The following is a 144,179-nucleotide window of genomic DNA, read 5'->3' as shown; positions in this document are numbered from 1 at the left end:
GGTGTGTGTGTGTGTGTGTGTGTGTGTGACACGCAAATGAACACACGCGTCCTTGCGAGCTGTTCACTTCCGCCCACTGTCGCTCGCCTGATGAAGATGGATTAGCGCACGCGTACGCACACCTGACAGTAACTGGTGTTGACGTCCATAAAATTCAGTTCTTGTTTTTTGGTCGTTTCTTTTCATTTGAATAAAGCAGAAACGAGAAAAGCCGAGCAAGAAGTTCGATAGTGAGAATGTCTTTCTGCGGGGAAACCTTGAGTTAGAAAGTTATTTAAATTTCAGCAAGGTATCAAGGAAAAAGAAAAGGGGAAAAAAAGAAAATCACAGAAAATACAAATTAATTTTAAGCTGCCCAATTTCCCCGCTGCTGATTAGCTTTCAATCCCGTCTCCGCTGGAGAGACTTGCTTCGGAGTCTTGAAAGGATTTAACGCCGTCGGTTTATTCCGAAACCAAATGCACTTTCCAGACGAGGCAATGAAGCTCCGAGTCTGAGAGGGACCAGAGAGCGACGAAGAGGGCGACCTGATCACGGTGGCAGCGCTAATGTTTCCAAGTCAGATTTCTTCTTCACACACTCATGATGAGGCCTCCCCCCAACCTCTGGGTAACCCCGTGCCTGTTCAGAGAAGCTTCCCTCAACTGTTAGACGTGACTGTGAAGTTGCCTTCAACAACGACAGGAACCAACAAAAGCAGAAGCAGCAATTTAAACAAGTGTGAGACGACTAATGAGGCAACCTTTTTCAGGCCTTTGGGGCATTTACCTTATATACCTCATCAGAAAAAAAGAGGGGTTTTCTTGAGAAGAAAAGGCATTCACATCACTCCGAAAGGACTTTGGAAAGACTTTAGCTAAACCTCAACGTTTCAGCGAAGCTTGTCTTGTGTTTCTGCGAAACCATCAAGAAGCCTTGACCCCCGCTGACTTACTGAGCTGTCAGCAGAAAAAAAAAAAACATGATTGGTTCACTTTGAACGTTTCACAGAGTGGATATTTCCATTTTTTTCCTGGTGATTTACCCAAAGAGACATGAAATAAATCCAACAGATTTGCGAATTCTTCCATCTGCCACGCCAAGCCAGGCAACAATACGGAAAGCTGAAACCCAAGCAAGCTAAATGAATAAAGAATCTTGATGATTCCCACGGCAGAGACGGGGGAGGATGAGATTCTCCGCACATTCACTCAGTGATTGGTGAATCACCAATCACTGAGTGAGCTCTCCTGATTCCCAACTTCTTCTTAGCGGCACGTATTTTTAAAACGTGACGTCTGAGCAGAAAATACAACCCACATAAATCTGAACACTGACAAATCAGAATCAGCCCGTCTCATTCGAAAAAACCAGATACAATACTGTGGATATCTGTCTGTAGGTCTGATACAGAGGCTCTTCTTTCTGCCCCACCAGAACCTGGGAAGTGCCATGAACAGTCTCCGGCAGTTTCACACACACCCCGACTTCATTTGACTCCCTGAAATATTAAATCAAGCCGGACTGTTGAGCTCACGCAACGCCTGGTCGATGCTCCGCTCCAACTCCAAACCCCCGGCACAGACTGAACTCGGAACAACAGTAATAATACTAAAGGTGTGGCTTAAATTCTGAGTTTGTTCTTTGTTTTGTGGCCACAGCAAAAATTGCGGACTTTTAACTTATTTTGTAGGGTGCCAGCTAATTTACTTCTGGTCTATACCTGTCGAGACTGTTTTTAAAAATAGAACATAATAGCTATTTTTTAATGCCAGAGCCTTTATTGCATTACATTCTGGCAGCACTTAGAAACACCTAATAATTTGGACAGCGTGTATAAAATTTGATTATCATCGCTACTAAGTTTCTGAGTGTTGCTATTTTTCTAAATCCTGTTTGGCAGCTTCAGTTCCATCCTATTTCCACGACGACAATGAAGACATTCTAACTTTTAGATGTAAGCAAAAATGGGATGAAGTCGACCAATCAGAAACAGGCGGAGTCGTACAGACGCTGAAGTTCTCACCCTTCAATCCATGTCGCAAAATGCCCAGAGGAGCGCTACCACGCGGCAAAGTACACGCTGTTCTGGAGAAATGAGGTTGGAGGGGGGCAGAATGGCTGATGGGAAGCGAGCGGGCAGGTGGAGGTGCGGATCCATCTGTTGACATGTCTCTTCGTCACGCCAGCGATTCCGAGCGAGAGCGAAGGGGAGAAAGGTGGAGAAATAAGACAGGCCTGATGAATAATTGAAGCAAAAAAAAAAAAAAAAAGAGGAAAAAAAAGTGGGACTAATTTTAGACACAAGTGGTTGTGTTGCAATGGGGGAGGGGCCACGGCGGAAGGGGTGGTGGGGTTGATACGGTTGTATTATTGATGTGCTTGTGGAGGGGGGAATGGTGGTGGTGGTGGTGGTGGGGGGGGGGGGGTGGTCCTCTGGCCTTGCGGTCCAACGGCAGGCGAGCGGCTCGCGCAAACGCCGCGATCGCATCAGAAGCACGAAAGGCAAGAGGGGGTTGAGGAGAGTGAGAGCGGCAACAAGGAGTGGGGTGGGGGGAGGGGGGGGGGGGAGGGGGATTGCCGCAGTTGCCTGAGCTCCGTTCCCCACAGAGAGCACGGAAATATTTCCACGCTTTTTTTTCTCTCTCCCTTTTCCCCGACACAGTTTTATTATTCTGCACAGATGCGAGGCTGGCGCTACCCTGGCAGAGGCACGGAGAGGGAGCCTTCATGCTGAGGCACTGATCCCACCCCTCTTCTTTTTCACTCTCTCTTTCTCCCCCTCGCACGAACGTAACTGGGTTCACAGAGTGAAGGCGAGAAGCACTGATTTATACACCAGCAGGGGAGTCCTCTTGAACACGCTGGCGATCGCGAATCGTCTTCGAGCGATACTTTCCGGCCCTCTTGGCGCTTGAGTGGCCTGTTATTACATTTATGTTGCAGTCGCTGCTTCACCTGTCAACACCCTCCTATTTTTTGGTCAAGTACAGAATGTGTCTGGTCTGGCGCATCGGGTCTTGGATCGCGTAGAGTGACGTCACGGACAGTCAGAGTGAAACTATCTCCCGAATGTTGGCTTCAATCCGTTTCGCAAAAAATCGGATTTCATGTGATTTGTGACTGTTCACACTACAAAAGGGACATCCTTTTTCAATCCGGATGGGCTAAAAATCTGATTTTTGCTGGCAGTCTGAACGTGGCCAAAGAGAATCTTGAAGAATTGGGTGTGTGACCCTGAATCACATCGTATCCTACACATCCTTTCATTCTCGGCCGTAATAAAAGGCTGATACATGAAGTCTGCTGGGTTATGATGCAAAATGCAAGAACGTGTCCTCGAGAAAAAATACCTTTACACCAACTTTTCAGCATCCTGGATTTGAAAATTAGTCAAACCCTTCATCTGAGAGGTATTTGGCACTCCAAACTTGGATTCATTGAAGTCCTCATCTTTACAGTATATCTAATCAAGAATTTATTAGCCATACCTTATTGGTTATTACCTTATTGATTGATACCTTATGACAACTGAGTGGATGATGGACAGATCTGGCGTCAAAAGTATCAATACTTCAGTGACTTTTATTCAAGTTGCTCCCACCCAGCCGACCTCTTGCTTTTCCTTCAGCCAACTCGACAAAGTCATCTCACGCGCCGCCACGCAAACTTCACCTCACCTCTCCCGACTTATTCCACACCATCGTGCACAATGCGGCAACAGGAAGTGACCTTGATGCGGAGGAATATCGATACATCTTTTACCGGACTGCCAGAGTGCATCAAAGTCATAGCCCTGAGCTTACACTGTAATTCACTTCGAGGCCGGACAGCCCCGCCCACCCCCTGTTCCAGTCCCTTCTGTGGCGTGGCGTGCCCGCTGTGCATCACGAGCAGCTGGCACCCTTTCATTCTCACGATACTTATGGATATGGATTGGCTTGGAATAATGAAATGGAGCCGCATCTAAGCCAAGTGGGTATGAATGTGAGCGAGGACATAAAGAGGATAAGTTGGCTTTGTATGTTTATGTAAAGAGGTTTATCACCACGTAGTTAAGTGAAAGCAAGCAATCGGAGGGCTGACACTCCAAAAGTGTTGAGTGCATTAGCCGTTACCCACATTACCCGTCCACACCAGGAATCATAGCAGGCTATTTTTATTCTGCCTCTCAGCCTGACAGACCATAGATAATATATGGACATTTCTGCATGAAAGACGGACTTCACCCGGACAACTTCCTTGCCGGGCCTGAGCAAATTACGCAATCGGCTTATGCTACATATCGACAACCTGACACATGGACATGACCCGGGACTGTTAGTCGGTTTGGTAGTTACATAAAAGGGGACAAGAGTTGCTAGGAGAAAAAAAAAAAAAAAGTTATTCAGACTGTTTTGAATAGACTTTCCTCTTTGGAGAAAACTTGAGAAGCCGTCCTTGCGAGACAACTTTCAAAGGATGTTTACGTTGTTTGTGCTTGCCGGCAGGTTTCTCCTTGAACGGCAAGTTACCGCAACGCATGACCACTCTTGGAGGCCTGTGCACGCTACGTGCCAAACCAATAAATTGAGCTTGCAAAAACAATTAAAACATTAAAACTCTTCACAATGACCGCGAAACAAATTTGCAACGGCGGAAACAAAGTTATGAGAAGAAAGTAGGGATTCATCTCCTCACAGAAGATAACTCAATACGCTTTTACACGTTCAGTGCCTCTTCTGAGGAGACAGAGGACCGCCTTTGTCACCGTCTTTGCTTTTGTTCTCCTTTCAAACAGTTGATCAGCGGAAAGACAAAGACATCCACACTGTCAGATGAGCCGACACCAAAACGTTCCGACGAAAGCAACGGTGCCTCGCGGTGCCGCAGGTGGTCCAAAAGTTCTGCCCAACTTTTGGATTTGCAGGCGCTGTTCGGCGGCAATCTCTGCTCTGGTTTGAAACTTCACAAGTAGGCACAGGGTATAACTTTTTCCCCTCGGCAGGAGTCATCCAGTCGCTGCCGCGGTGAGGAGGTGCCAAGTTGAGACTTAGGACAAGACAGTCAGTCTCCCTTTGTGCAGCTCCGGAAGAGCGCGGCTCTTCGTTACACTTCAACCCCTGACAGCACTTCATGCTTCTCAGACTCCTGTGATCGCCCAGAGATTCCCAAAAGCCCGGCTTTCCCGCTGCAGCCACTTGCTGCTCATGTCCGACTTGCTGCTCACTGCAGCGGACACAAGGGGGAAACATGTAGCGCCAGCTACAACCCGTTGTGCTGCTGTGATTACATTTACGTGTGGGGGGGGGGGAAAGGAAAAACAAATCTCCGGAAGCAGATGATGCAAGGACTGAATAACTTTGCCCCGATCTACTGGAAAATCTACGTTTCAGGTTATTTGCATACATTGTGCAATTTGCGGGCTCAGTCTTCACTCTAATCTGTTACTTTGCATTCAAAAACTGGAGCCAATTGCAGATTACCACAGTACCAAATTATGCAAATTCTGATCACACAGGCTGCAATGATTTCAAATAAGGTTTGTTTGACGCTAATTCACAGTTTTGACTCGGCAGTCCCCTGTTGGTGTAGCGGCAGCCAAGAAAGAAAAAACTAATCTAACCGGGGTGTTACTTAAAGCCGTTTTTCTGTAGGAAAGCAGATCGGTTTGATTTTGAACAATAAATGAGAGAAACGGCGCAGGTGGAATCTCCGATAACTTTCAGCCGCGCAGAGGGATTCCGAGCCGTGATTGAAATCAAATCCACCAGGCCGTTTGCGGGGTGCCCAATTCATAACGCAACATCGCTTCGGGTGCTGAACGGCTGCAGCATCGCTCACATCCATACAGGGGCAGTCAAATACAGGACCGGTAATGAACGGACAGACATACATTAAAAGGGCGTCTAAAAACAGGGTTTCCAACATACAGCTGGATCTCACAAATGTGGCCCCTTGTTCGAAGTGAAATTGGCATTCAGTCAAGACAACGAGAGCCCCATTAATGAAATGAAGAAACATGAATGCCAAAAGCATCACGGTCTCCGGGGGGAAACTAGCGCAAATCGTCGGCAAACGATGATCTCTTCATAAAACCTGCGACAGGGGCTGAAAAGGGAAAATCCTCAAACATTACCGAGCATTATGATGTAACGGGCCTAAAATAGTCTGCATTAAACTGGAAGCAGCGCCAAGTGCTCGAAAAAGGAAATACTAAAACATCTACATTTTAGATCCATCTCGTGGCCATCTATAATCTACTTGGACACGAAAACCATGTTGGCTTTTTAATATCCTCCAACGTGTTATCTGCGCTGCATAATCACACCGGAGGAGCAAATTGAGGAAATTTCGCACAGCTCTCCCTTTTAGTGATGTGTGATTAATAATGCAATACGAGTCGAGATTGAGTTAGCATGGCGGAGGAGGAGCCACGGCGCTTTAGGACAAGGCTGCGCTGAAACGGTGCAAGCAATAACATTTTCAGATTTTAGGGTAAGAAATATGGAAATGTAGATTGTGGAGCATGATCTGAGTTATTGGATTGAGAAGTTATTCTTTGAGCGTGCAGTGATGAATGCTGATCCACAGGCTCGGTAGGCCCATGAGTGACACAGCATCAAATACGCACTTCCGGTTTTTCATCCAGCTGCCAGAAACTGGTAAGAATTAAGGTGAGAACACTTTTGAAGGTAGTCCGAGTTGTTGTTTGCTCATCAGAACACAAACACCAGACGATGAGACTTCATAAAGCAACACGCAGCCACTTTAAGACTGCAAGTTCTACTGGAGAAATGCGATGGATGAGCTTTAGGAGAATCCCGCTGCCCTTTAACTTAAAGATTTATCCCACAAAACATCCCATAGGCTTAAAAAAAAAAAAAAAAAAAAAGCACCCTGTGAAAATTTCTCCTTATAATCTCCAACCGGGGCAGAATGCTGTTGCATCTGAATGAAAAGCCACCCCAATGGCAAAACGATCAGCAGAAAAGCATTTTCAGCTCATCCAGAATGAGGCAAAAATAACAAAAATCCTCCTTTAATAAAATACACTGGAGGAGCTGCAACAAAAGTGAACTCTGAAGAACTCCATCTCCAAATCAGGAGGGAAAGTCATGAGGGGGGGAAAAAAAAAGCAATGGGAAGAATTCCTTTGCCTTAATTAGCCACTTTGGGCCGTTTTCCCCCTCTTTTTTTCCCCCAGCCTTGGCAGCAGGAGGACATTTTTCTGGCTGCACGCAGACCCTGCATCCTGATGTTCCAGTGACCCCAAAATGACAGCTGTTTTTCCTCCTCTGCCATGGCAAGCACGGCTCCGCTAAGCTACGCAGACAGGAGGCTTAATTATGCTTTTGTTCATCGCAATGAGGAAATGCCCCTCCCCTGCCCCTTTTCTTAAGCAGAGCCAGCCCCCAACACAGCCATTACGTCAAGATGAAAATCATCAGCTGTTGGTGACCTTTGACTTCCTCAGGCGTGCCCTTACATTGGAAATGCATAGCTGGTTTTGATGCGCAGGATGCCTGGTTGTGAACAGGCGTCAACTAAAAGGGGACATTTTTAATCAGAAGGATCATTAAACGGTCCTATGTTTCTTCAACATAATTAAAAAAAAAAGAAAAAGAAAAAGATCTGCCCCAAACCTATCAGAAAATGCCTCAGGAATCAGAAAAGTCCGTTCCTACTTACTTTCTCTGCTCCACTTTGCTAAAAATACGAGCTAAAACACACTGTTCTTAATATTGGAGGACACATCCGTTGCGTCAGCGGTTTTTGTGACACTGCTCTTGAGTGTTTATGCACTGAAAGAAATTAGAAGGAGATTGGAAATGTTCCTGGTCTATTTTTTCTCAACGAGATAATGGGTCAGGGGATACTTAAGAAAAACAAAAAGGGTGTCATACACAAAAGAGAGCACTAACAGCACAACCTGTACAGCAGCGGCCTCCAACCTTTCTTGCACCACGGCCCGGTTTAATGTGAGGTGGACCGGCATGAAAACTGTGGTATTTTCTAAACCTAACAGTAAACGTGAATCCACTCTGTACATGTTTGGAACTTTATTAGCAGCGTCCTCTTAACATGGCGACAACAACATAACATGAGTAACTTTCAATACTCCAAAGGCTCCAAAGTTTTTTAATGTAGGGTGCTTGGCCCCCCCGAGTGGCCAAGCAGTTTTAAAGGTTTCACTGCCTCATTAGAGAGCCGGTCGCCACGTTAAGCAGAGTGGCCTTGTTGCGTAGGAATCCTCTGTCCATATAAAGTTAGCGGTGGGACTCCTGGTATTGTCTGTTAAACGTTGCTTTCTTTTTCTTGGAAGTGGTCGGCTCTTCTGTCTCCTGGCTGGGCCTTTTCCTCTTTGCAAAGACGTTGGTTTTTCGCTCACGTTGCTAGCTAGCTTGCTGGCTGGCTCGTGGATTTAATCTAGCGGTAACATTATCACGCCACCAAGACAAGCGCCTTTGCATGCGTCGAGAGTTGAGCCATATGTGGATGTAACGGAGAGAATCCAGTCATTTCTCAAAATAAAATTGCTCAGCCTTAGATAACAAATAAAACTTAATTAATTTAATGGAAGTTAATTATTCTGTCTGTGTGACCCAATGACCCACGGACCGATACCGGTCCGCGGCCCCGGGGGTTGGGGACCGCTGCTGTACAGCATTCTTGTTCAAAGAATCCATCAAGTACTTATTAATTCACTATTTTAGACGCGTCCGCTGCCGCTCCCTCCTGGTCGCCCCGCCACCGCGGCACTTGAGGAAAAAGCAAACGGAGGCAGGCTGCCAACGTGTGAAATTACAACTATTGATCTGCTGGAGAATGCATTTCCACTGTGTTTACATGCATTATTAAGCAGATACAGTAGCATAACAGGTGGACGGCGGGCCCGGCAGCCTCGGCGGCTGAGGGCTGCGGCAAGAGCGGCTCTTTGCACGCGATTACCCTTTTCAAGGCGACTTTGAACAACACAACAGTGCAATGAATAAGCAAACGCATCTCGCAAACACAACACAAACGCAATATGTCTCGCGAAGGCCGCCTCCCACCCTGTACACTCACGGAGTTGAACCTGTGGCATCTGGCGGAAAGCAATAAATCGGGGCCCCGAGAAAAGGCTCCACCGTCAACCGTGCGCCTCGAGGCGCCACTTTGACTGGGATTTTGTAGCAGGAGATGAGAGGACGGAGATGAATAACTGGTAGGGGTGATGGGAAGCTCCACAGCGGAGATTCTGAGGAGGCTTTTCTTGCTTAAGCGTATGGCTCCGGGACTGCGTTGGTGTGTGGGAAGCGCGCTGAATAATGAATTTATAATGAGCGCAAACACTTTTGGACATTCCGCCGGGCGTACTGCGTCTTGTCCTCCGCAGCTCGCGCGACGCACGCAGCGGCGAGGAGAAACGGACAAATAGACAAAACGGCTTTGCCAGGTGTTTCTTGACACGGCAGAGCGCGCGGCTCCTCGTTACGCAACGTCTAATAAAGTTTCGAGGCTGTTCTTTTCCTCTGTTTGTGTCTCACCCTAAAGCTACGGAGCTTAAAAGCAGTGACATCTATTTCTACCCACATTATTCACTCTTTTGTTTTCTCTAAACGCACAAAAAAAAAGATTTTGCGCTCAGGTCCCTGACGAGATTTGCTCCTTCAGGGAATAATGGTTTAAATCTTTTCAACGTCAGCTTTGGACCCGTGACTTTTTTTTTTTTTTTCCTTCTTCTGATGTATAATATCAAGATAAGCACCTTAAATGTGCCAACATAACATTGGAGGTTACATCACGTTATAAACCACTCTTTTTTGTGGAATTACTCACACCTGTAATCTTAGTACTTGTTTTTCATGTCAAAAAAAAAAATAAAAGAAATTGGGGATTACTGGTGGACAGTTCAAGTCACTAAATCACTAACTCCCATTTCATTCCTCTTCAAAACCTGATGCATCACTCAAATGGACCGTAATCCAGGGGGACCTTCAAGTGGCAACAGCCAAACCGACAAACAAACAAACAAACGAGTTATGTCACATGTTACAACACCCCGCACTTTGCGTAATGTGCTCCAAGATTACGGCAGCACCTGCGCAATGACTCCTTCAAGTTCGAAAGCCGTTACGTGGCGGCAAAACGTCACAACTTTAGGATGAGTAAAGGCGACGGCCGAGTGCAGGATTACGTTTAAATCCCCCCAAATGCACCACTTAGTTCCGCCACTGCTCCCCCTCCACTGACAGGCACGCGGGTGTAATGCAGTTAAGAGTCCAGATGAACAGCACGATAAAATCTTTGCTCAATATTGAGAATCTGATTTTTTTTTTTTTTTTTTTTTTTAAACTTGTTATTGATGAATGAAGTTATAACTGACGTGGCCATTAAAATCAGGAAATGTAACTTCAACAACAGGTTAGAAAGAAACTCAGATGTGAGTTGTGGTAACAACAGTGAATTGTGAATTAGTGTAAAACATAGATGTGCCTTTGAAAAATACAGCTTAAGTGTTGAACATCATAAGTTTATCATGGGACCGATTTCATGAGCGTTCAATATGTGAACCACCTGGGTGACTGTGTGCGAGCATATTCCATGATGCAAAACGACATGGCTCAACCTGAAAACAGAACAAAAAAATAAAACATTAAATATAAGATCTTGATCTGTTTCTATTCTGTGAAAAACTGAGGTTATGTCAACAGGAACGGCCAAAATTATTGGCCTGCGAAATCATGTCAACTTTTTTGGGACACCCTGTACACCAGCGGGTGTCATCCATTGTCAAACCAGTGAAGTAACACCACTGTCGAGATTAGTGCACCGTGCAAGAAGTGTAGGGTTGAAGTGTACAAAGAGAAGTTTGTGGAAGCACTTAAAAGGAAAAAAAAATCACAGCTATAGCTCGTTTTGTTTTTTTTAGATGATCTTCATGTCCATGATGCACAATCTATTTTTCCTACTGTTGTAAATTGCCATGAAGTTCTCTTTCCTGTGACAGAACAACTTTCTGTGTTAGTGAAAGAAATGTTGTATTATATGACATTATATAAAACCTTGGAGCCTTTGACATTGAGTTCAGAAAAGAAGCCACGACCTGTCTGAACACTCACATCTAAAATCCTTTTGTCGCGTGCACTTTTGACACCGATACTGGAGACGTCTCCCCATGTTGGACTCTCAGTAGAAAATCAATCAATTTTAATCAGAGAGGCAACATGCTTTCATTATTCAGTATTTTTCAGAATCAACATTGCCCGAATAAACAAGAAGCAACAAAGAAACATCAAAACCGTCCTTCGTGAATAATAGAAAAGGTGAATTGCTTGAGGACATTTTTTTTTTTGATTTTATTTTTTAAAGTTGAATTATTGAAATGCTTATGGTGATGTTTAATAGTGTTTGGGCAGCAAAACAATTTTGGTCACTTTTGCACATCACGGATGAAAGCAATTAATGTGAGAAAAGTGAAATCATTAATCATTAATCAAAGGACAAATTTCCAGCCCCGCCCATCAATGTAATTTGTACTCGGCATTGGTAAATTGACATTAAGTCATAATATATAATGAATAAGTTATATGGAAAGCATTACAGCCACGAGAGACGGAAGGAGCAGCGGGTGGCCGGCAGGGGCGGTCGGTGTGGAGACATGAACGGACGAGAAAGAAGTGGCTTCTTGTCGTGTCACTTCTTTGCATTTTAGTCATTTATTTGTGTGTCACGATTCTGGAAAGACCAAAGGGAGAGAAAGACACAAGCACTCACGCACGAACACAACATATTTCACTAATACTTGAAATGTTATGTGAATGAGTTGAATGTGTTCAGACTAAACTATTGATGAACTAAAATGTTGCACCATTTGTGCAATCGCTGCACTGCTCTAACGGCACCTTAAACGCATGCAGCGGGTGCTGGTTTCAGAATAAAAACATATTGATATCAAAAAGTGCTAAATGTGCTTGTTTGAAGTGAGGTTAAGATTAAAGCAAGGGGCAACAAAGCATGACAGAAACAAAAATAAAAACAAAACTGTTAGGTGGAATTTAACAAAAAAAAAAAAAAAAAACAGGCAAAAACCTGACCTGCATGCATGATCTCATATTTCTCTCTTTTTCATTTTTATGATGAATGTAATCTGATTATTGGGGTGGGGGGGGCATTAGAGAGTAGATGAAAACTATTAACATGACGTGGCTTGCCTGAGTTTCGCACAGGCACGCACGCACGCACACTGACAGCTCAACAGTGGCAGCGCGTCAGCCTCCACGGTGTGACGTGTCGTGAACTGTCCTCGGTGCTGAAATCTGCGGGGACTCAGCCGAACACAAAACTGCTGCAACTTCTGATCCGCATCCGCGCGCGGTGCGTGAGCGTGCGCGCGCGGGCGCCAAAGTGAGTTTTCTGCTGCGCGCACAAAACGACCACACACACACACACACACACACACACACACACACACACACACACACACACACACACCACCCGCCCCCAACATATAAATGCGCGTTTTCCAGATGAATAATACACAGCGAGAAATGACAAACAGTCAAAGTGATGAAAGATTTAACATGCGAGGGGCTGAAAAGCAAAATGGATTTCATCCTCCAAGATGTGACGCTGCTCTCGGAGCCGATTAAACAGAGGCGCGATTCCCCCCCCCCCCCCCCCCCCCCCCGCCCGCCCCGCCCCGTCCCGTCCCGCCCCGCCTCCCTCCCCTCTCGGTGGCGATGCAGTGAAGCGGCTCTGCGCAGAACCAGGCTGCCTATAAAAGCGGCCGCGCTTCCACGGAGCCACGACCATAACACGGGGGGGGAAACACACACACGCACACGCACACACAGGAACGCCAAGTCGGACCCGAGGCAGAAGCGCGACCCCAGCGACAGACATGCAGGCGGCCAAGAACGCACTCCGCTGGAGGCTCCTTCTCCTCTCGTGCCTGCTTTTGGAAAGTTCCTCCCAAGACTTCGGCGGCCAGACGCAGTTCATCTGCACGTCCGTGCCCAAGAACATGGACATATGCGCGGCCACCTTGCAGAACAGCGTGCCGGGGGACGACGTCAAGACCACCGTCATGCAGCTGCGGGAGACGGTCCTGCAGCAGAAGGAGACCATCATGAACCAAAAAGAGACCATCCGGGAACTGACCTCAAAGTTGGCGCGCTGCGAGAGCCAGAGCGAGCCGGGGGACGCGCGGCCAGGCGGCAGGAGGAAAGACGCCGGGAGCAAAAACACCATGGGGGATGTATCGAGGGGCCCCGCGGACACTTTGACGCAGCTGTCGCAGACTTTGCAGTCGCTGAAGCAGCGCTTAGAGAACCTGGAGGTAGGGTTCTTGCCGCCACTGCTGCTGCTCCCGGGGTTGTTTGGCACTTTGTGCGACGCTGCGCAAAAATGCTCTGTCAGCCAAGATAAATATTTAAAATCAATTTCGCGCTATGTCAGTTGATCGGTAAGATTTATTAGAGCAGAAAAGGCAGATAAAACCCTCATATGTCGGTGAAGCTGTATAATCTGTAAACTGGCAGGGGGACAAATTAGCACTGCACTGATCCAAATGCCCTTTTCCCACCTCCTCCCCTGACAGCAATTCAGCAGGAGCAACAACTCCGTGCAGGCGAACAGCCTCAAAGACCTGCTCCAGAGTAAGATCGACGACCTGGAGAAGCAGGTGCTGTCCCGCGTCAACAGCATCGAGGAGGGGAAGCCCGGACTGCGCAACGAGACTGAGCAGCGCGGCAGAGTGGAGTCCACCCTCACGTCCCTCCACCAGAGGATCACCGACCTGGAGAAAGGTGCGCAAAGACGGAAAGAAAGTACAGAAAGGTGGCGCCAGTGGTGGAGGGGGTGGATGGGAACTGGCTGGGGTAAAAAAAAAATTAAAAATTTAAAAATTTAAAAAAATTTAAAAATAAAAAATAAAAAGATCACACGCGCCCAAGTTTGATATTAAAAACATTTATGGCCTCGATCGTCCCCTCAAAGCTGAAGGAGCGCCGTGTACTCCCGTCTGCTTCCTGCTCTAATTCATGCAGATTAAAGGATGTCGGACCAAATAAATAAATTAATTAATGCAGCGCACGCCACATCCTTCCACTGGGGACGCTTTTGATAGCGCAGGGCAGGAAAAAAAAAAAAAACACACACAGAGCGAGAGAGAGAACTTGCACTGTGCTAAAATAAGATGTGAGGGGGAACTAAAGGAGGGCTCACAACGCTCCTGTAATAGATTCACTATGCGAGATTAAAGCAAATCTGGTCATGATTGTGGATTTGTTGTGTAATATATAATTCCAGTCCAAATCCCCCAGCATGTGTTTAACATGGTGAGTGGCGAAAGAAGTGCACTGTTTACCACCCGCACAGTTTATTTTTAGTGAATGTATCTGAAATGAGAAAATAAAAAAAAAAACATCCTTTTTTTTTTTGTCCTTTCCTTGCAGGCCAAAGAGAAAACAGGCCGCTGGATAAATTCCAGCTCACCTTCCCTCTGAGAACCAACTACATGTACGCCAAAGTGAAGAAGAGCTTGCCGGAGATGTACGCCCTCACGGTGTGCATGTGGCTCAAGTCCAACGCGTCCCCCGGAGTGGGAACGCCCTTCTCCTACGCCGTGCCGGGCCAGGCCAACGAGCTGGTGCTCATAGAGTGGGGCAACAATCCCATGGAGATCCTGATAAATGACAAGGCAGGTCCAAAATCCCAGGGGTGAATGTTTAAGAGCGCACATTCCTTTCTCGTTTTCTGCAGCATCATCATCATCATCATCATCATCTTTCTCCCCCCGCACCCCACTTCTTCAATTTACAGGTGGCAAAGCTGCCTTTTCTTATCAATGACGGCAAGTGGCACCACATCTGCGTGACCTGGACCACCCGCGACGGAGTTTGGGAGGCTTTTCAGGACGGAGTCAAGAGGGGCAGCGGCGAGAATCTGGCTCCGTACCATCCCATCAAACCACAGGGGCTGCTCATCCTCGGCCAGGAACAGGTGTGCACATTAAAAGGGCCGGTGTGGGTGGCTTAGTGGCCTATAGTGGTAACAGAGCATATGGCAAACAAATGGAAACCTATAACGTGTCTGCGGTCATGCTGTTAGATTGTCTGGTAGCAAATGAAAGTGCATTCAAACCAGTTCCCTGCCTTGCAGAGAGGAGATTCTATGCTTCCGAGAGGCTCGGCTCATCTTTCTCTCATCGCATTAATTAATTAAACTGGGAAGGGCCACTCTGATGTTAATCCCCGTTTTCTGATGCCTCAATTGATCTCCCGCCTCGGTTATACCAGCTGTGATGTCAGGATGAAACACAAAACCCCCAGTAGATCCACATTCTGAGCTATGGTAGATCTCTAGTTACACAATATGGGTATGTTTGGCCTTTAACGCATCAAATGGGAGTTAATGAAATCATGTTGGGACAGAATTGGTAGAGAATTTCTCCAATGATGCATGATAGTGGTATGTTTCGACACATCCTCCAAAAAACACATTTCATAATATTGTTTCATATCCTTGATCTAATTCATTGACGTGCTAATGAAATTATCAGATCTCTAAACGGATCTCATTGGGAATGTGAGCCGAAGATGTTACTCATTCAATTGAATCAGCAAAAAGCGGGGGGATAGAAATTTCCCTTATAATCCACAAAGGCAGTTCTCTCCATGAAGAGCATCCCGAGGCAGAGAAATCATATCAGCCTCGATTAAATCCATTCGTCTCCACCACAGGACATGCTCGGAGGGGGATTCGACGCCACACAAGCTTTCGTCGGGGACCTGGCGAATTTTCACATCTGGGACCGTAAACTGTCCGTCGGGGAGATTTACAACCTGGCCACGTGCAGCAGCAAAGCGCAGGTGGGCAACGTCTTTGCGTGGATGGAGACGAGCCTCGACATTTACGGCGGCGCCTCCAAGTGGACATTCGAGGCTTGCCGCCAGCTCAACTGAAGCGCCAGCGGAAGGGGATTAGCTCAGCGGCCGAGGCCAGCGGCGAAGAAGCAAAGGTCGGGCGGCGACGTCTCAACGCGTAGCGCCTCGCATGGGCGAGAGGTACTTCAAACATCATTTACGGACACTCGATAGATTTTTCTTTTTCAACACCACGTGATTATGTGGGAGGGGCCAGGTGACTGGAAATAAAACTCTTTGGCGTCCCGTGGCGCTCCAGCAGCGCAAGAGAGGCCTGCGACTCGTGGGTTTTTTGGTTTTGGAGAGGCAGCCGGCGCCGCTGCGGAGGAGAGCGGAGGACACCCTCAAGAGGCCGAGCACAGCAGGCCCGCATCTGCGGCACACGAGGAGGCCTTGCAGAAGTCACATAGTTGAAGCACATTTGCTGAACTGCTCGAAACATCTTTTTGTCTGGCCGGACGGGGATTTTTCTTCTTTTTTTTTTTTCACTGTGAGAAAAAGAAAACAAATAAGGGATCGAGGCGGACTTTCTTTGAAACGGATCGTGTTTTCCAGACGTTAGGGAAAATAGTCGACTTTCATTTTCTCTCACTATCCTTTATCCGCCACCACCTGCTTGATGTGATTTGGTGTACAGAGTAACATATTTGTTGCCAACATTCGAGCCTGAGTGCCTTTGGGCTGCTGAAAAGATAGAGAAGAAAATTAAGAAAAAGAAAAAGAAAAACTAAACTCAGCACACTCATTATGATTTGCAGAGTGGATTTTATTCTTTTGAGTTTCATGTAAATTCCTTTGACAAGCAGGTGTTCCTTACGACACGACAACAACGCTGGAGCAGATTGCTTATTGTGAAACGCATTACATCGATGGCAACGACGCATTCTGCAGGTGTTTGTACTTCAGTGGGAATGCTCTCTGTACAGTCAACAGCATGTCTTAACTTCTGTAAATGCTGCGTCAGCATCTATGACCTTTGCTTTTACTATCCTATTTTTTGGGTTTGAGATTTTATACTGTATTGTTATATGCTTAAAGCATGGCAACACGAACAGATTGACAAAAAAAAAAAAAGATTTAGTTTTTGTAATAAATTGTGATACTTGAATCGGGTGTCATTGATTTAACAAAGTTTGCACGCACTCTCTGGCATCAACTGATAAATTCACCCACATGGATAACATGACATAAAAATGTTTTAATCTTAAAATGAGAAGTGGTATCTCAAGACTAGCTAATCAGCATTTGTTATTTTTTTCAAAACTAAATTTACTAAGTTCTTGTCCCAACTGGATACAAGCCAAATTTAAACACCCTTTCAATGTCTTTTCAATAAAAATCTGAAAGGTATCTTTTTATAAAGAGAGGAAGTGATGACATTTGGGTAGAACACTGGACTTTTTTGAAACAATGTATTTAAAATAATAAGGTTCTTTTCACACAGATAGTCCAATAACTGTGGCAATATTACATCTCTAACTTTCAATTTCCGAGATATGGGGTTTTCCTCCAAGAATCACCCAATCTTAAGTTTAAACAGTTTTTTTTTCCAAGCATCAAAATTTTGTGCTTTGTAAGAAACCAAAATGTCCAGACCTTAATAATACATATTTTCAAGACCAGCAAATGATTCACTCTCCAGAGCTGTCATGAATGTTATTAAAATAGTAATTGATTCACTTTATATAATGTCATTTGGCAAGTTCCTGTACAGCTTGGAAACCATTTTACTCCTAACAGTTAGTTGCACATAATTAAACTTTAAGAGCTGAAATGACTTAAGCCACAAACTCGCTTGACCATAAAAAAAAAAACCTTCAGAATGTTAGCAGATGGAAAAACACAGCTATCTACCCGGCAAAATACTTTACACTTTTACAAGTTCGAAGGAGGTGATGACGATGGTATGTTTTTCATGAAAGGTTGAAGCTCTGTTGTTTCACTCCTCTGTTTCACCTGGTGAGAACTGGATATTGCCACATGTGGGGATCCAGACCTTCCAATGTGACATCCAGCAGGACAACTTTTTGGCTTTCAGTCGCGTCCAGCCGGCTGGTCAAGATCTGGAGACGTCTTCGAAGGTCTCCTGTTGAGGAATCCGTGCTCTCCCTCTTGGCACCTTTGTTAGAGACCGACTTGTTTGCTCTTGTTTAATTGTGTTGTTGATTCAGGTTCGCGGTGGGAGCTTTTGAGCCAAGGTAAGGTAGATGACGGTGTGATATATTTGTTTTATTTCTACAATATCATCCAGTTAGGCCCTGTTTTGTAATATTTATTTGATGTTGTTTTCCATACAAAAGGGACTGTAATGACATGATTAGCCACAATTGGCTAAAATGTGTTTTTAGTGAGGGAGAGACGTTAAATCTTGTTGGCCACTGATGGAAGAAAGGGACAATGAGGAGGTATCAAAAGGTAGCCAAGTTCAAGGAACACGATGAACACAATTCTCTTTTATCAAGACAAACATGAGCCCACAAGTACACAAGCTGACGTAGACACATTTTCCCTCCCTAGTTTATAATGTCTTTTTTTCCTCAAAGCAAACAAAAGGTTGTTGTTCTGGTCACCGAGCAGTTTCTCCGCAAATGCATCATTGCTGACACGACTCGCGTTAGAGCTCCGTGGGGTTTCAAGGTCCTTTTTTTTTTATTTTTATTATTGTTAGTGAGGTCGTTCGGTCCCACCGCAGTAGGGTCCAGTGTCCCACAAATTGGTTTCCATTCCTAACCTCCGAATCCGGGGAGGAGGCCCAGACTTCGCATCAATAGGGTTTTCCCCAGGCGACAGGCCAACTTCAACCTATACCTATTGCACAGCCATTACAGACATCTAGGGTGGCACATACAGGGTCGCGTTTCACTGTAGAGTCTCCCAAACAGACAGGAACACGCCTGCATATCCACACAGGCATCACACAAACACACACATACACATGCGCACACAGAGACACACACCTATCTTCTTGAGTGGCCACTGGAGGTCTGTGGGAGGCATCGACCTACTCTACCACACACACACCCAAACATTGACCTCCAGATCACATTAGTGCGAATAAGGTCTCTTCGCCGTTGACCCAAATTCTCGCTGCGGCTCTTGTCAGGTATATTTTTGGCACGGGAAGATCAAAACAAGCCTGTTGACCTCAGCATAATTGGTTGTGTCTGCATACACAGGGGTGCACGCTAGCTCGAGGAGGTCAGAGTCGAGGTCACGAGTTGGGTTTTTTTTGGTTTTTTTTAGACTTCTTTGTGTCTCCAGCTTCCCTGATCAAAACAAAACCACCCTACACAGCATTTTAGCGAGGTTTTGTGACTTACCCAAGTGTCCCTGTGTCCGTGTTGAACAGTTGGTGGTCAAGTTGCGTTGTGGTGTAATGTAGGTGTGAGATTTTACAATGAGCAACGTGTGAATTCAAACGGATCGGCTTGCAAACACATTTCTACTACCACAGATTCAGTAACGTTTGAATAATGTCACGCTATCTTCACAACGCTGGGTCAATGTCCCGGTCCGCCCCCCCTACATGTGTTGACAGATCCGGATATTTAAAAGCCACCGTTGTCATAAGACAGAGGGGAAATATACCACCACCCAGTGACTGCATTCTGAGCCTCATAAGGCAAACCCATGAAATGTCTCATCATGCGGCTGATGAAATATTCATGGCGGGAGAAGAGGAAAAACTAACAACAACTGTATGTGGGAGTGGGAGAAATATAACTGTCCCAGCGATGCTGAATAAGAGCCGTTTAAACTGGAGGAATTATCATAGCGGTGACAGAGGCAATCTGTTTATAAATTTTGCACTGAGAAATGCATTTTTAATGGCACAAAGATGATGTGTGCAGACGGGAAAACAGTCATATTCAAGTGTTTTGTCATTTTGGCAAACAATCCGTACACTTATATTGGGTTATGTGACACCCGCTGCAAAAACGCTGAGAGGTTTCCTTTTTTCCCCAGAACTTTTAGCATTTTATAGCCAAGACTGGCGAGCGAGAGGGAGCAGATTTATAAAGATATATTTTGGATTCAAACCAAAATTCTGAGTACTCCCCGAAGAAGAAGAAGAAAAAGAAAACCCTGCTATCTCCAGCGCAGAGAAGAGTGTCGCTTTCCAGCCACTCTAGGTCCAAGTCTAGTTTTAATAGGTGCTGTGCACCATTTAAATCTGGATGCACAACTGGTCCACAGTGTGACAGATGAGCCATTTATTCATTTGTACAAATATAATTGGCATAATAAATTTGCTGCCAATAGAGAGCTAGTGGCTGTTTGGCAGGAAGTGAGCTGCAGAGTGGAATATACATGAGACACATATCCGCACTTGTCCTTAATCTCTGAGCTACTTCTCCAGCTGTCTCAACCCACCATGCCACAGAATGAATTATTCATTTCCCTCCAACAAGGGAGATTCCCCATCCAGAGTGTCAAATAAACCAGCCGAATTCCAAATAAATGTTAAAAAAAAAGAAGCATGCCCTTCCTCACGGGAGCAGTACTAAACCCACAAACTTGGATTTTTTAAACATCTCCTTGAGGTATTTGCCAACTAAGTGGGACTCAACTGATCTATTAGCACAAAGTGCCGCTTGTTGACTCTTTGTGTTTATTTGGCGATATCTAAGACTCAATAAAGTGCAAAGGAAAGCTTTTACTGCATTTAAGCTGCACCGTAACATATAACAGAAATAGAATTCCAATCAGAGTAAAGTTTATACTGACAACTATTCGATAGGTATGTCTTTCAGCAACAGCGTTCAGGTGTCCACGAATTACCTGTTCAAAACATAAGCAATGTTTTCAAATTGTCAGTGAAAAAAATTTATATAAATTTGTATTCAAAGAATGTTTTCTCCGCACATACTTCCTTAAACTCAACTTTTTTTTTTTTTTTCCATTTGAACACCTGACCCTGTTGTCTTGAATGCTAATTGAAGGCAACACAGTGTTGTTGTGGGAGCTATCAAGTCAAATAATTTACAAAGCACTTTTCATACAAAAGAAAATACAACATGAAGTGTGATGCTGGAAATACAAGGACATCATACGGTATGTGGGGGAAGCCAGTTGTAAAGGATTTCTAAGAGATGCAGAAGAACTGGGGATCCAGAACATCCAGTTCCATTTACAATTTCCATCCAGTATTTCCATTGAGCCTTCTTTCTATTCATAACTAAAGCGTACACAATTTCAAGGTTGATGGAAATGTGTGTGTTTAGTTCAGAACCGTTGACAAGTCGAGCTTCTCATCTTACTCTTTGAACAAACAGCGCAGATGCCACAATGTTTTTTTTCTGATTAAAAGCACCTAGATGCCCTTGATAATCAGATACATTTGCATTTAAGGTCAATGTAACAAATTACATTTACTGAACTAAAAAGAACTGGGGGAAAAAATGATATAGCTTTTATTTGGAATTAACTGGTCCTCAAAGTTTGACTTGAGAAACACCAGGAACTAATCAATTAGCATACATTGACATGTTTGAGTAAACTATTTATTCCAACGTGATAACATGAGTCATTATCTAACTTATAGGTTTTTGCTAAAGCAATTAAAAAGGTAACACTTTATTCCAAGGCGAGGGCAACAGACACAGGAAATGTACTGTTGACTCTACAAACCGATTGACTGGTTCTGTAAATGGCTATGAAAAAAAAAAACAGATGAAAAAAGAATTGGACATATACACCAGGGAGGAGGGGCGTTGGAGTCAAGAGAAACACTTTTGAAAACAAAAACGTGGGCTTTGGAGGTGTCAGAGCTGGCAGAGGTCAAAGCACAGGTGCCAGTCGAGGAAATAGCAAATAAATCCAGAGAGAAGAGGCCCGAATCCACAGTGCAAAACAACAGTGAACGTCCAAAGACAGAGGAGGGCCCAAACACAGAGGGGGCTCACAGTAACACAGCGCACTGACAAAGAAACTAGGGTAATACACTGTTTTATCCACAAGGAAGGTCGGCAAGACAGAGAGGAAGCAAATCAATGGGGTAAGTCTAAACCCTTGAGATGAAGTGTAAACGTTATAAAGCAGAGGAAAAAACACATCAATACTAAAACATGAACCTTTATGTTTTCACATTCAAGATGGGCCGGTAACTTCGTGGTGACAGCCTCAGCCTGCCGATTGATTGGGTGGTACAAAAGCTAGCTAACGACCTGTGGTGAGATGTGAAAAAATAGCCACAGCCAGGAGGAAGTAAGTCCTGACAAAAGTGCTCAAGGATCAAGGCTTTAAGCTCTGTGGAAGCAGCGTCTAATAATGAAAACCCTCAAGATAAGAACTTTCTAAGACGGATAGGCAGCACTTAAGACCTGAAATCTCAGGTTAGTGATACCCTAACAATTTAACAATTTGAAGCAACCATTGTCCAATACCTCAAAAACAGCCCAACAGCACAGGAGTCCATTATTGCTCATCAAAAGTCCCACGAAGGAGGCATCAAGTCTTTTCGGTCAGTAAATACCTTGTTTACGCAGCGGCAGAGCAACAACGGTGCTTATCAACCATTCTTGGCAGCCGTCCGTCCCGCTGGCTCACGGCCCTTCTCTGCGGCTTGTTACACAGTTCCCATGCACTCACAAAACAATTGGGTTTTTATTTCTTTTTACAGGTTGGACTGAAATTGGAGGTGTGGGGGGGAGTTCTACACGTCCAGTTGTCTGCTAGCTGCCACAAGACCCATGGAGCCGGCACACGTCAGAGCAGGGTTGGGTATATTTAGACCGAGGCGACAGGGATACTTGCTGTGCATGCATCCACTCAAAAATCACCAGCCAGTGATTCACCACTGAATCTGTGTAGAGGTGTAAGAAGTTTCAATCCATAGAGGAAATATATTTCAAGAAAAAAGTTAGGAAGTAAAGGACTCTATCCTATTTTGCTAATTGGCCCATTAGCGTCACCCTAATTAGATTATAGGGTAATAACTTTTGCTTCTAGGAGAAACATATTAAAACAGACACCAAACACACACTATCATGTTTATGCCCGATTTAAATGTTCTGCCGCAGCTAGAGGACCGTTAGTTAGCACGCTAGCAGACGACTGAAGCTAACACCACGATTACCATCACCAATCACCAATACGTCGTTCTTTGAGTGAGTCACGGCTATGACTGTGAATGATTATTCCACAGTCAAGTTCTGAACCAGTCAGAGTTCTCCGTCCGTTTCGCATACTTGTGTGAGTGAACACAGCCTCACACTTATGTATTTATGTATGATTTTGTCTTTGTATCATTGCGAATTCAGAAAGCATGAATGAATATTTAAGTTAATTAGGATCTCTGCCGGTTCGCTTCTTGTGTCTGAGATGCAAAGTGGAAAATATCCGAGCATTATTAAACGCCATCCCACGTAGCCTGGCTGTAATTAGCACCCGGCTGCTTACATCAATAATTTCGAGCAAAAGTCCGACATGTGGAGGGACGCAGTGTCGTTACGCGTCCACTTCATCATAAGTCTGGCTGCATCCCTCTGGTGTGCGTTTTTTTATTTTATTTAATGCCCCTCTCTTCCTCTCACTATTGGCAGTCGGCCACAGCTGGGTTTTATCCACAGGCGTCTTGCGACAGAAGTCGGCACTCCAGGAATATTTTTCTAGAGGTGGTGCGATCCTCACGCCCTCTGGGTGCAAAGCCCAGGGCTGTTTTCCTTAATCAGGTCAATCACAAACAGGCACTGTGGAGCCCTTCATCTCTGTACTGCCAACCCTGACTGGCAACCGCTCACGCACACACAAAATCATTCATAGTGTGGGTGCAGTGACAGCGAGGAGCAGGCACACCATGAGGCAGTGCACCAAAATCTTTTTTTTTTTTTGTAAGTGAAGTCACACATAAAACTTAAAAACTGAAAGAAAAAAAAAATAGTAAAAGTGGAAAAAAGAAAACAACCCATGTTGGCAATAAAATGGAATATTGACAAAAATGCAGCTTTTGTCCTGACAACACATTGGATGATTCACAGCAGAAGGGACAAATTAAATCAATGCGGACCGCACTGTCTTCTGCCGGATTGAAAAATTGAGAGCAGAATTGAAGAAAATGTATACAAGGGAATATAACTTGGATCAGCTAGGTCTGGGTGAAATTACTGAAAGGGAGTCATGGCTGCTGCCAGATGAGACTTCTGCCAAGGTGATATCCTTCAGGTTTGGCATTAAAAAAAACAACAACAACAAAACTTCAGACTATCTCAAAAACAGTGAGAGCAAAGCCGAGGCTCTGCACCGCTTGCTGCGTTAAACCTTTGACAAGACTGACAAAATCAAAACGTTCACATTGATTCCGATAATATTTTACGATTCATTTGAAATTTTGCTTCTCGGCTTAAAAATTGTGACACCCGTCGCTGTTCTCGCGCAGAGCCACGATCAGAGACCAGAGAGCACTCCAGGCCTGCCAGGAATGAAACAATGGGCTGGTTGTGAGTTGCTCGGAAAAAAAAAAAACACAGAATAGTTAAAGAGGACGCCACCAAGCTGAAGTGAGTGAGCAATTTCACGAAAGAACAGTGACAACTGTCTTTAAAATAACTCGGAAAGTTGAGGCTGTGACTGCGCAGGTGCCCGGATCAAGACTGACAGCAAGAGTGAAACACAGGAAAGCCGGGAGACAACAGCCTGAGCTATAACTGCCACATCCAGAGGTACTGTTCCCGGCAGAGCTCTAATTCATCCTGCTACAGTGTGAGGCTGCACCCTCAAAAGGGTACCACAGAGGGTGACGCACCTGACATGACTTCTGATGGAAGATGCGCGGTTCTATTTTGAAGGCCCGGGAGACGGCGCCGAAAACACCCGAGAGTGATTCCATTAAAGCTCCTCTGGCCCCTTCAAAAGGACGGATTATTGAAGGTGACCTCGCCACGCGGCTTCTCGCCGGATGGAGGAACGTCTCCGGCACGAGACAGCGACCAGTCGGGGGTCTCTGTGGTCCATGTGTCCTCAGGAGGACACAACTGCCAAGCGACTAAACCATGAACCAACCAGTGTTTGATACAGGCACCGCTGATCACGAGTTGCAAAAATGATAAACAAAACGTGAAACAACTTTGTTGAAAAACTTTATGGGTGATTTTCAGGTTGCATCCTCAACTGACAAGCAACAAAAATTTAATCCAAATTGGATTTATTATAAATATCCATCTGGGAAATAATTCATCAGCCCTCTCAAAATGAACTTGGGGGGGGGGGGGCCGGGGGGGAATCCAGTCTGTCAAATCTGAAGTAGACTCATCAAATTCATCTAAAAAATGTCCAGTGGACGCAAGTCAATCAGCTGGTCCCACGCTGCTTTATCAAACTAACTGACTGCGTTGAGGAATGAGCTCCCCTCCCCGCCTGTGGCGGCGCTGCACCAAGAATGACTGAAGGAGACAACAAGAAAACAATAAACCTGGTTCGTCTATCGGCGAGTGCAGGGCAACTTGGTGCACAAGTGTTTGTTTCGGTTTTATTTACTGGCCATGGCCTGCACAGTCGTGGTTCACCTGAAGCAGACCTTAATATTTAGATGAACCCGAGTTCACTTCCTGACCTGCGTCAGAGTCAGATTGCGCATTCACACCCCCCTGGACTGAACTGACCAAAGCCAAGAGCAACAATAATTGTCTAAACCAGAAACGTATTGAGAGGGGAGCTTTTCAAGATGGGTAAAGTGGCTGGAGTGAAGATCTCATCATGAGATCGTGTCCACGAAGCTGCACTACAAGGACAGTTCAGTGTCGCACTTCAATTTACAGAGGTTGCTGTGTGAACACGGCGTGAAAATACATCAAAAACACCCTTTTTGCAAGTCCAGTTTGTTTTGGGTGCTGCTGGGTTTACATGGAGCAAACAATTGGACGTGAATGTCAGGCGGCCAAAGTGCTACAGCCACTGCACTAAAAGCTTTTATTGTGTTTCGTGTCAGCAGCGGATGTCTCCTGCACCGCAATCCTCTTTGCTGTTCAACACCCTGGGTAAACAAGAGGAGGAAACAGGACATTCCAGGCTTGTTTTATCACTTCGACTCATAATACATTCACAAAGCCGGGGAGAAAAGCGTCGTCGCAGCGTCACTCGCGCTTTCCGCAGCACAGCAGCTACAAACAACTGTCAGTGCACGGTGGTGTCCGACGGTCAGCGAGGGCGTTAGACCGGATCGGCGGGGGCAGTTCCATAGCAGCGGAGGAAACGTAAACAACGGAGTCAGAGAAAAGTCTGTCGTGATCGTCGACTGCGCCTGAACAGCTGTTCCCCACTCACTTCATCAAAGTCAAGAGCAATAATCAACCTGTGATCAACTGCAGCTACGGACTCAGGATGCAGAGCACGACAACTTCCCGCACCCGGCCCCTGTCATGCCTGCCTGCTGCAGAGTGTGCCACACATCGGGCGGGACTGTGCCATTTCCCCTGCACATCCCATGAATAATCCATGACCTCAGAGGCTCCGACAGCAGCTCTGGGTACTCGGCGAGAAGCTCTCGCTAAAACTAACTGTCAAAACTGTGTTTTTACAAAACTCGACGGGAAGGTAAGAAACGCACCGTTCTTTTTGTTTTCGCCGGCTGTTTTTTGTTGGACGGGGGTCATCGTGTGGGTTTGGCTGAAGCACACCGACCCGTGTGATTGTCTGATGGGCTTCGAAGGCATCAGTTTCCAAAGGAAGCCAAAAATGAAAAAATAACTTTTTTTCAATATCATACTGTCGTTATGCTAATTTTATTTTGTATGATATTCCAAAGTCGTTTTTTTTTTTTTAAATGGTATTCGACATAAACACAGAAGAATTGGCAAAATGTCCTCAAGCTTTTGTCGTTGTTTTCATTGTCGTTGGTGGCCTGCTTGATGAGGCAGCAGTTAAAAATGCCTGGCTATTGATATAAGAAACAACTTTCTTGTATCGGTTCGCTTAAGCGAACGTGGAGCACGAAAGGGATGAGATTTCTACTTTTCAGCAGTGAAACACTTTAGCAGCAGCACAACAGGCAAAATCTCAGTCAAGAATCACGTCGAGTACATACAGGATTCCTCTCACGATACACAGGATATTCGTGTTAGAGCAGAGATTGTGTAGGCTGCAGTGTTGGACCCGCGGCACACGGCACATGAATTAGATATTAAGCAACTCAGCCCATTTAAAGATCAAAAAGGGGAACGAAGGGGCTCGGACATTGCATTTTCCATTCCTTTATTTCATATGAATTTCATGAAGCACTCTAATGGGTTCGGTATGATTTTGTGATTTTAGGGAAGCCGGTGTTGGTACTTGGAACAACACCCAGACGCATTATGAATGTGGTACGACTGCTCCGTGCTCTAAAAGGTGGTGAAAAATGATTCAATATTCCAAGAGATGGAGAAATGGGGTGGGGGGTGGGGCGGGCTGCCTGCACCTCGTCTCCCGCCTGGTGTCACACAGGAGACAGGGCAATTTTTTTTTTAAGCCACAAAATGAATTTCTAAAATTGAAGGAAGGTTAGTGCGCTGTTCGGTCAGCAAATCGCTTGGTCAGTTTCTCAAAACCTCGTAAAATGTCAGACACACTCTCAAGCACGCTTGGTTTTAAACGTGGAGTTATTGAGTAATAACGTTTATCGTCTCTGAAAATGTGCAAATATGGATTACGAGGGCCGAACCAACCAACTACGCATCCATCCGACTCAACACTGCACCACCTGGAGGCCAAAGCCTCTGCGGAAGTTGCCAAAGGCTCAGCGGGTAAAGCCGAAATCATGCGTCTCCGCTAATATGGCAGGTTTCTGACAGGGCGGCTCTCACGATACAGTCACCCCCACCCCCACCCCCCCACCCTGCACCTGGTGCGCGGCGCTCTTCCCATTCCGCCAGCCGCTGTCCCGTCTTCCTCCACAGTCTGCAGTCAAACGCTGCGGCGCAGCGGCAGGTTCGCAAAGCAGATATCCCCGGAGCTCACTTAATGAGCGACCTGCAGCGTCAACCTTTTACAACTCGCCGCCTCCTCAAACCCTTCAGTGTGTTTCCTGCAGCCTTCTCCAACACTGCCATCCTGAGTGCCTCTCTGTGACAGCCCAAAAACTCATTGGAGGACTGAAACCCGGCGAACGTGCGCTGTAACTCTTGCAAGCAATTTGAAAATGTTGCAGTGCCAATGCCTGATCACGACCGTGTTTACAAACAAAAGTCATCAACAAACCTCATGATAGCACAGGTGTATGAATTGACACGAATGAGAAATACTTTTTATTTTATTGAAGCTGCAATAAACTGGTAATTCTGTGAAATATTTATTGAGGAAACGTTGTAGAATATTCACAAAGTACCTTTTTATCTTAGGATACAAGTGAAGAAACAAAGTTTTAAAAGGATTATGATCTCGTAACGATTCCCCACGCAGGCTGCGTTCAGACTGCAGGCGAATCTGATTCAAATCAGATTCCTTCTAAAATCCAATTTTGAGGGCTGACTGTCCACACTGTTTTTAGCCAGTGTCCAAATGGGACCACATTATTGACCCATCTGACAGGTCGTCCAGTGCGTGTAGTTTGTGACGTCATATAGTTGCGACAGCGCCACCTGTTGCGATACATGCCCTGGAGCTTGGCTTGAATGGATCTCTCCCCCCACAGACTGATGAGCCAGTGAGTTCCCTCCTGTGTCCAGGGACTGCTGTTTTCTACTTCTTCCGTTTGCTCCATTACGTTACAGCTCCGCACCTCCAATGGCGCCCTCTGGTCTGGCGCATCGGGTCTTGCGTCGTACCTCCCGAAGGTGGTTTCAATATGTCTTGCAAAAATCTCGGATCTCATGTGATTTGTGACTGTTCAGACTACAATGAGATATCCGGTTATAATCTGGATGGGCTAAAAATCAGATTTTGGCTGGCAGTCTGAACATGCACTGAAAAAATGTTGCAAATTTTGTTACCTCTGGCCAGGACCAGGCTTTGCTGTTCACTCCTCAGGCCATTTACTTAATATGTCTGGCTGTTAAATGGATAACAGAACCGTCTCTGACTAATTATGCAATAAGCACAATCTGATTCAGAGCTGCAGCGCACAGCATGACAAAACTGGGAAAAAAAAAGTTTTTGCTTTCATATGAAGTTCTTTCACAGAAGAACACTGAAATGATTATGAAATGCAAACCAGCAAATATCAACCGTTTGTGTTACTCGCAGACCAAGACAAAGCAATGTCATTTGTAACAAGTTTAGATTCAATTTCGACACTTTAAGTTTATATCCAAAAATGGAACGATTTTAAATGCAATGCAACAAGGTGAGGAAGGTCGTTGTCTGAGGACAGAAGTTTGGATATATTCCTAGACGGCTGCAGGTTGAACAAGCTGAAGCTGCTGCGAGTTTTGGCCTTTCGGCATCTGTTGAGCTCCGTCTAGACACACATCACCTTAGTAATATCACTGATGTCGAGCAGAAGGATCTGCATAATTAGCCGAGCGGTCCAGATGCTGTGCCAGTTTGTAGGTGTCAGGATACCTTGTCTATTAACCTTAATAAAAAAATTACCAAAATTACCATTACCAATCACACTTCAATATCGTGCTCGCATTAAGGACCCGTTTCCTGCAGTAGTCCCTTCTCTTGCGAAAAAGGTTTAATGAGCAAACCACATAAATGTAGAATTAATGTCGGAAACTCGGCTTTAAGGGCTCAGTGTGTAACTTCTCACGCACTGAGCCTTCAAGGCCCGTCATCAAAGCTTGGATAACTAAAACCCACTTCCTATTTCATTCATGTGGAACAAGGCCAGCGATGACGTTGTTGCGACTGCACTTTCCAAAGGGTTTTCCCCATCTTAGTGATTTCAGTTATGAGTCTAACTGAACATCGAGCGGAGGGAGCAAAGCTTTAGAAGAAGGTGAACATCTCAAAGCTCTTGTCTTAGCAGTCTGATTCCATGTTGGACCCAATATCGAACACTGACCTACTTTCACAAAACAGCCATCCAGTCTCGGTGTTGTTGTTTTTGAGAGAGTAAAGACTGAGAGGAGAGCAGTGGAAATAGCATCCTCTGGGGGTCTGTTGTGTAGCCAGAGCCTAACCTGATATTACCTTCTCCTGATTTCTCCAACAGTTTGAGTCCAATTTGACCGACTGATCTTTCTGTACAATACTACTTTCCCCTTGATACCGCTGGGTGTTAAAATAAAAAAAAAATAAAAATAAAAAAAAAAGAATCAATTTATGTGCAAATGGTCCAAGTGGATCATGTCAAACTAATTGACACTGTAGTATCCACGGAGGATCATCATTACACTAACGGCCAACAGCCATTATACTTCTGGAGATATAATCTGTCCTCAAGTAATTGCTGTTACGCAGCGAAGGAGCCTATTAAGGTTGGACCTCTGTCAGTTCACACTGTGAGCCTTTTTAATAGATGAAAAGTTTCCGGGACATAACACTGGAGGTACGCTGGCATTTTGCTACAGCGCTCGCATGAATGAGGTGGGAATCTAAAAAACAGCTCAATTAAGCGATAGCCAGTCCACCGTCTCATAATAACTCTAATACAGCACAAAGGAACCAATTGATTATCTCGTTAGAGCGTCTAGACAAGAAAGAAGAGACTAAGCAGGGTCTATGGACATGCTGCCATAACTTAATCCTCCGGGGACGAGACAGGAGGAAGAGAGCTCTCACAGGGAGGGACGGCCCGAGATGCTGTTTCAGGATAATGGGAGCCAACCACCATTTATTCTGTCTAACCTTTAAGGAAATTAAAAAAATCTGGCGTAAACTTTAATAAAACCCACAAAGTCATTTTGAGTCGTTGTCTGAACTTTCCGTTCAGGACAACCAGCTCCAAGAAAATGGAGCGTCCGTTAGGACTGATACTGTGAATCATCTGGTCATGTTTTACTGACAAATTGAAGATTTTTTTTCAGAATTTATGGTGCAAATGTCCTTTCGGAAATTTCAAAGCATTTGAAACATTTAATCCATTTTGGATTTTGACCAACTCTGCATACAACAAAAACAGATGGAAGGCCTAAAACGCCATAAAACGTTATTCCAGAGAGCTTGGTTGACAGAGCACCGTGTCACTGTGTGACACAATTGGGTTCATATATTTGTAAAGCCGTGATCATTTTATTAACCAAGAAAAACTGTTCTAAAGTCAGTCAGTCAGTGTTATGAAAGGGTTATTTAAACACCCATCTCTGATTTGTCCCAACCCACTGATATTTGGTGGAAAATTATGAAACTTTCCAAGGCCGATTTTAGTTTGTCTTCCTGTAGTAGAGTGGCAGCTGCAAATATTGGAAAAAACCTTGGGCAGTAACATTAAATTCAGGAAAGAAAAGGCTGTCAGAAATGAACAATAGACAGTACAAGAGAAAACAGAATAAAGTTTTTATTCTCAGACCCCCCGACTGGCAACATGTATAAAAGAAAGTGGCCATTGACTTTGAAAGGATTAAGGAAAAGTTCAACCTGACCTGCCCAATATACTGGATTTTAAATTCAGAGTTTTGTTTGTTAGTTTTTACTTTTTATAAAGAATATAAAAGATTCCCTTTTTAAACAATACTGGCCACAAGGATACAAGGGCAAAGCTACAAGGCTTTTAATGAAGAATTAATCAGTAGTGGACATATGTAGTGTAAAAAAAAAAAGAGGAAAAAAAAAGGCAAAGCAATCCCGCGTGTCAGGTTGGTGGAGCAGAGTTTTACCGTAATCCTAGGACGTTGGCTCAGCATACAGGCCAGTGTGCAATATCTAATCCAAGGTCACATCATCAGCCATCCGTGGCCAGGCTCATCAGATTACATAAGCACTTCTGGGGTAATAAGTGATTAAAGCGCTGGGTCATAGCTGATGAAAATCACATTTCGGTGGTCATTTTCAGGTTTGGAAGTGCTGAACCCGAACTGAAAACGCTGTGCAGAGGGGGAAAGCTAAAACGTGTTTATGCAAAACCGGTGAATAAAAAATAGAAACAAAACTTCCTGGAGATTTGAAGTCTCGACTCAAACCACAAAGGCAAGTCTGAATGAAGATCAAAGAGGGCGGTTGTGAAAAATAGACAGAGAGAGAGAGCCTGCGGTACAGACACAACAATAATGTCAGGAGGCAGTGAGTGCTCCGCAAGGGTGAGACCTACAAGTGCAGTTTGTAGGATTCACTTCTGATCTACAAACCCAACATGCTATCATCTATAACACAAACACGCTGGGTTATATTTAATAAAGGACAAATGGCTGGCCCTGGCGTTCCCAGGTCATGTCTCGCTGTCAGGCTACGACGATACTTGCCATCACCTATAAAACAAGATTCTCAAGTCCAATAATACCTTTCCAATGACCAACGTGATGGGTGACAAGTGACCCTCACTGACCTCTGGGATTGCTTCCCGAGACAGTAATGATGACAAATGTGGTTGCTGGATTGAACCTATTGAACGAAAGCTGTTGGCAGAAGGGGAGGGCTGGGTAGCTAATGGTGACTTATGATAGTTTTTGATTTTTTTTTTGATTTTTTTTTCTCTGATTTTTCTCCGACTCGACTGCCCTTGCCAAAATTGCAAAATGTTACCAACCCTTTGGTTTGTCGTTTGGAAGGACAACCAAGTAGAAAGAAAAAATGATTTCTTATATGTTGCTACAGTAAGAGACGCAGTAATCTGCTTCCACACTTGCCAATAAAGTAGGATTAGTTTTTGTTTTCAGACAAAATCCTCTGTTTATTCGAACTCCAATTACACAGGCGAAATACATTTATGCACAACATTTGTTTAGTGCGATAAAAGACATGTCAGAATTACTTAGTTTGCACTTAATCCTCAACAGTCTGCTGGTCTCGTCATTTACATTACAAATCTACAATGCTTAGTAGCGGTGGACGCTGCAGCAATGAAAATTTAATCAGAACTGCTACGTCACACAACGCAATGCAACTCTGGGCACCATATTTTCCATGCCAAGGCAGATAACGCTACGCTGGTATGATTCTTGCAGGTCCCTTCCTACTGACTGCGTGTGATTGTGTGTTCCACAAGGACAGCATCCTCAGCAGCGTGCGTGCAGACAGGAAGAGCGAGGCAGAGCGTGGACGTGCAGCCTCCCTACTTCCATTATCATCTTTTCTTCTCTCAAACAGTGGCAGCAGCCTGTTGTTAATGAGAACACGCAATTGCTTTTAGCTCGGCTTTGATGTGTATAATACAAATGCTAACAAGATTGGACCCCTCGGCACCTTTTTTTTTCCCCCTCCCCCTCGGTTTATTAAGGGATAAATTGCCTCGCGGCTGATTGAATTTTGAAAGTTTGGCACATCACATGTTTATGAACAAACATGCCAGCCACTGCCAAAGGAATATTGCAAATTGATGGCGTCTGGCGGCGTCTGCAGCATTAGCTGAATCAAAAAGGCAGTGCCAGCTGTGTTGATTTGCTCTTCATGGGGATGTAAGTTACAATGCAGGTTTAGTTGCGTGTTGAGACCATGCTCTGACACTTAGCGCTTCACATGCAGTGACAAAGATACATTTTTGTTTTTACTGACTGCTAAGTCCATGCAATTTTCTTTAGCGTATTAACACTAAATCAATGCACTCTGCTTCATCTTTACATTATTCACGTTCATATCACCTCAGCACTTCATGTTCTCTTAATAAATTTATAATGTCCGCCATGAGGGGCAGCTATTACAACATGTTCTGCAAATGGGTGAAGGGTAAAATTAAAAAGAAGGGCGAGGGGTGGAGGGCGGGTGGTAGTTGCTGTTTTATGCCACGAGAGAAAATAAAAGCTGATGAACAAGTCTGAGCACATCGACGCCCCCATCTGAAATAACAGCGGACATTTACGAGTGTGGCCTGCTCGAACAAAGTCCACCCGAACCCTCAGAAATAATGAGAGCCCTCTGCAGTTATATAACCCTCATATTTCTGCAAAAACCCATCGCGCAGAGCTCACATGTCCAACAACTGTTCATAAAAAAAACAAACAAAAAAAACAAATTCACAGCGCCCTGCGTCCATCCGCTCCACGCCATCCAAAGCTGCGGTCGCTTTGTGCTACTCCCTTTCTCCAAAATACGCAGAAGAAACAATGACTCACCGCTCCGCGCCGCCCACCAAGCGGACTCACGCACGGACTCACGCACGGACTCACGCACGGACGACGCGCATTTCGAGGAAAACACGCTGGGGAAAAAGAACAATGGGGTGAGCAGCTGGGAGAGGCTCGACATGGCAGGGCGGCGGCTTTGAAAGATGACTCAATTTCCATGAGAACAAGGGAAGTGTGGAGTATTTGCATTTCCCGATGGCTAATAGATTGCGCCGCTGGCGTCCGAACGACAGGGCTTCACAGTGCAAATGTTGGAGACGGAGGTAAGATGGGTTGCGTTGGTCTGCGGGGAGGTGGGATTGACGGGGGACGCGGGTGAACGGAACTGCATCCGAGGGCCGCAGTCAGTCACCGGAATGAGTTCAACTGGCGCACGTGCGAGGGAGGATTCGTCGATATTGCCGACGATCCGTCACCCCGCTAATCCCCACGCGCGAGCTGGAGCGCTGATGACGGAAGCCGTCGGGCTCGAACTTGTCTGGAGTGCGTCGCTGGCGAGAGGCGCGAGGCAGCGGTTCATCAGATCCGCGACGTGGATACCGGAGACGAGGCTCGCATGGTTGATGAGTGGGTTCGAAGGCTTGTAGGTGTTTTAACCAGGTCGGCCAACTAAAGAAAGTCTCAACAAATGAACAAATGGTTGGGTGGCAGGGTTCCTGGACGTCCCATAATTCTGTGACATATTCCTTGAAGAATCAAACTTGCGTGCCCGAGTGCAACCTGTGGTCACTCACCTGCTCACGTGCACTGTTCAGGGCAGGTCAAAGCTGGATATTTCTTCCAGGTAATGACCCTTCGCAGAAATGTTTGCACTTGTTTGTGTCTCAGCCTCACCTTGTGGAACACGATGACTCATATGAGGTTGCATGGTATCTGGGCCCCTTTTCATTAGCTCTAGTTAACTTCTGGGGAGTCCCATTTTTACAAACAGACTTGGATCGATAAACAAGGGCAAAACCACGAACAAATCAGTATTTTACATTAACTAGGATCACTCTCCAGACAGCGCTGAACCTCACTTTCCTTTTCCCCGTCCCCACTTGTCACTGAGTGAGATCTGTTCAGACTCACAGCCACTGTCATCGCGTCGTAGACGGCTCTGATGCAATATTATTTCTCAAGGCCCTCTGATTGGAGAGGGTGACGCCGGCAGCTTTCATCTGGCTCACTTCCCCCTGCCCCCCCCCCCCACGTACAAGAGTTGGAGACAGCAGCGCTTCACGCCCTGGTTTGGTGGTGGGAAACATCAAATATGCACAAATAGGGGAAGGGGCGGCGGTTTGGATGGGGGAGGGCAGCATTACTGACAGCAACAATGTCCTGTTTAGGCTTTGATCAGGAACAAACAGCCGCATCCTTTCTGTGCCGCCGAACGACGCATGAAAGAATCACACGCGCAGGCACAACGTGTACAAACAATCTAAAAAAGATACCACAGAGGTGTGGAGCGGAGAGTTTACCATTCTTAAGCGGAATGGGTACAAAATGACTGGTTTCTCTCACCTGAGAGTGTGCTATATGGGCATAAAACAAACCAATTTGCGCACACGGACTCTCCACGATGACAATAACCTTGTAAAACTGCTGATGTTTTGGGAGAACAAGACATTTGGGATTCATTGTCAGTCATTTAAAAAAAAAAAAAAAAAGCAGCAGCAGAGGTTTACGGTTTCAGTAATTCAGGGAGTCGTCTTGATAGATGAATTAATGGCCCATAATTTTGCATGAAACCCTTTTATTGATGGCAATGCAAACAGCCATGTCCCGTGCAGCGTGTTAGTTTGCAAGAACACTGTTCAGCAGTATCTGCTGTAACGCCTCAGTATCGACTTCGCATTATCCGATAATTGAATCCTCGGGCCTGCAGTTATTATCTTCACACCCATAAAATTCAGACTGGCAGGGAAATATACATTGTGATGAATAATTACATTCATCAGTCTGGCAAAAAATAATGTGATCTATTACAGCGCATTCCAGCAACTAAAATGAATAATGAATCCATCTTTAAATAAGCATATTTGTAATCCTGGGCTTGTGGCCCAGACCAAAAAGTAAGACGTGGGACGACAACAAAAAGCCACAGGGAAAAGTACAGACACAACCAAAGTATTTGCATATTAATGTACATCTATGACGCAACAGTCAAAACTTTGCGTTTTACTTCCTGCGCCACATTATGATGAATAAAATCATGATTTTCTCCTTTCTACACGCAATTCAACATTTCCCTCCAGCGAACCTTCCAATGCGACAGGATTTCTAAGATTTAAAAGTGTGGAATATGGCAGATCCATTTTAAAATGCCTCATCTGCTCTTTGATCTTCGAGGAGGAGATGAGAGGGAAACGTCTATGCAAGCAATCGAACTGGAGCGCTGGTGTGAGTCACCAACAGCATCAACAAGTTCTTGCGCCCGTTTATTTGCACTTTTCACAAGCAAAGCTATCTTGTGTGGTTACTGGGCTCATAATTCCAATTTCCAAAAGTACAATGCAACGCAGTTTATAGGCCCGGTGCTATAAACCCGCCGCCTCCGCTGATTGAAAACTGTGATTGGCACATTTTCATTGTCAGGCGATCAATCACGCGACGAGTTTTAAACGAGGGCTCAAATATGATTGTGTGAAATACACTGGACGAATGCAGAAAACATCCCATTTCTTGTGTTTCAAAATCGTTCATTATAACTGCGATCAGAGAGCGAAATCTTTGCACATATCAGGCAGACAAAGCAGAAGCCACGGGAGACGCAGGATCAGTGGCTCAGCCGGCATCTGGGATTTCAATTTCAATTTTTTTAGATTTCTTTTTTCCTCGGCTTTAAATCTTCCTCGGAAGTAGTCATCCTCTGCTGCACACCCCCACTGAGGCTTCCTTTTACTAAGCATCCCTTTTTAAAATCTTTGTCTCCAGCTTTTCCCCGGACTGACTCAGCCCCACCCATGTGGCTCAGATCTGATCATACCTGCATTAAGTACATATGTACGCATTACATTTCAACACTGTGTATCATTACCACTGGATGGTGTATTTCCCCAGCTCTGTCGTTCAGTGCCGTGATTTGCGGGCTAGCGCTGTGATCGACGGGCACGGCACAGCGCTCGTCAATAAAAAAACGTACCCACTTCAGACAGCTGTTTTATTAGACCCTCGCATTGAGCGTTTGAAAAGTGCAGGTCGCATGTGCACTCGTGGAATTGAGTTAATAACGGTGTGATTAACAAGTTCCTGGGAAATCTATAATAATAAAAAAAAAGAGGCCTCCAACTTGGCCGTGCAATTAACTTGGCAAACAAATAATAACCCGAACCGGGCCGAGCTGAAGCCCGTGGCGACCGGATATTGACATGGAAACGAGAATGGCGGCACTGCCTCAAAGTCATCACGGCAAATTCAATGCACATTACAGTAAGCTGCACACACCATAATACCATTTTAGGAACTTTTCCCACATCTTCTTTCGTCATTTCCCCCTGTTGCAGCACTAATATTTAGCTCCAATTTAGCGACGACCCCTTGGACAGATGTCTCTCCCCCGCTCTGCCTCCTGTCCCCCGCTCTGCCCCGCTGACCCTCATTAGAACGGTGCCCGCGACTTCCTCGCCGCGGTAATTGAACCCCGGTCCAGCTAATTTGTGCCGCAGGAGTGAAAGCCAATAAATCAGCTTTTGCTCTGCTGTTGATCCGTCAGAGTTCAAACCCGCCGGCTCAAAGGCAGCAGAGGATGGAGGGGGGGACACGCTTTGTGATACAAGCAGTAATTTACACTGCCATTTGCGTCTATGGTTCAATGCACAAAGTCGGTGCCGCTAGTGTAATGTGTAAAAAAAAGAAAAAAAAAAGAAAGAGGAATAACATTGCAGCAGCCTGTGGTCATTTCAAAATACATGAAGTAATAATAAATACCTTAAAAGTACAATATGACCGGTGGTAGGTTCAGGTTTTTATATTTAGCCCTCTGTTTACAGCCACCGGATAATATGCTTAATGTTAGCTTCCTGCTCTAACCGATGCTTTGGTGGACCCTCTACATTTTGGACAGGGGGTAAAAAGCAAGGCTGACGAAGATCAGGCTGGAAGTTTTACTGCCACTGACCTCAGAGTTATCTGAGCCCTTTGTGACATCAGAGGGCTGATTTCTCGAACCACCCAGACAAATACAGAAAATGGCCTTGGCAGCTTATAGATGGACTCCAAACATAGCATGGACGAATTGAATTGAGTAATCTACATTTAGTGTTTTTCATGCATGAAAGCACATAATTACTAGATCTGGAGAAATTGCTTGTGACTGAAAGACATCTGGAATATATCTAATATATCTGTCAATTATCTATGGCAATACAGCAATGGCCAAAAAAGCCTCTCAATTATATCTGAGGTAACTGCTTCATCTGAGTTTCACAGGATTTCCGAAAGGCTGCCGTTATTACTTTGCTGTACCGCCACAGGTTTTATAGATTTAGCATTGGTGGAATGTATGATTCATAACAGAGACTGCTGCCACTTTTAGGTTATTTTTCCTTGCACGCTAAGCTCCCCTAAAAATGTAAACTGTTCAATCGTTATTCCCTTGTTTTAGGACCTTGTTTTGCTTTACTGTACAACTCTTTACTGCCTTTGAGGGAGCAGTAAGGACTCTGTTGGTATCTCATTTCTGTTAAGTGCTACCAAGAGGGAATGCAGGGAATGCTGTGAAAACATCCACAAAGATGAATCGAATTTTTTAGTTTGATATTCCAGCGGCGAGGTATATTGCTCCGCACAAAAACAACAAACAACTGCAATGTCTAGAGGCCAAAGTCTGTTCCGTACTTCGTTACAGGATACTTTATTTAATAATTCATAAATAATCAATCTTTAGAAAACAAATTTACACAAAAGAATGGAAAACGACTGGAAACAATCCGTGCCAATTGTCTATGGATGACACAGTTGCCCAGTCAGCTTACTATTAAAGCCATTTGATAAAGTGAACTCATGTTGATGGTCAAGTAACTGGGGTGGCATTATCTGAGCTTTGACATCACCATGGTTCACTTTAGTTCCAACATCGAGTTTCCTCCATGGAAACTGCCTCTCATTGGACATCTCCTCTTTTCAGACCTGTCTCTGGAAACCCTGGATATGGTTTTGCGTGATAATCCCAGAACAGAACAGATCAGCCGTTTCTGAAATGCTGAGACCAGCCCATCAGGTACCAATAACCATACCGTGCTCAAAGTCACTTTAATGGCCTTTCTTCAATCGTCCTGATTCTCGGTTTGCTAGGTCATCAGGACTATCAGCCCTCACCTAAACGCAGTCATTGGATATTGTCTGCATTGACGAGTCTGCTCAGCTCGGTCGCCTACTAAAGTAGCAAATCTCTGCCGCAAAGATGTCTTGTATCAAAAGACTGAATTGATGTTATCCCTGCTGCATGCCGCGGTGTGTTCGAATCAATATCTCCTTCGCAGAAGAAAACATAGCAGCATCGATAATGGATTCGGCAAGGTACACTGCAGATGTCCTCCGTTCCACTTAACAGCAGACAGCGGTTATGAAAGTGATATTTCTGTGGCTGCCGCGATCTGTGGGGTTGCCGAGGCAATGTGTGGCCCCTGGTTATCGAACGGGGCAGGTAAACAAAACGCTGGCGGTGCGACGCAGCCAGAGGCCGCTCGAGAGAAGCTGCCCGAGTCACATGGAACAGAGGAGTCGCATCTTCCGGCGCCGGGGCGAGGAGCTCGCAGGGTCTCTGGGAAACTATTCAAACTGAAATTGCATTTTTAGCGGCGTAGCCCTTGGGAGCACGGGAATGAAATTTGGCACGTATCGAGCCCTCACCTTGGGCGGAACGCTGTAATGAATTTTATTACTGCACAGGCAATGAGTGCAAAATTGAGTGGAGACTCTGGCAGTTAAAAACCTAATGGATGATTTCCTTGTCATGGAAGTGAGGGGAGGGGAAGGCGGAGTGGGACCCGGACGACTCGGAGTCGCGTTGGATTACGTGTGCACGAGAGCGGCGGATGCCGGGTCACGTCATTTTGGCAAAACACTCATCTGGAGGTGTGACAGGTATTACAGAGAAATTGCATTTTAACTCCATAAAGTCTTCCAACGTCACTCTGATCGGCCCGGAATCCCTTTCTTGGCACGCGTTCAGAGCCTCTGGATGGTTTCGTCACACCTTCCCCTGCAGACTAACACCTTCTGAGCCAGGGAACTTTGATCCGCATAGAGAGAGAGAATCTGCATCGGAATGCGAGCGTTTGATACGGACACGACACCCCCTTGATCCGGCTGACACTGCCGTCACATGGAGAGGCGAGGCGCGGAAAGAGAGGGCCGTCAAACTCACGGCACTGTGCAAGAACAGCCACTTTGCGAGACTGCCCGGGATGAGATGTGGAGAGCCCCGAGCCTGATTAAAAACACGGCCGTCATTTTTAATGGCACGTCGTCAGAGTTTACAGAGGTCGTGAACCACTCGAACAGCTCTGCAAAGACAGCGGGGACGCTTAAGGTCACCCCGGGCTCTTTCTCGCCCTTGCATGCGCTTCAAATTAAACACACAAAGCAGATTTCAACAGTTCGGGGCAGGGCATACATGTCCACGGCACGCCAGGCCTGAAATGGACACGTCATGAAAAATGTATCTCGACCTCCGCAATAAATTACACACCTCTTTGAAAAAAAAAAAAAAAAAAAGTAGTTTTCCAGCCCCTATCGCTGTTGTTTTGACATCAGACTGATACGATGTGACATTCGAGATAGTTGTCTCATTAATCAGTGAGGGAAATATCAACGTCAATCTGCAAAACGACATTCGGAAAACGGGTAGCATCTTCCGAAAGAGTGTCCTCTCGTACAACAAATCGATTTGTTTCACAAACAGCGTGGCAGGTTGTTTGCAAGTACACCAATAACTAAACCCCACCCAACAACGCATAACTTTTAGCAGCAAGGCAGCACGGAGGACTAAATATGGTGTTTCTTGGAGATCCATTGAGTATTTCTTTAAACTGATATTGGTCAATTATTTTTATCCTTTTCTGGTCTTTTTTGAGCTCGCACAGGAGCTCCAAAGACGTCTACAATGAAAAATAAGGACCTTAAAATAGCTTTCATATGGGCTCTTTCGGAAGTAAAACGGAAACACAACTGGAAAAAAGATGCCCTTCAACAATTCCAAATAGCGCACGCAAGTATAAAAGCAGGAAAAGGACACCTGAGATTAACTTGGGTTATGTAATATTTTAAAGACAGACGCAACTGCAAGCTCGAAGTAATGAAAAAAACATATTATAGAAAAAAAAATGATGTGTCATGTGATGCTTTTCAACAAACATACAAAATGTCAATCACTATGACACCAGTTCAGAGACAGTGCTCCCCTTCACATATGGTGGCTGCCTTTTACATTACAGTCAATTTATAGTCTAAATCACTGCTGTCACTTTCACTGCTGTACAGCAAACATTTGCCATCCAGTCAACACGCTCTCAGGCCCGTTTTAGCCACTGGAGGGTTTAAGGAATGCTCCTGTTCTCCTCTCACTGTGTCCGGCGCTCTCAGGGTTTAAAGTGCATCTGAAAGTCCCAAACAGAAAGCTGGTGGGCTGATGCACCAAGCGGCTTTTCAGGAGTTTTCGGTGGACCAAAAGAAGGTTGCCACTTTGTTAAACTGTTGCTGGGCAACAACAGTCGAATACATAGTTGCACTAATTTCCCCTCAGGTCTGCACTTTCTTTGTCAAAGCGACACTAACATTGGTCAGGTCATATTGCAAGTTTGTCCAGAGGCAGCCACAACTTTCATTTAGAAGTAAACTGTGTTGACATTATTACTAAAGGTCCAGCCCTAAATCCATTACAATGAAGGATGAAACAATCTGTTTGTTTGTTTTTTTAACTTCAGGTGCTTTAAAGCATCCAGAACTGAAAGGACATAACTGGATAGCTCCATTTCGACTGTAAGATCTAGCTCGTCCATCTTGCCAACCTTCAGCAAAGTGCACACAGTTCACAATTTCTTTATCAAGAGGTAAGACTGCAAGAAGTGAATGCTCAAAAAAGACAAGAAGTCGCAACTAGTTGCAAGTTGCAAGATTTTGCTTTTGCTGAAGTTTCGTGGGAACAGACAGCATTTTCCCATTATAAAAAAAAAACAAAAAACTGATGAATTGGATTTATAAAAAAAACAAGATTTCCCTTTGATACCGACTGGAGTTTTATTAGTCGGTGCTTATTAATCCTTGTTCCCTTGAAAAAAAAAGAAGTCTCAATTTCAATACCAGCCCAAAGAAACTTTGGCAAATCTGTTCTCCTAAAATGTTACAGAGAGATGGTTTGTCCAAAGAATTCTGCCTCAACCCTCCCCGTGGCATATTTGATAATTCCAGTGGATCTGATCTGCCATGAATTTTTTAGCTTGTCTTCACAAAATCGTGTGGCACTGGTACTGAATGGCAAAAGAACAGCAAGAACAACAAGGCAGAGGGAATGCAGGTTCTGCAATGCCACCTGTCAGAGTCGTTGTATTGTTTCAAGGTCAACACTGAGTTCTATTAAAACAACTGAAACTTACAAAGCACGTCAGTGGCTTTTGTGGGATTTTTCTATTATCTCTGACATTCTATTATCTGAAGCCAATAAACCAAGAGCCTCTTTATTGAACTGTGGAAACGGACGGATCCCACCTTATAGGGTGAGCTCTGGGGTCTGGGAATCGTTTAGTATGTTCGTGGGAGATACCGATTAGATTGATTAGTAATGTATGTTTATTAAAGCAATGAAACCATTAGTCGCCAGCGGTAATCTTTATGAAGCATGTAAATCAGAGAAGCTGTACTGTTTTGTTTTGTTTTCCTGAAAGCAGAATACAATTCCTAACAAAACAATTCTCCCTGACAAATACTGGCGGTCACACCGTCACATTCATAAATCAAGGGTTTTTATTCAAGGATTATAAAAAAACCCAAACAAGATTCATCCTCAAATATGTATGCCATGATTTTGGGCCTCGTCGTCAGGTTCTGTGTCAGGACCTGCCCAGTCAGATTGACTATCCACCCCCAACCCGCAGCACTAATGAGCCAGGGAACAAAAGGACTTACACTGTATTACAACACAAACAGGATGTGCTGAAGCCAAGGCAAGTGGCACAAAAGGCTTTCATCCACGTTGGTTTATGTGTGTCTTCACGCAACAAGTGTGTAATAGGCTTAAGAGATCACAGCTGAAAGATCCTTGGTCCGGAGCCTAGACTGGTCCTGAAGGCAATTACAACCGCAGCGGCTCCACAACACACACCGGGAGGGTAGACGGAGAGAATGAGGAGACGGGATGGGATGGCGTCAGCTTTGTGTGCCAGTGCTGAGGGGAACACTATTCATTTCAATAATCCAGCCAAAAAAAAACGGAAAGGTATGAAAAAAATAAAAACGCGTCTCACAGAGAAGGCTATAGTTATTTTGGCCCTGACAGGTGATGAGCGCCCCCGAGGCGCATACAACAGGCAGAGCTGTCAAAATCCATATCTCATCTCGGCTAACTGTCAAGGCTGTTTTCCCAAACTGCCCGGCAGGAGGGCCAAACCCATTTCCTACATCGGCATGTCGCAGGAAACACTTGCCGAGTAATGTAAAGCCGACACGCCTTGAAGCATTGCGCTGAGAGACGACACGGTAAGGGCAAGGGCTTGATGCATCATTTCACAGGCGCAGCGTTCATAAACAGGCTTGTTTATTGTTGTGTCGCGTTGGACAAGGAGATTGATGCGGCGCACCTGTCTGCAGGAAGCATGCAGGCAGCAGGAGCCAGCTGACGGTTAACATTACAGAGCATTACTCAACACGCACAGCTTTAATGGTGAAACAAAGTGCTGTGCAATATTAAACTAAATAGAAAACAAAGCATAAAGAGTTTTTTTTTTTTAAAAAAAGAAGCTCACAGCAGCAGGCGCATAATATGGTGCCGAACACAGCAAACAATAAGTTACGGTGAGTTAGCAGCCAGTGAGCTAAATGAAAAAAACAGGAAGCAGTGGGGAGGGCCGTATCGCAGCGACAGCTCGTTTGAAAAAGTTGGGATCTGCAGCAACAAAAAAAAGAGAATGCATCACAGTGCCTTTGCAGAGACGTTTCTCACTAATCTCATTCTACTCTTCTTCTTCTTCTTCTTCTTCTTCTTCTTCATTTTGTCATCATGCTTTGCCGATGGTTAAAAAAAAACACAGGATTGGAGCTTGGCAAGATGGATGTGCAAGATTTCCGACTTGAAACCTCCCGAATCGAGCTGCATTGCAAAGTGATTATTCCCTCTTGCCACTTGATGAAAGTGGGTTTCAGGAAGAAAGCATAGGGGTCATTATCTAAAATGTCCGACAGCTGCTTTGATAACTTGGGCTGAACCTTAATGGCCGCCCAAATTGAACAGGTGTGAAAGTGCCACATTTTAGGCCATTACATGTCCATTATTTGCTTCATTAGCCACAGAGCGTCGAGGCCACAGAGATTTTTCCCAGTTAAATTTAATCCTTGCCTCACATGGAGACAGTGTGACAATTTGGAAAAATCTTGCCTACTTTTTTAATGTTTTTTTTCCACCCGGATCCACAACGCGAAAACTGCAGCGTATCATCTCTTGAAAATAAACAGCAAGTTCGATACTGAAAACAACAATAATGTAAAAATGTCCACTACATTAGGTTGCAGAAAATTTAAGCAACAAAATTGCCGGACTGGGATGCTATCTACACAGTGGCGACTGGTGCTGTGCCAGAAGGCATCAAGGGACCCCTTATGGGCTTGGCTTACAGTAACTACCTCATAAAGTTAGAGAGGGACAGACGGAGGGAGCGGACAGCAGTGCCAGATAATATTTTCCACACACAAAGGATTGATTTAGTTGCTCACTGCTTCCATGCATCTGCAAAATAGAAAATAAATTAATAATAAATAAAGTTTTTTTGATACATTTATCGTTTTCTTCAAGAGTTTGTCATAATCATGAGCATTTACCATTTTCTATATTTGCTGCACAATGTAAATTATATTTAATATGTAAGTAATGTATATAATACATGTGTATTAATGTTTGTTGTGCTTTTGATTAAAAATGGCTTGCCAAAATGTCTTTTTTTATTATTGTTGTGAGAAAAAGAATCTGAGGTGTGTGTGTGTGTTTTAATGTATTGCTGTGATAGATACAAAGGATTTACTTGTCATTTCTCCTGAGTCACCAGACATTGTTTTCCAAGAAAGCATTGGTAGAGTAAACTTTTCTTGATTCGGCCTTACTTTCTATTCCCCGGGTCAATGACATTTTATTTTTGCCATGTTTCGTCACATCAGTGAATTATCTCCTTTGTGCTTGGAGCAAATGTTCCTCAGCATCTTTACATAGAGTTGTTAACGTTGGCTTTCAGTGTATTTCAGTATTAAAATCCAGTAGCATGTTCCGGGTTAGATTTTCTTTTTTTTTTTTTAATTCCTTTGTTTGGGAAAGTACATTTTGCCGATCTTTTAATTGCTTGTGTGTGTGTGTGTGTGTGTGTGTGTGTGTGTGTGTGTGTGTTTCCTTATTGACAATTTGAGTTAGAAGCTCTGATTGAATCAGAGCTTTGTTACCCTTTCACACAAATCGGCATCATCGCCTTGTTTGTCAATTTAAACTTTTGGACCTTGGGTTTTCAGACATTCAACCATTTGTACGTCACACAGTTTTCGTTTGAAAGCTCAATTGTTTTGATGCGTTAAAATCTTTCTTCGAAATACGGCCTAAAAAAAATGAGTTTTACTTGGGTTTCTTTGTGTGCAGATGTTTACACAATGACCAGATGCATTTGTGCTAGCGCTACCATGTACCTCATTTCACTTGGCCTTCGTCCAAAAGAAGCTTTTCCGAGCTGATTTTATTCATTTTTTTTGTCTGTTTGTTTGTTGTCAGGCTTGAGCCTGATGTGAGCTTGATATGAGATAAAAACCGAACAGAGTGTAATTATAAACTTTTCCTTGCTGAAGTCGTACAAGTTGCTTTTGACTTACCCTTGCCCTGGTGTTTGGTTTCGCTAATGGGTGCCTGTCTCCTGCAGCGTGTTGTCCAACACCGACACAAACATTGACAAAATACAATTTGTACAAAATACACTGCGAATTTTGAGCGGATACGCCCTGCCTGTGTGTTCCACCGTCTTGAATTTAACAAAAAAGAAAAACAAACTAAACTGAAAAACAAAGGAGCACGAACCACAGTCCATGGTACCAAAACATGACTCAACAAGAATGCATCGCACCTGTGTCAATTAGTGTAGCCCTAAAAACAAGGGTCTGTTGTCACAGCGCCGCTCAGTGGCCACTGATGGAAATGACTCCAGCAGTGAAACCGATTCATGGGTTTTATCAGGTTAGCGTCGGGGAAAGAAAAACAACCAAATAGGAAGAGATGATGTGTTTGCTGTCGGTGTTGCGTCAGCCGTAAAATAAATAAATAAATAAATAATAAACACACACACACACACACACACACACACACACACACACACACACACACACACACACTTGGACTTTTTAAAAACGGCTGTGTGTCGCAGTTAATTAGCATAAGATACTGTATATTTTACCAACAGGCCTGTCACAACAGGTTAGGCTGTCACATAAGCAACAAATATCCAAAGCAGAAAGTATGCCGACCAAACATTGTCTTACGTTTGACGCAATAAGGCTTTAATTATCATTTTCAGTAGTAGCAGTAGCAGCAGTGGCAGTGGCAGTTGTTGTGGTTGCCGTTATCGTTTTTCCATTTCAAATGCACTTCCACCCATCTATTTTCTAACCTGCACTCGTGATCACACCCCTCCCTGCTATTTACTTCTGTCAGGAGGCAGTTAACACCTTGGAGAATTTAACACTGGACCTTGAATACGCGTAAAGCCGTAAAAGTTTCTGACTTTGTCCCAAATTACCAATGCCTGAATGTCAGCTCCCACTGTAGCATTTAATAAACTGCAGGCCCGTATTGACTTACACAATTAAGTGCCCTATTAGAATGAATGGAAATGTCAACTGGAGAAATCAGTGAAGCAGAAAACACAGGAGAAAGGAAATATGGTTTAAAAAAAAAAAGCTGTGATGTTCGGCACCGGCGTATGGGAGCAGCACACGGCTTAAAGCAGAGCCTTGACGGCTCATTGCAAATAAGGGCAGTGCTCAGAAATTGGCCTAAATTGTGACTAGATTGATGCTCTCTCTTGATGCGTAGAAAATCAATGCATGAAGATATGAGAGCTCGTGTGAAACATCAGGGATAAATAGATGTGACTGTATCTATTTGTTTGCCGACATATTAATCAGGCATGGTAGTACATCAGGGTCAGAAAATGAATTTCAACCCAGCTGTTATGAGATTAGTTAAATAGACAGGTCCACAACTCAGATGGAGGAGGTATTAAGTATTTACTGGTTTTCAGGTTCTACGCGTCACAGTAACGCAGGTCCGTCCATGATTTGTGTCGCATATTTGTGCAAAAGATTCCGCTTCCAGGGTGGGCAACCACATGCGAGGCAATTCGGGGCACGCCAATCCCAACTCTCCACTTCATTTGGTGGGAAGGCCGGAGTGTCAGGAGGAAGCAAATGCGACGCAAGCTCAGGTTTTAATGAGGGACTCCACCACAACACGACTCAACAATTTCAGGGCGGATATGATTTTTGCCTGCAAAAAAAGGTCATTCTTTCCCATATTGGTCAGTGCATGTATGGGAACCCGTTAATAAATGTGAGAACAGGGTTTCGGGGAGCCCTTTTTCTAATTAAGAGGCATCAACCTCAACATATATAACCACCCCCTTCCACACCACTGTCAGCTCTGCCACGAAGATTCAAATGTTATGATGCCAAGGAAGCGATGCGTGACTCATTATTTGCAAAAGTACAGCCTTCTCCACCTTTGCCTTTTTTTTTTTGAGATGTAAAGAAACACCTACACAAATTCAGCCCCACGTTGACAATGCCGACATCTGCTTCTGGTGTTTCTGAGCAGAGATGATTCATTACCATGTATGATATCTCCAGAGCAGTACTGCAGCGTTTTCACAGCATACGCTCCGTGAAGTCTGAAAGTATTTTTGCACCACATAGAATTAATATAATATTAGTTAAATAATTCTACTGTGGTGCTTTACCAAATATGACTATTATTTTACTCCATCACTGCCCAGCCCACACAGGTTGGGCCTCTTCCAGGTGTGTCACTTATGTGCAAAGATGTATCTGGAGGTCACACCCTTTGAATCATACTTCAATCTGTAATTTTCTGTGGAAAATGATCAGTTGTCAAAACAAAGTGTAAGAGGAGACAGTGCGTTTGAAGTTATCCAGCAATTAAATGAAAGTGAGCAGTAACGTGAATATATGCGTGACAAGTGACTTGCTGGAGTCAACTCAACAATAGAAGGTTGCCAAAAGTTGAATTTCCAATTCAGACGCTGGAGTATTAGTTCAACTTGACAGGACTGTGGCAGCCTCAGAGTGATGCTGACAAGACTCTGGATTCTTACGAGAAACAAAACAACTCAGATTAGAAACTGTTTTTTGTTTTTTGTTTTTTTGGACACACTACACATTAGATTTTTTCTTTTCTCCCTGCAAAACAATTTTTCTTTCAAGTTTGCCTGAGACAGCCTTTACATAAAGTACAGCCAAAATAGGAACTATAAATCAGCTCGTTGTTAGCAAGCTGAGGAGCCCTACATGGAGTCAACCACAAGGGGGAGGTAGGGGGAGGGGCTAATGTGCTGTGTATGATTTAGCCACACCACTGTTGTTACATGTGTAATAGACCTCATTTTACAAGCCTGTAAATGTCAGTGAACGCATTAAGCCACAGTCAAGCCACATTGCCGCCTATTGAGGAAAAGAGGTTTAATAGCAAAAAGAATTATGCAGATCATGAGACAGCCGTGCTGCTATCTATGTGGACAATGTGTGTCTTGGGAGGTCATTAGAGCAAGTTGAATGTTTCAGTAAATAAGCGTCTGGCAACCTCTTCTCCCTAACAACCCTGACACACCAGCAGGAAGCCAGGCACCTGCCATTTCAGAGACACTTGCCGAAACTCAGTGCAGCCGTCCGCTGCTTGTGTCGGGGTGAGCTGCAAACATGACACAAGTTTGCGAATCCAGAAATTATTTTTTTTTAAAAACAATAATAATCACAGTGAAAATTCAATTAAGATTAAGCTGGGAGCATCTGATAAGTCTATGGAAATTAAAGTTTTATGTAAATCAGATGTCTGCCTGCCTGGCCATGTGCCAGATCACAAGGGGGCTGCGCTATATTGCATTCAAATGAGCTGCCTCGGAAAACTCAGCAGCTCCGGGAAACAGGCCCAAAAGACAATATTGCACAAAAGTCTGGAGCGCACGCTGCATATTTTAGAGCGGTTTTCATATTTTACCCACTACACCTCAACGACGGCTGTTAAAGTGATAAATAACCCACCTTTAATATTCACACACCTCCGCTGCATTTGTTCTAAAAATGCGTTGCAAAACTGCATAAAAACAACACCTGTGATGAATTCTTCATTCTCCATTTCTTACTGTACGCAACTAAGTCCGCGGGTGAAGACATAAAAGCACAGTGGCCGCAAGTGTGCGAGCCGGGTTTCCAGTCAGACACCACACTGACATCTTGTGGACGTCGCACGAAACTGAATCTTTGCTGCGCTGAAGCAGTTTTAGCACTTAGGAGGAAACACTCACATTTGCAAAATCTGATATCACTGTTATTTATTCCTTTAATCCTTTCAGCTTTAACACAGCAATCAGTCGTTATGAGAGAAATGGGTACAATAAACTGTGAAACTGACAAGCTGTTACAGTACAAAAAAACCCCCAAAACATTTACAGACACTTGGTTCAACTTCATCATCTTACTCACGAGTGTGTGTGTGTGTGTGTGTGTGTGTGTGTGTGTGTGTGTGTGTGTGTCAACAACACAGTACTTTTCAGAGGCTTAAGGCACTGTTGGAGCGCGCCGGCAGCAGATTTTTTGTTTTAACCGCCGGGCAGACGCTACCTTGAGACGGTGGAGCTGGCCTGCGACTGGCTGGAGGCAGTCGTGGCGGCACTGAGCTGAGAGAAACCGCTGTGGCTGGACTCCAGACTGGTCATAGAGCCCCTGGATTAAAAAAATAAAAATAAAAATAATAATAATACAGAAAATGAGTTTTAAAATGAAGATGTAATAAGAAAAAAACAACATCCGCAAACAGCGAGAAGAAGATTTCTGCAGAAATATCAGTACGTTGGTGTTTGACGGAGCCCACACGATGTGGGAGAGGAAGACGACGAATCCAGGAGGAGGGGAGAGAAACGCTCAGAGGAATAAATAAACTGACCTGAAGTCATGGGAAGCCAGCACCTCCGTGTAGTACATAATCTTGCACTTGTGGGAGGAGACCTGCAGCGAAGCCAGCACATCGTCCACGCGGGGCAGGCTGGAGGCGGAGCACGCCGGCGAGTTGTGGAAGCGCCACTGGAGGATGTAGAAGCCCGGCCAGCGCGTTACGTGGGAGCCCTGTTGGAGCGGAGGATCGACCGGTTGAGCGACACAAAATAAAAACTAACATTTCAACCGCACCCCCCCCGTCTCATCCCAGACCTGCACACTCTCTCCTTCCTTGCAGGTGAGCGCTCTCTCCACCATGCTGTAGTCCTTCCCCAGCACCCAGTTCCTGTCGATCAGCTGGGCGTTGGCGGCGCCGAGGGACGCCAGGGCGTGGCCGCCCAGGGTGTCCCTCTTGGTGGGCTGCGGCGCCCTCTTGGAGTGGTAGATGTTGAAAATCACGTCGCCCTTGGACACGTCAAAGTCCCAGGTGATGACGGAGCAGGCCTCCGTGATCTCGATCAGCATCTGCAGGAGGATGCGGCCAGATGGGAGAAGCCGCCGCAGGGCCTTGATTATCGGGGAGGCTGCAATGCGCTTTTCTTCCAGCTGGGGGCACCCTTAACCAGGGTATCGTAATTCTCGGAGTAGGCGCACAGAATTGATTGACCACATTTATCAAAAAATAGAGGAAAATGGCGACAGAAAGGTCCCATATTATGCTATATTACGTCTGTATGTATATGAGTTGAGAGATGGAAGCAAATTTGTGTTACCAAAAGCAAAAAAAGAAGTTAAAAGAAGATGTATTTCTTTTAAAGGGCTTCAGCTGTGGAATGGCGCTGATCTCAAACTTAAGCAATGTACTTCCTTTGTTACGTTCAAAAAAATCTTTGCACTTGATACCATTCTTTGCGCAGCTTAAGATGAATAGTAGGCGGGCATTAATAAGCTTTGTTTCTGCCTTTTTCAGTCAAATTGCGAATTTGTTTTTTTCTTCTTCTGCTATTTTGAAGTGTATATCGGCTATGACTGAAATAAACGAAACTATTTGTCCACCCTTTAATTCTTCTACTTCTTCAGTTTTTCATGAAACGTGTGCGAAAACTTGCGATCGCCTGCCCCATGATGTCACAAAGGGCAGGTTAAAGGCCTGCTATTTGTAATCCCTTCATGCGAAACGGCTAGCAAGGCATCGCTGTCAGCGAGGGGCTAAAAATAGTGTGTTTTTGCAGCAGGCTGTCAACACTGGGTTAATTAAACATGAAGGACTATTTTTTGCGGTTTGTTTTGAGTTTTGTTGCTCCTGCCCGGCTGCTCCATAGGATTCTAGGGGGGGGGGGGGGGAGTCATTTGTGAACGGGATGTCCAAGGACGTGACTATACCTCATAAGGAGCCCCTTTAAAAATACTGGCACTCTTGTAGATGGAGTCGGTCAGCAGACGGTTTTCCTCGCTCTCCAGCTCCTCCGCTGTCCGGTACATCGATTTCGGGACTAGGCCTCCTTCCGGGATGTCACACTGAAGCAGGATGGGGGGGGGGGGGGGGGGGGGGGGGGAGGAATACCCATCATTACTGTTGCTCAGATACAGGTGTATCTCATGCCAAGAAGCGACGGCTCACCATGCAGTCCCCTCCCAGGAAATCCGGGATGATGTCTCTCTCGATGTAGTCCACCAGTCCTCCGGCGCCCTGGTAGTCGTTCCCAGCGTAAACCAGGAACTTTTTACGGGTGTTCTCGTCGATCAGAGGGCTGACCTGGAGCCACCGAAGCAGGTCGACAAAGTGAGACGAAGCACCGGCGTCAACCTCTGCCCCCCCGCGATGACTCATCACTCCCGCGACAAAACGTTTTGCGGCGCTTTTCCTCCCCCTCGGTCGCCAAATATCACTTCCACTCGCAGGATGACGGTACAGCGCGGCCTGATTGAAATTTATTTCCATACATTGCTGCTCAAACATCATTATGCATCTTTATTAACATAAGGCGCGCTATTAATCTCCCACCAACTGTACCTTGGCATATTAATGCGGCTGTAAACAAACGTAGCTCAAGAGGAACGGCACGTTGCGGGGTTGTAATTATCTCCTTCCTTCTTGTTATTTATCATGCTCTGCGTCTCGTGAAAAAAAGCAAAAAAACAAAACTGCAGACACAGACGCACCAGGCTAGAAACAGCTGGCTCAACGCGGGCGACGAGCTCGCATGGCAGCTCGATCTCACACGTCGCTCTCGCCAAGCGCGAGCCCAGAATCGAGCGTTTTCAGATGGATTTTGCAGGACGGGAAACGATCGCGGCCCTCGCGAGTTGTGACGGGCAAAACAGAAAGTGGGACAAGGAACGGCACTTAAGTCTTTTCTCGATGGAAAAGACGTTTTCGCTGCCGGCTGGTTGACCCGCCGGCCGGGAGGTCAGCGCGACGCTGTGACACGCGTCTAAAGTTGATCCCCCGCAGGTCCCAGAAGCCTGAGGCTGCAGCGCCAGCAAAAATCTGACTGGAATTTGACAGGCGTCGTCTGACTAAATCCCCCTTTTGATGAATGCTTTCACATAAACATTAACATAAAATATGGAGGAGATTTCATCAGATTGCATAACTGATTCCAACAGCAGTTTTTTCCATTTTTGGTTTAAACGAACAAACAAGCAAAATGTTGTACCAGCTGGTAAGCATCATTTTCTACTGCAGCATAGACGTGAAAAGTACTGCCTACTTGATTTTGATTGGATCAGGCATTGAGTTATCATTAAGGTGTCAAAGAATAGTGACCAATCAAAAGCAATTAGGGGAAGGTCTTTGCTGATCTGTGTTGCAAAAAAACAAGAACAAAAAAACAGCAGTGTTGGCGACACTAAATGTTAACCTCAACCCTGACTCATTCCATCAAACAGAAAATTATTCCCTTGAAACGTCTTGAAAAGGCGTGTAATAAATTCTGCTGCATGAGTGCCCAGACACTACATGTTTCATAGAAGGTAATAGAAACTATAGGGTGTCAAATACAAAAAGCGGGCGTCTCACCAGGGTCCAGAGCACCGGGAAGACCCTGGGGGCCCTGAGGATGAGCAGGCGACCCAGAGTCTCGGGGTAGTTGGCCTCCACCACCTCGATGATCCTCAGCAGGGCCTTGACTCCGGGCCTCCACAGGTGACGCATGTTGAGACCCTCCAGGTCCACCAGGCAGGTCCAGCAGCTGACGCACGGAGACACGAGAGGCTGCGGTTAAAGGAGGATGAGAAGAAACAACAACAGGAATATATGTGGTGAAGGATGGGGGGGGCCGTTTGTCCACCTGATGGGTCGGCCGAAGACCCGGGTGTTCTCTTCGCAGCGCCTCAGTCCCTCCTCGTTGATGGACAGCACCTGCCTCAGCAGCCCCTCCTCCCCCAGCGCTCGCACCAGGCCCTTGGTGTCCATCTGGCCCAGGCGCAGGACGTAGAGGGGACGGCCGTCTGCACGACAGCACAGGCAAAACGCTTCAGCCGGCGGCTCCTTCAGGGGACCGCTGGCTCGCCCGGAGGATCGGCCGAGCAGTTTAAGCCGATGAGTCACTCTCCCCGACGCAGGCGCCGCCGCGGCAGATGGCGCCGCGAGCTCTCCGTCAATAATTAACCAGTGGTTTTAAAAACTGTGTTGACTTAAACGCGGGAGACAACAGGGCTCCCGCCGCCGTCTAAAATCTGCTCCCGGTCGCCGATGGTGAGCGTGCTCAGCGACGGCGAGTCAAAGTTAGCCGTTAAAATTTTTTGAAAGATCACAATTTTCAAGTCGCAACTGTCAAATGTCTGCAAATCGGGAAACATTCTTCATCCTCTTAAAAGTCCAGTGGGTAAAATTTTGGAAGCCTGATATTTAAGGTATCGGTCTGAGAGTGGCTGCTGTGCTGGGATGCCTTAAAAAATGGTGTGGCAGGACGGCAGCTAACCAGGAGCAAGACCCTATTTGTATGTATGAGAACCATTCAATGGTAGGAAAACCAAATGACTTGTATTCTACTGCGAGTATACACTTTAATTCATGTATTTATGGGCAGTATGTTCAGTTTTTACCAATATCAAAATCATAAATTAAGCCAAATTTAACACACTGGACTTTTAAGATGCTTTCAATATGGCATATTAGGCTGCTCAGCTTGAATTAAAGATTCCTTCTTTAAAGTCCGGTAGCTACTTCAGAGTCATTGCAAAAAGCCACACGTCAAATTTGCTGCGTGTCATCATCATGCCTTGCACGTTCTACCTTTGTCGTGGTGGTGCCACCCTCCGGCGTAGTAGTCCTGCAGCAGCTGCGGCCGCTCCCACGTGTCCAGCAGGAAGTCCACCTGGTGCTGCTTCCTCCAGGTGAGCGACTGGCACAGGAACTCCCTGGATTTGTCCAGGTTGAAATCTCGGGCCCGCAGGAAGCGCAGCACGTGCTGATCCTTCGGAATCTGCGCAGCGGCGACGAAAGAAATAGCCGGGGTCAGAAACCTCAGCAGACCCGAGTGCAGGTCCACGATATTAGAAATAATATTAATATATATTAGGGCTGCCGAAGTTAACGCTTTAATAACGCAACATGTAACATGTTTAGTTACATATAGAGCAGGGTAAAAAAAAAAATGGGGAATTCATTTGCGATTAATCGCGAGTTAACTCAGGACGCTCATGTGATTAATTGCGACTAAAAATTTTAATCGACTGACAGCCCTAATGAATATACATAAAGCCATCACTGTTTCAGAGAGGGCTTTAAAAATGAAGAAATCCCATTGACAACTCAGATGATATCGCAACAAAACAAAATGGTAACAAAACTAAAACAGCTCGGCTCCCCTGGATGTTTCACCGAGATAACTGGCCCCTTGGCACATATCCAGTGCTGGCATAGGGTTTTTTTTTTTTTCTTCTTACCAATGGAAAAAATAATAATTTGCAGGCATGCTGAAGCACAAATAAATATCTATGTTTCCTGATAAGATTTGAGATTGTTCTTCCCCTGCGACTGGTGCGCTGTTTATCGGTTATATCAGGCTTGGCAGCTCCTGTATCTTGTTCCCTTCTTTAGCTGGCAATGCCTCAGTCAGCTCCCAAAATAGCCTCGCTTCTCCGTGATCTCAGACAGATACGAGTTCATTACTTCCTCCTCGATTCTCGTTATTTTAAGGACGCACAGCGAGAGGTCATCAAACGCGGCAACGGCGACACTTCATCCCCGCGTGTCTATTGGAGCGAGGCCCATCTAATAGGTGAATGTGCATTTGACAAAAAAATAAATAAAAAAAAATGGCACAAGTCGCCGCTGACCTTGCCCTTGTGGTTCTCCTGGAGCCACAGGCGCAGGCGAATGAGGCAGCTCTCCTGCAGAGGTGTCAGATCACCAAGGTAACGTCTGATGTAGTCGGCGTCCAGCTTGTCTGCGGCGCAAAAGTAAGCAAAGAACAAGGGCAGCTTGTTGAGAGCGTCCCCGTGGGGGAAATTCACCTTAGACATCAAGTGCTAAACACACACACTCACACTCACACTCACACTCACACTCACACACACTCACACACACACACACACACACACACACACACACACACACACTCACACACACTCACACACACTCACACACACTCACACACACTCACACACACACACACACACACACACACACACACACACACACACACACACACACGATAATTAGTTGTTTAAAAGTAACTTGTTCTAGGTATACAGATACACACCAGGGCATTTAACAAATAAAAACCTCTGTAAAAAATTGTTCAATTTGAAGCGACTAATTTAATTTAATCGATTAAATTCTTAATCGATTAATTGCTAACATCCCTAGTGGGCCACAATGGGTTATAATGGATGGAGTGTTTTGGTGAGCCACCCCACTGGAGGGAAAAAAAATATATCATGGCATATGTAGAAAACGTGTTTAATGTGAATTGAAAATGAAGAAAAGTGTTCCAACAAAATATCCGTCCCACGGTTTTTAGCTCTTTATTGAAATTAAATTAAATTAAAAATTAAATTGAATTTAATTGTGTAATTTACATTAAAACACTGAAAAAAAAAAGAATGAAATACAGCTATTTTATGACTCACTTACTACCAATATAATTTCTTGAAGTTCGGCGGGCCAAATTAAAAAGCTTAACGGGCCACATTTGACCCCCGGGCCGTAGTTTGCCCACCCCTGGTTTAAAGGCTTTAAATTGTCTCGGGGGGCGGGGGGGTGGGCGCTAACAAGCTTTTCTCCGAGAAATCAGAGCAGGACAGTGACAAAGAGGAGCAGACACAGACCGTCTGGAGTGCCGACAGCCAGCTCTGCCGGGTCCTTGCCGTCCGCTCCGTTCTTAGCGCCCTTCGCTGGGATCGCTCTGGCGGAGGAAGGAGGCGGAAGCAGCAGCTGAGGTCTCCCGTTGCCAGGGACGACAGGGGGAGTCCAGCGAGGTATGTATGTTACTCCTTCCTCCTCCAGCTCTCTGAGGTAGTACTCAATAATTTCTTTGCCCTGCAGGAAAGGGGGGGGGGGGGGGTTTAAAGATCAGAGCCGAACGCTGGACAAGAGGAACCGACGTGACGTACGACTCAGGACACCTTCTTAATGCTGCTGGCGTATTGTTTCATGGCGATCTTCTCAGCAGTGCTCTCGAAGCCAAAGAAGGACTTCATGTCCAGGCTGGCTGTCTGTTCAAAGCAGGTCCAGTCCTCATTTTCTGGATGAACCTGCAGATGCAGCGAGATGAGTGCGGCTCAAACTGGAATTATGCAGATAAAATTGTTGGCCTGTGCAAAATTAGAATATTGCAATTACTTTTGAGTTCATCGAGTGCAAAGCCAGTATTGTTTTTTTGCACATATAAATGGGACTGACAATATCAGATGATATATTTCATAGCCTTCATCCTTTTTAATTTCCCTCTGCACTGTGCACCTATAGAGGTGAAAAAACGTTTTTCTACTTCCCCATGCGTTTATGATGGACTGCATCAAGAATCCCTCATTGGTCTCCAGGTGCACTTTCTTTTTAGTTCATTCACCCACATTAACCTACATGCTCCTCTCTGCACATGCACTGTTCTGTCCTCTTAGTGAATGTGTGGCCCTTGCACAGGAACTTTGTTTATTTTGTCTCATTAACAATAATTAAAAAAAATAAAAAAAATCTTTTGAAGTCTTTAGGCTGCCTTGATACAGGCAACCTTAGAACTTTTTTGCGTTCAACTGAATCAAACTGATTTTCCCAGCAGATATTACATAACTGCTCTGACTCGGATCATTTTCATTCTGGCGATGCGAACACCGAAGTAATCAGATGGAATCAGCCCACCAGCTGACGTGAAAGTCAAGTCGCTGTTGGTCTCTTTTCATAAGAGCAGGTATTGCTGCAGCAAGGCCAGCAACACTGACTTTGAAAGCGCCGGCCTGTTAGCGCTGGCCGCGTATTCCACGTGGCAACACTGTGAGAGCATCACTTAATAATTGATGCGGGGAGCAGATGAATAGAAGAGCCACGGGTGGCGCCGCCGAGGACGAGCCGTTATTGTCCGCCGCTGCCTTTCGGAGACAATAAACCGCGACGGGCGGCGGAGAAAAAACAACAACAACAACAACGCAAACGTCTTGACGGAGGTGGCGTCCCTGGAGGCTCACCGAGTAGTTGCAGCACTCGCGCACGATCACTCTGCTGGAGAAGGTCTCGTTGTGGACCTCGATGCGAAGCGTCCGCTCCCTGCGGTTGAGAGTGTTCTTCTGGATGAAGTAGAGGTAGTCCACTCCAGCAATCTGGGGCCAAATGCAAAAAAAAAAAAAGTGAATTAAATTCCAAGTGGAACAAAGCGGTGTTAGCATTCCTTAGCGAGGCCGCGTGGAGACGTGTCTTGATTTGGTTTTCAGGGAAAAAGAAACATCTTGTCCCGGCGGAATGTAATTCTTCTTCACCTTTGCTTCGCCGACCTTGGACCGGAGCTGCAGCTCAGTCTGATTTCAGCTCTGAAACCTCAGGTGTTTACACTGACGCCCACGAACAGAGAGCGCGAGTCAAAAGCAGCTGTGGGTCTCAGCATAGATGCTGCAGAAGCGCCTTTATGTTACAGAGAGCAACACAGTGTCCACCAAAGAGAAGGTTGATGGACACTTGACTGTCAAGAAATAGTGGCAGGTCACAGGGTTGAAGTGGGCAGCTAATGGCGCCACCTTGCTGCGACAGGTATCCTCATCATGGCATAGCTACATGGCTAAAATAGCACAAAAACTAAATCTGAGCGGTCCGTTTGAAGTTAACAGATGGAAGGCCTTGTCGCAGTTTGCGAGAGCTTTTCATACCCCCCACCTTCCAAAGACAAATACATGAGACAATACATGAGACAATAAATACATTGAAGGACTCAAACGTACCCGTTTGAGAAGCCTGGGGGCGTCGATGTCGATCGTACAGCGCCTCTCCGTCACCGATACGGACCCGTCCTCGTTCTGGATCTCGCTGATGACCTCACTGTCCACGAAGACAGGGATCAGGGGGCACTTGGGGAACCGCCTCATATAGGCCTGAGAGGGGAGACAGGTCAAAGGTCAAAGAAGAAGCCATTTCGATCGGAGGCTCTTGGTTTTGCACGACTGGACGGACCGTGTTGACGACTGAGCTCATTACATGAAAATTACAATTTGCAAATTAAATTGCGGCAAGGTTAATTGAATTCTTCGTTATGGGCAATATATGAGGAAACAATCATGAGGAGAACCAATCAAAAAAAAAAAAAAAAAAGTAATTGAGAGTATCTAATTATCAGCTGTGTTCGGGTGCGTTTGGCAGGTGACGATATGAAAATCTTGAAACGAAAAATATTTTATTTGTGGCGAGAAGCAAATGTTTCCCTCCCGAGGAGAACGCAGGAAGACCATCTGTCCAAGTTGTCGACTGCAGGGAAACACCTGTCGATACTGATAGAGTTGCCAAGTGGATGTTCCAGGATGTATGACGAGCAGGACCTCAAATTATGTAACCAGTTATCTGTGTGTTGTTGTTTTTTTTGTTAATTCTTGTTTTTAATAGAGGAGCAAATTGTTTTTATTAACGGTGGAACGCTCGCAGCTGCTCAACGCTAAGACCATTTACGAAAAGGGAAAAAAGTTTAAAAGTGCGTCACATCCATAAATGCTAAAAATAAGTTTTCAACTTCACGTGACGTTATGTTACTCATTAGAAACTGGACTTTGTCGTGGTGTGATTTGATAATTCACTTTTTTTGTTTGAAGTGGCACCACGCCCTCACAATGCTGACCTCTGCATCGCTCAACTATTTATGATGTTTTTAGCCTTGTAACATGTGGTGCTTGTTAAAAAGAACCTTCCGTTTCCAGTCAGCCCCTTAAAACACTTCAATTTTCAGCTTCCTGCTAAAGGCGATGCTTTGTTATGCCTTCCACCACTTGTTTCAAACAGGACCAAAATGTGTCTGGGGATGATGCCACCACTGTCTGTGACATCCCAGAGGGTTGAAACGTAGAACTGTGGAATCTAGCTCGCACGTTTTGAAACGTGAAACAGTAAAATACATTTTACATATACAATACAATGAAGCGTTTCTCATTTCTCAGCTAGTTCACTGATTCTTCCCAGAAAATGTTGGTATTGTTAATTTTTGTCCGATCTGTCCCCTTTAAGGCAGCACCGGCTCAACACTTACATGTAATTGAGGGCCAAATCTATTCTAAAGAGCTGTATGGACGTGTTTTGGGGGAGGTTATATCAATGTGCTGGACACAGAGGAAGACTTCTAGCCCGAGGAAGATCTTGAAGAGCATCAGCGGAGGGCTCAGCTGGGTACGCAGGCGACTAATGAGGGCGCCTGGGGATAAACGCATACAGAGGAGGTGCTAGACTCTCTCTTCTTCTTCTTCTTCTCTCTCCTTTATGCAGCCCTGGCCCAGATCTTTTCGCAGTGGCTTGTGATTTACGTTTTCACAAAAGGCCCATTTTTCTCCTCTTCCAATAACAAGCGCAGAAAAGAAACCAGCGAGACGGGAGCCCGGTGCCGCTGTCGACTCGGGTCTGTGAGGTGAAGGAGCTGCAGAGCCGCCGCAGCGTCACGGGAATCACCTCCCCGGGGACGTTGCACAAGCCTTTGGATTAATGTGTAACCGCGAGAACGAGGAACAAGGCGCAGACTTGGGGAAGTGAGTGAAGACCCCGCCCCCCTTTTTTTTTTTTTTTTTAAAACAACTTTTGTCCTACTTCGGCTTCACAAGCACTCATCGTTCTTACATGAATGGAAAACACTTGAGGGGAGGGGTGCATGAAGAACAGAGCGATGTATAATCAGGAGATGCTCACCCACTCGAGGGAGAGGCAACTTAATCTCGGGCTGAACAAAATGAGATCACTGACGGCACTTGAGCGCATTGCTCCAGGATGTGGCGCTAAGATCTCGGGAGAACTGAAGCCAAACGAAGGAAAGCAAGGGCGCAGCTGGTAGCTCAAGGTTAGCCAAAGGTTCCGTGTTCCACACACTTTCAGAGTGTTACTTTTGTCCTGAACTTCTATTCCCCCACTCCATAAATGAGCCAAAACTTAAGTTTTACCTTCCCCCGCTAAGCCTGATCCAAGCATTCGGCTGAACATCTGGCTCAGGGTACGGCGTTCCAGCGCACACACCCACTCTCACACGTCGAGCAAGTCGACGAAGAAAAAGAGAAGATGTTCTCCTTTCTGGGGAGTTCACTGAGACCAGACACACGAGTCTTCAATAATCTATTTTTCCGACGCTGAATGCATGCTATAGTTCACACGGGAGAATTGGCTCGTGTAAAAAGTCAAGAAAATCCATGTTCATGTTTCTGCAGAGCGCATGGCCTCGGGATGGCGGCGGAGCAACAAGGCTGAAACACTGCAAATATGGTAACGGAATCTGCAGAGTTCAGTCGGAATGAAACGCGAGGACGGTGTGGGAGGAAGACGATGGCAAGGTTTTTTTTTGTTTGTTTTTTAGCAAACTACCTTTTAATTCATCTCACGGTGAATTCTGTAAACTTTACAGTTTTTGAACATGTACTTTTTAAGTTCAAGCAGCAACTGCTGCAAGGAGAAAAAGAAGAGTGCAAGGGTCAAGCTCCAGTGGCTGACTGCTCACACAGACAGAGAGAGAGAGAGAGAGAGAGAGAGAGAGAGAGAGAGACTGTCGCCAGATTGGTTATGTAAGATCCGGCCAAATACTTGAGGTCATCACTTCTCAAACAAAACACACAGAGAGAGAGAGAGAGAGAGAGAGAGAGAGAGAGAGAGAGAGAGAGAGAGAGAGAGAGAGAGAGAGAGACAAGACAGACAGACTCACCGCCATGATTAACTCAAAGGGGTGCTTGTAGACCCGCACTGGGGACTGGTATTCCTGCACCATGGTTGACAATCAGCAGCTCCTGTAGGAAACAACAGACATGAACGTCTATCAGCAATGTCCATGCAGTTGTAAACGAAGCACAAACAACAATGCGTCGCTCTGTGTGACCCACAACGTCAGCTGACTGGACAACCAGGAGGAGGGACACAACTCCTGACACGACACTTTTTAAATAAAAAAACAAACAAACAAACAAACAAACAAAAAACTCGTTTTAAACTTGTTATACGTGGGTGTTTAAGTGCAAGGCTACTCGGTGTGTACAAACATGTAATAAAACTGAAGCCGAAGTCCGAACGGATCAGAACACAGCCAACGCTGTCAGAAGACGACGAGGGCAACTTACGTAAATCGCAGACGACGAGTTTGTTTTGATGCGTCGGGCAGGCTAGCTGTCAGCAACAACTCCCTGTGCTATCCATGTCGTCAGCTGAGAGGAGATTGCACATAACAGTCCAGGTTTAAGTTCACACACAGGCAGGTATCGAAGTCAAAGTGAAAACTACAGCGAACCTCGTCCATCCAGGGGGAAAAGAATGCTAACTCCGCCTTCTCTACCGGCCAAACAGGAAGTGAGCAGGATACGTTTTATTGTGAAAGGCCCCGTTCACAAAATCCGTTGGTCGTATAAATTAAAACATGTCATTTAAAAATCTGAATGTTTGTCTATTTGTTAGGTAGTGGGAGCGGGGGGAAATAATAAATAATGAAATAAAAATAAAATTTTATAATCAGTTTTTTGCCCGTTGCGCAACTTTAGGCAGTACAGTAGCCACAACTGAAGTTCATGCTACATGGTGCGCTGTGAACCAACTGTAACCCCTGAAAGTGTACTTTGACCCCGTAGTTCAACCCTTTTCGTGGGTGGTAGTGGGAGTTTAAAAAATAATAATAAAACAAAATAATAAAATAGAAATATGATTTTATTATCTTTTTTTTTTTTTTTTTTTTTCCCTTTGTGCAACTTCAGACAGTAGTTGGTGTTGCTTATGTTTTTATGTGTTTATTATAACAGTTTTTATTGTTTGTTGTTTTGGCACTTTTAATGTTGTTGTGCAGGTCACAATGACAATAAAAAGTCCATCTATCCATTTATCTATCTATCTATCTATCGTAGCCGCAACTAATGGTCATACTAAGCTCTCTTAGCATAACATGCCTTGTTTTGACAGTCTGCTTCAAATATTTCAACAAGGTGCGCTGTGAACCAACTGTCACAAATTCCCCCGTAGTTCAACCCTTTTCTTGGTTTACAGATTTTTTTTTTTTAACTTTGCCGACTTTTGTCTGTGACTAATTAATTTCTAGGGGGATTCAGCCGGCCTCACACTGTGACTCCTGGGACAGCATCTCTCAGCAGCTTGGACAGTATTCAAAGCATCTGGTTCTGGCAGCGAAAGGTACTTACCCAGCGAGGGATATCCCGAGAGTTCAGATGAGGTTTTTTTTCCCCTCACTCAAAGTGATGCTACTGTGAGTTGCGCTGGTCCGTAATGCCCGCAGAGACTGCTCCACGTTTGTTTGCCTTTAGCACAATCAATTAATTTTACATCACATATCCAACCAAGGATTTAACTTGCAGGGAGTGACATATTATTTAAGTTGCGCCAAATTGATCAATTCTGCTGTTTCTGAATGACAACGTAATGCAATAATGGAGCATCTTTCAGAGTGCCACAAAGGACAAAAAAAAACTGTGTATATGGAGCAATGGGACAAGGGTGACACTGGACTCTTCCTTCCTCCTTGCTGGTGCAAGAGGCAATGTTTGATGCATGTCACAGCTTGACCAGTGATGCATGTCACTGGTCAAGCTGCAGTGCACTGTGCAATGTTCAGCTAGAGTCCTGCCAAAGCCGTCTTGGAGCTAAGCAAAATCCAGCCTTTGGTGCCTTTCAGTGTTCCTCTCGTGTGAAAATGTCACCGAGTTCTGATAAAGCCGCTGTTACCATGGCGACCATGTGCATCTTTTCAGCAGCACGTTTCTCCTCGTGTTGCTTCCCCCTGGCTTCTTTCGTGGGTTTTAAAGGATGGCTCACCCAAGTTGCTCCCTGCTTTCAACCATTTGGAAGTTGATTAATTTTTTGGCAAGATGGATCCAGCTGCCCTATGAGGTTGCAGTTTTCTGTTTGTTGTATTTTTTAGCCTAATCTTTGATGATTTGAAATGAGCTTATTAGCCTTCCTGTCTCAGTAGGCAAAAAAAAAGATAAAATCTAAAAATAAAAAGACTAATCTCCAACTTTCATTTCTGCGACACAGACGTGCCAAGGGTTCACCTCTCTTTTGTGGGTACATTAATGATCTCCCCCAATTATCTGATGAGGTTGAGATCATAATGTACGCAGATGACACAGTCCTACTTGCACAAGGGATTGATGCCTCCTTTTAGAAAGCCATCACAGATTGGAATAGGCTTCTGACCATCTTTAAAAAAATATATGTATATATATCCCTAGCTACAGTCGTTTTTGCATTGAAACCAAAAAGTGGCTCCTTTCTAGGCAGACCTGCCAGCATTAATTTGATTGAACTAATTAATGATTACGCATTGTTTTGTTTTTTATCTTGTCTTGTTTGTTGGCTGTGATACTGTTTAGGTTCATCTGTTTACATTTTTATGTAAACAGATGGATATTTTTGCTAAATCCAGCACAACCATCTCTCCTTTCATGAACAACGTAACAGCACATGTTTGTATAATCAAAAACCCCAAAAAAAGACAGCAGTTCCTTGAATCTGTCCCTCAAAATTCCTATCCTTGAATATAGTGGCGTACATGAAATTTTCACATGCCGCATAAAAATTGTGGCGCCATCTTACTTGATACACCGATCATGATCAAAGGCCCCTCGCCTCTATTATGACATTCAAATCATTTGCACTTTGAAATTCAGATCCTGCCGCGTCCCATTGCCAAGTCAATAGGATGCCACAGAAACAGCAGCTCATTCGTTGCCCAAAAGAGAAAAAAAAGAACACTCTTCAGTGGTACTAATTATTGTGACTTGACGAGGATGATGCAGATGCTGAAGTCATCTCACCCCAAGTTGGCTGATCAACTTTTTTTTAAATACATATTGTGCTCAAAAGTATGTCAAATTACGAGTCTAGCCAGTCACAGCTGGGCACGGTTGCCTCTTGAACACAACCCAGACTTAAAACACTTCAGGCACCACTGAAATGAGACCTCGGGCGTTACATCTCAATGGGATTATGCAGTGATACAGCTCCTTATTCACACGCAAGTGACTCAAACCTCAGCGAATCAAATCAGCACGACATGCGGCGAAATGTGAATATTCACATTGCCACTATTAGAAGCCACATAACATAACTAACCCTGAAGCCACTCTAAGGCACGAAATCAAGGCATTTTAATTGAAATCAGAAGGGGACTGATGAAATTCTAAAGGAACGTCCTCAGAGGCTGCAGGTTAGCGCCGCTCATTTCATTTTCATCCCGGGTTTTAATTAAATTAGTCACCTCCGACTAAATAAGTTGAACCCCCCCCACACACACACTTGCGCTGAAGAAACTGCATTCTTGCCTTGTTAAGGGGGCATTCCAGGACGTGTGCAGCTGTTGCAGACACACTTGCACACTCACACACGGGGTAGTGAGGATCATTTCCAGCATCCGCCATCAGCGGCATTCAATGTTTGTGACTTTTGTGACGGCAAATTGCACAAATTCCGTTGTGATGCTTTGAAAGATGAAAGATGTTGAGCAGTCAGCGGTAGTTTACCATGACATATGGAATTTAAAGTGGTGATGAGAATTGCAGTGGGACTGAGAGCTGCTTGTGAGCAGCTTTCGGTGAGTTTGGCTGGTGAAAAAGTTGATGTTTCATCAAGTGATGGGAAAACATTACTTTAATCCATACATCCATCACATTCTCATGGAAAAGTCTCACATTGCCGCATTCAATCTTATATTATTATGCAGAGGGAAATGTTGCGAGGGTTATTGTACAAGGAATTGACTGGAGAAATAGATTTTGGGAAAACATACAGAAGTCAATAAAATCATCAATACTTGTTTCCTCTCTGACATCTTCCAAAGTGGCGCTGGTAAGGGTTGCTGTGTATGAAATGTCCACTTGAGGTCCTCAGTCCTTTAACTATGGTTGGATGTATAATGAAAAATAAAAAAAAAAATATCCTTTGGACACTGAAGGAAAGACTCCTGTGCAAATGTAAGGTATTTTCTTTAGTGGCATTAACTGAGGGTGATTTCTCCAAATGAGATATGAAGAATCTCATCATCCCAGTTTTATAGTGCCGGCGGGGACATGTAACCTCTCTGCGGCCGTGAATTGGCTGAGACCGACAAACACACACGCACACACATTCGCACACCCGGGACAGAATGAAAGACCCTCGAGTTTGCACACTGCATGGCATTAAAACGAGAGAATCACACACTCCAGGCCGGGACGTCGAGGAGGGCAATCTGTTTTTCCCAGCCCTCTTAATAGTCTTGGGCGATGAGGCTTGTCAAAGAGTAAAGGTGAAAACAGAGCACTTGAACGTAAGTGTGAGCAATTGCGTTCTGTGTTTGGACGTCCATGCCAATTCAAAACTGCGCTCGTGTTAATAATGCATGGCCTACATCAGCTCTCTGAACCTCGGGGCTATTTATTCGTGCGCTAATTTATTTATCTATTTATGCAACGGCAGTGGTTTGAAAAACTAGGACTATTTAATTGCAATGTAAATGTTGTAGATGTAAAAGAGCCACAGTGTGCAAAAAAATCCAGGAGATCTGCGTCACCAGAACTCCCCCCCCCCCCCCCCAAAACGAGGACCTTTCTCCTGGCTGGGCTTTTCAGAGGGTGCGAGCATGACACGGCATGGTCATGCACATCAGCCCCTCCTAATGTCACAGAGTGCTTCACCGATACCCCTCACAGGTTGGTGATTTGACCCTGTTCCGCCCTCTTCCAGCACCTTTTTGACTGGCAGCAAGCTAAAATCGGGCATTTTTGCAGGATACTGTAAACAGAGGGCTAAAGGTGGCGCTTCCTGTAACATAGTCGTTTGGATAATTAATCGTGCAGCGCTACTCCGCAAGCTAAAGCTCTGCAAACGGATGCAATATGGAGCCTTGAGAATGATTTGTTTCTCCGCTCCCCTCCCCCGACACCATCCCTGCACGTACGCAAAGCAACGGCTGTGGTTTGAAAACTACAGCAGCAGAGAGCACGCATGGGGGAGAAAGTCGGGGTTTGCAGATTCACATCAGTCAACAGATGAATGTGCAGATACAGCGCATCCTCTTAAAACAGATAAGCACTGCAGCAGGAAGAAGGTCACATTGCCTCCATTAAGATTAATAAATAGCCTGTTTGCTCAAGCAAAGGATTCCATTATTCTACCTTAATTTATTCTGCTCATGAGTGTCATTTCTGTTTTGTAACCTTCACTTTTTTTGTACCATCAGAACCTCGTCAAGTGTCCGGGCTCAACCCCTCAAACATTAGCCCACTTCCATAATGACCATGTCAGTGCAGCGCGCATTTAAAAGCTAATCACCGGATCACAGCAGTTTCTGGAGGGCCTGGGGGCTGGGAGGAGGGGGCGGGGGGTCGTTAAAACAAAGTGCAGGAACGAGGTGTGCGATTCATGCTTTCACGTCGGCCACGGAAGACGAAGACGACGACACTTTTAGAGCAAACACTTTCAAAGAAACATCAAGCACAGCGGGGGGGGGGAGCCGAAATTAGCCCCCTTAAAGCCTCTGCGAGGCAGGGAAATCACATTAGTGCCTCGGAGCGGAGGGCGAAATAATTACATCTGGGAGAAATACTCTCCAGCAGTGGATTAAAGAGCGGCTGGAGTGCTGGAAACGGAGAGAAGCACAGTGAAATGAGGTGACCGGCGTTCAGGCCGAGCGCGGGCACACGCTCGCGCGCGCACACACACACACGCACACAGCCGGGAGACGGCGGAAACAGTGTTGTTTGCAGGACTTAGCGGGGCTTTGCACCGCCAGCAGCCGCAGCGTTTGTCCCCCAGTAGAGGCCGAAGCGGCGACGCGGATGCGGGTCGCCGCTGTTTTTCTCTCAGCCGCAGATGAATAAATCGGCGAGTGATCAAACACCTGTTATGCTCGTGGGCCCCGCAGGTGCAGGAGCGAGGGACGGCAAATCAATAACGTGTTGATCATCTGGTATTAAGACAAATTGCAAAGCAGCGATGGCAAAAAAAAAAAAAGGAAAAAAAAAAAAAAAACACCACAAAATCTCTCCGGGATCTGCTCACAATCAATCATCATGACGTACGCTCGCAGCGCCCTTTCATATTCAAATGAGGCCGGCGCTGCAGTGCACAGAGTCCAGGTTAGCTCTGCAGAGATGAATGCAGTGGAGAAAATTTAAAGGGGACTCGGGTTGTGTTATTATGCAGGCTGCGGTCACCTCCTTCTATTCGGTCGTTTTCATAAAGATTTCAAACCTGCGGCGCTGGGAATGACTGCCCTGACATGCCGCAGGTGTCAATGACCAGATGCTTAATCAGTTCCACCGCTGCAATAAACTTGAGAGGTTGCGAACCACCCGGTGGTGTTAATAATTATTGCGGCAACCTGGATGTTTTCTCTGTAACGCTGAATTACCGATGTGCGAGTTTCCATGAGCACGATTCACGGTTTACTCGAGACCTTTTTGAAGACGTTGACTGAACGTTGTTTTCTATGAGAATCCTGGAAGAAGCTTGATTAACTTCAGCCGCCACCTGTATACATTACTTTAATGTATACACACACACTGACCACTTCATTAGGTACACCTTTTAATTGCAAGTACTGAATAAAGTGGCTGATGAGTGTGTCTACACCAGTAGCTACTTTTCCATTACCGCTAGAATTGCGCAAAACCTAAATATCGCAATAAAAACGGGAAATGGAAACTTTCGAAAAACCTCTCAAATATTGCTAAAACGCTTTGACACTCTCTTGAGATGGTTTTTCAGACGTATTAATATCGAGGTATGTCACAAAAGTGTCATGGAAACACTTTCTTCGGATTTACGCGTCACCGGACGTGACGTACGGAGGTCACGTGACCAGTTCACTTCAAGTGAAAATGGCGAGTTGTGTTTGGATGGAGAAGGAGACGGAATATTTTTTACAAGTAATCAAAGAGGAACCATTCTTGACCGTAAAACAAACGTAAACAAACATGCAAACGTAATTCTCGTTATATCTCGCTGGTTGAGATTTTTTACGAGAATTACGTCCCGCGAGACGAGATTTTACAAGAATCACGGCTCATGCGCGTCACACCATTCAATGGAAACGCCTACAAATCGCAATTGCACTTTGTCGAAATTGTAGAACTTTTTTTGCTTTTACTTTGCGAAAAACTGTAATTGAAACACAACTAGTGATGTGGTCAAGTCCATCCCTTCGACCAAGACGATTATGGTGTCTTGTTCAGTTACACAGGAGCAAAGTCAAATAACACAAAGAAGCAAACTCACCTCTGTGTCACAGACGTTCTTGAGACTTTCAGAAATGAAATAATTGCAGGATGGACAGGTACAGGAACAGGTTCACATGTGCAGATGCAGTTTTGCGCCTGAGGTCAAGTGAAAGAATCGGTATCAAACTTTATTCAGATACAAAGGGATATCGCAGGCTAATATCTTCCAACAGCCTGAAGGCAGGAGGCAAAGTGAGGTCACGTGATTGCGCCAACACATAATTAGCGAGCGGCGTAACACCAGACGACAGCTGCGCCCGTCAGTGCAGGGGGAGGCCTTAACCAGCTCAAATGCGATCAATTAAGGCAGCTTATGGAGAAAGAGTCACGGCGGGGAGACGTGACAGGAGCGTCTGATTTATTCACCCACTTTGCTAGCACTGCCAACTGTCACAATCTCCCCACGCACACACACACAGACACACAAAGGCACTCCTGCTTCTCGTTATGTTGAGGAAAAAACGATGCTTCCCGGGGGGAAAAAAAGAGAAATAAATATTCTGAAATAAATGGTTTAATTAGGAATCATCACACACGCAAAGTCGTCGTGTCAAGCGGCTAGCAAGCGCTACCTTGCATATTTTAAATCATTAACGCAGGCAGGCAAAGTCGGTCGCGTGTAATTCAAAATCAAACCAAACGCAGCTCAAGCCGAGGCGAAAGCCTCCCGGCTGGATTCTCGAATCAAACTGTCGTCTCAGTCGGCAGGATGACAAACAATCACACCAAGGGGCCGAAGAGTAATCCACAAAAATCAAACGGGGAGACGTAGGAGCACATTCAGACCGCCGGTCCTTTATCGGACGAGGCGCTTAGCCCTGCGGCGAGCCCGGGCTTCGCGGACGATTTAGGGAGAAATAACATCTGTAATCCCAGATAAACATCTTCATATTTTACCCCATGGGACGTGCGTTCCCCTTCGCTCGGAGCCGCTCGCTGCTGCGAGGACATGAAGTGCTAAAGATGACAGGCAGCGCCGACAAGAGAAATATCAATATGTATTGAATATACACAGGGGGATAAATGGGTACGTGCACAGCAGAGGCCCGCGGTGGAACTCGGCGCCGCCGTGCAGAGCCAGCTCGCATTGATATTTTTTTGTTTAAGAGGCGCGACAACAAATGAGAAAAGGCATCAGGTCGGCCGAGCTGCAAGTGAGCAAACGCGGTTTGATGTTTTCAAATCCCTCTGAGCATTTCGATTGGTTGGAAATGCTCACATCCAATGCAAAAATATTGTTCTTCTTTGTCTGAGAAAATCAATCAATCAATTTAGATTCACGTGGCCAATTAAGTTGCTGGGGTACAGATTCAACTGACTCGCTTAAAAATCAAATATTAGTCAATGACTTGGGGGTGAAGACAACGAGCTGCCTTCGCAAAATCCCACAATTCCACACTGGTCGTTGGCCCGACCGATCAAACCGGGAAAAGTTTCAAGTCTTGTCTTTACTTTGATGGTGAACACCGATCGAAACACAAACTGTTCCCTCATCATCAGCAGCTCCGGCGTGCGGCTGGACATGAAAAATGACCACGCTGCTCCAGGAAAAAACACACTTTAAAACCTCTCTTATCAGCTTTTCTCAGCTCCGCATCCCTCTGGACTTGATTACCGACGGCACCCAGAACACCCCCCAACCCCCAACTCCCGCCCCACCACACCCAAGCTCCTCTTCCTCCTCCTCCTCCTCCTCCTCCTCCTCGTCGGCACCGCAGTCGTGCCGCATCAATCCATAGTTCGCTAAATAACTCATGAGAACATGCAGCCAGCTGACTGTAAAAACCGCGGGTTGCCTTTGATCTCCCCCTCCGCCATCCCCCTCTCACGGAGAAAAGGAAGGAGGAAAGAAAGAAAAAAGATCCCATCAAGCTCCGAACGTCGCCCGTCCGAGAAAACATGTTTTTCGCTCATTTCCAATCGGGGCCTTCTTTTTTTTTTTCCTTCCCTGCGTGTCGTCGGCGCGGCGGCTTTGTGGAGATCACTCAGGCCGTCGCGCGGAGAAAACCCTGATGAAAGGCGCCCGTCATCTCCCGCCCACTTGGCGCTTTGCAGGCCCTCTTGCAACCAGCGGCAGCGGCGGCGGCGGCGGCCTCTGATGTGCGCCCGCCGCTTCCTTTTTCCTCCTTCTCACCGTCTCCTCCGTCTCTCTCTCTCTCTGTCGGACTTCCGGAACGGCCTCTGAAACGGCCTTGCTTCCCAGCTGCCGAAGACCTCCAAACCCCCCCTGCAGAGTCCAACATGGCGGCCCATACGTTTCAATGGAGTTGCTCACCCCTGCCGGATACAACCGAAAAAGTCCACCATTTTGACATGGCTCTCTTGTTACTTGCGCAGTAGTGTCACTTCCGATCGTGCTTCTGTAAACTCATGCGACGCACCGGGACGCATCGGGCAATCAGAACGAGCCAAGAGACGTGACTTGACATCATATCACGCTGGAATTAAATTCTTTTTTGGGGGATTTTCTGGCCTTTATTATTTTTTTTAGAAAGATCTTTTTTAGAGAGATCTCTCAATGATCTTAAAATCTACAATAGAAATATTCATTATGAACCACGTTTCAAGACGGCTGCGTCCTGTCGGCTATTTCACAGGCGTTTACTTTTGTATTGCGGTCTATTAATTTCGTTGTGCGTGTCACAATGACAATAAAGTCTATTCTAATTCTTCTAATTCTATGGGAAAACGCCTTTTGGGCCTATTGGGTTTTTGGCTGCATTACCTCTAGTGGCCACTGGGGGGGAAAATCACCTCGCCGCCATTGCCAGTCTGGTATCCTTTCCTTTTAATACATCCAGGGGCCCTTGGCTCGCCCGCCTCTCCGCCAGACGGCGTCTTCCCGGCCACTTTCTCCCAGCTGTGGCGGATTGATTTACTTTTGTGCTCAGTCGCGCCACGCGCTGAACTCGACGAGCTCCGTAATTGAATGGCCTTTGTCGCTGCGACCGAGGCTGACGGCCGAAGATATCCGTGACTGATGCAGCCCGGTTGCACCTCCTGTATGAGGTAAATGTGTACGTGGAGGTCTGACCTCATCGCTCCCTGTAAGATGGTAAAACGTCCTGCGTAAATCAGACTCTGCCTGCAGGTCCAGACCCATCCAACAGGAGGCTCCTTCCACTGCTTTGCTGCCCTTGAGTTGCTCCTTTGAGTGGAGTCCGCAGCCAATCATCTGCCTCCATCTGACCCTGTCCTCTACATCCTCTTCTCTTGCACCAAAACACTTCACTCCATCCATAAATCTTCCTCGCTGCTCTTCCTCCAGGCCTCCTGCCTGCCATCTTCCAACCTCAGCATCCATGCATCGCATATATCCTCCTCCCCAGATATTCACTGTCCCTCCTCTGGACACATCCAAACATCTCAGTCTCTGGCTTCATCTCCAGAACATCTAAAACATCTTCTCCACTGATGTCCTCATTCCTGATCCCAACCATCCAGGTCAATCCCAAAGAGAAGCTCAACAACTAAAACAACTAAAACAACAAAAGACTCAGTGGAGCAGCCTTGCACAAATATGTATCTGCAAAAACCGAAAATAGCACATTTAGCCCTCTGTTTAAAGCCTCCTGCAAAAGTTGTAGCATTTAACACAGATAAAACTGATGGAGGAAAAAACAAGAGGGCTATGAGATGATTTCAGGGGGCAGAAGAACCACCCTGCTGCGGACACTGTCACCTGTCCCCCTTGTGACATCACAAACAGCTGGTCGACAGCTGAGTGGTCTGTTGAAGGACAAACCCTCTCCAAAGAGGACTGGAAAAGATGGACTGTTCCCTCACAGGCTACAGGCGCGCATTATTGACCAAAAACACTGTGGAAGTCAATTTACCTTAATATGGGACCTCACAAGGGATTTAAAAGGCAATTTAGCTTTCGTGTCTTGTGTTGAAGGTAATATAATCACCCTATGGCACCACTTTTTTTTAATCCAAAGCAAAACGTTGCATCCAGCAAGAGATAATCGTTTTATTACCCCTCTATTTAGATAAGAATGCAATATCAATTCTAATCATCTGGCTCTTTATAACCGGAATAAATGAAGTGTTTCTCAAAACGCCAGTCTGGACCTTCGGACCTGCAATAACTGATTGGCTGCACCACCAGTTTGTACTTTTCATTTTGGTTTCGTTGATAAGGCACACGCACGTTTCTCCAGAGTCTAACGTCAACCTTCTTTGAAGTCTCAGTTAAGATAATACTATTTGGAAAACAAATGCACTTCATGTACTTTGTTCATGCGCTGTTTACACAACCTGCTTGGTTATCTTGCCTCCTCTTTGATAGCACAAAGATAAACGTGCAGTGGGATTTATGGCAGAACGAAAGTGTTGGCTGCTGAACAATATGCCAAAGCCTTAAAATGAATTAAAAAATAAAACACAATACACTCTACACAACTCTCACCTCCATGGCACCGCCCACCTCAATCGCCTCACAAGTTAAGCAATGAACACCCAGTGAGGAAGCTAGCAAAGTGTTGAGTGACGATATAAGTATATGGTGCCGCAAAAGTGGGAGTGAACAAGGTGGACATGCTAACAATGTTAGCTGAAATTATGGATAATTTCTTTCGGTGGTTAGACAGCTTGAAAGCTTCTTTTAGCGCAATCTTGAAAACATGAGGCCACGACGTAAAGATACGAGTTAGTGCGACATCGTAATGTGCTCATGCTTCAGTCCGCTTTGCCACTTTATTTTGAAAAAAAGCTTTTTTTTTCTATTTATAAGGGTGGAGACATTCACATGTGGGCATGGCCATGGCGGCTTAGCAAACAAGAGGATAGAAAATGCTATCATTTTCTATCCTCGAAATCAACAGACCGAGAGCACATGTGATGTGAGACTCTGCGCGAGATGAAACAACGCCGCCGGAGCTTCACATACCATGTTTTTATTTCCTCATATTTGGCCATGATGAAAATCGCTTACTGCCCCTTTAACCTTCGCGCCTCGAGCGCTTTGGAGGAAGTTAACTCTGAAATCTCGCAGCAATTTCTGCAAAGATGTGGGTGCCGAAACAAATTTTTCGGCACCCACCGCCCGTTTAGTAAATTGATTCATCACCCGGGGCGCGAAAGCCGAGAACTCAACATGGACCTCAGTGATTTGATATCGGTTCCGTTGGCCTGCCTGCCTCCTCGCGCTCACCTGCGTTGCCTCTGGTTCCGTGAGAGCGAGGCTGATTTCACTGGGGGGGGGACACGCTGGTCTTATCAGGCAGCAGCACAACCTTCTAAGTGGTGAGCAATCTGTTAGCTCCCTGCATCACATCCTGGAGGCAAAGATAAGTAGATAGGTAAATAAATAAATAAATACAAGCAAAGGGAGCTAAAAAAAAAAAAAAAAGTTTCCATTTTACTCACTGACTTTGTGTAGTGCTGTTAGAAACATTAGTGTCCGCTGCTGCCGGAGCTGAAGTGGAGTTCGGCTTCAGCCTCGAGTGGCTTTTTTAATTGACGTCGGAAAATGGAAGAAGAAAAAAAAAAGAAGCACAGATGAGTTGAGAACAAGCAAAGACTCAGCAAACCAGCCAATTAGTCTGCATAATGAGAAAGAATGCAATTTTAAGTAAGCGTTTTCACAGAGGAAGTTTGTACGAAAGAAAAAAAACCAAACAAGAGTTGGCTCGGAACAGATGTCGAACTTGTTGACTGTTTTTGTTTTCACTCCTGGGTGATTAGAATGCGGAAAAAGCCCCCCCCCCCCCCAAAAAAAAATATAAAAATAAAAAAGACGGAGACGGCGGAGCAGAGAAGTGCAAAACTGCCGCTCGAGACCGAGTTTAGATTTCCCTGCAGTCGTTTCCGCGCAATCAGGGTCGGTGCAAGACGGTCGCTAAACGGCCTCGGCGCGGCCTAATTTGTCAATTCTGTGCAGGACACACACACACCGCTGACCTGCCGCGTCGCAATTTATGATAAAAGCTCTCGCAAATTGACTAATGTGTCTTCCGCTCCGCGGCTCTCGCCGGCAATAACGGGGAGCACTCCATTAAGTCCGCGCAAGTGTCATTTTTTTCACATGCCCATTATTATGCAGAAAGGCTGAATCTGCGTACAGTGTGCACGCGCACGCCGAGCAGGGCAGCTGAGTCATTATGAGTGAGGCATTTATCTTCCTGGGCAGTTAGCTTTGCGGCGACAGACACCCACACCACACATACATACATAAGCTGCGTTTCCGTGACAGTTTTTCGCGAAATAAAAGTGATATTTCTAAAAAAAATTAGACAAAGTAGAATTGCGATTTGCAGGCGTTTCCATTGAATGGTGCTAAGCGCAAAAGTCGTAATTCTCGTAAAATCTCGTCCCGCGAGACCCCACTTTGATGAGGATGGAGGTACCAAGATTTCTTGTATAAATCTGCATTTCGATGTCGTTTGCTGTCAAGAATGATTGTCATATTTTTCTCTTTGATTCCTCGTAAAAAAACGTCCGTCTCCTCCTCCGTCCATGACACTTTTGCGAGATACGTCGATACGTCTGAAAAACCACCTCACGAGGGAGTAAAAACCTTTTAGCCATATTTGAGAGGTTTTTCAAAGTTTAGGGGTTTCCATTACCAATTTGTTTTATCGTCTTATTTTTTGTGCTCCTCAGTGTCTAATAAGCCCATGAGGACTGGGCACCAATCACGGTGTTTGACACACATCAATCAATCAATCAATCAATGTAATGACAAATCTGCGAGGAGAAGAAAACAAAAGTGCAAATTTATGTGTCTTTAAAAAGCTTTATTTACAACACACACACACACACACACACACACACACACACACACACACACACACACACACACACATACACACACACACCCACACCAAAAGAGAAAGGGATTTAAAAAAGAAATAGGCGAAAACAAACAAATCATGGGCATGGAGACGATATCAGTATTCTAAATCTTTTTCTCCATCCTGATGACTTCCGTTTGAAAATGTTGCGAGTGAAGAGACTCTGGATGAATAGAGGAAAACCAAAGCGTGGGTTGAAAAAAACCGCGGAGCCAGCCCACCATCGCCCGCAAGGAAATTCTCACGGTGAACGTGGGCAGTCAAAGATGCTACACACACACACACACACACACACACACACACACACACACACACACGCACGCACGCACAAGCCCGCATGTGCACGAACAACACATAAATGAGATGTTGGTTTGTAGCCCATTTGTGAGGTTTGGGTTGCCGTCCCCTGACTCACTGATGCAGCGGGTTGTGGGCAGCTGGTAGCAGTGTTTGTGTGTGTGCGTGAGAGAGAGAGAGAGAGAGAGACAGAGAGAGAAAAAGAGAGAGAGAAAGAGTAGGCACACTTCTTCATTCGCCGGCTTAGAAAACAGCTTTACTCAACGGCGGCGTGAAGTCGTCAGTTTGACTGCTGGACCCAGGAGACGATCAGGAGATTAAACATGACACAGCAATATGTATTTCCCACCGAACAGCCCTCAGTACACACAGAAAACAGGAGGGGTTGGAAAAAACCCAGGAAAAACACTCCCGTCTCCGACTTTCATTATTAAAACTAAACACCCACACACGCACTCGTGTTAATATCTTCTACTAATCAGCCTGTAAAAGAGAGGATCTCTGTGTCTCCTCCGGTAGTGGAAGCAATTCTTTTCGACATCCTTGAGGAGGCTGTTGAGTTTCCTCTTCTTGAATGACTAAGAATGACGAATATCATCCCCTATTATCACAAAGGACACAGTAAGAATGAATCTGCCCTATTTTCATCAGCATGAGGAAACCTCAACAAAACACTTGTTTATCAAGTTTTTTTTTTTTGATGTCTATGTACATTTTTCTGTCGTATTCAGAGGTCGGGTTGAGAGTCTGGATCCAATACTAACCCTTGAAACGATCCCCCGTTTTGACGTTGGGGTTGGATGCAGGTGCTAAATTAATCAGGGTGGCCTTGGCTTCCTTCTCGACAGATGGCAACTTCTGCCAGAACTTTCAATTGAGAACTTTTTGCCAGACTGGGAAGTAAATCCCACTCCTCAAAAGTGCTGCTGATTGACTCGAGGACCTCGTCAGGAACTTTCAGATCAAAACGGATCAAAGGCACCTGCTCTGTGTGACTCTGACTTGGTCCAGGTAGGGAAGGGTCTCGGGCCAACAGGATTGCTAATATTATCTTGAGCAAAAAGCAAGCGAGGTGACCAGTGGGATAAATTCTTTCACCATTTCTTCGGGGCAAAACCAACAAATTAACACCCCGGGGGATCAGGAATGTTCCCGAGGCTGAACTAGCGAGTGTACCCACTGCAGAGAGCACATCATCTGCAATATGTACTGGCATTCCCAAAAGGCTTAAGACATGTTGTTGGCGTGGCTCCTGCATAAGTAGCCTGACTGCGCTGTGACTCATAAAAAATTAATAATGACTGCGATTTAAATTATTCCTTGAACGTAATAATATACAAAACAATGATCCAATATTTCAGAGAAGATTTCTCAGAAGGTTTTATGTTCGTGGCTGTCGTCGAGTTAGCATGTCAGGCCATGACAAGCTGCAAAAACAACATTGCTGTTGGAGCAAACCACATTAACAGCAACAACAACAGCAACAACAACAACAACAACAACAACAAGACACGGAGCGAAGCCGACTAAGAGGAATTGACTGAGGGAAGCCAGGCAAGTCGAAGGGAGCCAGAAGAGATGAGCAGAACCGAGGAGCTTGCCATGCGGAGCAGGAATAAAGCTGCGGGCAAGCTGCAGGCACGGACGAGGAGTTAGCGAGCGTTAGCGGGGTCTCAAAACAAGCATGACGAAAGGCAGAGTGGTTCATGCGCGGGGGTGGGGGGGAGTGAAAGTGATATGAGATGGTGGCTGTCACATGGAAAACGCAAAACAAACAGGCGAGCAAGCAAGGACAAACAAATGACGAACACAGCAATTGAATGGAATAGAAGTAGCACATAATTAATCACAACTAGTCAACTTGCTAGCAAGCTAGGATAATGAAATCCTCTCTTTCTGTGTTCATTTGGCTCCCAATGAAGACGCTCAATTGAGAAAGACTTGACGACATTAATTTGGACATAAATGCAAACAGAATTTTAAATATGCAAATTAAAACGCAATAAATCTATCTATGGAAATTCAGAGATTGACCTTGATTAAAAAAAAAAAAAAATAGCATTTGACAGCCTTGAATATAACGTGAATTATATTTATTATTTGCCCCAGATTTTAATTGCAGTTAAACCTGCAGGAATGCTGAATGTTACATCTCAGAATCTGTATTTGCATTATTTACAGCCTATTTGAACAGAACCAGCCCAACCAGAATCGCTCATTTGGGAAAAGACAGGGAGCTTTTGGTGGACATGGCCTCAAAGTAACCAATAGGAAGTGTTAAAGTGTTATTAACCAGCGCCAGTGGTGGATCTGACTGGTCCACTGTGACATACAGAACATTGTCCGAACACTGTCCAGGCTTTGTCTATTATTTTACACGTCAGGGTGAGAACCAGGTAACTGTTACCTTGCAAACACGTATTCCAGCACAAAAAGCGCGTTCCGACCATTCGTCAACTGTATCATTCAAGATTACATTGCCGACTATAAATACGGTGCAACATGTGATATCACTGCGGTAAACATTTCTGGAGGGGGAAGATGAGTTCAGCTGTCCCTCAGCCTGCGGGGGGAGAGAAGCTGCTGTGCCGTCTGGCGCCGCAGCTGCAGAAACAGGCTTGAACAGGCCGTGTGCGGGGTTGCTGTTCTCATAAATTACCCCCCCTCACTGTCCCAGCTCACCAGCAGCGCTCCTGCCACCTCTCCTGGTAGCACACACAAAAAAAACGACACCCTAATAGCAACACTGGAGGACAGATTTGTGGAGAACACACACTCCTTACCATCACTCTCATTCCCCCGCGGCCCGTCGGGGACTGATTCTCGGCCGCTTCGTTTAGTCGGCGCTTGTGAAACTTGAAAGGGGAATATTCCTACGCTTTAATTTTTCCACGCTACTTTTAATCTTCGGCGGTTCTGGCGCAGAACTCGCACCGTTAAAGCCCCCAAAAGATACAGGAACCTACCCGGCTGCCGTTGCTACCGTACAAATAAATCCTTTTTTCCTTAACATTCAGAGAATGTAGAGAAAGTTCAACATTAGTTCAGGGATAATGGGCCCGAATGGAGAAAAGGGCATTCTGTGAAATCGTCCTTAATATCAGTCAGACAGACACCAGCAGCATCATTAAATCAAAACTATGTCTTTGGAGAAGGTCTCATTAAAATCCTCTTATCTTCGCCAAGGACTTGCAGCTTCCGCCGAGCAGCAGCCGCGCTCAACGTAATGACTCCTAGTTATGAAGTCCATCTAGAAAGGTGATTTGGAAAACCTCTGAGGTTGGGATGGGAGAAGCTGGAGGAGGTTTATGTCTTTCAGCTGAATTGGACGTTTGATTCGTGAAATCCCTGGAAGGCCAATTTGAATTTCAATGCGAATTCGGCCATGTACTCGTTTATCATCTCTTTTCTTTTGAACAGGGAGACGGTGAAGCAGGTGAAGAAGCGGAGGAGATTTTAACGCTGCCTATGTGATCTGCTCAAGAATGTTCTGTGTGCTTTTGAAAGTCCAAAAAAAAAGGATACCGTAGGCATTATTTAGGAATCCAGCAGGCACAAGGGATGGGAACACGGTGAAGGGAACACAAGAGGGGTGAAGGCTGGATATCCAGTGAACAAGTCACCTCAGCGGAAATTGTCATTTCTTGGCATCGATAAAATCCAAACTGTACACGACCTTGGATTAAAATCAAGGTCTTTCCCGACCACAGAATATTGAAAACAGAATAGTCACTCTGGGACTATTCAACATCCGAAGGTCTCGTATGATCCGAAATTCACCTCAGACTGTGAACAGAAGGCAAAATACCTGGAAGACACTGTAAAACTAAGCTTTTTTTGGGGGCTGGCCTGCAAACACAGGGCTAAATCGAATCGTCCCGATAGTCGTTCCGGCAGAGCCCAGGACAAATGCGAAAAAGTTGTAAGAGACGTAAATCAAAAATTCACTTTTATGAGATTTCAGGTAACATTTGTCCTAAAAACAAAGCAAAACAAAACAAAAACGTAAAAAAAAAAAAAAAAAACATTCAGGGAAATGTTGCTTGTTGTTCCATCAAAGTGTCCTACTTTCGCTGAGACGATTCCTGAAGGGCACCTATGAGCTCCCTGAATGCCGCAGAGTTTCTTGGCATTGAAATTGCATTTGCAATGTTGCAATAAAAAGGAACCAAGCAATCTCAAGGATTCTTTCATATATATATAGAATGCAGGGACTATATTTGGAAGACGCCTCTCTCCCCCGTTAGGGCTCGTGCTCGGTACAAGGGGATAGTTAAGGCAGCGGATGAAAGATGAAGATAATAGTTGCAAAAACAAAGCATGAGCCACCCCGAGCCCACGTCTGCTGAGAAACAATCACATTTCCGGTTAAATGAGACGCTGCCGTCTATTCTTGTCTTGCTTCTTCCGTGACGAAAACGAGAGACTTGTGCGCTTGTTTTGAACATTTCCTCACTGATGGAAATGAGCGGCAATAACACACACACACACACACACACACACACACACACACACGCACACACACACACACACACACACACACACACACTTAGACACATATTGATACTTAAGTAGCAATAGCGGCAATAATAATGAGAAGGCGACGGAAGCGGAGAGACGTTATTTTCATCATTTAAAAGCAAACAAATGAACGAAGCAGCTGATGGCGGCAATTACTTCCCCCCCACGCGTGCTGTTGTTGTGAAGTTGTCAGAAAAGCGAGTCAAGAACATTGATTAATTAAATCGAGCTGACGCGGCGCAGCAAAATCAATTAATTAGTTACGACGGCTGCACCTGCGTCGCGCCGCAAAGAAAAAAACAAACATAGGGACGCGGGTTCTGCGGAGCCTTTTCTTTTTTTTTTAGTTCATTTATTATTAAAACAACACTTATGTACAAATATATTCGTTACACAACATGTAAAATCTCCACAAATGGCTCTGACTGCATCTAGTACAAATATCCAAACTCCACTATGACACTGTACAGACGCACACGCTTGCGAACTTCAAGCATTTCGAATGGTCTTTTCGTCGTCTCTTGATTGCTTCTTTTTCTTTTCCTCCTTTGTGTCACTCGTTCACCAACCGTCTGCTGGACGGCGCCGGTCCTCGTGCAGAACCAGCCACCGATACAATCATGCAGTTCCCTGAGAGGTGTCACGGATCCACCTTTCCGGCCGAGGCCGCCGGACAGCGACGGGGGGGGTTGCAGAGTCGCTTTAAGGCTGCGTTCGCAACAAATCTGAGGCATCGTGAGTTTGTGCGGCACGTCGCTGATCTCGGAGGACAAACTGTGAGACGTCCAGTCCTGTGGTTTTCAACTTCGTGGGGTTTCGATCTTCGATTTTGTTCGGGTAGCTTCCGTATCCATGCACAGTGAGGGAAAGCATCGGACCAGGATTCGTTTCAACCGCGACTTCATGAGAAAAAAACAAAACAACAAATGTGTTTCTTCAACGTTGGATTCAGCGCGAACGCAGGCGTCGCTTCCCCCTTTAAAGTGTCCAATGAGAGAGCAGGACGCCCGCAGCTCCCCGCTCTGGTCATAGGCAGTCCCTGCACAGCGCCACCTGGCCGCTGCGGTAGTCCCTGCAGGGGCAGAGGCGCTGGTATTTGGCGCTGGAGCCGGCGCAGCTGAAGAGCAGCGGGTCGTGCTGCAGGAGGCACTCGGCGTGCTCCACGGAGAAGGCGGGGAAGAGGTGGTTGGTCTCCGCCTCCAGGCCCTCGCACTGGAACTCCAGCCTGGGGACGGGAAGGGAAGGAGTTGGCGTCAAGCGTCTCCGCGGGAAAGGGTCCGACAGGGTTGTTGCAGTAACTCTCGCGCACGCATCGCTGAAAGGGTTCATGACACCGCCTGTCGCACCAACTGAATATTTTAGAAGTTGAGGGCATCCAATTAAAAATTTGTTGAAAAGTGAAAATAAACTAGAAAATAGTTTTTTGGTTCAGGACTGCAAGTAAATAGATATAATTAATCAGGAAACCAGCATTCGCTCTTTTTTTTTTTAAATGCTAAATTTGAAAATTAGTGAAAAAACAATAATAGTCCTTCCTGCGAAAAAGCTGGAATACTGCTGTGTTGACCATTACAGAAACTAAAAAAATATGGTGATTACTGCCGCTGTTAATTCAGGGCAGCTGTGGCACAGGCCTCACAAAGGGTGGTTGTCATAATAACACATTTAGGTTTGGCGCTCTACATAATAACGATGATTATTCAGGTGTAGTTGTGACTTTTAAATCGTTGTTACTCCAAAAGTGTAAACCAGTGTACTGAGTAAACCAGGATTTCTGTGTACGATTACATGTGGGTGGGGGGTGGGTTATTTTTCAATGTATTAAATCATGTGATGCACCATGATGATCTATCTTAATTTTATCTGAATTTTCTTTTATGCACGATGATTCCATCGCTCTTGGTAAGTAGCTGCCATGACGGTTTTTCGCAAAATAAAAGCCATATTTCTAAAATTTCGACAAAGTACAATTGCAATTTGCAGGTGTTTCCACTGAATGCTGTGAAACGCATAAGCCGTAATTCCCGTAAAGTCTTTTCCCGAGAGATTTACGAGAATTCTCAGGGGACATAATTCTCGGAAAATCTCATCAAACGAGATTTACGAGAATTGCGTTTGCTTTTGTCTATTTAGGTTTGTATTCTGTTATATTTTTATATTTTTTCTCTTTGATTACTTGAAAAAAAATATTCAGTTTCCTCCTCCGTCCAAACATAACGCACCATTTTCACTTGACGTGAACTGGTTATGTGACCACGTAAGTCACATCTGGTGACGCGTAAATGCGACCATCGTAAGAACCTTTTACCGATGTTTTTTTCCGAAGTTTAGGTGTTTCCACTACCGTTTTTTTAGCGTGATATTTAGGTTTTGCGCATTTCTAGGGGTAATGAAAACGCAGCTACTTACGCGGTGAAGGCCTCCCTCAGGTTGACGAAGCGAAACAGGGCCGGCTCGCAGATGAGTCCTGCGCCCTGGCACGCCTCCACGCACGACTGGTCCTCCAGCGAGACCAGCAGCCGCAGGGCGCTGAGGGGCGGCCACGAGGGGACGTAGGTGGCGTTGGGCGCCCACACCAGGACGCTGGAGTTGGGCAGCAGGGTGAAAGGACCGGAGGGGCTCCCGAGCCAGGAGGCCGACGCGTTGGCCGGAGGGAAGGGAACCTCGGCCGAGCAAAAGTCCTACAAAGAGAAGCAGAGAGTTGAGATTTCCGTGCGGGGATTAAAACGCAGCCCGCTTTCGAGTGCTCGGCTACGCCGGCAAAAAGACAAATGTCGGCTTCGGCAGCCCTGGAATGGATGGATTCAAATATATATCATCAAGTCGCCCTCGCAGCAAGCGCGGCGCTCATCAGGAGTGACGGGGCCGCCCGCCGCCCGCTCTTGTCCTGGAAATGATACGGCTGCAGTAATGGTAGTCAATAACAATCAGGTCCGGAGGCGAGGAATCGGGCTCCGGTGCGAGGCCTGATTAGATGGGCCCTTCAGCCGGGGCCTATTCATAAGCGGAGGTCATAATATTTCTCAACACGTCCCTGCGGCTTCCCCTCCCGCTCATTAAACAGGCTCCCACTGCCCACAAGCAATAACCGGGCATCCGACCGCTGCGCTTCTGCTCCTTTAGTGCACGCAATATCTGGTGGAAAACACACACACACACACACACACACACACACACACACACACACACACACACACACACACACACACACACACACACACACACACACACACACACACACACAACCAAGCTTCACCTGGTTGGAACATAATGGGCGGGGCAGGAACTGAGGACAAGGGTTCAACAAACTCTGTCACTGAGCTGTCATTAAATTCTGGTGTGCGTGTGTGTGTGTGTCCGCTATAATATTGACAACGTACGTCATGGTATGGGCAAACTACAGCCCGGGGGCCATATGCGACCCGTTAAGGTTTTTAATCCGGCCTGCCGAACAACATTTTCTTTCTTTTTCAATTTTCGATTGACATTAATGCACGTTTTCTGCTTATCTCATGATATATTTTTTCTCCGATGAGGTTGGTCACCAAAACACTCCGTCCATCTGCTCCTGGACGGTTTGCGCACCTACATAGTCTGAGAAGCCAGGTTTCTAAACTAGCCTATGGCTAACGTAGCCAGAGTTGCTAACCGCCCCATTTGCGTTTTTTGAAGAAGTCAGAGCACAAGTGAGGTTGGAAGAACAGCCAGCGGAATCTGCTGGTGTGTGCGCAGTGTTCTCTTAAGGGATAGCGGTGAAGAATATTTTCTGTCATATATCTGCGTTATGCACCCGGCAAAAGGAGCTGCGCTTCTGCAGCCTGCGTCCTCGCACTTTGACTGGCCTTCAAAATCGCGGCTGTCGCCTGTGGCAGTTTCTCATTTACGGATTTGTTTCGTCCTGATAAAATGTGACCGACGATGACAGAAGCAGCTAAATTGGATTAAGACGTTTCCTTTTTAAGTGAAAAATAATGGGACACCTCATGCAATTGTGATATATTGACTCAGGGATCACTGTCAAGTCTCCCGAGTGCTGTTTCCCCCCCGGCCCCCCCTAGTCTATTCACCCACATCAACTCACACGTTCCTCTTGTGCACATGCACTGCCTCTGTCCTGGTGAGAACTGGATGTTTCAGTGAGAAGACGACTCCCTGTTGCACATCCAGGGTCTTATTTTTTGTCAACACAATGTTTACTTGGTCTCCACCCCGCAGGAATGAAAAAACAAAGCATCAATTTATAACAGTGGCTGGTATAAAAAAAAAAATTACTGCAGGAGGCTGCAAACAGAGGGTTAAAAAAGACATTTTGTGGAAATCCGTAGGTGGTTTTTGAATGAGACGTTGCGAGACGCCGCTGCAGTCGGAATCCCTGAAAGAAAAAGAAAAAAACGTCTCCCATGCACATCTCGAGTGTGTATACTGTATATCTCCAGACTGAAATGTTCCGTCCTTTGAATGCCTTTCTACCGCTGTGTTTACAGGAGAAAAGTCTCAGCTGCCCCCGTATTGTATAAGGGTCCCGCTTCTGTAGCTGATAGAGTGGGTTGAATGATAGAGAGAGAGAGAAAGAGAGAGAGAGGGAGAGAGAGGGAGATCAAGCCAGCGAGCTGCTGGTCAGAAAGTGAGCAGTCGGGGAAGTTGAGAAGTTGGAAACTAAATGAGGAAAATGTGAAACGGTGGCAAAGAAGGTTGGGAAAAGCAAAGGATGGACAGTCTGATTGGAAGTCTGGCCTTGTACTGTGTGTGTGTGTGTGTGTGTGTGTGTTTGTGTGTGTGCGACAGCCGGGGGGGTGTTGATGGTGTCAGAGGAGCAGTGAGGAATTTCTTTTCGCGGCCCTGGTGGCGTGACAGATGCAAGAGGACGATGGCGACGACAACACGTGTAAGTGCAATGCGTGTGCGCGCGAGTGTTTGCACGACTGTCGTTTCCGTTGCGCTGCCGTGCGCGCACTCATCCGCTGGCTTATTGATTTATTTCCAAGGCCATTATTTCTCTCTTTCATCCCCATTCTCGAGGACCATCATTGAGAAAAATTAGTCACCGTGCAAGTCTATTAAGCTTCAGCTGGTGCCTGCTAAGAATTTAATAGCCGCCCCCGGCAGTGAGGCTCAGGAATAAATATTGTGGCCAAGCAAGTGAGAAATCCAAGGGGGGCGGAGAGGTGGGGGGCATCTCAAATAGAATTTCAGGGCATTAGGCGAATTCAGATGGACTCTTGTGTGTATTTTAATGAGAAGATTGCCCGGGCGCAGTTTTTTGCGTTACAGACATGACAACAAACTTGCGCATTCGTCGAAGGGCTGGCTTCTTGTTTTTGCTCGACTTTCTATGTCACAAGCCGAGGTGATTGTGACGGCATCGCCTCTGCAGACTTTGTCTTTTTAAACGCGGGCAAGGCGACGCCGCATGAGAGCGAGTCGGCATCTTCCCCGCTAGCTGGCGTTAGCAGTGAGCGGCTGGCCAAACAAACATTTATTGTTGGAAGTGGAAGACCAAATTTAATTTACTGCTGGAAATGGCCCCACTAGGGCCCCTTTTAACAGATGGAAACAAGAGAACCTGTCCTTGTTCCTTGTTCCTCTGCCAGTCCAGAATTAAACCCAACACATCAAAACTTCACTGCCATTCTTTGTCCTTTTATTGTGAAAACACCGCCCACTTTCAGGTGACACTGCCATCCGTCCATGAGAGGCCATCAACGTTGACGCAAACCGATTCCTCAGCCAAGGCATAACTGATTTTAACTATCAAAAGACTAAAAATGTTTGAAAAAATAACATTAAAAAACACATTGAAGTGTTACTTCAATTACAAAGATTCAGCGGAAAGCGGCGAACTCTGAATGTGTTTACGCTTCGCGCAACAACAAGCCCCTTCAAATGCGCCCGGGCTTCAGAAGAAAGCCAATTAATTTCCTCTGCTGTCTGTCAACAAAGAGGCCCAGATGCCTCACAAGCGGCGGCTCGTGGCGCTAATGAGCGGAGGTGAGAACACCTTCCGTTCAAATCGGGAGATGTTGTGCTTCTGTTCAACATTCAGGGTTTTGTTTTGGTTTTTTTCCCCCTCCCCCGGCTGCACGTACAGAGGACACGCTGTGAGCAAGGGGAAGACTGCAGGTTCAGAGGGTTTTCACTCAACTGAACCGTGAGTTGAAAGAGTTTTACAAAAAGAGTCTCATTGATGTGTGGACCAAAGTATCTGTTCCACAGTCAGAGGAGTCCACGGGGGCAGCTGAGCCCTCCATAATTATTAGGAAAGTCCCAGCAAACTACCGCTTGTCACCATTAATGTTTCGCTTTTCAGGCTACCTGCTGCTTGTTTCGGAGGCGAATGGAAGCTCAACCTGCAGCACAAACTAGAAGTAAGCTCCCCTCAAAAGCAAGACTTTTTGACTGTTAAGGCATCAATTATCATCACTATCATTGTGTAGTTTCCCAATTTGGTATAAATAAAGTACATCTATCTATCTATCTATCTATGTATTATTAATCTGTAGGAGAAAGAGGTTGAAGCTACACAGCCACAGTTCAGTTGTGACAAAATCTGGACCTCCAACACGAGGAGGTGGCACACCGTGCAATTATTCCATCCTTTCAACCGAAACAAACATTCCCATTTGTGAAGTAAAAAAAAAAAGAAAACAACGACACAATCTGTTTACGTGACGATCTTGGCTTCACGCGCAAAACCTAAAAACCCAACCAGGCGAAGCAGCAGGTACAGAGTGTGCAGGGACTCACTCGGATGAGAAAATGCCTTTGACATTTAAACAAATCTCTCTGCAGCCATTATGACAATGGTAATGGCTGCGCAACGCCGCAATAAACAAAGGTTACTTGGGGGCGTTACCGACCGCAGCAGCAGCATCAGCAGCATCAGCAGCAGCAGCAGCAGCAGCAGCAGCATCAGCATCAGCATCAGCAGCATCAGCATCAGTAGTCCAGAACGAGCGACTCAATAATTAATGTCGCATTTCCAAATGTTTTCCACGAAAGTCAAAAGTCAAAAGGTCTATATACAATTACATGTTTATATTTATATATGCCACACACTTATGCATGTACTTCTGTATTTCTAGATTTGAATTATTTATTTAGATACATCCATACCAATATTATGAGAGCTGTGCTCTTCACCCTGCAACTCACTATGGCCTGCCTGCCACTCTGGCGACTTGTATCTCTGTCTCTACCTATAGCTGCGTTTCCATTACAGTTCTTCGCAAAATAATTTCGATAAAGTGCAACTGCGACTTGCAGGTGTTTCCATTGAATGGTGTGAAGCGCACAAGCCGTAATTCTCGTAAAATCTTGCGTGACGAGATTTACGTTTGCTTTTGTTTGTTTGCTGTTTGTTTGCTGTCAAGAACGGTCGTTACATTTTTCTCTTTGATTACTTGTCAAAAACACTTTCACTTGACGTGACCTGGTCACATGACCCTGTACGCCACGTCCGATGACATGTAAATGTGAACAAAAGTGTTTCCATGACACTTTTGCGATATATCTCTATTTCGATACATCTGAAAAACTACCTCACGAAAACCTTTCTGCGATATTTGAGAGGTTTTTCGAAGTTCCATTACCAGTTTTTTATCACGATATTTAGGTTATGCGCAATTCTAGGGCGAATGGAAACGCAGCTTATCTCTCTAAGTTTTTGGTATTTCCTTTTCACGCCAACTGGTCAAAGCAGATGAGCGCCCCCTACAGTCTGGATCTGCTCTAGGTTTCTTCTAACAGGGGGAATTTTTCCTGGCCACAATCGCACCTTGTTGAAGGGGTTCAGTTGGTTTTCCTCTGATTGTACAAAGCGCTTTGAGACGACTTTGGTTGTGATTTAGCGCTGTGCAAATAAAAGCAAATTGACTGATTTATTGCGGTCTGGTCCGGTCCGGTTCTGGCACCCACCTGGTTCTGGATGTAGGCGTGAACCCTCTCCAGCATCCCCTCGCAGGTGTACTCGTAGGGCAGGAACGGCTCCACCTGTAAACACAGACAGATGAAGCCAGGGAGCGTGTGGGCATGTCCGAGGGAGAGCCCCGAGCGCAATCTCCCCCCCCATCACGACGACACGTTAATCAAAGCTGACACGTTCATTAGCGTAATTGTGAGAGGCTTGCGTGGCGCCTGGAGGCGGGCTGTTAAAATCGACGGGCTCGATGCATCACAGCTGACAGCTTCGAGAATTGATTCCATTATTTTTAGCGACGAGCGCGTCGATACGTCAGGGTTTGACGGAGGTTTACGCAGCACCGGAGAGGCTCCGATGGTTTTAGCGTACCGTGGGCGTCGCCCAGTTGCGGCCTGGCCAGGTTTGAATTTGCAGAGGACAAGAGCCGGCCGACAGCCGCTCCTCCGACCGGGGGTTCACGTCGAGCGAGAAAAGCCTCGTGATGGATTTGACGTCGGAAGCCCGATTGCGGCTTGATGACACGATCATTGGGGGAGATTAGGGCGGCTGCATTCCCATCAGAGCTCATTGTTTTGTTATGACTCGGCCATTTGAGTTGACGAATGGCTCCTCTCAACGCCGCGTTGCTTTTAGCGCTCTCTTATTACTTTATTTTGTCAGAGTTTAATGAAATGTATCTGGCACGCCATCAGCAATTCCACAATGCAATTTGCCTTTTGGGCGTCTTTATATAATAGAAATTGTGATGAGTGAGTGTGCGTGGGGTGGGGTGGGGGTGAGAGGTGGGGGTACTTCATAGACTATTTGAATTCAAGAGAGGAAAACATTGTTTTTTAACAAAAAAAAAATGATATAGTGATGTGCGGCCAGCAATGAACATCTTGCGGCGTCACGCATGGCTCCTCTCAGAAGAAGTGGCGTGAAACTCAAGATGGTCAATAAAAATCAGGCAGCGCGTTTGTTGCGGAGGCACATGTTCTCTTGAACCGCGTTCCCATGCGACCGGTCGGTTGGAAGCATCTGTCCAAATGCGACTTGAAACTACCTTTGCAAAAATCGTATTTCATGTGATTTGTGACTGTTCAGACTGCAAAAGAGCAATCTGGTTTCGATCTGGATGGGCTAAAAATTTTGGCTGGCAGTCTGAACGAGGCTTAAAGTGCTTTAGTCTGTCAGTGAACTCCTTTTTTCTTTCCAGATTTCACGTTTCAGCACTAAAACACGGACCACGGAAAACACCCCCACAGTGATGTCACAAAGGGTAAGTGATTCCTCACTAAAAACCCGTCTCATATTAACAACAACTACAGTCTGGTGTTTTTTCCGCCTCCCGTCCAACCTTATTTTCGGCCCCGATGCAACAAATAAATCAGCTGCTGCTTGAGCAGGTAGCGAGGAAGGAGGGTTTTTTTTGTAATTAATTATTCATTGTGTGGGGCTGCTGCGCAGCAGCCAGGGATGAAAAATAATGCTCAGAAAATGGGTTGAATACGGAACGTTGAGGGTGATTACAGCGATCAAGGTGCGGATGAAGGGCAAAGGTTTTGACCGGTCAAAAAACATGATTGAACCTTTAGAGCACTTTTATACAAATAAACTGAAATATTAAGAAAATGGCAAGAGAGTTCGTATGGAAAGAGAATTCTCTTTCTCTTTATCAGCCGTTGTTTCTGCATTTATCATATTATTTAGCATTCATTATTTTTTTTTAAAAATGAACATGCAGTTTTACATCTGCCTCTAAAGAGAACGCGTAGGTCAATGTCTTTGCCCAGATGGTGAGAAAAGAAACAACTCTAAACACAATGTTGAAAGTTTGTTTCATTTTAGCCGTTACAGTTTTCAACGTCCGCCGCATTCTTTCCGCCGCCATCAGCAGTACGAGACGTCTGGTTAACACAAGCATAGCGCGATCCAGACTTATTTATTTATTTAGTCGGTGGCTGACAGATTGAGCACGGCGTGATTGATGAAGTATCATCTGTCGGGGGGGGGGGCAGCCTCTGGGAAACCGCCGCGAAAACGCAGGTGGCACGGCGAAGACTTCACCGAGCGGGCCGCTCAATATCCCCAGCAATTAGCAGAGCACAGGGAGAGCGCAGGAGCCACCTCAGCATTTTTCTCTGATGTCAGCCGCCGCGATTAACAGCTTTATGAAAGAAGCGGAGCATCGAGAGTGGGTGGAGCCGGCGGGCGAAGCGTCCCGGACGGCGACCGGCCGTCGCTGCGTTTCGGGCTCCACTTTGAGAAAGCTGCGTTGGTGGGAGTTTTTGGGGTTGAACAGCGGAAACGTAAGGACATACGTACATTGATCCTGAGGATCTCCCGGATGGTCGCGTCCAACTCTTCGGTGTTGTTGTAGTCGATGGTGATGACGTGCGGCCTGCCAATGTACTGCTCTGCGTAGGGATGCTGTGAGGAAACCTGAGGGAAGAAGAACTGACGGTTTAAAAAAAAAACAGTGTCCAAACAAAAGACCCTGCGTGCATTCAGTGGCAAAGAGTGTTAATGCAGCGCTAATATTGCTCGCGTTAACCTGGCACGCCAAATGAACCGCTTTGAGGAAAAGACCAGAGGCAGGAGTTAGAGACGGCGGAGACGGAAATGTTGAGCTTCCCTTTTGGTAAGTGACCAGGATGGATCATAAATGAGGACATCAGAGAGATGGAGCACGTTAGTCAGACTGGGATGGTTTGGAGGGAAAGTGAACGTCTGGGGTGGAAGGGAGCTGAGTTTAGCGGCCTGGAGGAAGAGATTTATGGATGGAGTGAGAGAGGAAGTGAAGTCAGTTGGTGTGAGAGAAGGGGGTCAGACGGAGGCAGATGATTGGCTGTGGCCTCCAGCAAAGGAGAAGAAGACAGACACCTAGTGCTTTGAATTGATCTGACCTGTCCGTCTGCCAAAAAGCCTATAGAAAGTATTTAGAAAGAGGAGTGGAATCTTGGATGAACCTCCTGACAATCACATTCTATCAAATCAATCAGATTTTTTCATTGCTTGTTTATCTACAGCCTGAGGCTCACTGATGGAGACTCTGCGCAGTACTGAATTTGTACCAAAGCCACTCAGGAGCGAAAACTAAAACACGTTGTCCTTGAGAAAAGCCTTCGGTGTTCTTTAGTAAAGTTAAAATGCGATTGACTTCTGCAACTTTTGCAGTTTGGATTTTGTCACAACCAAAATGAATGTGACTGGTTACACAAGCCGGTGCAATTTTGAGGCACTTTGTGTCGGAACCAGGCAGGAAGGAAGAGAGCTGGAGTGCACATACCTTCCTGGAGGTGGGCTTCCCTCTGAAGAACTCGTGGTTAAGGGAGCTGTGAGGAGGGTCGAATTTGGGCTGCAAGTAGATGCAGCCATTGGCTATGGCCTCCAGAGGGGCAGGGCCTTCGTAGGGGAAGCCGAACCCAATGAAGAGCTTCATGGGGGAGAGAAATGGGTGAGATTAAAAAAATAAAGAACAAACACCGCCAAACGCCTTGCAGCTGGAAGGTTCTGGCGAGGACTCCTGGTGTTCGCCCACCTTGGCCTTCCTGAGGAGTTGCTGCAGCTCGGGCTGCGGCAGCAGGCCGTGGTTCTTGACGAAGGCGGGAACCTCCGGGGGCCGCTGCGTCTCGTAGTAGACCGTCCCGTGGATCTCCATGTGACGGTGGAGAGTGGCCAGGAATTTCTCCTTTCCCTTTGGCAACGGAGAGAAGGAGGCGGAAAGAGCGACGCACTTAGAAATGTCAAGTGTTAGATATGTTCTTGCTTTTTTTCTTCTAGATTGAATTGTCAATGTCGACGTTTCCCATTGACAGAAAAAAAACTGATTTGAGTCTAAAAGGAAAAGCAGGCACATCCAACTGGGTTCTGATGAAGAGCCTGAGTCAAAGTTTACCCAATCATCATGATGATGACGATGGGATGAACGGCTCTTATGAGTCCATTCTGCTCCCGTTAGCCCCGACATCGTCTCTCTTTGGAGAGAACGGTCGCTACCTAAAAAGCCTTCACAAAAAGCACAAAAAGTAATTGAAAAAATAAATGAGTCCATCTGAGAAGGGCCTTTCGGGGGGTGAGGGGGGACTGTTAAAATGGATTCATTAATGGCCACAAGCCGCACATCATTTATGGACATTGCCCAAAAGTTCAGAGTCATTCAAGTCATTACATCAAGGCCAGCGCTGCTGCAAAGAGATCATTTGGGGTTATTTGAATAAAAAAAAAAACTATTTCACTCTTTAATTGACTTTAATCGAAAAGTGGCAAGACGTGATTTTCAACACTTTCAGATGTGAGATAATATAAAGATGTGCTCTAGTGGCGTTATTTCTTCTGAGCCAGAGCGCCACACGGAACGAAACCTTAGTTTTCGTTTACATGCTGGCGCTCAAATGTGCTTGCTCGTGGTGAAAATAAATGAAGTATTGACACTTTCAGAGAGCAATAAGAGCACCCACAGTTGGTCAGCTGTGAGGCAGGACGACCTTCTTGAGAGGGACATTGTCATGGTTCCTGGGGGTGCGGTATCAGTAAACTGTCAGCGCCCTTTGTGACATCACAAAGTGTTGATTTCTAGGGGCTGCATGTTTTAGCACACTCTGAAAAGTGGAACAACCATAGCCTTGTAATGGATGGACTCTCTTTCTGCAGAGACCACTGGCAGGCTTAGAAAACAGACCTTTGGACCTTTAAATATCAAGTTCGAAATCCTGAGCCAGTGACAAGAGTAAACTAGAAAACTACTTCTAAGAAACCATGTTTTTTTTTTTTCACTTTTTAATTTTGTCCTTTTTTTTTGTTTGGGGGCCCTTTTCAGAAAATCGATAACGCTGGAGAAAAACAAGTGTACTTACTTGGAGCTGTGCGGGTCCATCAATGATGCATTATGGGATGATGAAACGCAGAACAGCAACAAGGTGCAACAGCGGCGGGGCGTGAAGAGAAGTAAGCAGACAGACAGACAGAGGGGGAAATATATTTATATATTGAAGAACATGACGGTGAGTTTCTCAGAGCAGAAGAGCTCTCATGTGGGCCTGACAGCCGAGGCGAAGTGAAGCGGCTGGGTTTTTTTCCTCCGCAGCAGAGGCCCCCGAACGCAGCCCATCGCGCCACTTCAGACCCGCTACGGTTGCAGCCGCTCGGAGACGGCGGATTCGGCGCAGTCGAATTCGCGCGAGCGAAAACCTTGCGGACTGCACACTTGAAACGATAGCGAGAAAGCGGGGAGCTGCGCCAGTAGCTCCGAGCGAAAAACAGAAAAAAAAAAAAGGGAGAAAGAAAAAAAATAACGACTCTAAACAAAAGCAATTGCACTGCACTGCCGTGGCACTTCAGGCCAGACTCCTGGAGGAGCGGCTTGTTTGAGGGAAATGGAACATCTAAGTGGGCGTCTCAGTCTGCGTTGCGGAGTTTGGCTCGGAGCCGCGCTGCTGGAACGCTCTTCCAAAATAGCCTTTCATCTCCGATGGATCTCAGCCGTCGACGCGGATCGTAACTGTCGAAGGAAAAAAACATTTCGGTTTGCCCGTGAAAGACGTGTGATGATTCCCGCCAAAAAAAAAAAAGATTTGTAGCCCAATTAGCGCTTCTGAGTCGCTGCTCCCCCTGAAAAACGCAGCATAATGATACAGGGCTAATTTCACACGGAGTAAAACTTGGAAAAGACAGGAGGTAAGATAAGGTGCATTTCAACAAAAAAAAAAAAACATCGATCTTTTATTCATGACGGCAGTCATTTGGAATTTAAAATGGATCCCGTGCGTCTCAATAATTCACCTTCTGCTGCATCCTTCGGTGCTTCACGCGGCTAAGATGAGTGATGGTATAAGTTCTTGTGTAATTCTCACTCCACGTTGGCAGGAGACTGATGCTAACGACGGTGCGTCTGCTAATTATCCTGCAAAATGACGGAAATGTCCCGGCCTCCTGGAGGCAGCGCGGCTGTGTTTGGACTGCAGTTTCATTTAGATGTGTGTGTTCAGTTGCTATTTAAAAACACACAGGTTGGTTTCTGCAGCTGAAAAGTATTTATGAAAAGTGCGCTTGGAGAGGAAGGAGGCTATTGAAAAACTGAAAGCAGCCTCTTATACAAGTTATGAAATGCGAACAATCTGTGCAAAGTCTGATGAGTGCCATTAATATATACGCAAAAAAAAACCACAGCGCAATGAGAAGAAAAAGCCTTCTATTCATTTTAATATCCTCACGACACCAGAGTAGCAGCTCTGGCACCATGTTTAAAGAATTTCTTTCTCAAGGTATCTCTCAAAACTGCACCTGATTGGCCACCTCTCCCGGAGCCTTTATGACCCCAATACAAATGCTGGGAGTCCACAGTTGAAACAGTCAATAAGTGGTGGAGCAGAACAAAGTGTCCCTTCCTTCCTAGAAAAAAAATTGTCACACGCTTCGAATACCTTCAGGCTAGAAGCTGCTGGAAAGCAGTGTCATTGTCAATAGATGGCACAAAACAGTCCAAAATGAGGGAAATCAATGGCTTCTTGGAGGCTGTGATTTACAACAGGCTCGCTTGGGTCACCAAAGTGTCCCTCAGGGAGGTTGGGAGAAAGCGATCCATCACTTTCTTCTTAAATCCATCAGTGCGCTTTGCTTGTCGTAACAATGTTTTCTCTAAATTTAATGGCACGGTTGCCTGCAACGCCAGGTGGAATGTTTGTCAAACCTTCTGGATTTATCGCACTTGTCTGTGTGGTGAAGAAGGTTATTTAGAAAAATACAAAACAAAAAAACTTGGAAGATTTTTCGAGGACTCTTGTCAACCACATCCAAGCTGACCAATCGAGTTTTTCAGCCAATCGCCCACACCCCCCCCTCCAGGCTTCCCATCTGACGTGAAATGGAACACCGCGGCCCCCTGGAGGTGTGAGAGCTCCAAACTCTCGTACGAGTGAAAAAGCGTCAGTGTTATTCCCCGATTACTGATTGATTTGCAATCCCCGCCCGCTTCTCATAAAACTGCTGCATTCCCCCGACAATCTCTGAAGCGTCGTGGCCACTTCCTCGATTTCTCGTTTCTTCCGCGTTTTCGCTGCTTCCTGGTTGACAGGTTACATTACCCAACAATAATGATTTACAGAACATGACGACGGTTCATTTTCTAACTGCTTCCTCCTCCATAAAGTTTCGTTTATAGGCCACGGGAAGATTTCCACAAAACAGTTGTTTTTTTCCCGGCAACACTGACCTTCCACATGTTGGCCTCCTTTCCGTAGACAACAGCCATGTTGCCGACTTTGTTCCGCTGGATGTTCAGCCTCTCCGTCTCGTTCAGCTCCTCCGCCACAAAGCCCATGAAAGAGTTATCGGGGGTGTGCGCTGCCAAGGACAAACAAAGCAATTGGCAAAAAAAACAACGCCACCGAAGAAAAGGCGATTAAACTAAAACAGCGACTGCCGAGATCCGACTGCGGCGCCAGCAGGGAACGCAGAACAAGGAAAAAGAGAAAAAACAACAACAACTGAAACAGCAGTGGGGGTAACCTGGGGGGCTGAGAAATAGTGACATTAAGAATTATTATTTTATTAGGTCTGAGATCAGGTGGTTATGATAAGAGCACGTCTCAACCTCCAGCCAAAATAAATAGAATGGATTTGCATTGGCCCTGCCCGCTGGGTTTCTGCATTGAAAACTCTGACCTGCAAACTACCACTTCCAACATTCTCGCCTCCGGTTTGATACCAATTCCATGTTTTGCGCATTGCAGCTTCCGAGGTTCCGTATTGCGCAGAAATGTCGTCCGGAATGAGATGAGAACGCCTGCCAAACTCTTTTACTCGTGTGTATCTCCCAGCGGCAGTGAGGAAAGTTTTGGAAATCTGCCCTTTGTGATGTAACATGGTTGATAGCGCACCCGGCGTTGTGTGCGTTCAGCCCTCAGGTGCCGCCTTGTGTCACTGCCTCGGCCCAGACGTCAAGCCAGGGTTTCAGCAGAGCATCGGTTTAGACAGGAGGCGAAAGATCGAGGATGTTAACGGAGAAACAAATCGCCTTTTATTTTCTTAGGCGGGGGGGAATTAATGATGCGAAGTTGCTCCACTCGAGTCTAGGGTCATAAATAAATACCTGAACGCGCTCACGGCGCGGGACCTCGACTGTCAAACAGCTTTTCGCTGCACAATCGACCGTGAATGGAACAACAAGCGGGAACGAAATCAAGCGCAGCCCCGTCGATGTCGAGTGGGGCCAAGGCGGGCTTGTTTTGTTTTTTTTCTGCCAATTCTCAAACTTGAGATGGAAGCCTTTTTCACGGCCGCGGCTCGTCTGAAAACAGTATTTAGGAAACAGCGGGGGATCCCGTTGTCGCTAAATCAACTCGATGGGAAGGAAGGGGGGAGAAAAAAATAACAGCCCCAATTTCTCCCGGTTTCCGGGGAAAGACGTCGTGGAGGCGCACGTGCAACCGAAAACGCGGCAAACACACACACACACACACACACACACAGGCAGCTGTGTCCGACTCATTCTCCGGTTGGTTTGCGCTCCAGGAACCCCGACTGTTCCGGCTTGGGGGATTTAATAAGCTCGTCCAATCTGCTGCTCGGCGCTCGCGCACCTCGGCCTCGTTTTTCCGAGGCGGCACTCACGAAACATGGTCATGTACTGCTGGCCGTGCAGGTTCCAGTAGCCCCAGTTGGTCCTGAAGCCGTTCAGGGTGGCGTACTCCTCGTGGTTGTAGGCCGGCTCGGTGCCGAAGGTGTCGATGACTCGGATGTGGCACCTGCGAGGGTGAGAGCCGAGATGAAGGTCGAGAGAGATTTTCCTTTTTTTTCTAATTGTTTTTTTTTTTTTTTAACCTTGGAGGACTGCAGTCTTTAGATACGGCATCTGAGCGGCCAAGAAGAAAGAGTGTGAAATCTAATCCAATTGACTTGCCCCGTTTTTCTTTTTGTTTTGTTTTTTTGCAAAATGCACTGCGTATTGAGCGCAAATACAGGCTCATTACCATAATAGTAGCTGGATGGGCTCTTAACGCAGCAGCAGACAAGTTACATCGAGCCATGGCTTTCCAAGTTTTTCAAATTTATTTTTCCTATTTTTTCGCATGAGAGCTGCCTCGGTGGCTTTGCTGCTGTGTTGGGCCACTTTCTCGGTGCCCTATGCTGGTAACATTGGGCCAACCAGCCGTTTGACCCTTCTTCCTCACAACTGCTGCTCACTTGATTTATCTCTCTCTCTCTCTCTCTCTCTCTCTTTGCTGCTGTATTGACTTGTTGACATGCACTTGTAAAATATTCAGTGGATCTATATCTCTCTATATAGATATACAGATATACATATATATATGTTAGAGCTGTCAAGCGATTTATTTTTTTTGAATGGCGATTAATTGCAGAATCTTTATAGTTAACTGCGATTAATCGCGGTTTGAATTGCGTGTGTAAAATTCTGTTATTTTGCATTTCAAGGCATTTTAAGCCCATAATGTAAAGAGTTTCTGACCCGAAATCGGCCAGCGGGCGACTACGGGTTAGTAAAAGGGACAAACGTTTGAAATGCCATTTAAAAAAAATAATGCGTTATGGATTGTAGTTAACTAATCACGATTAATGCATTAACAAACATATGTAAACGCATATTAACAGACATAATTACACATATGTAAATATATACGTGTGTGTCTGTGGATGCAAGCGTGTGAATGTACGTATGTTGATATATGTACTGAGTGCATATAAACAACAAACATGTCAACAAACCACGCCTCACCTCCAGCCGTGAGTTGACTTCATCTGACAGATGTTTCATCAGCACTTTATCAGCCCTGAATATTTACACCACCAGGGCGGCCAATCAATAGATGTAATGCAATTTGAGACGATTCGTTAATGCCCGATGTCTCTAATTAGTGTCAAGGCAGGAGAGGAAATTAAAAGTATCGGTGCATCACCGAGGGGCGGCTGACGAGAGCGAGTCGATCAGCCGACCTTGTGCCGCTGACTTCTCGGAGATTCGCGGAGGACGGTTTAAAATGCAAGAGAGCTCCCGTGATTTATCGGCAAAACATGTCCAAAGAACGTTTAAAAGCATCAATGTATAAATGAGGAGCGAATTATCTGGCCAAAAGATTCTGGGGGGAAGAATCACGACGTGGAATCTTAACTACTCTGTTTTATCTCTCTGGTTGTTATTGGCCACCGAGTCACCTTCCGTAAAGATAAACTTTCTTTTACTTTGGAGATCGATGCTTTAATCCCAAAGGTTGAATAGCAAAGTAAATTCTTCGGTGAAGAATTAGTCAGAGTTCAGGACACAGACGGGCCGCCGAGATTCCCCAGTTTGAAAGCTCACACGGCCGTCTTGCCGAAGAGCCAGTCTGAAGCATTTTCTGCCAGTTTCAACACTGAGCGACCAATCAGCGTCCTTTTAGTTGCAATGAAAGGAGCGGCTGGGGTCATTTTTTTTGGGCAAGAATAAGAAATAACAGCAGGGGAGGCTTTTCACCAAGGAAAATATGATTTTGCTTTCCTCCTGACCGGCACATGCACCAGCATGAAGGCTTAAGTGGCAAAAACACATCATTTCAGAATTTCACAATTCTACTCCCCTCTGTTCTGATTTTCCTCCCTAAGCTCATATTCCAAGCCATGGTAATTGCACAACACATGCACCATTTCCCTTTTTTGGGGTAAAAAGTACATTTAGGTGTCTGGCAGCTGCAGCGCAACCCTACTGGAACTGAACACAGGGGGAAAATGAGAAGGGGGAGAGAGCTCGGGGAAATCTTACTGTTTGAGCATTCAGGAGGACTGGATTGGATTTTTTTTTTAAATTTTTACAGGTATGTGCCAGCTTCTATTTTTTATTATAGGCAGAAAACAAACACTGCTTTCCTGTGATGCATTTAAAGAGCACCAGCTTGATTGATCACCGGGAAAACGGGCCAAATTGGATCTCCCCCAAACAGAGAATTTTGCTGACACAGGGGGACGAAATGAAATAAATTAATTAATTAATTAATAAATAAATAAATATCTAAACCTTAGAGGCCTGTGATGCCAGCCAGCCAATAAGCCGATACTGAAGCGTTTCATCGGAGAGGCAATAACAGGTGACAATCATGGACTCTGGTGGACAAGAGCAGAAACTTGGCAGAAGTGCTTACGGTTTTAGAGAAGGGAGACGAGTCGGGGAGACCAACAAGGGGAAAAAGAAATGTGAGAAAGAGGGTCGAGGACTGACCTGTGCTTCCTCAGCGACAGACCCATGTGCTGCTTCATCTGCTGCAGGCCGTGGTAGTCGGTGTAGATGAGGTCAAAGGGCAGAGGTCCCGTCAGAGGGCAGCTTCCTCTTCCTGGAGGAACACCCAGAAACCTGCACACAGGACCCACATGATTAATGGGCGAGGGGTCGATGAACCTTGACCTCGCTTTTTACAGACATAATAAAAAATACTAATATATATATATATACATATATATATATATATACATATATACAGTACATATACATACAGTACATATATACATACACACATATATACAGTGTATATATATATATATATATATATATATATATATATATGTATATATACACATATATATACACATATATACACTCCATATATATATATATATATATATATATCATGTATATATACATATATACACATATACTGTATATGTATAGCCATATATTATATATACACGCATATGTAAGTAGTTTACCCCTTCGCATAAATTCTAGAATCTATAATTCCAACTTGCTCTCCTATGGCTGTTTTCAGAAACATTCTTTCATTATCTGTAAAGACGTGTGGGTGGCAACAGAAGCCCGACTGCAGAATGAATTAAGGATTTTATCAGAGACGTGCAAAAAGCAATAAATTAAAACAAACTATAACTTCAGAGCTCCACTTCTCTCTGCTCTGCCCGTGCCAGAATTCCTTCCCTGCCTCTGCGACGTAAACACTGGCTTCACGAATGCCTGACTAATCCTTCTGCAATGGCTTCTCTCCGTTTTCATGCATCACTGTAACTCTCCTTGGACTTTTTTTTTCCCCCTTCCTCTGTTTGTTCTTCCCAAAGCCACACCAGATTACAGAGCGCCGTGCGTGAAAATGTATTTCAGCCTGGCCTCCATGCTTCCACCTACCGTTCGATAAAAACAAACAAAAAAAACCCTCAAAAGATGAATTCTGCTTTCTGAACTCGCACAGGGTGGATAGTCGGCACACCACGATGCCCCACAGATGATGGATGGATGGATGGATGGCTGGATGGATGATGGACTGGATTGATTGATAGGTTGAATGGATGACTGGATGGACGGATGGATGAATGGAGTTGATTTGATGTATGGATGGATGATGGACTGGATTGATCAATAGGTTGCATGGATGATTGGATGGATGGATGGATGGATGGATGGATGATGGACTGGTTGATCAATAGGTTGAATGAATGACTGGATGGAGGGATGATGGATGGATGGATGGATGGATGGACGGATGGATGGCTTTTATGCAGGCTACATTAATGGCAACAAGAAGGTGCAACTGGAGCTTAGTATTATATCATTTTCATGATCTTTTTCCTCTGACTTTCCTCCTGCACTGCACTATAAGACAACAGCAAAATGACACTTGTTGGCATTGAGAGTGTCATTATCAGTGGCCCTATCTACTTACTGACTCAGCTGAAGTCTAAAGAGTGCCGCGCATTCAGACTCCAACTGTGTGATCATTATTTTTCTTTTCTCTCCCAATGGCAACCGTCAGCGGTGTAAAAAAAACGACAACAGACAAGACGCACTGCGGGTGACTGTAGCTGTAAAAGCTACAGTGCTACTTTGGTCATCAAAGATGCATAATGATCAACAAGCGCACTTGTATCTGCAAAAAGAAAATTAATGAACCGTTGGAGACGAGTCGAAACTGGTCAACGTCAACGAGTCATCATTGACGCCGACTCCACAGTACAATTCAGATCACGGTGGCAAAAACGCCGTCAACCACAGAGGAAAAGCCGACGATTTCAAAAAACAAGAGGTGACTACACCAAAAGCTGGAAAAAGTAGCTCTCTATTTATAGTGTATCCCTGTATTGTATTATGCACGGGGTGTGAATGTCAGTTATGCTTTTCAATATTTATGACGGAATTAATAATTTGGAAGCTGAAGCACCGCGGCCGCGTTGAGATAATGCGCCAGGGCTGCGTGCTCTCAACCTGCCCGTCATCATCAGTCTGGCTTACAGGAGTCGGCCCGCCAGGAGGGAAAGACGACATTAGCGCAAGTGAAAGGGAGAACAAAAGAGAGCGGAGCGGAGGAGAGACAGGAAATATAAATCTGCCGACTGCGGAGGAAAGAAAAAGTTCGGCACCGACTCAAGAGTGCCCGCGCGCCTTCTCGGGGGATCAAGGTAGCGCTTTGTTTGAGGGAAAAGGCTATTGGCCGTGTCTGTTTTCATTAGACGGGAAAAGTATTTGTCCAACTTCGGCGGCTCTCGGGAGCCACGGAGCGGCCCGGCAGAGGGCGAGGAAAGCACCGAGCCCTGCCAACCTCTTCCGACCCAAACAAAACATAGCAGGCGATAGCCATCGGGCTAATCCTGAAGGTCATGTAGATACGGCGCGCTAATAAATCTCATGTTAATCTGACCCGTTGATGGAAGGAGCAGACAGATTTATCCATCCGGCCTGCGACACTGCGACAGTGGGAGTGCAGCAGTGAAAAAAGGAAGAAAAAAAAAACACTTGTTCAACCTATAAATCTGGCAGAGGAGGGACAACACGTGGAGTCGGTCACTGGTGGCGGCACAGCAGGACAGGATCGGGCCTCGTCTGCGCGGAATCAATTACTGGTGATTGATGTTGATTGTGTTCGGCGGCGAGTCTGACGTCAAACAGGCTGTATCTCATCTTTGAGGCAGCTTTTTAATAACCCACGAGTCAAACTGTTGCGGTGTAAGAACGTGGGACTAATTAATCATCCGTTGAAAATGATTTACCAGGTAATTGGGACGGTTTTCATGTTTCATGACCCCAAAGTCTTGTTGAATGTTGGAAACGATGAATTAAACTTTGACTCAAACGACTTAAAAGTTTGATAAAAATCAATAAATTTGACGTTATCCAATTACGATTTTCCTGAATTGAAACCTTGTTCCCTTAATTCCCTTAAACTTGATTTTACACTTTTAGAAGGTTATTTCAATGGAGATTCATGTGTCCTTTTTCTTATATACTTCCTGCGGCTGTTTTTCAGCTGTTTCTCCGATCAAGGACATTTTTTTTTCTAGCATTTTTGCAATTTTTTCCATTGATCCAACGTATCATTTTATCGAGCCAAATTGAGTAAACTAATCTGCAGATAAAGCCATAGCTGCAGCTCTTCTTTCATCTCTTCCTACTATGAACACGTCTTAGTTGGTAGGAGTGGTGCCCACAGTATTGTTTCACTTAATAAGATCTCGAGAAATATTGTGAAGGTCACTGTATCTGCTGTCCGCCCACACATGCTGCAGCTGGAGGAGGAGAGCAGAGAAGTTTTCTGGTCCGCCGACAGCCTCACAGTAAGTCTGCTGTCTCTCGCTCTCTCTCTCTCACACACACACACACACACACACACACACACACACACACACTCTCTGCCTGTTCATCAAATCATCCGTCAAGCCTGACTGCTGCCTGCATGCGAGTGCCACAATGAGCTGGTAGGACAACGGTAAAAAAAAACACTGTTGTGCTCGACATCTGCACATGGCAGGATGAAAAACGTCAGACATCAGGTCGGAGGTTTCAATGGTACATTTTCACTTCAACTTCAATCAGAAATGCAGTTTTAAAATGTTGCCCTGGTGCTTTTTCTCCATCAGTTTGTCTGTGGATATTGATAAAATACAAGCAGTGCCATCATCCTGACTGATGAAACCTGGTTGTTTGAGCTCAAATTTCTCCTTTCTCTTTCTCCCCAAAAGGGGGCGCTGTGCAGAAACAGTTAAACCTCCAATGAAAATGACATCAGATTCTCAATTTATTAGATTTTTCTATGGGACTAGACCTTAGAGATGAGTTTTTTAAAGCTGTTCTCCGGCTGACTTCCTATCGTGCGGAGCAACGCTGACTCCTTCTATAGCAAAGTCCATTCCAAAACCAAAAAGTTCCACCAAGAGTCCCACACTGACGCTGCACACGGCGGGGCCACGACCAGGCACTCCGTCTTGCTGTCACTCTGCGCTGAAGGAATCCGCGCTGCTCAGCCGCGAACCCACAAACCAGGGCTAACTTGCAGAACAAGGCCCTATTGATCTTCCTCTGGGCTGAACGCATTAAGTCAGTGGAGCCAAGCAGCCTTGTGGAAACAGCACAGGACACCGGTTCCCCCTCGGTGGGATGGGATAATGAGCCGGAGGTGTCATCTTCAAGCAGGCACCGAGGGTGCATACACACCTCGGCCAGTCAGCGTTTAGCTCCTCGCTCAGGCTGCTGTCTTGCCTTGAGTGTGTTTGTGTGTGAGTGTGCTCAAGCTTTGTGTTGCCAGGTGGATACAGTCGAGGCAACACACAAAGATGAGGAGCATTTAAAAAGTAGAGTGTACAACACATACAGATGACGACAAAGCCTCTAAAGTACAACAAAATGGTACATTCAGCCTCTGGAGTACAGTATCATCCAAGTCTAATGTTTTCTTTCTCAGCATGGTAACAAATGATAATTAGCACGAAATGCCTGAAATTCCGATATTACACTTATTTACCACCAGTGGAAAAATCTTTCTGATAGCTTCTTGCTGGGGGTTCAGAGGTTGTGGGTTCGATTCCCAGTCTCAGGGTCTTTGCGTGGGGTTTCTGGCCGGGGCCGATGACACACAGATTATGCTAACTGGCAACTAAATTGTGTGTAGGTGTGAATGAGAGTGCAGACTGTTAGTTGGCTAGACCCGTCCAGGGTGAAACCCAGCCTTCCCCACAAAGCAGCTATTTCCAAAGAGTGGATTTTCCAGCGTGCTTTCTAAGAGCTGAAGAAAAGCGTGAAGGATGGGACTTACTCACTTCTATGAAGTTCATAGGAAAGCCGGAGACAAATAGTACTCACTGGCAAAGTCAATTTTGTGGGCCACGAGTGCAGCCGGAAGCATTTGAACAAGATGTTTTTCAGCATTCAGAACAAAACTTTCAACAATCGAAGGCCATTCAGGCAGCAATTGTTGAGGAATTTTAGATATCACACATCCGAGCGCGTGCAACAGTTTTTTATATTCTGGCAATTTAAACTGCACGGAACGGCCGTCGCGCTCACTGATGCAAAGGTAGACCGAAGTGAGCGCAGACACTTTACAGTGGCTGAACGGTTTGAGACTCGGCTGCTCGCAGATCCGCTAAAGCCGCTGCTGTTTAAAGGCTTTAACGGGATATATGCAAATGTGGGCAAACTTTTAAGGGAACAGTAATGGGATTAAAGAGCATCAAGTGCGACAGACGAGCGATGGCAGCCCCCCTGACTCACCAGACACCACAAATCCACTCAGGACGGGTGAATCTGAAGTCGATATGACCTCATGAGAATATATTGCAGTGTGAAAATACATATAATCTTCCTTTAGACTGAAAGGCTTGGCTCAGAAGATTTGTCCAGAAGCTAGACAAGTGGAAAAACCAACCTAAGAATGGTTGCTTAAAGTCCAGTTTCCAAATCATAAATCAATAAACGGGAAGTTCAGAAGATGAACTTGTTTCTCTGCATGCAGCTGGCCAGATGGTTCGGCATGGCTGCCACAAACCACTGGGGGATTCTGACTGGACTAAAACTGCCTGGATTCGAGACGAGAAGAACAAGTTGCACAATAGCAGTTAAGAACAAGCGGCTCCAAAACTTATCACCACTTCAACACGAAAACCATTCGACGACCACAATCGGGTTGTTCACGCAGCTGTGGCAGCAACTCAGGGAGGCCGAGACAGAGCTGTGATTGGAAGAAAGGGTCGGCCAATACTGAAGACGACGGTCCGAGGGAGATTTTCACGGCCGGTCGGCCGGCGGGAGGTTCACAGGGTGGGCAGGTCGGCTCTGCGGAGCGTGAAGCGCCGTGACGTGCCATTGTCTTTGTGAGGCACAGGGAGTTGAGTCTGGCATGTTAATCGACCACTCGAGACAGCGGCTCAGATGCTGTGGCCGTGATAGGATGCGGCTCGTTTGCCGCACGGAAATTCTCGAACATCGGCCGCAATGTGCAGTGGAAGACGGACGAAAGGGAAACTCCAATTTAGTATAGTTTTTTTCCCTCACACTGGCAGAAATATATAGTGTGTGAGGGTAAAGGGGACATATAAGATAGATGTCGTTAAGTCGTATTATGTATTCTTGGACTGCAGCTATTTTCTTGGAATTGAAAGGTCAACTTATTTTTTTGATAGAAATTGCTTCTTCTTTTCAAGACGTAAAAAGACACCTCGCTCAGGAAGCAGCCGGTGAGAGTACATCAAAACATCTTCAGACTGGCAGCAGGAATAGGCTCTGAATGGCCGAGGCTAACAAAGAACTCTGGCTCATCCATCACAGCAAGCTCCATTAGAGAGCACTTGCATTTCGTCACGCATCCGATTTCTTTTGGGTAGCGAAAAAAAAAAAAAAACAGGAAGCAAGTTCTACAAGCTTCCCTACGAGCATAGTGGCAGCTAAAGAAGCTACCTTGGATGCTGCGGTCGCGAAACTGGACGGCCTTTTCCAAATGAGGAAAGAACGAACGGCAGAGCTGAAGGATTTTGAAGGTGTGGAAGATGCTTCTGCTTTACTCTCGGCCGTCTTTGACGAGAGTTTAGCGAAATAGCGCAGTGCGCCGAGGCTCGCCTCGGGCGGCTGACACTATCTCGCTAAGCTGCCAGAGAAAAATCTGTCTGGTACGCTTGAACGTGATGAACAGCAGGTTGCCTCCCCTTTTTATAAACACTTTCTACGGGCTATTTACCAGATGGATATGTGAGACAGATCCAGAGGATTTAGCAACCGTTCCAGGCGGCATGCCTGGTTGGACCTACACACGTCTGCGATAATCCCACCCCTCCAGACAGGATAATTGGATTAAACATGGATGTTATCCATGTCTGCATTAGCCTCAAACATTTAAGAGGCAGCAGCATCAAAAAACTAGAGCTGGGTACCGAACTTCGATACAGTGGAAGCAACGGCCGAAATGCTCCGATCCTATAAAATATCATAAAAACGAATCATCTTTCGGTGCCAAACTCCGAGACTCAAGAAAGTAAATCTTACTGCCTGCGAGCGAAAAACAAAGTTTTTTGCGTTCATCATCTTTTGATGATAAAAACAAAATCATTAAAAGATTATTTGTATCATTTGATTTGGAAAGAAATCTTTATTTGAATCATCACTGAAACGTAAAAATTAAAGTTAAAGTCTCAGTGATCACATCCCAAAGGATGCAAACTAACCTACTTAAGTCCAACCCCAAATCCTGAGCGCCAAGCAGGGAGGCAATAGGTACCATTTTCATAGCCTTTGGTACGACCCAGTCCGGAATTGAACCCACAACCGGCAAGACTCAAGGTGGACACTCCACCACCAAACCGGAGCTAAAAAGTGTTGTGCCATAATGCCAATGTAATTTTGTCGTTGGTCAAACTTCCTTTTTTTAAACATCTGGTAAATGGACTGCACTGAATCTGGTACCAAAAGAAGTGCGGTTCTGGAGGTATCAAAATTGGCATCGCATCAAAAAGACTTTTGACTGATACTCAGCGACAACACAAAAGCGTGGCACATTTCCAGAGTGAAACATGAAGCGTCGACCGGTCGAAACCGCCCTGCGTGCCGACGGCTCTATCTGCCGCATCTGCACCCTGAACCTGTCAGATGTCTGCGCCCAACCCACCCTCCATCCCCACAACACCCCCCCCCCCCCCCCCCCCCCGCTACTATCTGCAGCTCCCCAGGTGTCGAGAGGCGGCTCGGTCGACAGCTAATTACCCGTGTCGCTCTGGGAGGAGACGAGGGGAGATTCCCCCGGCTGAAGTGACAGCTGCCTCGGCTGCGCCGTAGATCTGCGGCGCCTGCCCCTCGGCGCGCGACAAGACGACGCTAATGGGAGAATGTCACAAACCGTTGAGGGTTGCCACGCTCTGACTTTACCTGTGAAATTTCACGCGTTGTTACAAAGCCATTTCCTCCAAAACGAATCCCTGTTTCACCCCTCCAAAGCAGGTCACGCAGCCTTGCGAATCGATCAATCGGATGACAATAGAAAAGTTTTTTGGTTTTTAAAAAAAGGCTTTTCTTTTCCGGCAGAGTTCTCTTCGATCGGAGTGTAGACGCTCTCGAGCCTTAGTGCCGTACTTCCCTCACACCTAGTTTTAAGCGCCCCCCCGCCCTCCCCGGCAGGCGACTCAAGATGACAGGGTTAGTAGTTAAGAGAGCGATGCGAACATTTTCTGGAGAAAATTAAAGCCCCCGCGGCGCAGCACAGGCTCCGTTCTGCTCGGCAGGAGCACAACTGTGTATGACTTCGCTTTGCCTCCATCAAAACATGAGTCTTTGTTTAAATGAAGAAAAATAATTGCTTTTTTTTTGTTGTTTTTTGGTCAAAGAAAATCATAGTAGACCCCCCATTTTTAACACCAAAGGCAGCCATAGTTCACAGCTCCAGAACTGTTTCAAATGAAAGAACTAATATTAAAAGAGTGAAGTTCTTTATCTTTGATGGTTTGACGATGTTCATTTTCAGAGGCGCTGAGGGGGTTCACCGTCTTTTAAACAAGACAACATCAACAACTCAGTTCCTTTCCATTTCATCCTGCCCTGAGAAAGAGACACTTTGGGGAGAGAGACAAAAAAAAGAGCATTTTCACCGCAGCAGACGTCAATATTACAAAACACCAACAGTCAGGAGCCATTTAAAAACCCGCTTGATAACAGCAAATGCTGCTGCTCTCGCCAAGCCTTTCAAAAGCTTTGAATTGATCTGCTGAGGTGTTCTAGCTTCAGAATGCTGGGGAAAGTCATGGCGAGATCTTTACAACTGACACACACAAAAAAAAAAGAAAAAATAATAACCTGCCGTTGTGGGGCAGCGAGCTTCCACCCAAAAGTGATCCCTGCCTGCTCTGCTGTTGATTCGATTGAAAGGGTTCAAATCAAATGAAAAGGCAAAGAAGCCATCAAGAAAACTTCCTCGACAGAACCACGCCATTGGGGAGCGTGTAAACGCTGCCCGGGGGGGGGAGGAAAATTTCCTGACGCGAAGCCTCGGGCCTCCACCCCCTGCTGGAGATAATCGGCGTAACAGACCGGGGGGGATAAAAAAAAAAAGGAAGCTGAAGACATCGGCGATCTCGTCTCGGCGTGAGAGCCGCTTTCCAAAGCCGGGGCGTGGAAGTGTAAAGCGGAAAATGTAAATAGATGCGAGCCCGCGGGAAACCGGCGGGAGCGCAAATAATAAAAAAAAAAAGGCTGTTATGATCGGCCAATTTAACGGTGCGTGGGAGAGCAAGAGCCCCCCCTCCGCCCCCAGCCCCTTTCTATTCATTAACGGTCACGGAGAGACAGAGAGGAGGGGAAGTGGGGGTATTTATGGATGTTTAGCATCTGCGGCTAACTATCCAATTATAGGAGCCCCATAAAAACATGCCTGGGTTATGTACACAGGGTGCTGTGGGCGATGGGGCAGTTGGAGCTTCATAAAATAAAATAAAAACAACCCCTACCTTTGTTTTATATGAAAATTCCTTTTTCATTTTCACGGGGTGAACTTTTACTTTTACGTCCTCGTAAACGAAGGGCCGTCGCAGCGGCGGCGGCGGCTGCTGCGCCGGCGGTTGCGGCGCAAATGGAATGCCACCGCTCGCTCTCGATATTGATGTGCACCGCACACCAATAAATTCCCAACTATCTCGCGAACCGACTGGCGCTCCCACGCGCTGGCAGGAGCCTCGCAGGCTTTGCCAAAAACACTGCGGCCTCCGCGTTGCTTCTTCTTCTTGTCTTTCGCCTCCTACCACCAGGCTCTGAGGAGGAGTTTGTTCACTTTTTGAAAAAAGGAAGAAAAAGGTTACCCGCCGCTATTCCCGACGGCGGAAGACTGCAGGGGAATCGATACGGCATGACACCAATTAGCGAGCAAATAATAGGGCGACCGGCTGCTTTTTTTTTTTTTTTCCTGTCCCCACCACTGCAGCCTCGCTGATCCCTCTCTGCTCCCCTGGTGTCGGTGCGGTTTTTCGTTCGCTCGCGGATCAAAATTTGAAGATCGAAAGTCTCCCCCCGGCTAATAGCTGCACCTCCCCCCACCGCCTCCCAGCAGCGCCGGACACACGCGGCGCTCGATAACAAGTACACATAATGGTCTGGCCTCCCGCCCCCTGCTGGTAGAGAAGAATAGACGCCGGGTCTTCGCCCTTAAATCGGTTGTTTTTCCCGAGCAGGCGGAAGATCAGGAAACGGGGGAGGGTGAAAATGTCCAATGGCTGAAGAGAACGGCCGCGTCTCCGATTTCTGAACGTGCCGCCGCAGTGATCAATAGCAGTGTGTTTTCAGGTGAGAAGGAGACAGAGCGTGCGTGTATATGTGTGTGTGCATCAGTCCGATTGGGGTTAGGGTTAGGGTTAGTGAGTGGGAGGCAGGGGAAGGGGGCGGCGGGCTGGGGAGACGATGTCCGTCCAGCCCCTCGGGCGGCTCATGTCCGAGGAAGGAGCGATGGCGTATCGCAGGGCGGGAAAAAATAAAATAAAAGAAGAAGAAGAAGACGAATTTTCAGCTCTCAGGCTTCCGTCCACGACCCCCTGTGGAGCAGCTTTGTGTGAATTATTAGCCAAAAACTCTGGTTTGTCAACAGAAAATAGCCTGTTTAGCCCGCTGTTTGCAACCCACTGCTGAAACGAACGCTTATTGAAATCCCAGATTTCACCCACAAGGTTGCTTTTCAAAAGCAGGCGACACTGAAACAGCCTCGCACCGCTCATTTTTGTTGAAAAGAAAACCCCCTACCGACTTCCAGAAATCAGTAGATTTAGCCCTTTGTTTCCAGCCAGCCTGCAAAAAAGGGCTGGGTCTTAGTTTTCGAAGGCCTGTGGTTGTGTGTGCACGTGTTTGAAAAGAGATGCGGCGAGTCGTGTAGCGGGGGTGTGGTCTCGAAGGGTAGTGCTCTTTGTGACAACACAAAAGGCTGATTTCCAGAACCAAGTGCTTTCACATCTCTACAGTGGAGGCGGAAAGAGCAATACAGGATGTACTTTTCTCATCTCACTGACATTGTGGAGACACATTGTATTCCTTGAAAACATTGGAAGAATGCAGACCTTCGGTAAAAACCTCTCTGTCGTTGGTTCAAACAGTGTTCAAAAATACTGCATTGATTTTTTTTTTCCCCAATATGGTCCCTTAAAATCAGCTGCTCATATTGTGATGCAAAAAAAAAAAAAAACAAGCAAAACCAACAACGATGAAAACACCCCTATTGCTGCCCACCAACTGCAGCACTTCTGCTTTAGGCTTTCAAATAATAAAAAAGAAAAAAAGATGGCATTACTGAGGAAGGAGTCAAAATGTGAACCTACCCGTGCAGCTCTTTGAGGGAAACCGAGATCTTGAGGTTGTGTCCCAGCACGTGGAGGGCTGTGAGGATGTCCGCCCACTGCACCATCTCCCCTAGCGGACCCCCCTTCAGCACCTTGGGACTGAAGACGTCGCCCGACTCCTCCGTCAGGAAGCCAACGTGGACGAGGATCTAAACGTGGAGAGGAAACGGGAGAAAGAGGCTCGTTTTGTTTTGTTTTCTGTTGTTGAAGCGGACCTCCAATACTACGGCGAGTTCAATTTCAGACAACCTTCAGGTCGGGCAGCGAACGGCTGAGATTCTGCGCGAGCAATTTCCCCCCAATTGCCAGAATTCGTGTGTGAATGGGCCTCGATAATTGCCACGGATTGCCGGTGTCAAATTTAAAAGAGAATTAATCTTCTAATGAAAGCCGGAGAGCGGAGTGACGGCGGTGCGTTCGCGGCGGCGGAACGCCGAAGAAATACAATTAACAGCGCGCGGAGTTGAAAGGAAAATTGACCCGCTGAAGGCTAATTGATATGCAGGACGACGGGCGAGCGTTTTTAATTGCCGATGGGGAACAATACAATTTCAGGGCAGTTGATTGTGCAACGAAATTATACTTTTCAACACATGCTTTTCTTCTCTCGGAACACCTGGATGGAAGCCACAATAGGCTGCCGGGTTTTATCCGATTAATCTCACACTTTATACTCATTTGCGCCGAGGCGCCACAGTTGTTGATTCTCCGGAATTGCTTGATTTTCCGGAAAGGTAAACTGAAGCGGAGTCACGTTCGGTACAATACAATTCCGCGTTTTGAATGATGATCACGGGAAGTCGAGCTATGCTGTGTTTACGTTAAGAAGGTGGAGCAAAGTTGCGATGGAGTTGCGATTTAAAGGGGTCCTAATGTGAAAAACGTTTTCTTTGACATGTCTTCCGCATTACTATCAGGCCAACTAACACACCAAGTACAAAAAATTACAACGTGTGCTTTCCTCAGCTAGCATTTTTACATGTTGCTGCGCTAAAACGAGTCATTCAGATTTTGCTCAACTTTCTATATCACAAGTTGAGATGATGACTGTATGAGAGCTTTCAGCCAGCTAGCTAGCCAGCTAGCTAGCCAGTTAGCTAGCGCTTGCAGTGAATGACTGGCCAAAGGATTGTCCTGGAAAGAAGCCAGATAAAGGAGGGGCCAAAACATCCTCTTCCACTGAATGAGAGGGGCATTTGTTTTTTGTGGAGTGCTTTCACCAAACTAACCTTGTTCATTGTTGGAAGCAGACCGCAAAAATAGGCGAATGTGAGGCCTGCTGCTGCTGCTGTTGCTGCTGCTGCTAAGATTCACTTTTTACGTGCAGCCGGAGCTCTTCCAGAAAGGGAAAAAAAAAAAAATCAGAGTTCCCACATTACACCTGAGTGACTTTGGCAAGACCTTTGGTAAACATTGCGCCGTAGGGCAGTGACGCAAGTCTCCAGTCACCCACTGCACGATCTGATGACTCGTGTTTTCTACACGGCTCGACTGACAGTGGGGGAAAAAAAAATAATGAGACGAAAAGTGACTTTGAGTGATTTGACTGTGGGCGACACGGCAGTGCGTCGACGGATAGCAGCGTCCGCCCCGTCGCAAACCCCGTGAGCCAGACAAACGCTGAAGGAAAAGAGGTTAAGGGTGGATGGCTTGACTGTGGCAGGCAGAAAATTCTTCAACTTTTTCTTCTTTTTTTTTCTTTTTTCTTTTTAAATCGGAGAGACCTCCAATTTCCAAACATTTCCGTTCTCCTTTTGGATGCATGCCGTCAAACTCCGACAGTCAGAAAGCGCGTCTCGCGCGGCGGGACAGCTTAATTCTGGTGATATTCCAGTCAGCATGGCGGGGTCATGTCGAGGCATTTCACTGTTGTTTTGATTCTTTCAAGCTATAATCAGAAAAGAAAAAGATATCTGAGGGGGAAAAAAAATCCCGCCACACACTTTGTTCACTCGCTGCTGCTGCTGCCGCTGCCCTCTCGTCGGTGGAGAGGCGCCAACTCGCAATACCGGATCCTGCTCTCAAATTCTCAGTGAAACCCCCCCCCCCAAAAAAAAGGGCAATGAGCCGTGGACGCGCTCCAAATCAGCAGTCTCCATGCGCTCCCGCTATCCTGTCTGGAAGATCTACGCTGCTGCTGCCGCTGCCATGGCCGCCAAACTGACAAACCAGAGTGAGCAGCATCTCCTCGGTGGATAGAAACTACCGACGGATCTGTTCCAACACGCTGCTTCTCTATTGATCTCTGTCGACCGGGGCAGCTACTGAGCCTAACTGAAGGAGGAGGAGAAAAAAAAAGCAGCTTCAAATATTCTAGATCTCTATGTTTTGGGAGGGCGATCGTGAGGCTCAAATTCTGGAGTTCAAGACAAATGGAAAGGGAAAAAAAAATGTAAAATGCAACGACCAGAGAAAAGCTGAAAGGGGGAATTTTGTATTTCACCATTTTAAAGAAAAAAAGGCAATGAATCATCTCCCAGTCCTGCAATTAAGGTGAGTCATTTTATTGTATCCGTGCTGCATTTTTTTCAAAAGAAAATTAGGGGGGAAAATCGAGGGACGGTGTTGGCGATGGTGCAAATTTACTTTGAAACAGCAGGCGGGATGGCGTCAGAATCCCTTTATCCCTATAATAATGTTTTCCCCCTTTCGAAACACCGTTACCCATGGTGCACCACACTTTGTTGGGATTAGGTTTCGATGGAGATACTGGTTCGGATTTTTATCTCCGAATTGTCCTGAAATGCCAGTAAAACAACGCAACGACAAATCTCGCAATGTTTTTTTTTTGCTTTTAATCGATCAGTTTCCTGCAAGACTTTGGTTTTTATGAAGCCATTTATCTTGCGGCAAAACAAGCAGACGGTACCATCGGGACAGCGGAGGGCGTGCGAGGGGCTTCTGACTGATTGCTGATAGTCGAGCGATAAAGGAAAACTGAGCTGGAAGTAGTTTCACGTCCGGGGAGGAGGAGGACAAAGACTTACACAATGATCAGCTGTTTGATGAGATGCTTTTGTTTGAGGACAGGCGTGTGACCCCCGTTTTCATTTACATCTACGTCTATAGGAGACAGGGCTTTCAATCATTGCACTTAAATAACACATTGTCATGGTATTTATTGAGCGAGAGGTTGCTTTTCCTGCATGCGAGCACGATCACAATCTACAAATGCAAAGCAGCTGATGATATTTTTTATAAGCCAGCCACTGCAACACAGGAGACTCGCAACCAGAGCCCGGTTTTCAAATTAATGTGAGATTTTCACTTTCAGTCCACTTCTCCTGGGATAACTGGTGGAACAGAAAAGCTGAAGAAACAAATCAGAGATTCAGAATTTGAAGTGAGGGGAAAAAGTCTTTAAGAAAAAAAAAAAAGAAAGAAAGAAAATCGCACCCCGAATACAAATCTCGCATTGTTAGAACCGTTGGGCTCCCTGTTGTGCAACTCGGCTGAATATTATATGTCTAATTGGTAATGACCTCTGACTAAAACAGCACACTGGAAGAAGGAAAAAGGAAACGTGAGAGAAACACCAAAAAAAGACGATGAGAGCAAAGAGAAAAGGAGAAAAAAAGAGAAGCTGTTCGAGGAGATTGACTAAAACATCTTCTGCGTTTCAGCCTAATGGACACGAAGCATTACTGTCAACGGCAGCATTACAATAAGCAAATCTCTCTCTCTTTCTTTCTCTCACTCTCTCTCTCCCCCTCCCTCCATCCAGCAGAGCCAGCTTCGCCGCCTCCGACCTCCCAAAAAAAAAACTCAACTAAACGACCGGCTGATGTTGGAAAGAGATCAAGCGGCGCCAGAAGACGCCGTCGGCTCTTTCATTTACACAAACGGAACATCACATTAATCTGTTTCACTTCAGACTTTTACTGAAGCTTCTCTTCAGCGGCGGGGATTCTGCCGCCGGCGCCATAATGTCACTGATGAGCGGGCATCGCTTGTCAAGACTTTTTTTTTCTTCCTTCTTTTAAGGGTCGGAGAACGGATCCTCCGGCAAGATGAACCTGGAGGCGCCCTTTCAAAGAGCCGTGCCTCTGGTGTCCGAAACGCATGCAAATGGTCTTCGCCTGCTGTTTGTTTTCCTCCCTGCGGTGCCGTGATGAGACGGGCAAAAATACAATTTAGCAGGTTCTTAAAATAAACAAACAAAAAAATAAATAACATCGGGGAGGGGTGATTTTTTTTTTATATATATTTAAATATACATGTAATTTTTTTTCTCCCCCCACCAGCAATTTAATTCCACCTAGATGAGCTGACAATGATCCAGCATGCTCCAACAGTAGCCCCCCCCCCCTTACTTTAAATATAGCAGTTCATGCTATAGCTTCATGTATTTGTTATATTCAGTGTTTTTAATCCTGCATCTGATTTGACATAGTTAGTTGACTTCCTGCATTGTGCACCTAAAGTTCCATTCAAAGCCATTTCCATCCATCCATCCATTTTCAATACCCACTTCTTCCTGAGCTCAGGGTCACGGGGGTTCTGCTGTAGCCTCTCCCAGCTGTCATAGGGCGAAGGCAGGGCAACACCCTGGACAAGTCGCCACTTCATCGCAGGGACACTTGGAGACAAACTACCATTCACACTCACACACACACCTACGGTCAAGTTAGAGTTTCAAATTCACCTCACATGCATGTTTATGGACTGCGGGAGGAAGCCGGAGAACCCAGAGAGAACCTGAGTGTTGAAGGTCCAGAGAAGTGTGTTTTTTTTGTTCTGTTTTCTCATCGGGCACCTCAGCGGGCAGGTGAGGGGTCCTGGCAGCTGTGCTGGCGCTCTCCCCGTTTGCGCTTGGAATTGTGCTACTTCAGTCGAGATCTTCAAGCTGTTAAATTGTGTCCGTGCTCGCTCTCTAACCGGAGTGTTCCAGCAGCTTATTGCTAAATACAACATGCAAACTCCACACACAAAAGGTCCCAGGACCGGAATCGAACCCACAACCTTCTTGCAGTGAGGCGACAGCGTTAATCGCTGCGCCACCGTGTCGCCCAAAGCCATTTATGGGAGATAATTAAGTCGTCTAGCTTAAATGCATTGTGCACAGAGAACGGGCACTCGCTCTGCAGCCAGACATGAGACGACACTGCACAGCCTGCATGGGCGGAAGGGACGGGCTTCAAATCATGGCAGAGTTTGCTGACAAGGAGTCTGTTCCCCCCCTCCCCCCATCATAACTGAAGCTGTTGTCAGTTCGCTCGGGCTGCCACATGCTTCAATGTCACAGTTATCTTTGTTAAAACGAACCCCTGGCTTTATTCACTGGCTCACGCACAGCAGCCCTGCTGATGTCCTCAGTATTCTAATGGTGCTCATTCTAGATCTCAAATCTGACGCCACAAAAACACAAGCCGGCAGCAAAAAAAATGAATCAACCAGCCATCAAACAACCAAAGTTAACTCCCTGATCAAACGCTGTGTGTGCGCCGATGGCGCCCCCGTCCCTGCAGCTGGCAGTGATCAGCTGATCCGCAGTAATCATCCGCGCGAGGTGAGGATGAACAGTCCTCCTGCTGTTTGATGACCCGAATTGCGCTGGAGCAGGAAGTCAGGATGTCTTTAACACCTCGCAGCACTGTGTCTGCGCCCGCTGCGGGCGATCGATGGCGGCCGAGGTGAACCGGGTGCCGTTATCTACTTATAGCCGCAAAGTCAACATGCACGGTGCCGCGGCGGGCGGGAGGAGATTACACCAGTGGGAGAAATGCCGCGGCTGCTCTGGCGACTAAGCAGGCGAGGACGTTAAATAAAGGACTTCTTCTCTCTAATTCACTTCCTTCTTTCCATTGGAGTTTGCCGTTTATGTTTTTTTTCTGACTTATAGTTATCGCTCATCTTGTTCACATCACTTTGAGAAATGTGTCAGTTTTGTTGTCCATGTTCTTTTTTTTTTAATTGCCTTTTCTTTTGTCCGTTGATCAGGTTTAGTGGTACAGTGTCCACTCTGAGACTGGAGGGCTGTGGGTTCAATCCCCAGCCGGGTCACACCAAAGACTATAAAAATGGTACTCATTGCCTCCCTGCTTGGCACTCAGTATTCTGGGTTGCACTGGGAGGCATAAATCACCCACGATTCCCGGGCGAGGCAACGCGGCATCCTTTAGGATGTGATTATCACTGTGACTTTAAAACTTTCACTTTTCAAAAAACTTAAATGAAAAAATAAATGATAAAGGCTGTCTCAGCCGCTCGTTTATTCGGCAGGCCGGGCGTGGCGCCACCTGCTGGTGGGGGGGAGGCGCTTCTCGATTCACGGCGGGGGAGGAAGTGCGGAATTTTACCCTCTTCTGCTCCCTCCAGTGGTGGCGCAGCTTGTCGTGGAGGCGGCGAGCGGCGGCGGCCCACTGCGCGGCCAGCCTGCGCATGCGTCTCTTCATGAAGCTCAGCGACTCCTTCCCCGTGCCCACCTGCTCCATCAGGGTCCCCACGTCAAACTGGAAAGCGGCCTGCGGGAAACAGAAAGTCCATGGTCACTTTTTCACCCATCGCCAACCAGACTGCGCGTGGATTTAAAATCGCCTTCAACCGATATTCGATAACGTCGCAAGATGCCTTGACCAATCGGCTGCGACGATACCAGGGGAATGACTAGCTAGCACATGTGACATCCCATAAAAAGGAAAGGAACTTTAGGTACACACTGCAGTGTGTCAAGTCGCTAGATCCGGAATTAAAAACACAGAATACATGAAAAAGGTAGTATTCACAACCATAGCATGTACTTGTATGTTTTAGTGCCATCATGTCATCTTCGCAAGCTAACTTTGACTGTGTCAAAACTTAATGCGTAAGGCATGATTTTTTTTTTTTTTTTTTAAATAAAGAAAAGAAATCAACAAAATAAGTTTTTTTTTCGCCCACAATTTATTGGGCCCGGTTAAAATTTTAGCATGACTTCAATCCTGTCGCCCCCTTTTTCTTTTCTTTTTTTTTTTTTTAAACTCAAGACATGATGTGAAACGCTGCTTGCGGAGTTCTTTGATCGCCCTCATAAATAGTCTGCTCTCATTTTACATCTCCTACGCCGGCGTCTATCTGTGATTACAGCGTCGCGAAAAAAAAAAAAAAATTTCGCCCGCACCCGAAAAAAGAAAAAAAAGAAAAAAAAAAACAGCTCGCTAGTCTCAATCAATGATCCGACTGCGTGTGGGAGCGACGTGGGCCCTTTTAAAAAAAGACTGATGAGAAACTGACTCATGGTCTCGGCTCGAAGACTTTGGGCAAAGAAAAGATCTCCGGAAGGCGAATCCATCAACATTGCGCGGCTGTTCTGTTCTCGCCACTCAGATTACAGGTGGAAAAAAAAAGAAAAACCTGTGTGTAACGCAGCATCAAGAGCCCGAGGGAGGCCTTTGGAGTATTCTTAGCGAGTACAGGCGGGCAATTAAAGCAGAGGCCTCACAATGAATTCACATCAGGCTCGGCGGCGCGGGGCTGCGTTTTCACTCGGAGGAGAAGAAAGGGGCGGCGGAACAGAACCTTGAGGAGCCGTTGTTAGCATAACACGCGCATTAGTGCCGAGATTAGATGCGAAACAAAGGCGCGCGCAGCGCCGGAAACCATTAGTGACAGCCGGCTTCCTGCGAGAGCCCCGTGAAACGGGATGGCGGCGAGGGGCGTTCGCCGGCGCACGCAGGAAGTGAGTCGTCGCAGGAACAGCGAGCGAATTAGGAGTAACAGCGCTTGGCAGGAGCGTCTTTATGTTTAGCGCGCCGCTCCTTTTTATATCCTCCCTCCTCCACCGCAGGCCTCCTCACGCAGCACAGCGCTGAATGTTTTAGAGTTATTGTTGTTGTTGTGTCTCTGCTGCGGCGTGCCGGTGAGGGTGAAATGCACTGAGGTGTCACAGGGGCTCCGAGTGGATTCCATCTGGGACAGCGGCGCCGTTACCGCGGCTCCGCATCGACGTCTCCATAAAGCAAAGGGGACAACGGGACGCCTTCGACATTTATTGAGCCTGCGAGGATCTGATTTTCAATCTTGGGTCTCGGCGTGGCCAAAAGTCTGTCTCCGTGCTGTTGGTGAACGGCCTTTCTTGGCTTCTTTTGCTCCAGTTTGCAGAAAAGTGAGATAAAACAGACACACACAACTAGGGGTCAGTCCTTTGTGATGTCACAAAGGGCACCTACATGATTCTTCCCCCAGCCTGGTGTTTGTGGCACCCTGTGGAAGTTCCAGCAAAGCATCACTTTCAGGAGGAGGCTAAAAGCGAGAGTTTAAGGCTGCAAACACGGTGCTAAACATGCTGTTTTCAGAAGACCTACAAACTTTTTGAGGTTATTAATTGTATCACGATGCTTCATTAGGTCCTGGAAATCAAAAATATGAAGACGTAGCACTGGCTAAAATCTATGTTATTTACTCAATATATTACTTTATTATTGATATATATTATTTTGATATATTCATATATTTACTAAAGTTGTTAACTTGAAGAGTGAAAAAAAAAGAGTAAATGTTTGCAAAATGTAGGAGATCATCAGTGGTGTCAACTGACTGCAATGTGAAACCATGTGGCACTCAGGGTGAATTAAACTTGGAGAGATCTGCAGAGACATCTTTGTCAGTGAGAAAAGTAGGTTAATATTTCTGCTTTGATGAGACACTTGGTGGCATGTAAAAATTTAAGAGTCCTGCGAGCCCCACTGCAGTCTTCACTTTCTTCTGCCAGTCAACCCAATTTAATTCACTGCACTATCTCTCACGCTGAACCAGTGCGAGGACCACGCTGGCTAGGGGGCGCTCCGCCAAGCCAGCTCTGCAACTGCGGGAAACGATTTGTCTGTCAATTGTACGTTAGGATGCCTGAACAGCTCAATCGAAGCTCGCCTTGAAGTTACCTGTTTCTTTGGGGGCGGCTTCAGGGTGGGCGTGGCCGTCTGGTTCCTCCAGGCCAGCGGGGGGCAGAACCACTCCACCTCGCTCAGGTAAACGAGGAAGGAGCAATCGGAGCCGTCCACGCCGTAGAAGGCGTAGCAGGGGTCCGAGGTCCAGCGTGCTCGCATCCACTGGGAGACACGAGACTGACTGTCACTTTACAATGTCCAATATTAAATATTGCATTTTAATTGAACTATGCATCGCCTGATGCACAGCTAATTATTTGGTTAGGGACTGTTTCTCTTGATGCTGCTGTGCCGTGTAAGTCATCATCTTTCTGAACTGGGAATATATCAGAAGCCCTGCACAGCTGCTCTTTTTTTTTCTTTTTTTTTTTTGAATAATCGAAAAATTAATTTTGCAACAGATGGGTCAGACCAAGAAGGCGCGTTCCCACTCCACTCACATCCATCTTGCTGGAGCAGTCGGGGTAGCGGGGATCTTTGGGAGTCTCGCACTGTCCGACAGCTCCATCCCGAACTGGAAGGATGAGAGACGCAGAGTTAAAAATGCAAAGTCACGTTGCTCTAATCACTCTTACGACTTCGCAAACTCTGCCAGTACGTCGGCGCCCATGTACAGACTTGATTTTGCCGTATATCTCCGGCCGGTTGCATTTCCAAGAGTTGCCCGCTGCCACTTAACGCTGATCAAACAGATCTTATTTATTAGGATTTTATCCCCCTCTCCCCCCCTCCTGGATCTGAACGTCTTTCCTATTCGAGCGAACATCTCGGGGATGAACAGAGTTACATTAAAGAGGAGAACTGGCTAACAAGCTCTTTAAGGAGCCGGGCGGCCTCTGTTCCATTTCGCTGGATTTAGTCCTGATCGCATTAGTGGGATACAAAAAAATAAAATAAAAAAAAATCATATCTGGTCTCTTTCATTGCTTCCTTTCACTCTGTTCTCCTCTCTCTCCATCTCCTCCCTTCCACTCCTTGAAGCGGGCCTAATTAACGGCCGCCGCCTGCATCCTGCATCCTGCCAGAGTTTTGAAGATCGCCATTGCAGACAAATAATTGGCCGCAATTCGGCCTGATTACGCTCGATAACGGCGGCCTCTCACAATGAGAAGCGCCTGCATGTGCGAGTCGGATCGGCCTTATTTAAAGTCACGTCAGACCCTCTGACAACAGACAAATTATCCGTCTGCATTTTAATGAGTGGCTTGAGCCCGAGCACATCGCCGTCGTAAAAGTGCATCGCGGCGGACTCTAAGGGGGGAGTCGTGGAGGGGGAGGGGAGAGGGGGAGGGCCGACTCGTCAATAATAAAGCCGTGCTGTCCGAATTTCCATCCCGGTTCCAATAAAGAAATTGAGAGGCGTAAAGGCAGCAGACAGGCCGGCATCCTGTTGACTGGTCAGTGATCCATCATAATGATGGAAGCTCGGGGGGGGGGGGTTTCAGAAGGGGCTGGTCATGTGACCACGGCGTGGCACAAACAGAGGGGCTGGCTATTTAAAGGGGTAATGCGGCGTGGGTAACATCTGTCATGTCTCATCAGATCAACCAGCAGAGTGCACGAAAGACGTTTACCAAGCGTTTAACGGAGAGTTCGCCGAGCCAAAAAAAAAAAGCGAAACTCGTGAACGAAGGCCCTGGCTGCATTTTTTTATTTTTGTCAAATTTGCATCGACGATCGTTGAACACACAGCAGCGAGGAGGAGGATGTAAACCACCAATCAGAGGGTATGAATCCCAGCTCCTCCAGTCCATATCAGTGTGCCCTTGGGCAACATTTTCACAACTCATTGCCCCCAGTTAATTCTGATCTCGCAATATTGTTACACATCATGTATAATGACGACAAAAGCTGCTTTACAGGGATGATTACGCGGCTCAGTGGTCAGCAGACCAGAAAACCTCCGTATACAGTCGTGGGAAAAAAAGTTTTCCGGCACCCTTAGAATTCTACTCAATACCAATTATAGTTGTGAAACATTTGCCAGAGAATTCCCTCACCTGACCTTTGAGGTCCTAGTAATATTGACGATCGCCCTTCAGTCACCTCTGGAATATTACAAAACTTACTTGATGCTCTATAAATAAAATCTACCAATATTATTACTTCGTAATTTTTTTGTGTGTTTCAATAGGTTTGGGTACACCGGCGGCACACAGGCAAATTAATTTGAAATTTAGAAATTATTTTGTTGTTTAACATTAATTCGCCAAAAATAACAAAGCCAAATTCTGGTATTTCTTGTACTTTTGTGTTGCGAGGGAAGTCCTCTCGCACAAACATCCAGTTCTGAGCTGGACGGAACAGCGCACGTGCGGCACGTGGGCAAATGTTGATGACTGCACTAAAATAATCTGTACCTGTGGATTTAAGACTGATTCTTAGCCAGAAAGCCATAGATCGCCAAGGCATGAGGTGTCCAAAAATGTTATCTTTCCCCACCAATGTGTATGTACAGTTTAATGGTAATTAAAGCAAACAAACAAAATGAAGGTTTTTATAAGCCACTGCTTGTGTTGAATCATGCCAAGTCGTCCAAGTCAGCAAGATCATCAGAACTTCATCAATCCTCAGGGAAGATTCCCTGCATCACAATGCACTTGAAAGTTGTGGAAGCACAAGAACATTCAGTTTACTCACTCCGTTTATGGATGGATGGATGGATGGATGGATGGATGGATGGATGGATGGATTGCCAGCCGGATGGATGGCAAGGGCTTCACGCAGTGTGTGAGGGCGGCGTGGGAAGCCGTGCGTGCCTTTGATTTTTTCTTTCTTTACCTCGGCTGCTGGAGATGCTTCGCTGCAGGATCTGCTCCACCCTCACAGCCATGTCCGACATGTTCTGGGCAATGGCCTGAATGCGCTCCACCAGGCCGACCGGCTGAATCCTGCTCGTGCACGTCACACACACAGAGACGCAGGGACAAAGTGGTTAGAATGCCGTAGCTGTCGGCAGGAAGCGGGTCGTCTATCTCATGTTTAAATGGTCACTTTTATAGCCTCCTTGAATCCAGTGCTATTTGTGGGAGCTCGCCTTGAAAAAGAAAAGAAATGGTAATTGTAGAACTTGAGGCATGGAAATCTTTCAAAGTGATGAGGTTTGAAATTTTATCTCCTCAAGGACAAAAGTGGAAAATAATTGAGCCGCTACCGATATATTGCGCAGCGTGTGACCCTTCTGGCCCGGTAGGATCAGCCACAGATGTTTACAAGTGAGAAGGCGGCACAAGAGATGGGAAAATGGCTATAATTCACACTTCAGGGCAGAGTGACTAAGTTTAAAAGAGAACATTTCGGCTAAAGTTGAAAAGCTTCTTCGGTCCTAGAAAATCACTCTCTCAGAAAGTTTTATTTTACTCGAGAGACAGCCGTTCTCTAAAAGGCCTTGAATTATGTGGGTTGGCCAACCCGCAAGTGTGGCACATTATTCATTCATAAACAATAAAATGAAAAAAATCTTTCAAAAGGATCCCTTTATATTCCTCAAAAACAAGAACGAGCTCCCTTTTCAGGCTGCTCAAACTCTTCTGCAGCTCCAACTCATTTAATTATCCATGATAAGATTTTCACACAAAAATTCTGAAAATGCAAGATTGCATGAACGTTACTTTAACATAAGACAATAAATCAAAATATAATCCAAAAACTGTCCATAACATGACATTGCGGTAGGTCAATGGTCCATATTCTAATTTCTTGCGAGACAATGAAAAATGGCGAACTGAATTTCATTGTCTCAAACTTTTTGTTTTTCGCTGGCAAGACCCTGCTGACGCCCAACCGTCTTTCCGAGCTCGAACCCGGAAAAAAACTAAATGTAGCCGTGACAGATGATGGATGGGACCACGCTGCCAACAGACAGCCTCAGACATCCCAAGACGCACGCACGCAGCAGCAGAATCCCAAACCTTTTATTTCTTTAGCTGGGAGGGAAACGCGGAAATGTCCCCAAAAATGCAAATCTTGTGTTTAAACAAAAGCAATACAATTTCTAGACAACTGAATTACATTTTCTTCATTGATTGTACTTTGGACGAACCTCAAACGAGACCAAGGAAAACGGTGTTCAGTCACTTTAAGCAAAGAAGGAATAAAAACTGTAAGACAACAGTTTTCACTCGTTTCGTGTGTAACATTTTCACTCACAGCATTTTAATTTGTTCCAAAACGCTTTTGCAAAAGGGTTCCTGATAAACAGCCAATTATAAAGCTGGCACCTCCTCTCTGTCTGTTTATTGACCATTCAACACCAAAGTTAATGAACCGATATTGATATTAAGTGATAAACGAGGATGCAAGACGGCACTTCCGCGAAAACTGATTTTGTGGTTACCAACGCTCGTCCGGGAAAAGCTACGAAATGCAATGCAAATATTTCCAGTTCTGCAGTTCTCCCGGGAGGGTTTGGGTCCTCACAAACAGGTGGAAGGTCCTTTTTCCGACTCGTTGTTTGCACACAACTCTCTGGGCCTGCGATGATAACAACGGATACGAGCAAACGGACCGAAGAGAAATAAAAGAGAGAAAAATCGCGATCTCGTTGCCTTTTCTCCGCTGCACGTTCTCTCCCGTTTTGCACGGGGGCGAACCAGTGCAACGAGCCTAATGAGCTCCGCCTGCGCCACATCCAATCTGACGATTACGTTTCTCGTTACACGTCTTCTCGGAGCACGAACGCGATGTCAAAACAATAAAATTAATCACGCCCGAAGCGGTAAACTCTATTAACATTAATCCGTTCATTGCTCCACCATGTAGCCAGGAGACAAAGCGGGCGGCCAAGGTGTTTTATTGGATGACCCCGGAGCGGCGGGTCAGCAGAAAATAATTGCCAGTTGCGTGGATGTACTGTACAGTGCATCGAGGAGCTCCGCGGTGTTTACACAGCTGGGGGCCGAGGGTGGGGCAGTGACGCGGGAGGGGCAGCAAGCCGCTAAAGAGCAAGAGGGCAAAAACTAATTGGCGTCTAAACGGGGGGCAGGGGGGGAACCTCAACTCTCGGAGACCTCGCACTGATCTCCGGTCTGAGCCCCGAGCTCCAAGTCGCACAGAGCATTTTAATCACCTGGGTGAGACTTCAAAAAAGAGACATTTCTACAACTAGAGTTGATTTTTTTTCTTCCCTTCCGGTCCCCAAAAAAAAGAAATAAAAAATTGGCCTTTTTGTCGCTGTCGCATTAGCAGCGCAAGTCCCCTTGAGGCCAATTAAATGAATGTGGGAGCAATAAGACAAAACTTATCCACGGGGCATTTTGCCAAGAAAATTAAATAGTGTGGGTGTGACGCCAACGTGCAGCACGCAAAATTAATTCAACGTCTCGTCCTGACGGGAGCGCAATGAATATTTTGCCCTCGGGTGACGGGAGTCAGGTGAGGCCGTGTCGTAAATCTGTTTCACGGCTCCTTCTTCTTGGGATGCCCTCCAATGCGAGCCGGAATTATCAGGGCTCCTCTGTCTTCCGCTCGGTCTTTAAAAAAAATAAAATAAAATAAAAAAAACGACGGCGGGAAATCCTTTGAACAGTGCTTATGGATTAAAATTGTGAGAAATTACTGCACTTTGATTGTGGAATTCTTTGCACTATTTTTCTTCCTCTTTGTCATGCCATGAAAGAAACCCAAAACATTTTACACTCTGGGGCAGCACATAACGTTTCTCAGTGCATGAATTTCTGGCATACATATAAATGCGATGCACTTTGTGACGTCAGACAAGCGGAAAGCGGAGCAGTAGTTGGGCAAACACACCATGCTAACAACAAACGTGATGGACAAACAACGATTACGCCGCCTTGTTCAGCACGGCAAAGTGGAAATTTACATTTAAAAACGGTCAGATTTGCTTTCCATCTCCCACTGCAGTGATTCAAGCCTGCAGTGCCACCTACATGCGGAACACGTAGCAGCTAGTACGAGCACCAAAGATAAAGATAACGTTAGAGCACCGAATACAACTAAGCAGAGTGGCCAACTCAAATATCGACATGCGATTAAAATATAATTAACTCCAATCATTAACTACAAAGGCCATAATTAGTTCAATCAATTTTTTTTTTAATTAAGTGCCACCACTAATAAACACCAAATGCTATCGGCCCACATCAGAGGGACACCTTCAACTGAGGTTCTATAAAAGTGAATTAGGGACAGCTGTGAGCAGGGCAGTCGAGCCACCCCTCAAACTGTGCCTCCAGCCAGGAGGAGTGAAACGACTCTCGGCTAGGAGTCGCAACTTTTCCTGCAGCTCACCTGCTCTTCCGCTCATAGAAAAAGGTGGAAATGACTTTTCTTCCTCCAGCAGTGCAGGCTGCCTTTGTTCTACCACACATCATCTCCCCCAAACACCTGCTGGGTCGGGATGTCCCCAGGACGCGCACTCGGCCCGCTGCCTTTGTCCACTGTGTCCCTTGGGTCCTCTCCAGCCCACGTGTTTTTATTTTCCTCTCACATTGACATTCGAAATTCACCTTGTGCTGGCAAGTTAGCCGGAGAATAGGAAGAAAGGCCGCTCAAGTACTTTCTTAAGTGGCAGGAGGTGGCGAGCGACTCTTTTCAAATCTCCTATCGGCGTCCTGCCTTCAGCCTGAAAGTGAAGGTGCGCCGGCTGTCCTTCAGACTTTTTCCTTCAACATTTCGAAATAAAATTCTGCTTTTCCAGCCACGTTTGCTTGTGTTAGAATTTAATCGCCGGCTTTGACCCCTGCCTACGTTGACGCCTCGCTCATCCGCCAATTAGTGTCGCTACACAGCACGGACTGCAAGGTCCTGCTCTTTCTCATTTTCAGAATAAAATTTCAAAAATTATGAACACAAAAAAAAGTTCTGGCAGCCATTTGGATTTCAAAAGGTCATCTGGGTTGAGGTTAATTTTTTTGCTGTAATAAGAAATGTCTTATAAAAGACCATGCAGGGTATTCAGGGTTCTCAGGCTGTCAATCTATCCTTCCTCAAAGTTTCTTTCAGGTCTCCCAGTATTTTTGAAGCCTGCTGCCTACAGTCGCTTGATACTGTTTGCCCCTTACTTTTGAGAATCCTGTCATCTTCTGTCAAACTCACCCGAGACCGCCGCAGACAATTCATACACCCCTTTGTGGGCAAAACTAAGCAAGCGTTAAAGGCAAAAAAACCCAGAAGAAAGCTAAACCTGCCCAAAAGCGCTGCGGCTGCCCGTCACCCAAATACACTCGGCACTTTGATTGTACCTCTTTAATCTTAGGTGCAGTTTTTGAAAATTGTTCCTCATGGCAGAAAGAGTACTTTCTTCACCCCTCCGCTGCACTTTTCTTGAAATGTTTGTGCACTTTGAATGCTCCCTATCTCAGACACCAACCACACAATGGGGGCTGTGTTAACTGTGTCTATGAAAATAAAAACGCGGTTGGCAGGTGGCAGGTGTCCACAGGCAAGGAAAAAGAAAAGAGAAGAAAAGCAAAGACAGGGGGGTCGGGAGGGGGGGGGGGCAAGAGGCTGTACCTGTCCAGAGCCGAGCTCAGCTCATCCAGCCGGTGGGTGTCCGACGTGTTACCCAGTTTGGACAGAGCGTCCATTCTCTTCATAATGACCTCCAGCATGTCGCTGATCTTCCTCAGGACCCCGCGAGACTCGACACCACCCAGCACTGGAAAAGACGGTGAAGGTGAGGCGTTAGGGATTCACAGCAGAGAGGCAGAGAGGAGGTAGAATGCATCCGACGGAGCTGATCTACCAGGAGGGCGCAATGAGGTTGCAACTGTCACACGGGCAAAAGAACATGCGCATGAATATGCAGATACAGTCAGCTGGTAAAGCTGAAACTTTGTGTCACCACTGTTTTTGCACCATCATTCAGCACCTTTGAAAGGCAGGTGTTAACTCGGAGCAAAACGTCGGCAACAAACTGGAGAGCCGATGCTGACCTGGCCACAGACGAGCGATCAGATTCAATGCAACTTGTCATGAGCGCTTTCATAGTTGGATAGTAAAACTATGTTTTTGCCTTTGTTGTCATAGAGCACTTGGAAAAAGCGGAAGGCACTTTGATCAAACAAACAACACAAACCAGTTATCTTGTTTGAGCTGCATATGAACATATACCCTTGTGACATCTTTGGGGGTTAAACTCCTTTGTGCCATTGACGTCCATCGTCAGTCCAAATACAGCAGACCAGCTGTCAGCGATGTCGGTGCAATAAAGTCGACACAGGTCTCCGACTGTGAGACTCAATAGTGCCGGCCTACAATTGCCTGGATGTCATCATGTTCTGCTTGCAGTCACTGTTCCATGGTAGAAACTAGGAACGCATGCAAAACCTTCATTTGAATAGTGCATTCTCCACCACGTTTGCGTCCGTTTTCATTCATTTGCATGTGCAATCTTCGCGCGATCACTCCCCACGCACACTAATAGCGCCCACAATCTGTTTGCATGTGCATTGCGTGTGATTTTGCACCCTCGATCCGAGATCTTCGTAAATAAGGCCCTAAAAGTTTATTTTGCTCTATTTACAAAAAGACAAAGACAGGATTTGAACAGCAGACCATAGCGCCTGCCGCACTAATGGCCTATATTCCGAGTCCAGCCTTATTGTCGTTTTACTTTGGATTGTTAAATTGCTTCCTATTTCGGCTCCCCGTTTATTCACCAGCATCCCTCCTGGGGGAAGCTTCCAGCAGAGCAGAGACGGTGAAATTAGTCCGGCCGTATTGGTTTTTTGTCCTCCTGCCGGGCCCACGTTATTAACAGTGTGACTGGTGGGGAACCCGAGTGATGCTGCTGGCAGATACCTGGTCAATTAAAGGAGCCTGGAGCTGCACAAACAGTCAGGGTCAAAGCAGATGCCTGACGACGACGCCCTTAAAACGGAATGCTGATCAGAAGGGAGCCCGAGACCAAATGCGGCGAGCAATTATTGACTCGTGATTGCATCATGGCATCGCGTTACAAAGGCTTCTGGGAGAAAAAGGCATTGTTTGCCGCCGAGGAGTCGCACAGGAAGTGCAGCGCGTTGTTCCTCGAGACTGCAGGCGAGAGCCGAGTCTCGCTCTCCGACTGCTCCGCCATCAGTCGTACCAGGCTTACACGAGGCAATGTGTGCACTCTCAACTCCATTAATATTGGAATGAAATCAAAGCGGAGCCCTCAAACTTTTTTGTGCTTCTGTGTGTGGTATTAAAAGATATTTGCGTTGCTAAGGTCGATATATAAAGGAGAAGAACTGGAGGCCAAAATTATGCCAAAGTTTCAATATTACACTCTCGCACAAGAGTTAATCATGTTTGGGAAAGTCTAAATATTCTTCCTGGCTCTCATGCGCGCCCGTATTTTTTATTTTATTTTTTGCCAAGGCTTCACGTGGTTCACTTCTTTTCTGGAATAGCCTCAGCCAGACTCTCCTTAAAGATCCCTCTGAATAATTCAACAGTCATGGAACAATTTCTCTTTCCACGGACAGCAACGGGGAGACTAAATGATTTTAAATTCAGATCCGCAGCCTCTTTCGCCGGTTTACCAATACATTTTCAAAGAGGCATGGGACGAGATTGGACGGGCAATGAGATACAGAGAGCTGAGAGTGCTGCAGTTGGAACTGAGTGGCCTGTGGCCTACTCAGTGAATTCCAAAGAACTCTGAACAACAATTCAAACATTTCAAAGTTTATCTGCCAGTTTATGGAAATTTACTGAGGCAACCGCAGTCTGTCCCAATGGTAACGACTGATTATAGTGAACACTGTTTCTCTGTTTTGAATGTCATGGAGTCCAGTGTTTTGTTTGTTTGTTTACCCCAAAACTCTTGTTGACATGGACCGCCTAGAAAAAGGAAAGTGATATTTTCCCCTTTGGTAAAACTTAGGTCTGAATGTCTTGCCTGGCAAACAGGAATGCAAAAATACCAGTCTTGAAATCTTGGCAGCCTTCAACAGAAAGCATTTTGTGCTACTAGGTGCGCTTACTGGCCTGGGGGGAAGACAAGGAAGAAAATCAGAAAGCATTTGCGAGCCTTGCTGCTGCAGCTACTAAAGAGATTAGCAGGCTAATATGAATTTTAAACACTCACTGCAGGGTTATTGCGCGCTTGCGCCAACAGACAGCCTTTAGCTGTTGCTAACTAGCTCGGGAGAAAAAGTCGATGTGTAGGGGGTGTCCAATTACCTTGACTTTCCATGGCTTTTTCCCAAATAACCTGGACCTGAATTTACAGGCAAACCCAAATGACGCATAAAGAACAAACAAGTTCATCACAAATTTTATAAGAAGCTAGCAAAACGTAGCTTTGCCGTTAGATGCCACTTAGCAAAAATGAACCGTCCAGTGGGTTTTCTATCAGCTGTAATGTGACCACAGTGCAGCATCTAATACCTCTGGGCTAATGTGCTAATGTGAAAACCAACCACTTCTTCACAGTAATATCCCCCAACACATTGCACCTGTAAATCACCATTAGCGAGACCCAACACCTGCTGTGCGCCGTCCACTTTAATGCCGAAGCCTTATATATGTTTGCAATCAGCTGTTCATCAGTCGGCCTTTTCCTCCTGCTGCAGCCTCCTGGGAAACATCGGCAGAGAGGCTCTATATCCCCTTGCGCACGCCGGCCGCTGTGCACGCGCTAATGCCAAACACTCGCTAATACAGGGTCGGGCTCTGTCATTCCTCGTGCGGCTGGTTAATAAAAGGACCGATTTAGAGGCCGCTAATTTTATCTAACGACTCAATTTCAGGAGTGCCACACCACAATCGATACCATGAACAAATTCCAATTACACTACCATTTGTACCGCGGCCAGCGCCCAAGAGCCCGGCTGGCTACATATAAAGCCGCGGCCCTGCCAAAACCCTGCAACTGAAGCTCTGAGGCTGAGCGGAAAAACTGTGATACCACAGCAATTGTTTGTATTTGTCTTGTTCTCGGGTGTTGCCCTTCAGCATCAGCCCTCCTCAGTCCATCAACACACACAATGCGTTTAGCTCATCTGAGTAAAGTTACACTTTAGAATACTTGTGCTGCATTCATGCCGGGAAACTTCGCACGTAGGCCAGACGGCTGGGATTTCCAAAATATAAAAAGTATTTTCAGGCTGTCTCAGCTTCCTTTCAGCTGAGCAAAGAAAAAAGATGTGTTGAATTAACCACAGAAGAAGACGAGGCAGAAAATGCAGGAGAGGGCTGCTGCTACGGACACTTGCATGGATGCTGCAGTGGCTGCGGTTGTAACTTCTAGGCGTAGCTTTTGCTTCGGAAGAACAACACGACTACCGCAACACTGGAAAGTTTCCGTGGTGGTTTTACTCTGCCAGGCATCGGCAGCAGAGCAGAGCTTCAGAGCCGACACTGAATGCAGCTCCACACACCAACAGGAAGTGCCTCACTTTTAGCAACTTAGCCCAGATGGTGACTAAAAATCAGATTGCTCTGATATTGTTGGCCATTTGTCAAAGTGAGTGAAAAGGTTCTGGTAAAAACTAGAAAATGTAAGAGCCACGTTTCAAATGAAAGTGTCAATGAAAAAATGACAAACTGCTAATTAAAAATGTTGGCCGCCGAGCCACCAAAAGGGGAAATAGAATTGGAGTTTCATCTCGAACTCAAAAGATGACACATCTTTCCCTTCCGATCAAAGCGGGGGGGGAAACAGATGCTGCTGTTTCAGACAAAGCCAGGGGCCACACCGTCCAGTTGCCTTGCAGACGTTCTTACAATAAACGCTTCAATCAGGCCTCATAAACACAGCAACACAAAACTGGCTCGGTAATTCAATTTCATGATCTGAACCATTTAAACAGGCTGGAACTGCCTCCGCACCAACTAGCCTGCACCCCCGTAGCGTTTAACCCCCGCCTGTCTCTTTGCATCAGCCAATGATTGGATGTGAACTTCAATCATAACCTTACAAGTTCTGGCACAGATTAATGTTTTGTCAAGCGCCAGTGAACACTGGCTCGCATTAAGAGAAAGACCCTCCCTCAGGCAATTCCACTGAGCCCCAACCAATTAAGTGGTCTGGAGGTCACACAGTGAGAGGTGCCACCGGGCCTGCGAAACGCGCCGATACTGATCGGGCGGCGGCGCGGAGGGCTCTCGGAAATTATGCCAGATTCACTTTGCCGCATTTAAATTCGAGCCAGAACCGGCCGAGACCTTCAGCCAGAGTCTGTTTGGGGGTTGACGGAGAGATGTCGAGCAAATCGCAATCATCGCTCAAGGAATCAAAATCAACGTCACGGTCACTAGATAGATAGATAGATAGATAGATAGATAGATAGATAGATAGATAGATAGATAGATAGATAGATAGATAGATAGATAGATAGATAGATAGATAGGATTTATTGCTGTAACAAATTCAAAATAATAATGGTAATAATGGTAATGTGTTATGATGCATTAAGACTTACTTTTAAATCTACAACCACTTTCTGTTAGTCCAGTCACCCACATTAAAGCGCACACTCCCTTCTGCACGTGCAGGTCAAAACTGGATGTTTCACCATGATAATGACTCCTCGCAACACATCCAGAACAAATGTCAGAATTTAGTTTTTTTTTTTTCTTTTTTTTTTCTTTTTAACAATGAATAAGAAAAATACTCACTTGCACTCCTGTGTGTGTCTGATGCTGCAACACCTGTTCCAAACAGCTCCTGATAATATTTGAGATTGTGCCAAATCTACAAGGGTGTCCCTTTTCCCACGTAACCCAGCGCTGTACATTCTCCTTCCCACTGGTGCAATGGAGGGAGCCCAGGCAGAACAAAGCCTGGCATCGCTTACATTCCATCTCACCTGTCACCAGGAAAATCCTCATGCTTCACACACACACACACACACACACACACACACACACACACACACACACACACACACACACACACACACACACACACACACACACACACACTTCCCTCCTAATTCAAATATTCATTACAGGAAGGGCTGATTGAGATGGAATCTCTCGCTCGTCTCTTCAGCACAGACATGCATGGAGCTGCCAGATCCACACGCTATTAAAGCTGAAAAGCTCAGTCGGTTTGCCTCAGTGCAGCTCCAGCCCCTTATTGTGCCCGACAGACTGGAAACGGGGAACAGCACAGCGCGACTTTTTAAATGGGGTTTTTCTCACAGACCCAATTAAAAACTCATCCTGTGATCCATTTCTCTTTTTCTTTTTTTTCAAATTGTCGCCCTTCTCCTCCTTGTAGTTTGCACATGTGGGCTAGTGGACGTTTACAGTGAAGGTGTGGAAACTAGCAGGCCAGTGAAATTAGCATAACAAGCTCCACACAAACAATTTTTGCCTGAAACCCACAGACGTGGCAGCATGTATTATTTGTAAGGGGGGGGGGGTTAAATTCATTCTCTTTTATGCTCCCGCTTCTCAGAGTTTGCAGACTCACACACACAAAAAAATAACGCATTTGCATGAACAGATTTCTTGCTTTTCGTGCTAAAACAAGAAAATCTTGCATGAATGCAAAGGAAGCAAGAATAGAAAACGCCGTCTAAAACTTCCTGGCCCAGTTCTGCTGAACGAGATAAAGAGATTCACCCCAAGAGATCCTTGAAATTATCCCACTTACCAAGTTTGCTTCAGAATCACTGAAAGAGCCCGATGTGTTTCCGCTCGCCAAGTTGCGAGGCCTAATCCAGATTTGCTCGCGCTGTCTAGTTTTCCGCTTGCACCTCCTGATTTCTGCCTCCACTCCTGCCTGAACTGTGTTCACACCTCAAACAACCTGCAAGTGTAGACGCAGTGTGAACGGTAAATTAGGCAGCACCTAAACAAAATTAACGAGAGGGGCTCCCTTCGCTGAACGGCACTGATGGTTGCAGAAGGGAACAGGGTCTCAATCAAAGCTGAAGAGTTTCTGAAGTAGTTTGGACCTCTTGGAATTCTTTCACTTTAAACTGCTTTAAAATGCTGTTGCTTGAAGTGGAGCTATTTGAACGATGCTGCTGTGTAGTTAAAAGGAAACCTGGATCATATTTTAAATGGGAAATTATTTTGGAGTCTTTGGGGTCACAGTTCTGGACTTCATAAACTGTGGCTCCCTGGTCATAACTGTGACTGACTACAATTTGGTTGTCCTACAGTTGAAAAAGATATACAAAAATATATTGTATTATATAGTATGGAGAGTACCACCAGGGCTGTTAAAAAAAATTTCCCTGGAGGCGAGCATAATGGAGAGAAACAGCTGGCAGTGGGAGGTCGAGCAGGAAGAGGCGTGTCCCGCGGCAATAATGTGCATTTTCAGCGACACCAGACTCGCAACGCCGGAGAATTTCCCCTCGTCGTAGCCCGCAGACACGTCGCCAGATGTCAGACTCACACCTGACTGAGTTCAACACAGGGCGGCGGCCCCATTAATTTTTTTTTTTTTATATAACCCCCGTTAACAGTTCCAGCCAGTGCCAATGCGAGACGACAAGAAACATTAGACCAGTGTCGTGTAAAAACCGCTTAGAAGAAACTGACACACAGTTTCCTCTGCAAAGCAAGCAACTGGCTGTTTGATTGCAGATAAAGTTGCGAAAAATCCAGATTAGAGGAAGTGAATGATGTCTTCTCACCCGGGGATTGTGCCCCACTGGTTCGCACCAACACACACCAGAGTCATTTCTCAGAGTGTGGGTTTTAGTGTCACACTTTAATACCCCGACCAGCTCCTCCCGACTCTTATCGAGCAGCTGCATGCGACAGGATTGTTAAATAACCAACCATCACTTTCGAAGATAAAAAAAAAATTTGCACAGGGATTGAGTGCCTTTTCCCTTCTTAAGCTTCCGCTTTGCAGATTGCTTACATTGGAAATGGAATTTTGCAGGGGAGACGGTTGATTTCTGCCCACCGCATATAGGCGGCCGCTTCCGCGGGCGCTGCTCGGCCGAGGGAAAAAATGCAGCATCAGATCATTTACGAAAGGGCGCGCACCGCGCATACACATTTACCGACGCTAATGGATTTATTTATTATAAAAAAATAACAAAAAGAAAAAAACAACAACCGTGATAGATTTTTCCAGCAAAAACACATTAAGCCCTAACAGTGCTCGGTTTTAGCTTCATGTTTTTTTTTTTCTTCTTTTAAATCTGCCATGTTTTTCCAGTGGGGACACAACAAGGTGTGGATGCATCAGTGACCTTAGTGACATCACAAAGGGCCAGCGTCCAGGCGTTCAGAAAAGAGGAGCAAGTCGCAACCAGTAAAAGATGGACTTTGCTCATTCTTGGGAGAAAGACAGTCTATAGGGACGCAGTTATTGTTGGAAAACATCGGTAGCAAGTGTATTTTGCATAATGTGGAGCACTGCAGAACGCCACTGTCAACACTGATCAGTGTGCAGCAATCACTGCAGTCGTCGCTGCTGCCTCGCGGTCTCAGAATCTTCTTTTTTCAATCAATTTCCGCCGAGTGGCGGCGGTGTGAACATCGGGCCCTCTTTTCTATATCACGCATCTTATTCACTCCCATCAGCAGTGACTCACACGTCCGCTTCCCACTGCCGGTGCTAAAGGTCACTCGACTCAATTCAGGACGGACAAACGCTCGCAAAGGCGCTGCCGTCTCCCCAGTTTGGGTTTTTCAAAGGGCTTCCAGAGCTGAATGTCAGCGTACTGTTAGGATCTACACTCGGCCACGCCCCCCTCCAGGAGAGATTTGAGAACGGGCTCATTTTTATGCTTCCCGCACCGAGGACTGCTGAGGCGTGAAATAATTCTTTCCAAAAAAAAAAAAAAGGGGGGAGAGAAAAGAACAGCAGGGCAGGACGAGGTTCTGCAAAATGATCCGGCGGACGGTACACTGAACATGATGCTAGTCGCACACCTGATGCTCCGCCCGCTGATGGATTAAAACTCTGCGGGAGAAGGCAGCTTTTCTTTGCCAATAAATCACTTCTTCCCGTCCCTCCAGCCACCGAAACGCGAGCGGCTGCGTCGTTATTATCGCGTGACAAAGTACGTCACGGCTTCGCCCGCGACGCGTTTTAGTTGGCGGAATGTTTGCAGCAAGACAAAGACGAAGTTGAAAACGTCTGTGGGGTCGGGGAGTTTGGGGAGTGGGGGGGTGGGGGGGGGGAGTGTCGGGGGTGGATGCCAGATGGAGTGCTTCTCAAAACTCTTTTAATTCACACATCCATCTGGGAGAGAGCACAGAAAGCGTTCAGCTTGAGGGAAGGCAGAAAGTAGCTGGAGGAACGTTTGTTTTGTGCATCCTTGGTCACCGTAGCAACATGGCGCAATGCTTGAGCAAAAATAAAACTGAATCAAATAATTCTCACCTCTGTGTTTTTGCGTTTTTTTTTTTTCTTTTCAGTTTGTTTTCTTTCCTACGAAACGCGTTGCTGCCACACTAGAAAATAAAAATAGTGGTCAGTATCAGGTTATAACGAGAAACTCACGTTTGTACTTGCTAATGATTGCTCGCTAGTTATTTCTTTCACAAAATAACGTGAAACTTTCACATTTTCACGTTTTTGCGTGACATTTTTCACATTTTAACGTAAACCAAAAACGTTATTTCGTGATAATTTACACGTTATAACACAAATCTATCATATTATTTTGTGAAACTTTCATGCTATAACGTGATACTAAGCCCTTCATGTTTTTACATGATCACTTTCACGTTCTAATGCGAAACTATCACATTATTTTGTGACAATTTTCACGTGATAACATGACACTATCACGTTATTTCATGAAACTTTCACGTTATAATGTGAAACTATTACATTAGGTTGTGAAACTTTCACGTCATAACGTGATTCTAAGACACATTTTTTCCAGCGTGGCAGCAATGCCATTCCGTACTTTCCGTGTCTGGCCTCTAAAAATATAAAGGAGAAGCAGCAGATACTCCAAAAACACTGCTTGAACCTGTCACGACAACGAGGAATGTTTTTCTTTCCAACGGAAGCGCATTGCTGCCACACTAGAAACCAAATATGGGTCAGTATCACGCCATTACTTAAAAGTTTCACGTTATTTCGTGGTATTTTCACGTTTTTCCGTGATATTTTTCACGTTATAACGTAAAACTGTCACGTTATTTAATGAAAGTCTCACATGTTTCCGCGATAACTTTCACCTTATAATGTGACACTGAGACCTATTATCTTTCTAGTGTGGCAGCAATGTGCTTCCATACTTACCGAGTTTGGCCTGTAAAAAAAAAATAAAAGAGATTGTAGCAGATACTCAAAAAAAAAACACCTGCTTTAACCTGTCACAGCAATGAGGAAAATGTCAAGGTGCGGGATCAAGGTGAGGAAGGAGGGGAGATAAGGACCTTTAAGTCTGGCTCCGACCATGTCAAAACCCTGGACTCACGCGGAGCCCCCACCTCCTCGTCCTCCCTTTGTGGCGGAGCTGCGTAGCAGGCCCCGCGGCAGGAGGACGCACGGCGAAGGTGGTCTTCAAAGAGCTTATTATGGAGCCGCAGTGCACCTCTGGAGCCTTTAAGATATCTCGGATCAAATGCCTTCCACCCTTTCATGCTCCCGCACTTTTTTTCACACGTCGTTAGCCCCCCTCCTTCAAAGGGGCATAATGAAGGAAGCGTCTGGATGCAGCTGAGCATCACCTCGTCGACCCTCAAGGGAATTCTGGAGTTTCGTGGAGCAGGGTGTGCAGCAGCAGTACACACGCTGTTATTCTACGGCGAGCGCATGGAGACGCCGCCGATGAAAAACAGAAGCGCGGCCGGGACGGACGTAAATGTTGGGTGCGGAAGGTGAGGGGGGCGGGGGGGGGAAGAAAAACCATACATAACAACACGCTTTTCTTCTCATCTCCGGGCCGCGTCGAGGTGCCGTTTCCCTGCCGGCGTCAAACCCGGCAACTGAGACTCTGCCGCGGCCCCTTTCAAACGTCGTGCTCGTTAAGGTGGCCGCAACGTTTCCCTGACTGTCTCGCACATTTCCTGTGGACCAAAGTGTCGGTGTCGCGACTGAAAACAGGGGGGTGCAGAGGTTGTGCAGTGCAGACGCTGCCAATCAAGGCGTGCAAGGCGCTCACACACACATACACGCGGAATGGAATAGTGTGCCGTGTATATTTTCTGATTTGGCATTCGCGTTTGGACGCACCCGTTTCTTCTTTATCCTGACGACTTTCTGCACTGTGGATGCACACTGACATCAAATATCAAATCAAATACATGACCAAGATATGTGGATTAATGTGGCAAAAGAAAAAAATGTTAAATACCTAAATATGTGATGTTGTGTATGATTTACATGAAGGGCGGCTATTCTAGATGATCTCAAAATATCACTTTTTCAGTTATTTCACACTTTTTTTGTTTCATACATTTTCCATATGTGTTCATTCATAGTTTTGATGCCTTGAGTGACAATCTACAGTGTAAATAGTCATGAAAGCGAAAGGAAGAACAATGTATGTACAAGTATGTGTCCAAACTTTTGACAGTAGTAGCAGGTAGTTTATGTCTCCAACGTATGTTGCACGTAAATATGAAAACTACTGATCCACAAAAAGAGCAGTATCCTGGATTCATTTCTTTGAATATAGGATTTGGACTGCTTGGAGCAGCAAAACTTCCCTTTTTGTCAGTGTATTTTGTACACTTCTACTTCCTCTATTGTGGTCTAGGTCAAGCCTGTGGTATATCCAACCTGTAGTAAATCCTAATACACTCACACACACGTAAGCTCATTTACACGCCTGGCAACACCCTGAGCTGCCAACCTGCACTCCAGTGTGCACAAACAGTGTGGTGGTGCTGGGGGGTTGAGGTGGGGGTTGGAGGGTGTTTGTGTAGCCTGACTAGCCCGCTTACACAGAGGCTGTGTTTAATGAGCTCAAGGCCGGATGTTTTCCCTTGACTGGAGCCGATGAGTGGTTAATTAATCAGACAGCTCCCCCCGACCCACCCACCCCGTGCCCCCCCCAACCCCGACACACACCCCTACGCCCCCCTCACCTCCAGCTGTTACATAAACGCAAAAAAAAAAGTTCTAAATTTCTCCCGCGACGACGACAACGACGACAACGTTATTCCCACAGCGAGTCGGGCTGCCGACTGCGATAACCGGAGGCTCACCTGAAGTTTGTCTGCGAGCGCCAACTAGAAAATAACACCCGGCGCCCTGGAGTGGCTCGTGACCGCGGCGGCGGCCGTTTGTCACAGAGGACGACGCGCAGTGTCAACACTGCGACGGGCGGCAGGGAACCATTGGAGGAAAATAAAATTTAAAAAAAAAAGCCGAGAGACAATAGTCCAATCGCAAACACCGCCTGCTCTAATTGGCCCCTGATGCGGTCATTCGTAAACAGGGCGACGGCGCCCAAACACAGAATGTTTCGGGGAGATAATAGTCAAGTCAACTCATCCCGTTTGTCCTGTGTTTTTGCTTGAGGTGCGATGCCACGATTGGTCGATAATGTTCCAAGTCAGACACTGGCAAACTGCGGCCTGGGAGTCACGTGCTAATCATTTTAATCCAGCCGACAGAACTTGAAGAAATTATATTCATACCAAGTAAATAAAAAGTAGCTGTATTTCATCCATTTTTTTCACTGTTTAAAGAGTCACTTCAATACAGAGCTGAATACCGTGGGGCTTCAAAGGCACTGATTTTGCTGCAACGCTTTTGTTCATTTTCAACAGACATTAAAGCAGGTTTTCTACATATACCATGATATTCTTTCTCCTGAGGTGGGTCACCGAAAACACTCCACCCATCTGCTCCGGCTCCGGCCCCTCTGTCAATTTTTAGAACCCATTGTGGCCCCACCAGTCAGGAAGTTTGCCCACCCCTGGTCTAACTCTTCACCAAAGGTCCCGCGTTGAACTAAATGCATTTTCTTGTTTGTTCCGCACTTTCAGACGACCATGAGGCGGCCTTGTTTTTCAGCTGGAAGGTCCAACAAAGCATCGGATCAAGCGGGAAGATAAAGGCCACATTTTGATAGGCGCTACTAAAAATGGAGAGATTGCCGTCCTTGTGTTCCCACAGGACCAAAGGGAACAATGTTGCACGCACGCACGCCAGGCAGACAGGCAGGCAGACATCAGTGCAGTGGCGCAAGAAAAAAAGGATCGGAACGTGAACAAACACTGCGCGTCTGCTCGACAAACAAGGCGGCAGCGGCGGCCGAGGCGTGCGCTGAAGCCATGTGGCTCTGCTCAATCGCGGTAGTGCTGCAGCAAATCTCCATATTGACGGAGGGGCCCGATAAACCCGTCAGCCGCAAGCGCAGAAACACTTGCGCGTTTTCGTTGGCAGTCCCTCCGTGTGTGCACGCTTAGTTGGACTGATGACGGGCAAAGTGGGATGCGATGCGACTGTATTCGCTGGCAGTCCAGCTCTGCCGCTTTACACAGCTGCCTTTTCAAAAGGTTATAAATAGACTTTTCAGCCCTTTGACACCTGCTCTGAATTTATTTCAAAGGACACTGTTTTATCCCCCCAAGAGTCGAGTTGGTTTGCTGCTTGCAAGTCAGGGGCATGAGAGAATTTGCAGATGTGTTGTACTTTTAATACGCCACCACACAAAAAAAGTTCTGCTGCTTCTCAGACTATTAATGCCTAAAAAAAAAAAATTGTTTTAATCTAAAAAAAAAAGTCATATTTTGCCTTTTAGAGCAAATATAATACAAGCTCTTATTACTACTGGCGAAATCACACACTAATGTTTACCATCATGATTGATGATTATCATGATTAGAAACACGCACCATCGGTTTATCATTATACTCAATTTTTGTATTTCTTCATATTGTTTCTATGGAGAAACTGGGTGGGCCATTGCACACCTCGTCATCCACCCCTGCTGAGAACTGTATGGCGTTCCGGCTCATGATGATGAGGCCCGTGATTGGGTGCAAGCCCGAACAACAAAGATCTGATAGTGGGCGTAATATGAGCCGTTTGATGCGGGTAAAGACCGGAGCCTGCGGGCCACGAGCGGAGTGTGGAGAACAAGAAAAGGAGCATCTTCAGGCAGCTGGACCCCCTGGTACACTCCTGATGAGCAAAGCGAGCCGCGGTCCGCGAGCCCCGGGGGTGGCAATCACGGGCGCACCGCGGGGATCCCGGCGGGACGCCGGCATGTTCATTACCGGCGCGTAAAAAGAGCGGCGGAGTGAGCGTCAGCGCGAACGCCAGCCTACCTTCGGCTCGGGCCGTGAAGGGCGGTTCTCCGGGCCGCTTGGCTGACAACTGGCCCCCGAGAGAGGTCATTAGGAAGCAGAGGCTGAAGAAGCCGATCCCCGCCACAAAGATCCTGCGGTGATGTTGGGTGAGGGAGGGCGCGGAGGAGAAGAGAAGAGGGTGATTATGTGACACAAGAGCGTGGCGAGGTTAGGAGACAATAACAGCGGCATGAGAGAGCCAGAGCGTTGGCAAGGAGGAGGGGGGGGGGGGGGGGGAGTTCAGACTGCTCCGCCACATGGGAGGAGTGAAAACATTGTGCATCCGCTCGACTGTGTCCGCCTCAAACGAACCATTACATGGCCGGGCGCCCCGCATCGCTCTGTTCTGCTCAGTGGGCCAGCATCCAGCGCGGAGCGGCGGCGGCGTCACAAACAGATGCTTTGGAAAGCGCTATGGAACGGAAGGGAGCTCGTCCGCACGCTCCCGGAGCCGTGCCGTGCCGTGCCGTGCAGACTGTCACAATTCCGTTCACTCGCCTGCACGGCCGCTTGCTTTCTTGAATTTTTTTTTTTTAAGGGCAGAAAACGAGCAGCGGGGAGGAAGGAGGCTGCAGGGGATCTGCAGGAGCTCGGTGGTTCCATGACATATCAGACAAGGGTGGGGAAAGTGGGATTTGGCTCCATGTCACATTGATGGTTCTGTGGAGTTCACTTTAGCCTTCACTGCACTCTGCAGGTAAAGTCACAGTTCCTGAGTAGCTCAATGACTCAGTAGAGCAAGTTTTGATGGATACAGTCAAGACTTTTCTGTCCATCCTGACACATAGTAAAGCCGTACATTTAACACAAGTCTAGAAATTAGCTCTCACTAGTCTTGGTTTGCTTATGTTGCCCTCCACCAGCAAGTGGGGGAAACTTTCGCGGCAAAAGCAAAGCAAGTATTCCAAATCTACAGAGGAAAACGCTGAGGGATACGGTCACGTGACTCACTCGTTGATTTCACAGCCGCGAACTTCTGCACGTTTTGATCTTCAATCACGTAAAACGCACAAATAGCAAATCGAGTGCACCCAGAGGGTTGAATGGTTTGTTACCTGAATGGCTTGAAGGTGAGAAGGCATCTCCTCACCATGCTGACGAGGTCGCTGCTGGCTGCGATCATTGCGCGCGCACGGTCCACATTGCGCCAGGCTTCGCGCCAAGCGGCGTCCACACCATAACTTTTGCCTCCTCTCCCGAGCGCCGCGTCCTGTCGGCTGAGAGTGTGGCGCAAAACGGAAGGAGGGGGACCAGTGCGGGGAACTTCAGCGCCGGCAGCTGGCTGGTTCTCCTTCGGACTCCGCGGGGAAACGTAAATGGAAAAGCGGCTGTGCCTTCAGTTAGCCCGGTATTCGAGCTGCGCCTTCAGGAGGAGGCGGAGTGAACTCCAGCACGGCGAGACGAGCACTGCTGGATCCCCTGGAACGCACCGACCATGTCATCGCGAGGCGTGCTCGCAGGAAGAGCGCCGCCCAGCGACTTGGCACAGAATCAAGAAATAAAGAAACACATTATGCCCACGCTTACAACTTTATAAATGGTACATTCTTCTAAAGTAAAATTGACTTCAAAAACGTGATTTGTGTTTATACCAAGAATAGCGTTTGATTCCTATAAGATATCTTAGGGAGATGTGACATTGCTTTTCCTCATTGCTAAACCGATGTCTGCCAACGTCAAGCATGTATGGTTGACTTGGCAGTTGGATGCCCTCCCTGACGCAAACCAAAGCATTTAGTCAAGGCTCGGGACCGGCCCAGCTGATTGCTGACTGCGCAAGTCAGTGCAACTCCTTACTATATATGACAATTCGCACAACCTATAAATAATTTCTATTCCCCTCAAATATGTGGCTATATAGATTCGCCATTGTCTGTTCGCGCGATGCGCGTTTCAGTACCATGGTCAGCTCCGTCCACGAGCCTGTTGGAGGCGGCTCGGCAGCGACGCCCAGTGGATCTCAGACAGAAATGTATTGATATCGATCTCAAAGATCAAATCAAAATACATACGATGTATGTCTAAATATATTGTTTCCCCTCTAGGGCACATGGCAAATGTCAATACATGTAAAATACCCGTCGTGCTGTCTGTTTTCTTGATTGATAAATTGCATTTTTTCTTTCCACAATGAATAAAAATCTGCTATTCTTGTGATTAAAGGGACAACTCAGAATACAGTCTCATTCAAGAAAGCTTGATGGGACATGAGTCAATGATGTACTATATTATATACTAATATTACCGATTGTAAAGCTTGTGTCTTGTTCAAAATAGGACCGGACCAAACCTGAAACAAATAAACTATGTTTTCACATTTCTCAGTTGCAGCTCTTCCAGTGTTTACCTACCTTGTTGACCAAATTAGGATTTTGGGACGAACCTTTCCAAAGAGGCAGAACTTCGCTTCACTTTCACCCTTGAAAGCTACATACTTTGGAGACCAATCAAGTTAAGTGACAAAGGATAATGAGTCCATTTTCATCACTGGCACAACAAACAGCGAGCAGCAGCATCCTCCGTTACCGTGGAAACTGGTGTCACCCTTAGCTCGTTGGCCTTTGGCTCTGCTTTAACTATGCAATGTTAAACTCACATTCAAAACTGTTTTTCCGGAGTCTTGAATTACAATATGACTGCACTTGAGTGCATAACCTCTGCAATACTTTTATGTTTATGCATTAGCTCGATAAAAAAAAAAAAAAAATGAATATTTGACACCAGGCTGAAAGTTTGACCAAGGACACCAGCAGCTCCATCTCAGTTGTGAAACTTGTTTTCTTATCTGTTTGCACTTAGGTTGACCTCGCTGTACTGTACTACCTGCATTATTTGTATGCTGACTGGCTCGGCTTACCGTCTTTCACTCACTCTTACCTTTTCTCTTGGGTATCTGCTTCACAGACAAGGTTTTTCCCTTTCTTCAA

The 144,179-nt window shown here is 46.0% G+C and overlaps 3 protein-coding genes across 8 annotated transcripts; 1 reads left to right on the top strand and 2 right to left on the bottom strand.

The window, feature by feature from the left end:
• The first annotated feature begins 12,665 nt into the window (after window positions 1–12,665).
• On the top strand, window positions 12,666–16,355 carry nptx1l (neuronal pentraxin 1 like). Its single transcript, XM_076023842.1, has 5 exons — window positions 12,666–13,282; window positions 13,544–13,751; window positions 14,400–14,644; window positions 14,767–14,946; window positions 15,687–16,355. The coding sequence occupies exons 1-5, from the start codon at window positions 12,845–12,847 to the stop codon at window positions 15,906–15,908; spliced, it is 1,293 nt and encodes a 430-aa protein (XP_075879957.1). The 5' UTR covers window positions 12,666–12,844; the 3' UTR covers window positions 15,909–16,355.
• Window positions 16,356–49,705: 33,350 nt separating this feature from the next.
• Window positions 49,706–74,632, bottom strand: sec14l1 (SEC14-like lipid binding 1). Of its 2 annotated transcripts, none has more exons than XM_076023839.1 (17): window positions 74,552–74,632; window positions 74,337–74,460; window positions 62,042–62,125; window positions 61,633–61,714; window positions 58,700–58,849; window positions 57,956–58,087; window positions 56,900–57,028; window positions 56,603–56,813; window positions 55,610–55,719; window positions 54,564–54,753; window positions 53,617–53,776; window positions 53,346–53,517; window positions 51,945–52,079; window positions 51,707–51,841; window positions 50,597–50,848; window positions 50,334–50,512; window positions 49,706–50,113 (listed from the first exon to the last, which is right to left on the bottom strand). In XM_076023839.1, exons 4-17 carry the CDS (start codon window positions 61,693–61,695, stop codon window positions 50,008–50,010), a joined length of 2,124 nt encoding a protein of 707 aa, XP_075879954.1. In that variant the 5' UTR covers window positions 61,696–61,714; window positions 62,042–62,125; window positions 74,337–74,460; window positions 74,552–74,632; the 3' UTR covers window positions 49,706–50,007. The 2 variants fall into 2 exon arrangements, with proteins under 2 accessions (XP_075879954.1, XP_075879956.1); XM_076023841.1 differs by having other exon boundaries at window positions 74,556–74,628.
• Window positions 74,633–81,137: 6,505 nt separating this feature from the next.
• Window positions 81,138–143,819, bottom strand: mgat5b (alpha-1,6-mannosylglycoprotein 6-beta-N-acetylglucosaminyltransferase B). 5 transcript variants are annotated; one of them, XM_076023834.1, is made up of 17 exons: window positions 142,308–143,819; window positions 141,232–141,344; window positions 127,588–127,732; window positions 122,893–123,002; window positions 120,552–120,625; window positions 120,106–120,273; window positions 117,547–117,711; window positions 111,227–111,396; window positions 99,903–100,034; window positions 97,307–97,440; window positions 95,901–96,037; window positions 92,238–92,393; window positions 91,986–92,132; window positions 91,022–91,138; window positions 88,711–88,785; window positions 83,206–83,477; window positions 81,138–82,133 (listed from the first exon to the last, which is right to left on the bottom strand). In XM_076023834.1, exons 1-17 carry the CDS (start codon window positions 142,373–142,375, stop codon window positions 81,698–81,700), a joined length of 2,619 nt encoding a protein of 872 aa, XP_075879949.1. In that variant the 5' UTR covers window positions 142,376–143,819; the 3' UTR covers window positions 81,138–81,697. The 5 variants fall into 5 exon arrangements, with proteins under 5 accessions (XP_075879949.1, XP_075879950.1, XP_075879951.1 ...); XM_076023835.1 differs by having other exon boundaries at window positions 142,343–143,819; XM_076023836.1 differs by lacking the exon at window positions 142,308–143,819 and adding an exon at window positions 141,565–141,694.
• Window positions 143,820–144,179: the final 360 nt, after the last annotated feature.

This window comes from Nelusetta ayraudi, unplaced genomic scaffold (genome assembly GCF_046127955.1).
Source record: "Nelusetta ayraudi isolate G7.1 ecotype Tasmania unplaced genomic scaffold, CSIRO-AGI_Nayr_v1 ptg000016l, whole genome shotgun sequence".
NCBI lineage: Eukaryota > Metazoa > Chordata > Actinopteri > Tetraodontiformes > Monacanthidae > Nelusetta > Nelusetta ayraudi.
The sequence above is the reverse complement of the archived record's forward strand: the minus strand, read 5'-3'. Positions and strand labels throughout refer to the sequence as shown.

Coding starts and splice junctions, on each gene's coding strand:
- sec14l1 (XM_076023839.1), bottom strand. CDS start 61,695: ATGGTGCAGGAATACCAGTCCCCAGTGCGGGTCTACAAGCACCCCTTT. Junction 58,850..61,632: donor CCTTTGAGTTAATCATGGCG/GTGAGTCTGTCT, acceptor CTCCCCTCTCAG/GCCTATATGAGGCGGTTCCC. Junction 50,513..50,596: donor AGGAAGGAGAGAGTGTGCAG/GTCTGGGATGAG, acceptor CCGCTCCAACAG/GGCTCCCACGTAACGCGCTG.
- nptx1l (XM_076023842.1), top strand. CDS start 12,845: ATGCAGGCGGCCAAGAACGCACTCCGCTGGAGGCTCCTTCTCCTCTCG. Junction 13,283..13,543: donor AGCGCTTAGAGAACCTGGAG/GTAGGGTTCTTG, acceptor CTCCCCTGACAG/CAATTCAGCAGGAGCAACAA. Junction 14,645..14,766: donor AGATCCTGATAAATGACAAG/GCAGGTCCAAAA, acceptor TTCAATTTACAG/GTGGCAAAGCTGCCTTTTCT.
- mgat5b (XM_076023834.1), bottom strand. CDS start 142,375: ATGATCGCAGCCAGCAGCGACCTCGTCAGCATGGTGAGGAGATGCCTT. Junction 97,441..99,902: donor CTGTCGCTGAGGAAGCACAG/GTCAGTCCTCGA, acceptor TCACCCTCGCAG/GTGCCACATCCGAGTCATCG. Junction 83,478..88,710: donor ACGCCTACATCCAGAACCAG/GTGGGTGCCAGA, acceptor TTCTCTTTGTAG/GACTTTTGCTCGGCCGAGGT.